Here is a 144,179-nt window from a genome sequence, read left to right on the forward strand (position 1 = left end):
GCACACATATACAATTGGTTTATTAAATCAAAAGGGACAGATTATTAGGGTCAAGACATGGCCAATATACAATATTATATTTTCATTTTCCTGGTTTCAGAGGGCTAACATCTCTGCTGCACAGGTTATAGGGAAATATAATTAATCATGACAACAGAATAGAGTCAATTTTTGAGATTGACTCAAGAATTTTTGAGATTGAAAAGTAAAAAAAAATCAAAGAGGAGACATAGACCTAAAAAGTCAGATAAAAGTGCATGAAAGAAATTAAAAAATGGAAACAATTTCAGCACAAAATTAAACTAGAGAAAATCTAAACTTCTGAAATGTACAGGGAAGTTTCTTTCTAGCCATTTATCTTTTATAAGAATAACTAAGCTCCTTGTTACTATCCAAGGATATATCCTTCACCTTTCTTCTCCATTAGTTTGTTTTAACTGCTCTCAGCATCTTTCAGTTATATATGAGAATAGTATGAGAATAGTAGTATAAAACCTTATTAATAATAAGCATTACATAGTATCTTATTTTATTAATATGTGCACAAATCTTGTATAATCTTAGAGAAATGCAAGGAGTAAATAGACAAGTATTTATTATTCACAACATGCTTCTAGTGAATTAATTCATACTCACTGGCTAATCAAACCCATGAATTAGTGTGTGCACCTAATGAAACATTTAAATACCTATCTAAAACACATTCCTAATTGAAATAGAAAAAATAGAAGAATTAGAAGCAAAGAAAGAACAACAACCAGAATTCACATTGACATTGCCTTTCCCTAAATTTACTCATCTTGATCTCTTACCATATACCTTTACTATTGTATAAATTACTTACCATGGGCTACTTTGATTAACAAGCTTTATGGAGGAGAAAAACGGCCTAATGTGGAATGAAAGAAGAGACAAGGAGGGTCAATATATATTTTCAGAAAAGACAAAAAGGATGGAGAATCAAAGAGAAGAGAGAAAAGCCTAGTTCTGCAAGATGTTATTCCAGACAAAAACAAAACAAAAAAAGAATTCATAGCCTAGCTACCCTGATTCCATTCCTCTAAGTGATTTCAGTGGGAAATGGAGCAACAGTTTCCTTACTCCAAACACACTCACTGTTACTTCTGGCTACAACTGTTTGCCGGAAGACAAATATTCTCAAGGAACTGGTGGTTAATATTTCAGTTCGGCCCTGAATCTGGCCAATTCCAGGTGGTTGTGGAGTGATTAATGAGACAGCCAAAGACCCCAACCTCAGGCGACTTCCGTGGGAAGCAGGGATTTAGCAAAGCGTAAAGGCAGAAGATGGCTGGGCACGGAGCCTGCTCATCCTCCACCGCCGTCTTTGCTGTACAGTGATTCCAGCTGCCAGAGGCTTTCTGGTTGCCGTGGCAACTCAGGCTTGGCTGAGAACTCCAAGCAGAGACTCTGAAGTTGGGTACCAAACACTGGCGCTCTGCAAAGGCTAAGGCCCCTGGGGAGGGGGAAGAGACCAGGGGTCATTCCTTCCCGCTACGGCGTTACACACCTCTTCGCAATCAGATTTTTGTTTTCGTGTTTGTAAAATGAGACAGTTCCTGCCTGCCATACTTCATTAAGTGCTGCCTTTGAATGCCTAAAAGGCGGCGGAAGGGGTGGGAGTAGGAAACGCGGTTACCCGGGCGCACCGACCTCGCATTCATTCATTCATTCATTCAATTATGTCTTCATCATCTCCTGGGAACGCATTTGTGCAGCGCATCGTGTCAGGTGCGAGTCTGCCCAGAGAATCGAGGCACCGCCCCATCTCCAAAATCAACAATCAGTAATCAACCAAAATTAACAGAATCCTCACGAGCTCGGAGAAAACCAATTAGGTACCGAAGCCTTCCCCTGGGTCTCTCTGGGAGGACAGATTCAGAAGCCAAACCCGGGAGGAAAAAGAGGCAATGGCCCCAAAATAGACGGGAAAAAAGGCCGGGGGCGGGGGCAGACCGAGGCCGCCTCTCCCTGGGGAGCGGATCTGTCAAGGCCACTCCAATTGTTTCTCTGCGGGCTGGGAGGGAGAAGAGGTTTATTTTTCTTTTAGAAAAACCGAGCCCTTTTCCCTACTGGGCTCGATTTCTAGTAGAGGAAGCCCCGCCTCTGTGGCCCACTGATTGGCCCGACTCTTTTTAAGATAATTTATGCCAGCATCCTTTCGGTCTGATTGGCTACCCTGCTCAGTTCCTCTGGGAGTCGCATCCTACCTGTTTAGGAGGTGTACTGCCTTTCCACACTCTCGCGGCTCCTACTCACTAGGTTGCTACTGAGGAGGGAGGCAGAGTCCGGGCTTGGAGGCTGAGCAAGTACAGCACCAAGAGAAAAAGCTATCCGGATGGGTTCTTGGAAAGCTTTTCTCTTCTCTCCTTTTCTTCTCTGGAGTCAAAGTAGAGGGGTGAGACTGATGTTCTTATTACTGACCCTGCACTTGGGAAACTGGTGAGTAAATTCAAGGACTTAAAAAAACTATTTTTTGTTTTGGTAACTAACTCTCCCTCCTTATTTTCATTTCTTTAAAAAAGAATCATTCTAAAAAATTTTCATTTCCTGAGGAAAATGCACAATATATACCATCATTTTATTTTCTGATGATATCTATTCACTCTCAGCATGAAAGTAGCTTATTTTTGAAGAATGAAGGTTGCTTTTGACTTCAGGCAGAGTGTAAACTAGTGATCAATTACTGAGAAGGGGTGTGGGAGACTTTGCTACTAAATTTAATGAATGAATAGGATGGATGAACTTTCTGGATGATTCTGCATTTTAAAAAGTTATTTCATAAACTTCTTGTTACAACAGCATGCATGGGGTGTGTGAATCTTTTCTATATACTAATATTGCTATTTTATTCTTCGTTTGGTAACTTTCTGGGATAAACCAGTGTTTTACAAGGAAGATGATACATCTGGCTAAAATCACTACCAATACCAAGGTTGGAAATATGTAATATTTAAATCAGGAGTCACCTTATATATTTTATTAAAACCAGCTTTGAATTGTTTATGTTTTGATTTGCTGTCCACTAGTAATTTAAAAATCAATGGCATTATGAATATTTTGGCTGTATGCATATTTGATATTAACAATCACAAGCCTCCAGCTTCAGGGGAATAAGATTGGGCTGTAAAATCTTTCAATTAAGCATAGGAAATCATTCTGGTAGAAAATATTATACCTTAGGTATTATAGCTGTATCATATGAATAAATAGATGATAAAATGAATTAGTATATATTGATAAATGTATAGGCACTGTATTTGTCTGGAACATACTACCCAAATTACCTAACTTATTTGAAATACATGTACACTAAAAATTATATTACTGTATTATATAATCCTGCCCAGAACTTGTGTACAGTCAATAGGAAGATAGAAAAATGCATTTTAAACTGTATCATTGGTAACATGAGTTGTATTTATAATTTTAGTGTATAGCTAGAGTGATTTTTTGTCACTACCAGCAGATGGAAGAGCTATATTTTCTTTCAGAATACCAAGATTGTATTAAAATATAAATAATATTAGACTTGCTAAAATCTTTTGGTCTTTTTTTAGAATCATATTTTTGGTTTATTTACCCTTTTCCTTTAGAATGTTAAATATTCTGTATGGTCACAAGCATGTTACTGGATAAATTATTCCTTTTATATGTTGCTTCAAAATGGCTTATTTCTTTGTTTATATAATACAATTTTATAGAAGATATTTAAGTAGAATCTTATCATCAAAGTATCTTAAAGTAAAAGCATATTTATCATGGGATTTTCTTAAGTAACAACCTGTGTACTCTTTTATGGTTATGAGGGCAACTTTCTCTTTCAACCAAAGAGAAAGGCCAACTTCTCTGTAAAAGGCCAACTACTCTGTAAAAAAGGCACATTGTCACATTGTATATTCTAAGAGATGCTTTATTTTAAATATAATGTTTAGTTTTTGAGGATATTCACATTATAATAATTGCAATCTGCTCCAGAACTCTCATCCAGCTTCCCAGAGTTAAAGAACTCTATGGTGTCATGGGCAGAGCAGAGGCTTAGTAGTCTGGACACATGACCCCACATGACAAGGATTCTTAAACTCTCTGAGTTCAGATGCTTAGTATCAGAAAGTAAAGGTAACAGTAGACCTTTATGATTGCTTTCAGATTTCACATTAGCTACATCTAAGATTTAAAATAAAACATAAAATGACTCAAGGGTTGCTTCACTGTTTTTTTCTTAGTAGTTTTCAAGAGAGAAATTCTAAATAAGAGGCTATGTATTTTTATACCATATGCACATGTCAATTAATGAGAGAGGTGATATATAGTTAAATTGATAAATAACTCATTTTATCACAATAGTATAGATAATTTGGAATTTTCCAGACAGTGAATATGTACACATTAAAAACTGAGCTCTATGGTGTTGGTATAATTAGCGCTTAGGGCCTCAGTTATTAGAGCTTATGTCTTTTGTCCTTAAAATTGCTGAAGTTATGCTGAACTTTTCATCCTCTAATATTCAGTTGGAGAAAATTGATACCAACATGCATAAATCATGTGTAACCATCTCCTGCTGAAGGGTCTTTTCAAAACTATCTGTAGATAGTTCTGTTTGTAAGACGTTTGATGTCATACTGACTTCTAAGGTAAATCCTTAAATTCATCTATTTTGGAATCTACTAAATTAGAATCAATTGTTTCATATATCCAACCAGAAGCAAGGCCTTCTATCCTCATTACTGTCCATCAAGAGCATGAAGGAGAGACATTACATTGATTTTTATATTGCTAAACAATGAAAACTGATCCCTCTGTTGTAACTAAAAGCTCTAAGTCATTCTTTAGGAGACTCTATGGTATCTTGACAAATTGGTTTATTTTTCCATAGCTTGCTTTGACTTCTTTGTAATGCTAAAAAATAGCTATAATCCAATATTCCAAAAGATTTGAAAAAGTCCATTCAGATTTCAGCTATTCTAAAAAGTAACCTATGATGAGCATTGACTAAAAAGGTAAATTTTGAGAAACTTCAAGAAAAATGACTTTTTATTTTTAAAACGTCCATAAATCAAGAATCATACAATGTAGAATCGAATTTCTCAAATGAAAATATTCATATATATGTTTTAAAAGTGTATTATTTTTAAATTATTACAGTAACATTCTGTGGGAGTATTAGTGAATGAGTGATTTGTCTTTAGGTGTCTGGAGTTTGGCTCAATTCTCTAATAAAATATCTATGACAATCATGCAAATTTGAGAAAAATAAATAAGTGATGATGTTTGATGATAATCATTTATTTAAATAACTAAAAGAAAAAGTGATTTTGAAGCTGAAATGTAAATGTTATAATTGATAAGCCCCCAGTTCATTGCATAGAGATTCTTAGGTTATCCAATCAAGCAATACTTCATTCTAATTTTATTCTGTTCTATACTTTGAAGCACATATTTGGTTATGCAATAAAAAATGCTCAACATTTTATTTTATAAACCAAACAGATTAATCTAATATTCTATGTTTATATAAAGGTGATTAAAATTTGTTTAGGAATGTAAGAATGAAGATGAAGCCCCAAAGGAGTGCGGACAAAGAATGATAGAAAACTGAACGATGGCTGTTGAGTCCTGAGGAAATGATGCTCGGATGTGGTAAATGGCTGTACTTGGGGAGGGGAAGACTGGGAAGAAAGAGAGTGTACAGGCTTCAGAAGAGTAATATGCATATGGGCTGGTGCCAAGTGAAAATCCTGGACTTTACTATCTGATTTGAATTCTACCGTCAGCTCTACCATTTTCTTCTGGAATGATTTTCAGCACATCTTTGAGGCAGAGTTCTTATTTGTCATCTGCATTTTCAGATTATTTTTGTGACTAAGAAAAGGAAATTGTGCAAAGAACTCAGCACTTAACATTTTGTCTTAAAAAGACATAATAACAAGATACTTTGTGGCAATTATGGTGCATCTTTATTCAAGTAATCTTGAATGCAGTAGAACATAATTCTTGGATCCTTGTATGTTATTAAGTATCTCTTGGATTTGGGAAATATCATTCATTCATTTATTCGCCAAATATTTCTTCAATGCATAGTGTTCTAGACATAGTACCATCTGCTAAGTTTGAAGTAAACAGAGTAGGAAGGAATACAACGGATATGGAATCTATTTATCTGCTAGGATCCAGATTTATGGTATCAATAAAGAGAAACCATACTTTTATTCAAAATAAATAAATACAGCCTCAGGACTCCAAAGATAAGCAGAGGAGGTTGAAGTTCTGACTATGGAGGAGGGAGCAAATCATGATAAAAAATAGATAATTAGAGAGTTGTAGGATTTCTCCCTCCTTCCTCTCCAGCCCCCAAGAGAGAGCAAGCCGTGAAATTTGTCATCAGCAGTACCAGACTACTAAGGAAGGAATGTCTTAACAATTGTGATGACAAAAACTCAGTTTAGAAATTTAACTTAGTCAGATTTCTAATCAAGCATCAATGGAGAATAAAACCTAGAGACTAGTATCCATCCTATTTTACAAACAAAAACTAAGAGCACAGAGATTTTTGGAAGTTAATTGTGGTCATCTTGATGACAAATGCTAGATTCAAGACTCAAATTCAGGCGGTCTGTGACTGGAGCCTACATTCTTAATTACAAAGCATTCTGCTTACTTATTAAATATGTCAAGGCAACTAGCATTACTGGGATGGGGGAAAATAAAAGAGAAGAGAGGAATAGTAAGGAAAGGAGGAGAGGAGGAGAGAGGTTGGTAAAGAAAACAGAGGGGATGGATCCAATGTAAAGAGAAGGGGAGGAAATGGAAAAAATGAAAGCTAGTGTACTTGTGGGTTCATTGATAGAAGCACAGTGCATAGAAAATCTACTTTATATCTATCACATACTTTCTAGGATATCATGTGCAGTGCTAGAATAATCATTTCAGAGAAATCTTTGACACTCTGGTGTACTTTCTCCAGAGGATTATAGGATAAAAATTAAAAGCAATGGTTTTTACTATACATACATTATGTTGAGGAATGGCTTTATTGCTAAGGATCCTATGTAAAATTATAGTTGACTTTATTATAGATAGGTTTATAAGATAAATCATAACCAGGTAATAAAAGTAACTTGAAGGCAGATTTTCTTTCAATATAAAAGTCCTCTAGCAAGACAATGGATGCCTTATAACTAGATCTATTCAAACAGAATCTTGTTAGCATTGTTTTATTCAGCAGAAGACAGGTGAAATTTATGTTTTTTCTATTTCAAAATCAAATTTTCTCAGTACTAAAATAGTCTGGCCAACTGACTAACATTTAGTCCTCTATTTCAGGAAAGTCTTAGCTATTAAACTAATAAGAAGATATACCACACTTGATCATAGACAAAAGGCCAAGATGTGATAGTCTTAACTCTTAATTTATTCAGCAAACATTTATTCAGCAACTGTTTACTCAGAGCCTATTATGTGTTAAGCAGGGTCCTAGAACCTGTAGATAAAGTGATAAACAAGACAAGCAGCTTTTTGTCTGTGCTTATGGGACATATATGGGACGTACATGTTAGGTGCATAGAAGTTAAGCTTTAGTAGTTTATGTGGAGATGGTTTATTAATAGGACCAAGTAAAGGCAATAAATGCTGTAACTGCCACTCGGAATCTTAGATGAAGCACAGTGGAAATACTAACGAGGCTGCCATCAATGCAAGTCTGAGAAAAGGTTGTATGCTTGCAGCTGTCATAGGCATAAGTTCAGGAGAATGTTAGTGACAAATATCGAGACAGATTGCAGTACTGTGACCAGATGTATGGTTTTCTGGTTTGGTAGGCTTTTCGAAAACTTCCATTACACTAGTCATCTAACATGTGACATTGAAACAGTAATATTCTATTAAAATCTATATAATTTACTTTAAAAATGAAATTTCAAACTGTAGGCATCCTTTTTTTCCTCAGAAACTGTGTATTATGAAATTTAATATTTTTCTTAATTCTTATCATTGAGTGACAAAGGAATGGAAACTAGACTAAGCAATAAGAATATGGAAATAAATGTAATACAGATATATTCTTCAATCTGTAACTGGAATGGACAGATCAGAAAGTCTATTATTAGAATGTATTGGATTTAATATAAATATTTAAAATTGGTATGATTGGGATGTGATTGGACTTTCCAGAATAGTTTTAAGATTACTAGGATAGGGCTGCATATATAATTCAGTGGTAGACTACTTGCGTAACACGAAGAAGGTCCTGGGTTATATCCCCCGCATAAAAACTACTATACTGCCAGGCGTGGTGGTGCACGCTTGTAATCCTCCTACTTGGGAGGCTGAGACAGGAGGATCGTGCAGGTTCAAAGCCAGCCTCAGCTGTCTTAAGAGACCCTGTTTCCAAATAAAAAATATAAAATAGGTCTGGGAGTATATCCCAGAGGTAGAAGGCCCCTGGGTTCCATCTCCAGTACCACACACACAGACACACACACACACACAGACACACACACACACAAAAAAAAACAAAAAACAAAAAACAAAAAACAACTATTATGCTGAGGTGTTCTGGGCACAATGTTTATCTTTGGGTAGATTTCTAGGACCATTACTTAAAATTGCATATGTGAATTGCCTATGAATAGGAACACATTTACCTCCCAGTCATCCCAGATATGTGTCATTATCAGAATAATTTTCATCATATGTCCTACAATGTCTTGAACAAGGAGTATCTTTTTTGCAAATTAGCCATATTAAGTAGGGAAGTAGCCATCTTTGCTGAATTGAATTCGTGCTACTCAGACATTTGTATTCTGTAAACTAATTTGTTGTTTCATGCAGGTATATATCTTGAAGATTTCATTAATAACAATTCTTTCTGAAAAGCTTTAGATTTTTATAATTGGAAGAGATTAGAAAGAAAGGTTGGCTGTATTTTTCATATTCATTTATATTCTCTACTTAAAAATGATCTAAGATGATCTTATGTTGATGAAAATATTTTAGTCTTATTTTAAGATCTTATGACAGGGAAAAAGAATATGTGTCTGCACTCAGAGGTAATAATTCTTTTTCCATTCACTTTTAAGGACTTTTAATGTGTCATAATTTGATAAAACTCAGTATGATGCTTTCACTTTGCCAAATTTTTAGCAGCCTTAAAACACTTATCTGATGCATCCATGCATCAAAGATTTACAAAATGTGGATTTCAGGAAGAGTGGTTTCATTTCTAACTTTTATCCCATAAGGCTCTAGAAACATGAACTAAGAAAAAACCCAAACATTTGTCACTAATTTTAGTACATTCCCTACTCAGTGGCCATTTTTAAAATATGCTATTATGAAAATTATGTGTTCTTTCACATCCCTCCGAAAATATACACATGGAAGTGGTTTCAAAAGAACATTTGTTATCTCTGGGCATCTACCACAACCCTAAAGATTAGTCACAGTATGTATGGTTCTAGTTTTCTAGACTCTTTTAAAGAACACAGTGGGCCTTCTTAACGTAAAAAGAAAATTTGAAGACTGGAAAAATTGTTTGATTAGTAATATTTGTTGTTATAGTCAGGATTAATAAACAAATTACACATGTTTAAAATCTATAAAAACATTAAATATCTTTTAAAATATTTATTTTTATACTTTCTCGAAATATATGCTACTCTGCTTACTAAGTTTAAAAAACATACTGTGGTAGCATTCTGTTTCTTTATTATTAGGGAGTAAAGTTTTGCACTCCTGTATCTCATCTAATTAGATAAACTGTTCTAGTAGGCTTAGAAATTGTCCAAAATATTTTCGGGAACAACAACAGAACATTGTGCTGACAGCATAGACATAACTCTATATCAATGTACTTATTCTATCTCCCTTTTAATGATAATATGGCATTCTGAACTGTATAAGAGGCATAAATTATTCCATAAGAGATTATAACTATTTAATTTTGTCAGTAGTGAGCATTATTTCTCTGTGTGTACATGGCCATGCTTTTTATTTTAACATATTTATATGTGTTGTCAAATTATCATTAAACTACTTGTACATTCTACTAATGGTTATAAACATGTTCTTCATCCATATTGTCACCACTTCCAGATGTAATCAATCTTTTAATCTTTTTTCAATATGATGGCTGTAATTGTGTGATATTTTTAGCTTATTTCCCCCCCATAACTAGTAATTGTTAGCATAATTTTATATACTCAGTGTTCTTTTGTCTCTCTGGATTCTTGTGTAATGGTCACGTTGCAAATACTTGTCAGTTGATTTTTTGTCTTCAACATTATCTAAAGTAATCTAAGCCATACAACATTTTTTGTAGTACTGTGGATTGAATTTAGGGGCATTATACCTCTGAGCTATATCCCCAGCCATAGTTTTCATTCTTTGTTTTGAAACAGAATCTCACTAAGTTATAGAGGGCCTCACTACGTTGCTGAGTCTGGCCATGAACCTGTGATCCTCCTGTCTCAGCCTCCCAGGTACTGGGATTACAAGCGTGTGTCACCACGCCAGCTGCCATACGTAAATTATAACAATATATTTTTGATAATATTGTTTTGTTATTAGTATGAGTATATATTACCTATAATGGTCTCCTCACACTAAAGATTCAAAGACATTTTTGATACCTTTTTTAATAATTTTATACTTTATTATATTTTGATCCTCATTGTATCTGAAACTTTCTGTGTAAATTAAGAATATGAATTTGCTCTTCTACCAGCATTTCATTACAATTTACTGCAGTCATTTTATTTCTAAACTAATAGTTACATTTATCATATGCTTAATTTCTATGTACTTTGGATCTGATTTAAATGCTTAATATTGTTTTTGCTGATTTCTTTGTATTTTGCTGTAATAAGATCTTGACTATAGCAATTTTCTTATCATTCTGTCAGTAAAATTTTTATTTAATAATTCTCTTTCTTAGTAAGTTTTTACAAACTTTCATATTGATAGACAATTAGGATGATTGAAACCTATTATAAAATATATGATTTTGGCTAAAACTAAACTAAATTCATAAAAAAATGAAAATGAGATTGTAACATTATTCTAAAGCCAAATATTTATGCTGACTTCATTTTTGTTTCCTCATTTTTAAAAATGTTTTTAGTTTTTATTACATAAGATATATATTCCTTCTCCTCATTAAATTTTTATTTCTCTTATTATAGGCTGTGTTTCCATTGCAAAATAAACCAGTTTTTATTTCCTCTGCTTTATTTATGATGGATTAGAACTAGTTTTAGAAAATTACAATATTGTTAACTTAATGTTATATAAGGTTAGTAACCATAATTCTATTATGTCCAATGTTTATAGCTGTTTGTTTTCTAGGTTTACTATAATTTTACCTGAAAGTAACATGATGAGTTCTCACATTATGCTCATTTACTTAGTATTATACCATATTGAACACCTTGCCCTTCTTTACAGTTGCTTATATCTCAGACAAGTTAATAAATAAGTACTTAATTAAGAGACAATGTGCTAAGCCTTATTGTAGAGTTAAGCACTAGACAATTTAAAACATTCAGTGGAACACTGACCTAATAGTCTAGGCTTGATCTTTTCCACTCAAATTTCTAAAGCATTTTTCTCTTCATGAGTAGGTAGTAGTTCTCGTTTTCTTTTATGTTAAATAATCATAATAATAGAATTGAGTTGAAAATTATTTCACCTTCATAAAACTCTAAAAGTTCAAATCTATAAATCTGATATTTATTATTATTTTACTTATTTCATTTTATCTTTTCAGTAATGGGGATGGAACCCAGGGGCATTCTACCTCTGAGCCACACCCCCAACCTTACTTTTTATTCTTTATTTTTTTAAAACAAGGTCTCACTGATTTGCAAAGGGCTTCATTAAATAGATGAAACTGTCCACGAACTGGAATCCCTCTGTCTCAGCCTCCCAAATGCTTGCATTACAAGTATGTGCCACCATGCCTGGCTCTAAATTTTTTAGTCTTATTTTTATTAACTTTAGTATAATATCAGGGCTTACATCTGTCAATTAAAAGGTAATTCTTAGAAATTTTGATATTAGAATATTTTCCAGTCAAATATACTACAGGTGAACTGGGTGAAAATATCAGGATATTTTCCACTCAAATATACTATTGGTACACATTTCTTTTCTGGAACTTGTCACTTGAGTACCACACCTATAGAAATATGTCTGAAACAAGGCACAGTGGTGTACGTCCCTAACCCCAGTACTTGGGAGGCTGAGACAAGAGCATCACAGGTTTGAGACTAATATACAGTAGAACCTGTTTTAAAATAAAAATGAAAAAGCTGGGGATGTTTCTCAGAGAAAGAATACCCTTGTTATAATTAGATGTAAAATGTCCCCTAGAATGTTCATTTATTAATTTTGGCGGTTGATATAGTTGAGCCATGAGAGTTGTAATCCCAGCAGTGCTTATAACTCTTGGAAACATTGGAATGGATTTATCTGGGTGTGGCTGGAGAGGTGTGTCTCTGGGGACTGTGTATGGTTCCTCCCCGCTACACTCCCTCTTGCTTCCACTGGCCTCCGTAATGTGAGGGGCACAGCACACTGGCTCTTCCTCTCTCCCCCTCCCACAGCCATGGCCAGAGATCCATGGTCCCTAGCCTCATATGGACTGAACCCAAAACTGTAGCAAAATAAATCATTTTTCCCCTAAATTAAGGGGTTGGATCTTTAGTTTATGGCTGTGAGAATGCTGTGCTGACAGCCCCCTGTGTTCAATCCCCAGGTCTACACAAAAAGAGGAAAGAAAGAAATAGGAAGGAAAAGAGATGCCTGAGGTTTATAAGTAAACACTTTAACTTGTGTGAATAACACAGATGGAGCCTATTTAATATGTATTTATAATATTAACTATTAAATATGTATTCATAAAATATTAACTCCTTGTGTGTGACACATACTGTTCTAAAAATTTAGAATATACCTATGAACAAAAGAACAAAATTATTCTGTCCTTTTGGAGTTGACATCCAATAGAGAAAAGAGCAAATAATTAATAATGAATAAAATATTAGGTTGGTCTTTATAAAATCATCTTTTTATAGGCCTAAATTATCATTTTTATAAACCCAACTAGTAAAATTTTATTTATTGTGGTTGAAACTATTTGACTGGTTACATGTAGATTTTTAGAAGTTGATTAGGGCTACATAAAATATGAACTGGGTATGGAGGTATGAAATTCCAAGATCTGAACAGGTTGTAACTTAAATAGGGTCATCAGATAGGCCTCAAGGATTAAGTCATATTTGAACAAATACTAGATGTAGGTTGGGTGTTACTCCTATGTGAAGGATTGAGGAGAGAGAGAGAAGTTTGAGATGAAAGAATTGATTGTGGTGGCCTGGTAGGCAGTGCTTGATTTATTTATTTATTTATTTACTTATTCACTTATTTATTGTAGTTTGGGGGTTGAAGTCAGAGGTATTCTACCTTTGACCTATACCCCCAGCCATTATTATTAATTTTTGTTTATGGGGGTTTTATCATTTGTTTATTTGGAAACAGGTTCTTAGCAGCTTGCTGAGAGTCTGGATACCTGCTGAGGATGTCCTAAGACCTCTGATCCTCTTGTCTCAGCCTCCCAAGTATTGAGATTACAGGTGTGTACCACCACACCTGGCTGTCAGGATTTATTTCAAGTAGAATAAGAAGTATTCTAATTCAGATCCTTAGTTTTGAACATGGAAATTATATGACATGGTATATATTTTTAAAAGAATATGCCTAGATTTTGTATTGACAATAAATTATAATTAGGAGGAATTCTTTACTATAATATAGTACTTCCTAATTAATTCTAACTGTGCTACTTAGTAGAAGTAGGAATTTGGGAAAGTTACTTAAACCTCTTAGAAACTCAGTTTAACTATCTTTGCTTATAAAACTGGGTCAAAATACTTACTGTATAGGACATTTGCCCATTCATTCACTCATGCAATAAATAATAATGCAATGTTTGTCTTTTGCCAGGCACTATTAGGCCTGGGGTTGCAACAGAAAAAAAAGATGAATAAATAAATAAAAAGAGAAAAATTCCCACCCTCATAGATAGTAGTGAAAACTAGCCCAGTATGATCAGAATGACAGCCCAAATCTTATATTACAAGGTTATGGTGGAGGAATGGATTTTGTTCATAGCTCTCACTTGATGGATGCATGCCTAGAACACATTAAACAAATATGAATTGAGCAAAAATGCTTTCCAGTTCAAGAGACTGAGCAAAGCACTGCTCCTCAGAGAGAGATTTACTGACTGAGATAACTAAACTCTGCCAATATCTTACTATACTGACAGAAGAGATATTTTTTTTTAATTTACTTCACTTTGGTAAAGTATATTGTTTATTTCCATGTATAAGAACTCATATAAAAAAAGTTTATATACCTAATAGTTATTGAACTTAACCATCCGGAAGTTACTTCAATTCAGCAAAGAAGCACCAAACTTTATTTCCAACCATAAGAAATGCTATGAAAAAACAAAAACTTATTTTCCCTTGACATCTTAAACTTTCCCCAGTGTCATATATTTCTGGATATTTTTTCATTCTGCATTTATCACCATCTTCCACAGGGAATATTCTAAAGTTTTTTCCAACTAAATGATAAAAAACTTTTTAGCACTACTTCGGATAAATATTTAAATATGTAGTGAAGGCCTAGAATGTGCTGAGAAACCTATTGCATTTACTTTTCATTATACTTTTCTTTCTTTCTCTTTTATTCTTTTTTTTTTTGGTATTAGTGATTGAGTTTGGGGGTCCTATTCTACCTCTGATCCACATCCCCAGCCATTTTTTTCTTTTTCTTTTCATTATTTTTTTGGTGGTAATGGGGATGGAACCCCTCTGCCTCCAGGCTACACTCCCAGACCTATTTTATATTTTATTTGGAAACAGGGTCTCTTAAACCAAAGAGGCTGGCTTCGAACCTGCGCAATCCTCCTGTCTCTGCTTCCCAAGCACGGGGATTACAAGCTTTTGCCACCACGCTGGGCTTCTTTTTATTTTAATTTTAAAACAGTTTCATTAAGTTGCTGAGGTTGGCCTTGAACATGTACTCCTCCTGTCTAAACCTCTCAAGTACTGGAATTACAGGAATGCACCACCATGCTTCGTCCATTACATTTATAAAGAGACATACCTCTTGTAGCATCTATTTATGTTCATCTATCATATATTAGTATTTTACCAAATATAAAATTAAAATTTTATTTATTATGACCTTACCTGTTAAAACTGGTCATATCACCATGCGTTGAATCAATTCTAATGACAGCTCAAATAAGAAAATAATTCATCATAAGTATAAAACATTTTAATTTGGAAAGTTTGTAGAACATGAGATTTTTGTAGTTTAAAAATAAATGCATGCTACATTCATACTTTTACACATATTCGGATGTAGCTCCTCCATTAATCAACCTCAGCCTTCTTATAAAAATAAAAATGAATAAATAAATAAAATGTATTATTCCAATGGAAAAAAAAATTCATAAATTTAAGCCTTCTTTGAAGGCTTCTTCCTGTAATCCTAGTACCTTGGAGACTGAAACAGTAAGATAGCAGGTAAAAGGACAGCTTCAGGCAACTTAATGAGACTTTGTTTTAAAATAAAAAATAAGGCTAGAGCCAGGGTGGTGGCGCATGCTTGTAATCCCAGCATTTGAGAGGCTGAGACAGGAGGTTTATGGTTCGCTACCAGTCTCAGCTACTTAGTGAGGCCCTTTGCAACTCAGTGAGACCCTGTTTTGATATAAAGAATAAAAATAGGAATAGGAGTGTAGCTTGGAGGCAAAATGCCCCTGCATTCATACCCAGACTGCAAAAAACAAAATAAAACAAAACAAAACAGCTAGATATGTAGTTCATAGGTAGAATGTCTCTGGATTCAATTTTCAGTAGCAAAAAAAATGTATGTTAAAAGTCTATCTGGATTACATAAATTTAAATATTAATTGCTGATATTTCCAAAACAATACCAAGAAGATAATAATTTATACTCAGTGATACAGAACTATACAGTTGGGCCCCGAGTCATAAATGAGATATAGAGGGAAAGACAGGAGAGGAGAGAGAAGGGAGAACAGGGAAGAGGGAAAGAAAGTAAGGACAGGAAAGGAAGAAGAAACTGAGCAGTAATAGCAAGAGTGGACATGTGCATGTGTGTGTGCAGAACTTACAAATAACTACTAGATAGTAACAATTTGTTAAAATGTTATATTATATATAATACATATATATTATGATGTATTATCAGTAGAATGTATAACACTGTATTCATACTATTTCATAGAACTTATTTAAAAGTTACATGAGAAATGACAAACTATAATGAGTTTATAATTAATGAATAATGTAAAGGAAACCATATTCAAGAGTGCATAGGGAATCAACAGATAATTTGTGAAATTATATTCAAATTAATGATACAATGCCAATCTCATTATCATGTGTGGGGAAGGAGAGGCTGTGGGAGGGAATATGAGAAGCTCACCAAGACTCATACATGTCTGTATGTCCCTATCCCTCTGAACTACATACAGTGCACCAATAAATGTATAATTTAAAATAAAATATAAAGATTAAATCTTAAAAGTATGATATAAAAGTGTTTACACTGGTACTTGAAATCATGAACTGGGCAATCACTTAGGATTTTTCTTCCCTGATCTCTCTTTTATTTATTCAACCAAATGACAACCCTGAAAAAAGATTGCTTATATTTATGACTAATTATTTTGTTTCACTGGTAGAATTCTTACATAAAATCACAATTCTGGGGTCAGATAGATGAAAAGAAAAAGAGATATTAAGTAGAACAAAAAGAAATCTATATGACCAGTAATTAAGTAATCTAAAGTATTGGCCACAGTGAGCTTCATGAAGTTGTGCACAATAAAACCAAGTGTTCATTTTGTTTCAAGTTACGAGCTTGTGAGCCTTTATGTAAATTGGAGTTTAATTGTTTAAAATACTATTTTTTAGAGAAGGCTACTTGGCATGCTGAAAGATTCTGCACATAACATACACTTTGTCATCAGCAATCACCACCATGAGTTGGTCAGGCATCTAATAGTAAGAGGCACATGCTTCTCCATTGTCTTGCCTCTTTTTCTACCAATAGAATGCAGTAATTATTGCTATTTCAATGTAGTTAGAGGTGAGTTAAGTTTGTAAAGTACAGTAATCAAAGTTTTTAACTTTATACATTTTCCTCATTCAATAATTGTGTTTTAGAAATATTTCTTTTGTTGGGCATTTACTAGTTATTAAATACTTATAAACTCTCTCTAAATCAACAGAATATCAAGGCAGCTGAGAGGAAATTGTAGGGCTGTTCTAAGTGCAGACATGCTCCTCCTACTTCAATAATAATAATAATAATAATAATAATAATAATAATAATAAACAGCTCTGTGTATAGATAGCTGTATTGTTTGGTTATTTTTCTTCCAGCCTCAGAAAATTGACTTTCATCTCGTTTGTTTTGTTTTTAGCAAGCCCATTTTAGAAAGGACCCATATTTGCTGATAGTGCATCTATTTCTTTTTAAAATTTCCCCTAACATCAGAAAGGATAACTTATCAACTTCTTCAGATATATACAGACATTCTATTCATTTTGCAATTTGTATTTCAGAAGTCTCCTTGTAGATCAAAATTTTTCTTGGTTATTTTTGGTTGATGTCTGAGAAAGGAAGGATAGCATATATACAGCTTTCAAAATGAAGTTCTAAATTACCTTTCACAAATGCAGTCATTTTTAATATTTGTTCACCACCTAAAGACTGACAAGGATCTAAACTTTAAAAGTTGGGCGAGAAATCTGTCACCCAAAGGTACTGAATGCCTTGTTTAAATCATACACTCTTAGGCCGCGCACGCTTGTAATCCCCGCGCTTGGGAGGCAGAGAGAGGACGATCGCGCAGGTTGGAAGCCAGCCCCACGTGGCTTAGGAGACCCTGTTTCCAAATAAAAATGTAAAAATAGCTCTGGGAGTGTAGCCAGGAGGTAGAAGGGCATCCAGGAACCCCAGTACCACCAAAAAACAAAAACAACAACAAAAATATCTTACACTCTTATTTAAAGATTAATACTAGCACAGAATCTAAGCCTATCTTCTAGATACTTTTCCCCTGGGGCTTTTTAATTTATCTCAATACCCAGGACAGTACTAAGTACACAATAACCATTTAATAAGTATTTGCCAATTAAAGTTTAATAATATATGTACATTTATATTTTATTTATTTATTTACTTATTTACATTTTATATACATTTACTTATTTATTTACATTTTACCTCCAAGCTACACCCCTAGCTCTATTTTTAATTTTTTATTTTGAAAACAGGTTTCACTAAATTGTGAAGGGCCTCACTAAGTAGCTGAGGGCGTCCTTGAACCTAGATTTTCCTGTCTTAGCCTCCCCATTCCTGGGGTTACAAATGTGTGCAACCACCCTGGCTTTAATAAAATATTGTATTTTTAAAAAGTTAGTATTAAAATCTAAACTAACTCGAATGTAATTCACATAAGTTCCAGTGACCAATAAATATGAATAGGTACTATATATTTAACCTGATTCTATTTTGCTTTTAGGTTATTACCAATTTTCTGTTTCACTAACAGATGAGAAAATGTGATGAAAAAAAAATAAGGCATGATTTCACATCTATTAGGTTGCCAAAATTAATTATGGGACTATATGTATTAATTTACATTGGCTGTGTGTGTGTGTGTGTGTGTTTGGTGGCACTGGGGATGGAACCCAGAGGCCTTCTACCTCTGGGCTACATTCTCAGACCTATATTATATTTTTATTTGGAAACAGGGTCTCTTAAGCAAACGAGGCTGGCTTCGAACCTGCGCGATCCTCCTGACTCAGCCTCCCAAGCGCAGGGGTTACAAGCATGTTCCACCACGCCCAGCTAGTGTGTGTGTGTTTTAAGGGGGATAAATATGTATATGGTAAAATGTAATAATTAACTAAAAGCACTTATCATATTTACTATACCATACACAACATTCATTACAGTAAATTTAATGATTGGTAAAGTAGAAAAATTGAGGATTTTACTCTTTAAAATGGGTGTTAGGGACACAAACAGTTGTTGTATTATTATCAATCATTTTGAAGTTTCTAAATTATTTCATAACAACTATTTCCTATCACAACCTCCCAGCATGTTTTAACTAAAAGATATTTTGCCAGGTTACTAGTATACAATGTCATAAATATGATCATTGGTATTTCTGGATTACTTAATTATAATTATTTTGCTGTGATGTGATAATTATATGGAGCTTGTTTTGTCACTAAATGGCTGTAAGACTTTAAGAAAGTCATTTACATTTCAGAATCGCAGTCTCATTTTTATGTAAGGAGAAGACATGACAGATTCTACGCATGCTAGTACATACTTCATATCGCCTGTGCTCCTATAGATGCTTACTGTGAAGACTGACAGGTCAAAGCACAGTCAATTTGGGGAAATTACATGTAGCTCATCATGGAATCCAAGATAAGAATCTTTAACTCGAATTTATTTCATGATTGTTGTACAAAATACCAATTTTGAGATTATAACCATACTTCTTCCAATCTAACCACTTACATATGTTTGTTCTCAAGTAATTAAACAAACTCTAATGATACCAAGGAAATGTAGTTAATTGTACTCATTAATACTAAAGTGAAATCTCACTATCATGTTTGGAAAGGGAGGAGGAAGGGACACAGGAGATATGGGGAAGGAAACAGACCCAATAATGTTATGTGCACATGTGGAAGTATCTCTATGAATCTCATTATGATGTAAAATTACAGTGCATCAATAAAGATTCAAAATAATTATAGGAGTAGAAAATTGTCACAATTAATTGCTTATATTCAATGGTATAAAGTAAAAGTGATAATGGTAGCCATTTCTGAATATATTGAATTATTTTTTATGTATAAAAAGATAAGAATTCATATTTCTTGATCAAGTATATTTATCCATAATCTCAATTTTGTTATTTAACCGATTAATCTCTAATTAAAATTTTATTAACTATATCTATCACTATAAGACAAAGCAATGATAACATCAAATAATAATAGTATAATAATTAAGTTTAGTATTTCCTTTTTTTTGGTGGTGGTGGTTCTGGGGTTCCTGGAAGCCCTTCTACCTCCGGGCTACACTCCCAGACCTATTTTTATACTTTTTATTTGGAAACAGGGTCTCTTAAGCCAGCGAGGCTGGCTTCGAACCTGCGCGATCCTCCTGTCTCTGCCTCCCAAGCGCGGGGATTACAAGCGTGCGCCACCACGCCCAGCTTAAATTTGGTATTTACTTTTAATAAGCATGGTGAAATTTTATACAGTGAGGATATGAAGATCAATCAACTAATCCAAAATGTTCAGTGTGAGTAACAAGCATAAAATCCATACTATATTTACTACCCAGTTTTTTCTTCCATATATCTATTCATTATAAAAAGCAATTGTCTTTTTATTCAACGGATGTATAAATGCACTCATTGATGCATTTCATTTGCAATTATAACATTTTTTAAACTATAGTGCAAAATGTCTATCAATATCCCTTCAGGATTTCATCAGATTCCTTATTCAACTCGTTAATAAGGTGTTCTGATTTATATCTCTGCTTTCTTAGTAGATTAATGAAAGGGTCTCTCTCAGGTGTCGGAATCAGAACATTTGCAGTCACTTTTACACGAACTATATATAGGGTGACTATATAATTTATCATACAAAGTAGGTCACATTGTGAGAACTTTCTATTAAAATTATTCCAAGACAACAGGACTATCCTGGGAAGACTTCAGTGAATGCCTGAAAAAATAGTTTATATTAAGTGGTTGACTTGGCTTAGGTATGTATTTTCTAGTGATAAAAAATGGCTTCCTTTCATGATAGTACAGCACAGCATGTCTTGTCTTTACTTGAATAGTCTCTCAGTTATTAGTGAATAACAGTCATTAATGTACTTTTTGCATGCAATAATTTTTATATCATCAGAAAAATTATTATATTGTGTTAAAATAAGAGCTAAGACAAAAAAAGAAGAGAACAGTTATACATGTTACTCAAAACCTTTTCTTTAATAGCTAGTTATGGGTTGCAGTTTCAGAACACAGAAGCAGGAGCCATCAGGAAGCAGATGCCTAGCGGAGATTAGACATGTAAGAGATTTTTTTTTTTCAAGAGATGCTTGGAGTAGCCTTCGAGAGAAGAGAAGGGGAGCTTTTGGGTAGAAGTGGATGTCTGATATCTATGAAAGCAAAGATAAAAGAGTTTAGGTTATAAGTCTCAGAATATGGTGTCCTTCTAAGAGAGTTTTGGCCAGGCCAGTGGGAATTCTCCAAGGCAAAGGGCCCCTTAGAGGGGCCCCAGTCAGGCAGGAATGGATGCACACTACTGCTTTCTCCATATTCAGTTATTGCCTGAAAGCAGCCTGGGGCAGCATAGGACTATCTGCCTCCACACTAAATCCGGGCACTGGCATCCAGGCTGGCAGGCAACTCATGTTCCCAGGCCAGAGAATTGAGTGGCAAATTTTAGGTCTGCCATGATAATTTTCTTGACAGACCTATTAGCTCTGCATCTCCCCATAAAAGTTTCTACTTAATTATTTATTTTGTATGATTAGAAATTTATTTCAGAATACTTCCTTTTAAGGAAGTATTCTGAAGAGACATTTCATTTTTAGGTAGGTATCCCTGTCAAAATAACTTATTTTATGTGTTTTTATTATAAAATGTACATAAGATCATCTGACACTATTTACATACAGAAAGATACCTTTTATGTAGCCTCACTTGTGTAGAATATTAATTGTATACATTATGCTTTTTATAGTGCTTTTAAAGTAATCAAATCACTAAAATGATAAAAATATGATAGTAAAGTACACATACTGATGAAATAAAATTATTTTATGTTATGTTTTCAAGCAATATGAAATTATGAACAGTATTTCATGTTATTTCATGTTTTTATAGACTATAATCTACTGAATGGATGTATAAATTTTATTATGTGAATGTATCATTACTTATTGAAACATTAATTATTTAAAATTGTGCTACCATATGATAGTGCAATATGCATTCTTGTGTATGATGTTTTTCTGTATCACATGTTGGAAGAATTTTATCTTTTATTAGAATATATGATCATCTAGATCAGAAATACAGTGTTATTTGTCTCTGTATTCCCAGCACTTTATGCATTTTAATACATAGTAATTCCTCCCTAGGTGAATTAAAACAGTGGGTTAGAGACTGAGCACATTAGGGAAAGCTTGTTTCATCGGAGATGGTGTGATTCATTGAGATTATTATTCTACATTCTCAGAAATCAAAGAAAGACAGCATTCTAGCCACTCACAATTCAAAAGTACTTCCTAATTATGCACTGTAAGTGATGTTGTCATATTTTTGGATTATGAAATCCAAAAATACAACCATTTGGATTATTAAGTGCAAAGAAAGTGAGATGTTGCCAGGGAAAGTCCAAGTGAAAGATAAAACAAGTCTTCAAACTGAAGCAATCTTTTTAAAAATCCTGATTGTATTATATAATAGTTGTATGTGCTGGAAATTCTATTTTCCTATCTGTAAAACAGGTATATAAATGTTTATTTCATGCAATTAATATGGATTAAATGATTTACAATGTATAAAAAAGCTAATATGCAGTTCTTGAAACATGGTAGCCACTTAGTGTTACATTGTAGGCACAAAATTGCTCCTCATAACAATGAAAACATCAATCCTTATAATAAAAATGCATAAAATGACAAAATCAACAGTCTAAAATATTTCTATTGACTTTAAAAATTATACTAATTTAATTTATTTAAAAGAATACCTTAAGCATGAGTCTAAATTCTCAGGTTACTATTAAAGAAAATCATACCTGTTCCTAACAAATGAATAATCATCCAAAATATGTAAAAGTTGTAAATTTCTTCTGACCCTCTGAAATCTGAAGATTATTATTCTACATTCTCAGAAATCAAAGTTAGAAAGCGATACTCTAACAACTATATTATTAAAATTATGTGTACTGTTTAATCACTAAAATGATAAAAATGATATGAAAGTAATTAAATATTCTGACGGTAGTTTTGACAGCTTAGAGGAGAGGTACAGATAAATTAACTAAAATTCATTAACTATAGTGAATTTTATTTCTTTTTTTCCAATAAATAAATAACTTTTATAGGCGTAAAACCTGATAAATTTTATTTACTGGCAAAAGCTGGGAAAGAATGTTTTGTGATATTATTTAACACAGTTTTAAGATTACTTCTATGCAACCTTGGAAAAGGGGAATATAAATCACCATGAACATGTGGTTTTCAGATTACCAAAATACTGCTACTGTAAAAGATAAAAAAAAAACTGTTTATTTTTTCTGGGAACTTTTATTTCACGATAGTCATGATTCAAGTAAAAGTGAACTGCTTATATGTTCAATGACCTGCTTGTAGCCACCAGATAGTTTATTCTATAAAACTAGGATGAGGGCTGAATGGAAACCTTGACTTTGGATTTTCACCAATATTTCAGCAACTCTAATTAGGTTAGAAAAATTTCCAGGGTGACCCACTTCCAGGGATTCTTATTATTTTAGTGTTTTCACTGCCTTAGTTTATCTATGTATGTATTTATATTTAAAGACAATAATGAGAGTCTTTGAAAAAAAATAACTTTTCAATAGTATATACTTTTCAAAGTTAAATACAACAAAACAGTTACTATAATTGAATAGTTAAGTGAAAATATATTAACTAAATATGAGATAAAAGTTGAAATGTGAAAACTTTATAACAGGTGGTATATGCTTAGAGGTTTGGGGTCAAAGTTTTCGTACTCATTTATAAATTTCCCTTACAAAGAAAACAGTATAATTTTCATTGTGTAATGCATGTGTTGGAATACTAGATCTGCCATATTAGCAAAGATACCTTGGTCAAGTAAGTTAGTTAACATCTCACATTTTGCTCCTCATCTATAAACTAATAATGAGACAACAGAATGGGAGAAAACTTTACTCTTTCTCTGATAGAGGATTAATATCTTGAATATACACACAGCTTAAGGAACTCAACACTAAGAAAACAACCCAATCAAAAATGGGCAAGTGAACTAAATAGAGACTTCACAAAAGAAGAAACTTAGATGACCAATAAATGTATAAAAATGCCCAATATCATTAGCAATCAGAGAGATGCAAAGCAAAACCACCCTAACTCCAACTAGAATGCCATTCATTAAAAACACAAACAACAACAAATGCTGGTGAGGATGTGGAAAAGTGGGAACTCTAAGACATTCTTGGTGGGATGTTAAATTAGTGCAACCAGTTTGGAAAACAGTATGGAGGATCCTCAGAAGAATGGAAATGAACCTACCTTATGATCCAGCAATATCACTTCTGGATATCTACCCAAAAGAATGGAAACCAAACTACCAAACTAATGCATGTGTATCTATGTTCATAGCCACAATTCATATTGTCAGACTATGGTACCAGCCAAGATGTTCATCAGAAAATGAATGGATTACAAAACTATGGGATATGCACAATATGGAATATTACTCAAACATAAAGAAGAACATAATTATATCATTTACAGGGAAATGGATGGAACCGGAGAACATCATGCTAAGTCAGATTAGTCAGCCACAAAAAATAAGAAATCAGATGCTCTCCTTAATATGTGAAACCTAGGGAGAAAATAGGTCATAGGAGGAACTCTAGACAAAGAAGGAAATACTATATAGATGAGTAAATAAAGTGACCTAACTGAGGAGGATGAGAGGGGGAAGAGGGAAATTCCCTAATGTACATGGTGTACATTCATGAACATATCTAAGTCAATCAATAAACCAAACATGAGAAGAAGGAAGGGGAGAGGGAATGGGGTGGAAATTGGATAAGGGCTAATTGGGTGATGTGTGCATGCATGCCTCTACCATCTTGTACTTCATTAAGATATACAACAACAATGCACCAATAAAAAATAAATATTCAGCTCACAGTTTTGAAAGTTTCAGCCCATAGTTTGTGGCCCCATTATTTTAAACAAAGAGAGGAGAACAGAATCTCATAATTCCTTTCAATGACCTAACTTCCTTCCAGTAGCTCCCATCTCTTAAAGATTCCACCACCTACTAATATTGCCTTTTCTTGGTTCAATCCTTTGAGGCAAGGGGCCTTTACGTCATTTAAAATTGAAAGTACATCAATATCCATTACAGATATAAGGAGAAAGGGCTTTATTTGCTAAGATAGTTTCAAAGCAAAAAAGTTCTAAATGGATAGTGCACAAAGATAAACTAAGGTGGTAATATATTATCTTGGATATTTACTGCTGGAGAACTGTACATCTATGAAATTATGAAAACAATCTAGTATAATTCAGATTTACTTTATTTCATAAACACTGGTCTTTAAGCTTTTGGACCCCTTTTCACTAGAACATTTGACACCTGCTAAAAGGGAGAGTACTGCTAAGTCTAGAATTATCTTCCTCAAAAGAAGGTGGAGTTAATTAGGTGTAATAAAATTTTTGTTACTTTCAATGAGTTTATTTAAGTGCTTATAGTACTGCATGTATCTACCACAGTTAAGATTTAAAATATTTATTTATTTTTATGAATTTATTCTTTCTGTACTGGAGATTGAACCCAAAGGGATTCTACCTCTGACCTAACACCCAGCCCTATTTTTTATTCTTTATTCTGAAACAGGGTTTCACTAAGTTTTGAAGGGCCTCACTAAAACCTGTGATCCTCCTGTCTCAGCCTTCCAAGTACTGGGATTACAAGAATGAACCACCACATCAGTCTAAACTGAATCTTTACACTTGTTAAGGTATGGCAGAAAATAGTATTTGAAAAGTCAAAACTTAGTTCTGCTTTACTATGGCAGAAAATAGTATTTGAAAAGTCAAAACTTAGTTCTGCTTTGCTAATAACTAGATTTGTGCTCTGGCCGGTTTCCTATGGTCTTCAGTTTTCTCACAAAATAAAGGCGGAGGTTTACATGATCACTGGGTTCTCCTTTCTAGTCTTAAATTTTGATAGTCATGGTTTTCCTGACACCTACAATGTAAATGCACAGGATGAATCACCCACTCTTAATTTGTTGATCAATCTATGAGAAGGATCTTAAAATATGTTCTTTTTAGTCCATTTTTTATTTCTGACGTAGGGTCTCACTGAGTTGTGAAGGGCCTCACTAAGTAGCTAAGGCTGTTTGAGAACCATGATCCTCCGGTCTCTGCCTCTCTAATGCTGGGATTACAAGCCTGAGCCACCATGCCCAGCTTAAAATAGTTTTTTTAAAAATATATTTGAAGGAAAGGAACATGAGCATGGGTATATACAGTGCCTTTCCTTTTTCCTTTAACTTGTTCTTCAGTTACCTTAATTCTTCTTTAATGCATATACATTCTTATGTATTTTACTAGTTTATTATAAATTTTCCCCCTATAAAACTATTAGCCTTTAATTACTATTTTTGAGTATAGTAGTTTAGGGTTACTATATATGGTTGTGAATATTAGGCACTACATAAATCTGGGGGCACAATCACATTTTAATTTATGTCCATTTAAAAAATATCAGTTATAGGAATAGTCATGATTTGTTTTATTATCTAAATATTACAAGTATTTTTTCTTGCAGTGACTTATTAATTTTTGAATATTATTATATCAAAGAGCTCATATTATAAAGGCACTAGTCTTTTTAGAAGTAACATTTCCATAATACTATTTCCTCTTTTGACTGCTCTATTATGCAATTATAATCTTAAAATATTTTCATATTCATAATTTGATTAAAATCTCTATCATACTTATTTTTCTTTGAATTATTTAGTGTTGATAAAGCAGATGATGAAGACGATGAGGATTTAACAGTGAATAAAACATGGGTCTTGGCACCAAAAATTCATGAGAGTGATATCACACAAATTCTCAACTCATTGCTTCAAGGCTATGACAATAAACTTCGACCTGATATAGGAGGTAAGTTTGAGTTATCATTCTGGGATTTTGATGACTATAAAAACTTCACTGAATCTGTTTTAATTATTTGTGTGATATTAGTTGAGAGTTGAGTTGGAGGATTATTAGTTGGAATGTTCATTGTCTTTGAGAAGTTCAGAGTTGGATCTGAAACAAAAGACATATAAAAGATAATTTAGTTGTTTTATATCTGCTATCATAAAAGGTGCTACCTAGAGTTTTGCTAAAACTGCTTGAAATGCTAAGAAGTAAAAAAGCTAACATTTGAAAAACAAATAGGATTTCTAGTTTTATGCCAATGCTATAATGTTTAATTAACACAATTATAATGTTTTACAATTAATTTTGTTCTTCAGGATTTTTATGTTAAGTCCCTTGTAATTATGTTAAAATTTTATACCATTAACTTACCAGTTTTCTACTGTTACTCTTTAAAACAAAAATGTAAATGAACAAAGATTTTTGTTGAAATTATATTAAATCTATAGCCACCATAGGAAAATTGAAATCCTTACCATATTCAATTTGCTGAACTTTCTGAACTTTATATTCAGAAATTTCTGAACATTATATATTTCTGAACTTTATATATTTCTGAAACTTTATATTTCTGAACTTTATATATTTCTCTATGTATTTAATTTTGTAAATTATGTTTTCATAAAGAAGTATTACAATAAGTTTTGATTTCTAGGTGTTCCAAAATTTTTGATGCAACAGTAAATGAATATTTTTAAAAAGTATTTTCTAATTATTTCTTAATTTTTACAGGTTATTTATAATATACATAAATACAGTAGGTTTTCTACATATTAACTCTGTTCTCAGAAGATTTGTCCAATTTGTTAATTTTAATTATTTTTTTGTTTGGTTTCTCTGGATATTTTGTTTGTTTCTTTTGATACTGTAGATATAATCCAGGAATATCCTACCTCTGGGCCATATCCTCAGTCTTTTTTTTTTTCTTTTTATTTAAAATAGGGTCTAGCTAAATTGTTCAGGATAGACTTGAACTCAGTCCTGGCTCGGCCTCCTGAGTCGCTAACATTATAGTTATATGTATCATATTGGGCTCTTCTAAATTTTTGTAAAAAAATTTGGACTATTTTTGAAAAAATGAATATTTTACTAAATATCAAAAACTACATATTTTTCTGACATATTGCTCTGGCTAAGACTAAAGTGTAATACTGAATATTCTTGACTTGTTTCTGATATTAGAGAAAGCAATCCATATTTTACTAGTAAGTGTAATATTTACAGTGGACTTCTTCCTGTTAATTACCTCCTTTTCTAATTTGATTAGCATTTCCCAAGTTTTTAAAATATTACCTGTGCAAATATTAAAGAAATCATATTGACAGTATTTTGCTTTTTGTATTATTTATAAAATAGATTTTATTAAAGTTTGAACAAAATTGTTCTTTTTTTATAAATGACATTTGATTCTGATACATATAAGTTAACTTCAAGATGTATCATTAGTTTCAATTTGATAATATTTTGCTTTGGAACAATGTCTCTATGATCATAAAAAACTGACTATTCATTTTACTTTTTGTAATATATCTTTAAGTTTTAGAATCAAAACTGTACTAGCACCTACTGATGACTTGTTCCTTTCTTTCTTTTTATCTTTGATTTAACCAACTTGAATACTATTTCTAATTTAAATTCTTGAAAGAATATTTTGGCAACATCATGCCTGATTAGAGAGTTTGGGGAAAAGATAGTTAAGGGGTTCAATATTTTAAATAGATATGTGTGAGCTTTCTATTCTTATTTAGGTTTTCCTAAGTCAAAGCTTGCAAGAAATTAAGTGTAAATTTTTTAAACTTAGTGTTAAATTATTTTGTAATATTTTTATGTTTTTAGGATCTGATTCTTTCTGTTTGTTATTACTGCTATTACGAATCTGTTCATTTATCATATACCTTTAGATAGTTTTTCAGTTTTATGACTCTTTTAAGAGAATTAAATTTGAGTCTGTCAATTTTTTGTGCTGAAAAGTTATTCTATATTTTACTGTTTTATAATATTTGGGTAATTATGCTAATGTTTTTTCTATTCAATTTGCTACTTTACTAGATTGTTAAAATTATTTCACTTGAGAATAAGTTTTAGGCTTACTAAAACAGCATTTGTACATGGAATTCCCAGAATCCCTTGATGTTAACATCATATAAAACCATAGAAACTTACCTAAATCAAGACAATGATGTTCATACAATATACACACAGCTCATCTATCTGCCTTTTTCTAACTATCTGCTTCCCAAACATCCTCTTTTATGCTTCAAAACTCCAACTAAGATCACAGCATGCAATTTGTTTTCATGTCTCCTTATGCTTCTCTGATCTAGTATATTCTCTTAGTTTTTATGTTTACTAATAACCTTAATCATTTTAAAGTACACTGGCCAGTTGACTGATCCTAAATTAGAGTTTTTCTGATGTTTATTACAGTAATAGTATGCCCTTTAGGTGTGTTACTGTAGGACGTACACTGATCTTAATATATCTTACTACTTGTGATGTTAGCTTGACCATGTGGGTAATTGTATTTCTTCTGTGTTTTCCTATTTAAATTTCTTATTTTCGCCTTTTTGATTAATTTGTAAGCTTTGAAGAGATGCTGTGAGACTATGCAAATGGTTCTCAGCATACTCATGCCCATTACTCCAGTATCTATCAATAACTGTTTTTCTGTGACATTATTACTGTTCTGTTTGCCAAAAAGTGACTCAATATTACCATCATGCATATGGATTGTAATTCTACCATAAGGAAGCACTGTATTTTCTCCTTTGATTACTTATCTTTTCAATTATTTACACTAGTATAGACTCATAGATACTTGTTTTATTTTATAATTTATAATCCATTGCTAGCATTATTTACTTTGCTGTACAATATACAAATTTAGCCCCTGCAATCTCCTACAGTTTGATTCCTCTATCTTGTACACACTCCTGTTATTTTCTAAGGCTATGTTTACTTTCTAGCATATCAAATATTCCAGGCTCATCTTGATCCAGAAATAGAATGTACTGTTTCTCCGAGGAGACCTCTTTCTTTAACTTACATGAAAGGTTGTCTACTAACTTTCATTTTTTTGCTTTTCACTTATATCTTCTTTATGCATTCTAATCCACTGTAGAATTATGCTACAAAAACTTATTCAGTGACTCATCTATGTATGGCAGTTTCTGATAGTTTGCAGATACCAAGAAGGCAGCAATGGTTTATTTGGGCATATATATGATATTACATTATTGAACACATAATTCATGGTATTCTCTTTGACATGGAATTTTTGTATATATATACATATTCAATTTTGCTTTAGTTAGTCAATTGACAAAATTATCTCCAGAAGAGTTATGCTGTTTTCAATTTCTTCCAGCAATGTATGAAAATGCCTGTTTTCCTACAGTCTCAGCATCATACATATTGTCTTAGCTTTTAGTATGGACAAACCTGGTGACTGAGAAGTGCTGTTTTAATTTGTGTTTTATGGAATTATAGGTGAGAGATAATGCTATATACTTGACTGTAAATTTAACATCATTTTCAAAATTGTTTTATTCATGCTTGCTTCTATTATCCATTGGATATTTGAGCACTTATTCATCAATTTTAAGAGGTTCTTATATAAAAGGGAATGTAGTGGGTGGAGTAGTAGTCTCCAAAAATATGCCCATGTCTTAATCTGCAGAACCTGAACATGTTACAATATTTGGAAAAATGGTCTTTGCAGATATACTGGGTTCAAAAACCTTGGGATTATTATATAATTTGAAATTACCTAGGCACCCTAAATACAATTACAAGAATTTTTATAGTATGGAGATAACAGAAAATGAAATGAAAGAGGTGAAGGTTGACAGATACATAGAGGAAAAAGGGACATTAAAATGAACTTCAGAGGACTGCTGCAGCTAGAAGATAGAACTATTCAATAGATAGTACTTGAAATGAACAATTTAATGGAGAGAAGATTTATTTTGGCTCTGAATTTTATGGCCGCTCAGCTCCATTGCTTTGGGCTTGAAGTGAAGCAGCACTTCATAACAGAAGGCCAAGGCAGAGGACCATGGAGTGGAAGGTGGGAGAGAGAGAGAGAAAGGAGGGAGGGAGAAAGAGAGTAAGGTGCTGGGGAAAAGAGACATTCTTTCAAGGAACTTGCTTAGTGACTTCTTCTAATTAGGCTATGCTTCCTTCAGTTTCTACAGCCTCCCTGAAGTCTATTCAGGTATCAGTAGATTAATCAACCAATGAGATTAGAGCTCTTCTGACCAGCTTCCCAAGAGCCCCACCTCTGGATTTTGCTCAATACTCAATTGGGGAACCAGACCTCAATACATAATCCCTTGTGGGATTCTCATCTTCCACTTAAAGTTGCCCTCTGTATTCATCTAAGGTTTTTCCTTCTTTGTCTAGAATCCTTCTTATATTCCATTTTCTCCATAGCTTCTGGATATTAAGGAGAACATCTGACTTTTCACTTTTTGTGACTGACTATTCTTACTTAGCAAAATATTCTGTATTTCTATTCATTTATCTTTAAAATGATTGGTTTTATTACAACATGTCTTAATTATATTCACTGGGCAACTGTTTCCCAAATTTTTTAAGATTTGTTTAATAATTCAATTTCAGGTGTTTTCTCTACTTTTGAAAGATGGATACATTTGTTCATTCATTCAGTCAATCATTCACTTATAGCATCAAATATTAGTTCTAGTCCATTATATTGGTTTTCTTCATGTATTACAACCACAGGTATATTTATTTATGTACTTTGACTTTTTTACCTGCCTATTACTAAAGTTTTTCTATTGATTTTTTTATTTTGTACTTTTGTTTTCTTCTTCTTTAATTTCTATTAATTCTCTATCCATTTTTGCTTGTTTTTAGGAGATAGGAAAATGCATTCTTCTTTTTTAATTTCTAAATGTCTGAATCAAAGTTATTTTGTTATTCTCAAATGCTTGCTTGAACACATTTAACCATTTGCAGTATTTCCAGGTTCCTGCTGATTAGTATGTTTTGGAGATTTTCCAGAGTTAACTTGCATTGGATCTTGCATTATTATTTTGCAATAATTATATTGCCTAATTATGTTTTAGTTTATAGTTATTATACCATATTTTTAGTTCACTGATGTTCTCTAATGTCATAATAATAAAAGCTAATTATTTGAATTGATATATTGCTTCTGGTAGTGTTTGCGTTCTGGTAGGGAAGAAATTTTATGGCTTTCAATTTACTGGCTCTGTTTTATTCTTGTAGGGGTGTAAATCCTCTCTTCTTGTTTTTTTTCCCTTTCACCATTTAATCTCTAAAGCATATTGACTTTTTCTATTTTGACATTTCTCTGTTCTCAGAAAAATATTAACATTTTTAATTATGATTATTGACAAACACATATATAATACAGATTAGTGGCATGCACTGTGATACTTCCAAACATGCATGTAAACATTGTACATTGATGGTGTTTACCCATTCTTTCTCTACACTTTTCTCTCTTCTTGCTCCTTCCCTTATCAATCCCTAATGATCCCTGTTTTACTTTAGGATCCCTTTTTTCCTTAACATAATGCCCTCCAGTTTCATCAGTTTTCTATCATAACAAAATCTATGGGATACAGATAAAACAGTACTAAGAAGGAAGCTGGTAGCAATGAACATAAAACACTCCAATCAATGAAGACACAAAATTTCTCAAAGAATGCTTTCAAATTCAACAGCATATTTTTTCATATATTTATTGACCGTTTGAATTTCTTCTTCTGTGAAGTGTTTATTTAGTTCATTTTATCATTTTTTCTTAAATTGGGTTATTTGTTTTCTTTGCAGTGAGTTTCTTGAGTTCTCTGTATATTCTAGATATTAGTCCTCTATTGGAGGAATAACTGGTTATAATTTTTTCCTCTTGGCTCTCTGTTGAGGTTCTTGATAGTTTCCTTTGCTGTACAGAAGCTCTTCAGTTTAGTGCAATCCCATGTATTGATCTTCCTTTTCAGTTCTTGTGCCTTTTGGGTCTTGTTAAGAAAGTTTTTTACCTGTGCCTATGTGTTAAAGTGTTGAACCTATGCCTTCTTAAAAGATCTGTAAGGTCACTGTTCTGATTTCCAAGACTTTTATCCATCCTGAATTGACTCTTTTACAGGGTAAGAAAGTAAGTAAAATTTATTTTCATTTTTCTTCATACAGTTAACCAGTTTTGCCAACACCATTTGTTGAAAAGGCTATCTTTTTTTTCCCCAGTGTATGTTTTTGGCCACTTTGTCAAAAATCAATTGACTATATATGTATGAATTTGTTTCTCAGTCTTCTATTCTGCTTCATTGGTCTATGTATCTGTTTTTGTGCCAATACTATGCTGTTTTTATTACTATGGCTTTGTAGTATAGCTTGAAGTCAGGTATTGTGATGCCTCCTGTATGATTCTTGTTGTTGAGAAGTACTTTGGCTATTCTGGCTTTTATGTTGTTCCAAATAAAATTTTTTTGGTGGTACTGGGGTACCTGGGAGCCCTTTTACCTCCAGGCTACACTCCCAGATCTATTTTATATTTTTGAAACAGGATCTCATAAGCCAGCGCGGCTAGCTTCGAACCTGTGCAATCCTCCTGTCTCTACCTCCCAAGCGCGGGGATTTCAAGCATGTGTCACCACGCCTGGCCCAAATAAATTTATGGACTGAGTTTTCTATGTCTTTGAAGAATAACCTTGGTAATTTAATGGATATCATGTTAAATCTGTAGATCATATTTTAAAGAATTACCATTTAGTGACATTTATTCTGCCTATCTGAGAAAATAAAAGATATTTATATCTTCTAAGGTATTCTTTGATTTTTCTTTTTTCAATGTTTTATAATTTTCTTTGTAGAAGTCGTTTACCTTCTTAAGTATATTCATACTTTATTTTTATTATTTGTGGAATACCATGAGTAGAAAAGTTTTCTTGATTTTTTCAGTGGATTTATGGTTGGTATACAGGAAAGCTTCTGATTTTTTAAGATTGGTTTTGTATCCAGACAGTTGGCTGAATTATTGATCAGTTCTATAATCCTTTTGGTTGAGTTTGCTGGTTTTCTAAGTAGAGCATCATGTCATCTGAAAATAGTGAAGGTTTGAGTTCTTCTTTTCCTATCTGTATTCCTTTGATTTCCTTCTCTTGCCTTATTGCTCTGGGTAGAGTCTCAAGTAATATATTTAAAAGAAGTGGCAATAATGGATATCTTCTCTTATTCCTGTTTTTAGGGGAAAATTTGAAGTTTCTCCCCATTAAATATGAAGTTGGCTGTGGGCCTATTGTATATTGCCTTTATGATGTTGAGATATGTTCCTTCTATTCCAATTCTCTGCAGTGCTTTTAGCAAAAATGGATGTGGATTTTTTCAAATGCATTTTATTGTCTATTGAAATGATCATGTGAATTTTGTCTTTGATTCTGTTTATGTGATGAATTACATGTTTTTTTTTTTTCTGTACTTTGAATCAGCCTTGGATCCCTGGGATGAAACCTACTTTATCATGATGTATAATGTTCTTGATGTGTTTTTAAATGTACTTTGATAGTGATTTGTTTTGCAGTTTTGCATTCTAATTCATCAAGAATATAGGCCTATAGTTTTCTTTCCTTGAGCTTTCTTTATTGGGCTTTAGTTTTAATGTGATGTTAGCTTTGTAGGAAGTATTTAAGAGAGTCCTGTTTCTTTTTCACATGATAGATTGAGAAGTATTTGGATTAAATCTTCTATAAAGATTTTGCAAAATTCACTTGGGAAACCATTTGTTGCTGGGCTTATTTTGCTGGTAGGCTCTTTATTGGTGCCTAAATCTCTTTGATTGATATTGGTCAGTTAAAATTGTCTATATCTTCTTTGTTCAATTTAGGAAAGTAGGTATCAATTCTCAGTGCTCTGTTCAAATTTATTTTTTTCTTCCTTTTGTCAAGAAGTTCTTTTCATGGTGATAGAGGTCAAGTGTCAGCAGGGCATATATGTTCTGCTTCCCTCAGTCCCATCCTATGTAAAGTCACTTTATGTTGTTTATGAAATATACAATTGTCTCCAGTGTCTCTTGGCCTAGTACCAGAGTTAATATGTTTTTAACAAACATAGCTTCCTCCTGTAGCTGGCTAAGAAATATTGATATCAAGAAATCAGGAAGGACAATTCACTCATATCTAAAAACCTCTACATTATATGTGACAAACATATCTTTTAAATAACGTGTCCTCAAGAATTATTTATTCCTTAATGCAAACAGTGTTCAGCACCCAAGTAGTATACAGTAGAAACAGTAACTCAGCATTTGATGATTTATTTTCATAACTGAAAAAAATATCTAATTATGTAAGAATGCTATGTGGCTTATGCCAGTTGTATTTGTTTATAACTGGTAATAAATATCCTTATAAATTAAACTTCCCAAACCTATTTTATGTTTGTTAATCAGTTTTCATAAAACCTTGTAAATGGAGCTATAATTAGGGTAATTATATGATATTTATTGTCCACAGTGCATAGCTACTCAGAAATGAACATGGAAAACAATTAAAGCAACTCATCTCAGAAGTCATCATCTTAAGATAAATTGTAAAATATTCTATTAATAATATGCCTACTTTTGTTTAAGTTATCTAAATATTGGCTAACAGGCTGAGTTACTGTTTCATATACTGTATGGGTCTAGAAACTTTCAGTTTTATATACTAAAATATTTTTATCAAGCTTAATTTTGTTATAAAAATTATATGTAATCAAATTCTTGTCTGAGGAAGATACTAAACAAAAGAAAACTATGTAAATGTTGTGTGTTTTCCTAAAAGTAGATTTTGTTTTCATTTCAAGGGCTAAAAATAAGTGTTGTTTGAAATCTGTTTAAGCATTATTTTGCAAAATGCTTAAAGTTTTCCATTGAGGTTTGGTAGCATAGATGCTAGGCTGGAAAAATGTCAAGACAGGGAAATTCAGGCTAGAGAAATGCTGTAACAGAAAAATTTAACCATGTATTAGAGGAGGAAGTATACTCAGGTCACTCATAACCTCTGATTTTGAATGATAAATGCTAGGTCAGAAATGAAAAGACAATATTTAGAAAGGGAAACTGAGCTAATATGACTAATACCATTCTACAGTACCAAATATGATTTCTTAATATCCTAATATGACTAATACCATTCTACAGTACCAAATGAACTTTTAATCTGCTATGTTCTGCTTCATCTCACTTGTTTTTCTTCATAATATAGTGAAAATTATGCCAGATTTTCTTCTTGAATTATGTCTTCTTCTTGTCTAATTTGTGAATACTTTATAACCATTCCTCCACCAGTATTTCCTGAATCAATAATGAATACTTATATCTTATTTGGTGGCATATTGAGAGGTGCCCAAAAAGCTACGTGAAAACTATTTTCATAGCAACAAGGAAAAGCATATAGTCATAAATTGACATTATTCTGGTAAATTTCATCAAGGGAAGCCATAAAATCTCTCTAAAAGAAGTCCAGAATAAAATCAGGAAGTCACTGCCAGACATGGAACTATTGTAGATATTCATTAATTATATCATTCTATAGAGATTCAAACAGCTAATGAGAGCTACACATTTTGGTAGAGTATAAATTATTGTGTGTACCTTTTAAAGACTAACTGGGAAATACTAATGTTTATATATAAGGCACAATAGGTACTGTTCATAGGAATGTCTATAAAAATACCCTGTGAGAATTAAGTAAAGATATTTTATATTGGAGCCTTGGAGCTGACTACCAAAACTAAGAAGGAAAATTAATAAGAAAGAGAAAAGGTAAAGAAGGCAACCCAACTGAGAAGGTAAACTAACAGAGGTATATAGGACTGGGGAAGAGGGAACCACCCTAATGTGGATGAGGTACATTCACAAACATATCAAAGCCAGGCACTAAGCCAAATTCCAGAAGGAGGGAGGGGGGGGAGAGGTGGGAATTGGGGAAGAGCTAAAAGTGTGATGTGTACATGTATGCCTGTACCATTCTGTACCTCATAGTGATGTATAATCATACAATGCACCAATAATTTTAAAAAATAAAAAATATAAATAAATAAAAACACCCACAACAAAATAAAAAAAAAGAAGGAAGGAGATATGTGCACAAATAACTTACTCACCTTCTATGAGTCAAACATGGAGTTAGTTCCTTGGTACACATTAGATCTTTTAATTCTAATAATGACACAAGTTACAGTGTGTGCTGAAACTGGTTCATACTAGCTCACAATAGACATGTCCTATATTGTCTCAACTCTGTATTTAGTGATTTCACTTTGGCATCTTTAACTCAACCATTGAGGGGAGGATTTACAACTTGAAAATCAGCAAAAGATACAAATCAGGGATTTCCTCCTCCTCTCTAAAACCCATTCTCCTTCTAAAGTTCTGTGGCTAACTCAGAAAAAGTTATCTAGAAAGTTGCTCACTAAATTAAATTTCTCATTTTAGGTGGACGATGTAGGTATTTTTAATATCTTTAGGTTTTGCACTGGACTTAAAAACTATGAATATGTTTAATTTTCAAAACAAAGTTTGATGTTTATATGATGGGACATGTTGCTTAATTTCATATTGAAAAATATTTTATGATTGAAATATCAAAATATTATGAGTATTTAAAATTATTTAAAACTAAGATTTCTTTTTTTCTTTTTCTTTCCTTTTTTGGTGTTTTTGGTGGTACTGGGGATCCTGGAAGCCCTTCTACCTCTGGGCTACACTCCCAGGCCTATTTTATACTTTGCATTTGGAAACAGGGTCTCTTAGGCTGGCTTCGAACCTGTGCAATCGTCCTGTCTCTGCCTCCCAAGTGCTGGGATTACAAGCTTGTGCCACCATGCCCGGCTAAGATTTCTTTTAAATGACCTCTGGGGGTATCTTTGACCATTCTCTCTGTTTATATTTTGCAGTGAGGCCTACAGTAATAGAAACTGATGTTTATGTAAACAGCATTGGTCCAGTTGACCCCATTAATATGGTGAGTAGCGAATAGTAAAAATGTATGGATATGTAAATACCTTCACAATAGAATGAGTATGTGAGGAATTTCTGATAAATGTTACTGAGTGAATTAGATTAACATGTGCAATTACTATGTGTGAGATTTTGGCAAATGAAAAGAAATATACCCTACCTAAAAACCGGTAGCCCCTTATTCCAATACACTATATTTGATAGGACTAAGATATAAACAATTGACACCTGATCCATCAAATTGGGTCCATGAGGAAATATGGGGGAAAAAATCAGAAGGCCTGAGGGAAAATACTTGGATGAAAAGGCGTTTACTGGAGGAGACCTAACTGAGGAAGGAGGGAGGGAGGAGGAAGCCTTGAGGAAGAAAACACTTCAGTGGGCCTGATGCACATACACAAATTTATCAGTGCCAAGGCTGGTACCATGCATGGCAAGGTGGGGCGAGAGAGGGTGTGGGGTGGGAAGTGGGGGAGGGTTCAGTGGGTGCTGTGTGCATGTATAACTATCATCCTGAACTTCATCATGATGTATGATTGCAATGCATCAATAAAAAATAAAAGAAAAAGGACAAATACGTATCTAAAGTAAAAAAGAAATCAAATAGCATGAAAAAAATCAGAATTGTCAGCAATTTTGGTGTAACTAACATATAAGAGCCAGGTAAATTCCATTAGGTACATGATATACATTTACAAACATAATAAGTCAATCATTAAGCCAAACATGAGAAGAAGGGAGGGGGAAGGAATGAGGTGGGAACTGAGGAAGGGCTAAATGAGTGATGTGTGCACGTCTGCCTCAACCATCTTGTCCTCCATTAATATGTATGACTACAAAGCACCAATAAAAAAAAGTGCCAGGTAAGGATATGGATAGTTCTGTAAACTATCATAATAGGAAGCTTATTTATTGTGTTATGTATACATGAATTGTATCTCTTTGGATGATAATGAGAAGCTTTCATCAGATGAATGTCATAGGCATATTTGTACTTTTACTATTTGCAGTATAGGATATAAATATAAGAGATAAGGTCAGAATTAGAGACCAAGATAAAAAGTTGTTGCATTAGTCTAGGCAATAGATCTCCAAGGTTTTGCCTAATGTAGAAACAACTGAGCTGTACAGTACAAAAGCGCATCTAAGAAGTATTAGATAAGTGAATTTTTCAGAATTTGAAAACTTGTTATTTCTGTATAGGCTGACTCCATGATATAGAGTTGAGCGACTTTGCAGATGATGGAGATATTTTTTGAAAGAGGAAATACAGGCATATATTTTTAATAGCATACATTCTGAGCAGCTGTCCAGCAGTGACTTGTTTTATGCACCTGTTGTTGGGGAAGATATTAGAACTGGTTATAGACAGAGCAGAAAGGAAAGGGGCACAAGAAGCATATAATAAAACTCAAAACTTGGGAATATGTGAGATGATCCAAGGATGTATTCAGATGAGGAAGAGTACAGGGTTGAGGACCAGATCACATAATGAGATCAATGCATATACAGTACAGGGGGGATAAAGAGAAGTACAGAAAAGAGGCATATGTAGTAAAGTCAGAGGGATATGAAAGCGACCCAGGGAAGACAGTTTACAATATGAAGGACTACAGAGGATGAAGGTGGAGGGGAAACAACAAAATGATCAAGTACACTGAATTGAAAAAGCAGTAGATTAGATTAGGCTCACCAGTATTAGTGATCAGGTGATGATTATCTCAGATGAAATTTGATAAAAGGTTGAAGGTAGGAAAGTGATTAGAGTTGAAACAAAAATCATCCTCCACCTTCCTCTCTGGTCTAATATTCAAACTTCTTTTTATTGGAGATAGAGATAGAGATAGAGATAGAGATAGAGAGAGAGAGAGAGAGATTCATAATATACCATAATGTATGTATATATTATGGATCCTGCAGAGATGGTCATGAAACAGACACTGCTTGAGGGTGCTGCAATTAGTAGCATTGCATATTTAATTTTATGAATCATAATTCAAAAATTTTGGTCTAGAAGAATATGAGATAAGAGTATAGGGGTAGATAAAATTGGGAGGAATAATTACTAGTGTTCCATAGAATGGCAGGGTGACAATAGTTACAATTTATCACGTATTTGATAAGCCACTAGGGGAGAAGAGTCCAAAGGCCCCCCAATACAAAGAAATAATACATGTCTAAGATGATGAAAATGCTAGTTAACCTGATTTGATTGTTACAAATTATATCCATGTATCAAATCAATGCCCTGCATCCTAATAAATATGTCTAATTATGTACATCATGATATGATGTACTTAAACAAACACATGGAAGTCAACCCACTAAGCCAAGCATGGGAAGGAGGGATGGGGAGGGAATGGAGGGAATGGGGGTGGGGACTGGGTAGGGGCTAAATGGGCAATGTGTGCATGTATATCTACTACACAAGTTTTTTTTTTTTAATCCCAGTATGATGTATGAATACAATGCACAAATAAAAAATTTAAAAAATAAAAATTTAATAAAAAATAGTGTGGAGTAAGGAAGATACAGAAAATAAAAGAAATAAGTAAGGGAGGGAAAAATAAAAGAGGGTATGAGAAAATACAGAAATATAGAAACAGGGGTGGAATATTAGAAATTGTCAAGGGAGGGCCACATAGCAAAATGATAAATTGTGCTACCCATTCATACATAACTTGAAATTGTATTGCTATTTTATAAACATGATTAGTGCTAGCAAAACAACCAACAGACATTATTAAAATAGATTTTATAATGTTTGTTTCAAACTCTATTAGCCCCATTTCCTGGGGTCAAACTCATAGGTTTTATTTATTTAGCTCAATAATGTGCTATACTATTTATTTCCTTTAATTTAGCCATCTATATCATTAGTGTGCTAGGATTGCCATAACACAATAAAGATTGTGAGGTTTAAGCAATAGAAAGTCATTTTTGACCATTGTGGAATCCAGAAGTCCAAGGTCAGGGTGATGGCTGGTGGGGTTCCTTGTTATACCTCTCTCATTGGCTAACAGATGGTTGTCTCTTCCCTGTGTGCTCATGTTTTTTTTTTTTTTTTTCTTCTGTGCTTTCTTATTCCTGGTGTCTCTTCATATCTAAATTTCTATTATAAGCCAGGTTTGATTAGGGCCCACTCTAGAGGCTTTATTTTAAATAGCCATTCCTTACAAGGTCCAGTCTCCAAATACAGTCATATTGTGAGGCACTGAGCATTAGGTCTTCAACACCTGAATTTTAGAGGCAACCCATTTCAGCCCATAAGACATCCATAAATAATTCTCTAGCATTTTGCTGATTTTCTCCATCACATGATTTAATTCAGTTATTAAGAGTCAAATAATCTCTTTATTACAGGATTTAATCACTTTATTCCTGGAGAACCCTCATATTATCTGTATATCCTTATTCCTACAGTCCAATAGCCAAACTTGGCCCTTCTTTTAAGTATGATGTTCACTATGTGACTGACATTAACTTTCACGGTTTCTGCACTGATTGCTGTACCGACAGCACTTTGGCCATGCAAAACTGACATCTTTGCCACCTTAATGTAAATAAATGTGACCTGGCTGTAGATAGATTGATTTTGAGAAAAGAGTGGGATGTCCCGGTGGCCTAGAAATTATCTTAAGTTAGGGTCTAACGGTCAGGAAAGATAGCTGGAGAGAAACCTTTGTCAGGAATTTACTGAAGCTCTGCAGGATGGGAAAGAATCCTTAAGGTGAAGGGAAGAGAAAAGAAGAATAAGTATCAAATCTTAGCATCCCATGCACTTAAAGACCTGAAATTTGAGGTAGTAAATGAATTAACAAGTTTGGCAAACAAATGAAGATAAACAATGCCAGCAAAAACAAAGTGAAAAGAAAGTTTCAATGAGATTTTAGTATCAATATCAGTTCTGCCCCCCCAAATTCCTATTCAACCAGTTGAATTTGTAGGGAGAAAACATTTTATGTACCTGTATGTAATAATGCTAGAATTTAAAATTATGCAAGAAATATTTAATAAATAATATGCTGCTAAAATGTTATTTTCTTGTGCAGAATAATATCTAGAAAAGGTAAGCGTACTTGAACACATGGAAAAGTTTGCATTTTTGTGAATATATAATTTACATATAGAATTTCTGAAAAAATATATATGATTTGTTTGGAGATTTTGTTTCCAATATTTCTGAATTTATAAAATATAAGATACAGTCAAAATTAAATAGGATTCAAAGCTGTATCAGTATTCTGGAAACTCTGACATGAATGGCTACCAAGAGACCGCTATGATGATCTTCCTCTATAAAAGATTCATGGTAGTAAAGACTTAGTTTTCTCAGTGGGGAAAATTACATACTTGTAAACTTGGATAGTGATAGTTTTTAAAAAAGCTAATTAAATGAAACTGCTATTGAAGCTAATAATACTAAAACACATTTTAAAAACCTTTATGGAACAGCTGATAATGTTTATTAAAGAGAATCATTGTCATAGAAGGGATTAATAAGAAGCGTATATCAAATACTATTTTAAGTAAACAATACAGGAAAATTAGAATTTCTTTTCATAAAATGAAAAAAAAAATACTTTGAATGTGAATGTAAGCAAGGAAGCAAACTTGAGTATAATTAAACAAGAAAGAAAGTACATTTTTTTGTAAATGTTTTTCTCCCATTAACTACTCATACAATTTAAGGGACAGGAAGAAACAGAATTAATGTATTTATTTAATAGTATTTTTAAGACAGCTAAAATTTTCTTTGTTGCAAAAGTATTACTTATTTTGAAGCTTGGATACATAGAATTTACATTTCTATGAACTATTGATAACACATAAAAACACCATTCTACAATAAGTTATATATTTTGTTAATTCAAAGTCACGTTGATTTTGATCAGTCTCAGTGTTCCTTTTGAAAAATAGGGTATTCAGTAGTTATATCTTGAATGAGTCAGTCAATAAACATATGCTTTATTTAATTCTTATTTTCAGCATTTATAGTCATAATGAATAACAGATATGCTAATGAAGATTGAAAAAACAGTAATTTGTAGAAGATGGAGGGAAAGTTAAGCTTCATATGCTCTTCAATTAAATATGTCTAGAGTATGGCCAGGAAATAAGGAGTAATGGTGCACACCTGTAAGCCCAGTGCTTGGGAACTTGGGAGGCTGATACAGGATGATAGCAGGTTTGAGGACAGCCTGAGAAATTTAATTAGATCCCGTTTCAAAACAAAATAAAATCTGCTGGAGGTATAGCTTGGAGATATAGTGCCCTTGGAGAAAGTAAGAAAATATTAATATAGTTTTAAATTAGACGGGGATTAAAGTATGTTTTAACTCTTTAATTTTGTATGTTTGAGGGACAGCACATGTTTTTAGGCTTTTGAGTACTGCCTCACCACAGCAGCTCCTCATCTGACTAGCTTATACAATATGCAAAGGTTGTAGCAATTTTCCAAGTCAGGTCTGGACCATCTAGGGCTCTGGGAAGTTACACATGGGGTTGTGAATATCCAGCAGCAGGCTAGATCTTGTGCAGTTACAACACAAGATTAGTAACTGCGAATACAGTTAGAATTAAAAATTGCAGATTTGGACATGGGTTGACTTAAAAAGAACGGTTACCATAATGTAGTCCAATATTAAATGACTGCCAGTACAGACATTTTGAGAATGAGGAGTAAGAAACAACTTCTAAACAGTTGTCAAGAATAAGAACCCTGCTCATATTTGCAGAGCTTAATTCATATTCATGTCATTCTATTATAAGTGACATGTCACACAGTCTTAGAATATGGTTTCTAAACTGGATACATTCTTTTAGCTAGAAATTCTGATTGGTCATGGTAATAGTGAATGTTTCCCCTTGAAGACCAAGGGCACCTGCTACAGGGAAGAGAATTCCAAAGGACCAAGGGGTCCTCTGGGGTATACTCCAGATTATGCCTGGCAGCTAGGGCTGTACAGGATCCGCAGGACAGGCAGGAGGGAGTAAATCTAGCAAATAAACAAAGTCCATTTATTATAGCCAAGTTAGAAAGGTTTAACAAAAATGACTCTTTTATTCTGGGTAGGATCATGCGTGTCTAGTAGTTGGAAGGCTGAGACAGGAGGATTGCAGGTTTGAGGACAACATGAACTAACTTAGCAAAACAATGTTTGAAATTTCAAAACAAAAATAAATAAAACAGCTGAAGGGTGTAGCTCAGAGGCAGAACCTCTTGGGTTCAATACTTCAAATCCTCAGTACAAGGAAAAAAAAACATTTTTTTTTCAGACTGCTTTAATAGAAAGAGAAAACCCAATTGGTTTCTGAAAAAGGTAAAAAAAGAAAGGAAGAAGGAAAGAAAGAGAAGCCTGTGTGGAGCGAAATAGTCATAAACATCACTATTCATATTGAATAGAAATAATAGAAATAAAAGGGTCTTCTCAGTAATAAATTTTTATTTTTCTCTCATTTAAGTGGAGCAGCCAAGTATTAAAAGTTAATTTAGGGCGTGTATGGGGAGATGAATAGTTAAATAAGCTATTTGAAAATGTTAAAAACTGACTTTCAAGTCTTTTTAAAAATTGTCTTGCTTTATCAGTCTCATTTTGATAATAAATCTTCCAGAAATAACTTTTGTTTGAACATTCTAAACTTACTGAGAATGCTTCTGCTCATAGAGAAGTTTTCCTTCACATATTTCTTTAATTACAAGAAATATATTTCTCCAGCTTGGGTTAGGCAGTTGGTTCTAATATTCCAAATGTTGATGCGGTGTCTTTCTTTCTTTCTTTCTTTCTTTCTTTCTTTCTTTCTTTCTTTCTTTCTTTCTTTCTTTCTTTCCTTCCTTCCTTCCTTCCTTCCTTCCTTCCTTCCTTCCTTCCTTCTCTCTCTCTCTCTCTGAATTCCTTCCCTCTTTCTTTCCTCTTTTTTTTTGAAACTTAATGCATGGATTTTGAATCTTAAAGAAAATGTCTCTTCTTTTTACTATATTAATAAGAAACAACGGCTCCCTGTAAAATATACTAACTTGAGGAATTATGAACAGTAAAAGCAGCATAGAAGCAAGATTTCTTTTCTGATCTAGGTAACTATCCTATAGGTGGAATGAAAGGAAAGAGAAATATTTTAGTCTTCTTGAAGGTGATGAATCACAGTATTTAAAGAGATGCATTTATATTTTAAAAATTTAAGTTTATTTCTTTGATTTGTAAGCTTTTTACCATAGTTCAATTTTCTTATTTCTGTATATTAACTTCTTTTGACACTTGATGTAAAATTTTTTTCATAGGTCTTATTTCAAATCAACTTAAAATGTAATTATTTCTATTTAATAATAGGAAAAATAAAATTAAAAATTAGAAATAAATGAGTTATTTTTATCTGTGTAGTTCTTTGATCTGATATACTAATTGAATGATAAATATGAAATTAAAGATCTCAAAAGAAAATTTAAATAGTTTTATTTCTTTACATCAACAAATTTTATTTTTAGTTAACTTTTTGCCATATCTATTTGCTACTTATCTTGTGATGATTAGTTCATTGGCTTCTAAGTCAGAAACGGGTAGGTCTCCTTCTTTCAGAGAAGAATGAAACCTAGAAAAAAAGTTGACCAAACAAGTAAACTAGACTAATATAAGAAATAAAAGGCCAGGAAAACTTCTATGTATAATTCCATACAAGTTTTAAATTATAAATGGTGGCTTTAAGAATTTTTCTAGAAAATATTTAGACAGTGTTTTATTATAACATAAATACATGTTCAATATGAGAAAATTGAAATTCCACTTAGGTAAAAAATTAAATATCCTGAAATATTCAGTGGTCACTATTATTACTACCATTTTGGTAGCTTTCTATATATTTTTTAACAAATGTTATCATATGATATGTATTTTTTATAATGTTACATCTTTCCATCTATTATGTCACTTTATCTAATTTGTTTACAAAATTTTAAATATTTATGCTACTAGAAGTTACATTTGTATCATAATATATTTAATAATCCATTATTTAACATTGGGATTTCGATGCTGAAATCAAAGTTATTAATTATGAGTTTTGATTGCTGTACTGTTTGATATAAAATTTTTTACTTAGCTGGGCATGTTAGAATACACTTAAAATCCTAGTACCTGGGAGACTGAGAGAGGAGAATCACAAGTTTGAAGACTGCCTCAGGAACACAGTGAGACTTTCAACCTGTGAGACTCTTTCAAAATGTTTCAAAACAACAAATAAGAATAGGGCTGGTGGCATAGCTTGGAGGAAGAATGTCCCTGGATTCAGTTCTCATGAACACACACGCACACACACACACACATGCACACACACACACATTTACTTACAGAAAGAGTATTGCATGTTAACACTTTGTTAATAATATGAAAACACAGCAAAACAAATATCAAGGAAAAAGGAGTTTAGCGTCCATAATGGCATGGCTATAGATTACTTCAAATAAAATTGTGCTAGAGGCAATTAAAACTCAAATATTGGTCGAATGCTTTAACCCCCAATTCCCTTAAATGTGCACATACATATATTCCCATATAGTATTTAATATGGAGAGGTAGTGCTCAGAGATGGTAACCCACATGATTCAATTTGAAGAATAGTGGTCAAATGTTTTTACCATTTATGGATATACACTTCAAATTTGATTTAATGCTTTAAGATGTTGCAACTAGATTTCAATTACTTTGTATAATGAAGACTTTTCTTCACTCATTTGTTCATTCATTCATTTCTTCCCTTTTCTTTCTTTCTGTTTCTTCTTTTTTTCTTTCTCATCTTGTTTTGTTTGTGAGAAGCCTAGCAGATGTAAAAACATTGAGGAAGAGATCAAATCTTTTTGTTGTTGTTGTTGTTGTTGGTACTGGGGTTCCTGGAAGCCCTTCTACCTCCGGGCTATACTCCCAGACCTAATTTTAGCCTTTTTTTAAAATTTGGAAACAGGGTCTCTTAAACCAGAGAGGCTAGCTTCGAACCTGCATGATCCTCCTGTCTCCGCCTCCCAAACATGGGGATTACAAGAGTGTGCCACCACGCCCGGCTTGAGATGGAATCTTAAGCCAACATTTTCAAACTATTATATCCCTAAATTATATATAAAAAAGACATGATTTTTACCTAAAATAAAAATTCACATTTTCTGATATCACTCCTACAAATTCTGATTTAGTAGTGTGAGGCAATAGCCTAAAATTAGAATATCAAAAATGCTTGCTAGGGAATTCTAATCAATTGGTTTGGCAGCCACTAGCTTAAATCATTTTCAAGCAATAATTCAGAAGGAATGAGGTGGGATTAAGTGAAAGTAGCAGCCGTGCTAGTTGATGGTAAGTATTTTTATGAGGAAGCATCATTGGCAGATACCATACTCATCCTAGCCTTTGTCCTTTGCTATAATGAGAACACTGTTAACCAGTTAATTGTAGCAAGTCACAATACTCTACCAGTCACAGAGTCAGAGTTGGGAAGGACCACAGTGTTGTTCTTTCTGGTATCCCTATTTTGCAATCTTGAGCACATAAGTGATGTGAGCAGCTGCAGACTGAGTAAGCAAGAGACTGAGAACTAAGGCGTGATTTCTCACACCTCCCAAGGCCTATTGTTTGCCTGATGCATAACTTCTCACTATAGTACACACACAGCAAGCTCAGTGACTCTCTTGTTGATTACCAAATTATTTATAATTGTAATATACATATATATGTGTGTGTGTGTGCGTGTGCGCGTGTGTCAAACACAATGCCTAATCTTTTTGCTTAGAGACTGTGTGTGTGAGTGTGTGTGTGTGTGTGTGTGTGTGTGTGTGTGTGTGTTGGACCAGAAACTGAACTCAGGGACATTCTACCTCTGAGCTACACCCCAGTCCTATTTTACTTTTTATTTTGAAACAGAGTCTCACTAAGTTGCTGAGGCTGGCTGCAAACCTGAACCCTCCTGTCTCAGCCTCTCAAGCACTAGGATTACAAGCCTGCCCCACCACATCTACAATGGCTTTAAATAGATTACGACAGTCTTAGATCTTAGACTGGCAATGGATTCGAGCTAATATCAGTTTGTCTGCAGTTTAATTCAAATGTGAAGCAAAAAAAAAACCCTTAGAAATGTCTTGACTTATTTTTACTTTTAACATTATGATGAAAGTTGTAAAAAATTACAGTGAGATAAATTTTATAATTTATAATAAGCCTTATGATGGAAATTATGAAAATTACAGTAAGGGAAATTAAATAAATTATAATAAGCCTTGGATATTGTAGTAGGAGTACCCAGCATTGAGCTATGCACAAGATCTGAGCCATAGTACCTGGGTAAACACAGGAAGCCCATGCTTCCAAAAGCAACGCAAATAGTGCCCTCCTCACAACATACTGAAAAAGTTGGAAAATTCTTCATTTTCTACATGGAGACATATGGACAGTGATAAGAATTCCTTAAACTAGTAATACTGTAAGTAATTTATAACATGAGCTGCATGCACTTTTTCTAAGTATATCATTTCAAATATAGTTTTTCATCTTGCTTAGGTAACCTAGTTCAGACAGCAGAAATATATATTTTCAATATAGTGCAATTACGGGTGCCAAAGCACTTTCCCAAATCAGAACACAGAGCAACTAATCTATTTAACTATCATTGAATCAAACTATCATAAATACCACACATGTGGATGAAAAACTCATTTGCCTGTTGGTGATTAGGCTTCTCCAAGAAACAGAGCCCTCACATAAATATCAAATATTCATTGTGGATAAATCTTTACCAAAATTGTAATTGGGGGAGACCTAGTAAAAATAAAGTGTAGTTTAGATGTATGCATGTATTTGCTAACATACTATATTTTACACTTTGGTAACATGTTCTCCGTAGATTATGCTTATTCACTTATTCATTCAATTATTTCACAGTGACAACAAGGATATACAAGCTATAAAAATGGAAAATATAGCTGGGCTTGGTGACACAATCCTGTTCTCTCAGTCCTCGAGAGGCTGAGACGGGAGGATCTCAGGCTTGAGGACAGCCTCAAAAAGTAGTGAGACTTCGTTTCAAAAATAAAAATAAATAAATAAATAGAATGAGATTGGGGGTATAGCTTAGAGATAGAATGCCCCTGAGTTCATGCCTCAGTGCCACAAAAAGGAAAATATGACAAAGGAAATATGACCATCAAATAAGTGATCTAAATTAGTAATGGTGAAAATATGTTTTATATCTTTACTTCATAATTCTATAGTCCATATAGATGATCTTTGTGTACATTGAAGGTGTATAATCAAATTTTATTTCATGATGTATGACCTTGAAAAGTGACTTCCTTGTATATCAATTACAATGGGAAAATTTGGGAAAATAAGAAGATAGAGCTTGAAAATATAGAATAATTACTTTGCAAAAAAATCTCAACTGGATGGACTCCAGAAAACAAAAAAGAATGCTGTGAATAAAATTACATTTAGCTTCTTTTGTGTAAGTGAAAAATTACTTAATATATACTTGAATTTAATTAATGTTTGATAAAATATTTCAAATTTAGTAATAGAGAGTAAATTTCACATGTTTTGAGGGTAATTATTTCTAAAATTATTTCATAGACATAGAAAACTTGACATAAACATATTTTATCTAACTCATTATGTTTTGCCTTATTGCTAGATTTAAAATTAAAGCTATATTATCTTAACTATTTCTAAAATATGTACAATATTAGAAATTTTACAAAAGACTGCTTAATTCCAAGCCAATATTGAATTTCAGCATAGACAAATTAGGCTTCAAATATAAAATGAAAAATCTTATATATTACTTAGTTTATTGATTTAGTGCCTATTTCAAACTATTATCCTTATACGTTTTTCACTCTTAATTTTATGGAAGCTCCTCTGAGTAGTTTTTGTCTTCAGAGTAGATCACTGCTTTCCAGAATTCATATTAAGTTAGGAAACATCAGTGTGCCTAGAGGAAACAAAGGACATGGACGTATAAAAAGAAATATTACTTCCATTCAATTGTTAAAAATGAAGCAAACCTTGCTGGGTGGTGGAATAAAAGGTGGAAGGGAACATGAGGGCAAGGGTCTATGTATAAAAACCATGATGCAGAAGAATACATTTCTTCCTACCACAAGACATACTTTCCTTATCCAGAAGTGAAAGATAATTTTTTGTTAGAGTTTCCTGAATCCATGGATATTCATTCCTCCTCTTCTAGGTCTGAGGTGGTTAATTTTTATGTGTCACTTTGGTGAGACTTGTACTCAGATGTTTAGCCAAACACCAGCCTAGATTTTACTGTGGAGGCATTTTTTTAGATGTGATTAAGATGTAATTCATAGTTCTTGAGTAAAGCAAATTGCCCTCTGTAATGTGGGTGAGGTAAATCCAGAGAAAACCTTATGACAAAAAAACAAGTCCCTTGAGGCAGAAAGGATTGCCTAAAGACACTGGCTGAATCATCCACACCTCCCTGTCCTTCCAGTGCCTGCCTGCTCTGCAGATTTTGAATTTGCCAGCCCCCACAATATTGCTTGAGCCAACCTTAAAATAGACCCAGCTACTTTCTCAACAGTCCATTTGTACATTTATCTTATTGATTATGTTTCTCTGGAAAACCCTGACTAATTCAGATCTGTACAGCCAGATCCTCCTGCAGATCTCAGAGTACTTATTGTGTGTATCGGGAAGTTTCTTATGTTACAAGCTTCTTAAGAACTGGGAATTCATTCTTTAATTTTCTTTTGTTGGTACACTGTAGGCCATACATCTTAATGGAGTTCACTTTTAATTTCTCTGTATTCTTTGTAGGGTTCAGTTGTTCTGTGACTATACTGCCCAATGTTTTATTAATTGAAATTATATATAAAATATTATAGAAAACATATTCAGTAGAAAATGTATGACAGAGCATATTAAAGAAAATTAACAAGTAAAGTACTAGGACTTTCAGATCATATTCTCATTTAAGCAATACATGAGTTCAATCTATAGCTAGGTTCCAGCATTAATTATTGGAAATTCATAATTTTAGATAAAGTTATCAAAAGTTCTTCCAGATGTAGAATGTATCATGTGCTAGAGAAACGCATATTTCCTGACATATCAAAAAATGGACATTTTTATTGTATTTAGTTTTCATACTTTGATTTTTCTCTTATGCTCTGCATCTTACTGATTCTTTGTCCCTCTCATTAATTACTTAATTAATCAATTTATGTAGCTGAATGTTTCTGTATCCTTTAAGGTTTTGATTAAATACAACTTTTGTCATGAAAATTTTCTTTTTTTTTTTTTGAGGGTCCAGGGATGGAACACAAAGGCATTTGGCCTCGGAGGTACACCCCTGCCCAATTTTTTTTTTATTCTTTATTTAGAAACAGGGTCTCACTGAGTTGCAGAGGGCCTTGCTAAGTAACTGAGGCTGTCTGCGTACCGCGATCCTCCAGTCTCAGCCTCCTGAATGCTGGGATTATAAGTGTGTGCCACCATGCCCGGCATGAAAAATTTCTTAATTCCTCCTAGCTGAAAGTAATCTTTCTTTTGATTTTATTATCTTTATCTTTCCTTTTTTTGAATTTTTAATTAATACTACATGCCTATTCATACCAAGAGGTTCAGGTCATCCACATACAATAATAAAGTAAACAGAACCCTAGAAAAATTTCTGAGCAAGTTTTTTTGATAAGTACTTTTACATTGAATGCCTTTTGTGATCTACATTCATATATGTAAAAATAGATTCCAGAAGGTTAGTAGATGAATCCAAGATTCATGGCTATTTTTTTAATCTTTCTCAATTGCTGGATGACTTCAGCGTTTTAAGTAGCTGATGCAATCTCTCTGTTTCTTGATCTTTTTCTATTTGAAAAATAGAATAACACTAGGTGTTTATGAAAAGAAAAATCTCTTATCATGAAAAAATAATCTCTGTAAGACACTACTGGTTCTTTAGAAAAAGTGCCTCAACATAATGATATTTCACTTTTGAGGCATGTATTCAAATCATTGTTATGTCAAGTTTTATAAGTAATTATATCAATTCAAATACATTTTAAAATAAAAATTAAATGTTAATGTTAACAATAACTAAAATTAAAGAAATAAATATGTTTATCTCAGCTTAAATCAGTATATTTATTCCTCAGCATATTAAAAATAATAATTTAAGAAAAATTTTCTCATTCTTTAACTTAATATTTTATGGTTATGCTACTATATACAAAGAAATATGTAATATACATTGATATATATGCATATACCAATATATATAAATCAGTTGATATATGAAAATCAGTTTATATATAGAGAGATATAGAGATAGATAGATTTTTTCATATGAATAGAATTAGTTAGCAATTGCCTAAATTAGATCATTTTGGGGAAAGTGAGAAAACTCCCATATTATATTTTTAATACTTTTATACATTGCATATTTCTTCTCTTTTTGATAGTCCCTAAAAGTTGGTCCTTTTACAGTAATTCAGCAAAATGGAATTGATGTCTATGAATTTTTATCACTTAAGTTTTTTGTGCAGTGGTTTAGCTGCACTTTTCTTTACATCTCTATATATGATTTTCTGTTCATCATAATGTATCTTACCATTTTACTCTGGCCATGTGATTAGACAGTTTGAAGAGAGATTAATGCCAAGGTTGGAAGGCCAGATCAGAAGCTTAGGGCCAATAGCACCTTATGAGGAACTTGTGTACCTCTATTTATCGCTTAGGTGGAACTTGTATTTTGTGTGAAGTTTCTCTGAGTTAACCAAGTACCTTAAAATGTGAAGCTTAGAGTGCACAGTTGCAAAGCTTACTATGTAGTAATATCATTGCATACTTTCTTTTTTATTTTAATTAATTTTTTTATTGGTGCACTGTATTCATACATCATAATGGGATTAAAAAAAAAACTTTTGTAGACATATATGCACACATTGCCCAATTAGCCCCTACCCGATCCCCACCCCGTTCCCTCCCCATCCCTCCTTCCCATCATTGCATACTTTCAATGCTTTTGATTTGAATAAGTTAGAAATCAGGATAGCAGAATTTTCAATTTATTCTTCATAAAAAAATTTTGTGATTTTCAAAATTTTAAAATACTTGAATTCTTATAGGAATATAATGAAGAGAGTAGGGCAAGTTCCCATATCCACAGTTTTTTCTATTAATATAATCATATCAATATGTTATATTAATTACATTAGTGAGCTAATGTGTTAGTATAGACTAAATTCTATAGTTCATTATAATTTTCTTTTGCTTGTTTTTTACTCAAAGCACTTATTAATTTATTCTTTAATGCTATTCTGTCAGTTATCTTGAAAGAAAATACAATATAGCCTAAGAATTACTGAGGATCTCAACTGTTCAATTCACTCTTCCCAGCTCAAAATCTTTATCCTGGAAGATGCTGTGCTTCTGCTTGTTGTTCTTGCTCTGAGTGAACAGAAGTCACAGTTTGTCTTTTATTTTCTTATTTATTATGCAGATTATCACAGCCTCTGAATAGAAAAATGAAGTATGAGAACAAAGTTTGATCATTTTCTGGAAATTACACTAATACAAATGAGTAAATGAAATTGGTTTTTTGATTACCTATTAAAAGGCATAGAATTTAATGACCTTTTATCTCAGTGAGGCGTTTATTAAGGATTAGCAATTTAAGAGGGAATGGGAGAATTATTAACCTCTGTGAAGTTTCAGGAAGTTTGCTTTTATCAAGACCTATGCTCTACAGTTTTCACTTTTTGATATTAGATTGAAGGAACAATTTTGAGTAGAAAAAAGTTTCACTTTCTTTTTTGTGGCCTTCTTTTCTACTGATACATTATAATCATACATTTTCATGGGGTACGAGATGGTAGAGGCACACACGCACGCATCCTTCCTTTAGCTCTTCCCTAATTCCCACCCATTCCCACCCCCTCCTTCTCATGTTTGGCTTAGTGATTGACGTTGATGTGTTTGTGAATGCATATTATGTGCATTATGGAGTTTACTTCCCCCCCTTCTCATATCCCTCAGATCACCTTTTTGCTCATCTAAGGTTTCTCTTTCATCTAGAGTTATTCATGTGGCCCATTTTCTTTTTTCTTACATTTTTATTGGTGCATTGTAGTCATATATCTTAGTGCAGTACAATATGGTATAGGCATACATGCACACAATACTCATTTAGCCCTTACCAAATTCCTACCCCAATCCTTCCCCATCCCTTCTTTGTATGTTTGGCTTAGTGATTGACATTGATAAGTTTGTGACTGTACACATTTATATTAGGGAAATTTAAGATTTTTTGTTAATAAAAGTTTGACACATTGAAAATCATAACCCTTCCAACAATGATGAATAGAATGTACATCATCCAACAGTGATGAATATTATTTGAATTAGGTACTCTTAAGAATGTGCAGGACAGGGAATATATATGTGGTTAGGCACTTTTGAGCATGTGCAAGGCCTTGGGTTAGATCCCCAGAGGCCTGCAAAATTCCACCTGCAAACAAATTAATTTCAAATGCCCAATGCTACCTTTAATGTTCTGCTACTTAGGAATACTACAGCTAAGTATGTGCTTACCTTTACCAGCCAGTATTGGGTATTTGTTGAGTTATAATTCAGGTTGATATCTTAGGCAGATTCTGCTATTTGATTTTGTCCACAAGTATATTATAGCTCTGCTAAATAATATTGACTAAATATTCTTTCCATGATAATTCATAGAATGAGTATAAACCTTCATTTTGTTCAAATTTGCTATGAAAGCAGGCAACTGTGTCATTGCCTTTCTTACCCTGTTAGACTGAATAATTAAGCATTTATGTCTATAGAAGTGGGTACTTAGATAAATCAGAACTGATTTTTTTTTTTTTTTTTTTTTTTTTTTTTTTTTTTTTTGGTGGTACTGGGGTTCTTGCAAGCCCTTCTACCTCCGGGCGACACTCCCAGACCTATTTTATATTTTTAAACAGGGTTTCTTAAGCCAGCGCAGCTGGCTTCGAACCTGCGTGATCCTCCTGTCTCTGCCTCCCAAGAGCGGGGTTTACAAGTGTGCGCCTCCACGCCCGGCCATAACTGCTATTTTATTTATTTATTTATTTATTTATTTATTTATTTATTTATTTTTGGTGGTACTGGGGTTCCTGGAAGCCCTTCTATCTCCGGGCTACACTCCCAGACCTATATTTACAGTTTTATTTGGAAACAGGGTCTCCTAAGCCTGCACGCGCGGCTAGCTTCGAACCTGCGCGATCCTCCTGTCTCTGCCTCCCAAGCGCGGGGATTACAAGCGTGCGCCACCACGCCCGGCCATAGCTGCTATTTTAAATTAAGGGAAAAGACATACAGTCTGAGACAGAGGATATAGATTAAATAATACCTGATCACCTACTCTTGAGAGTTCTCACATAAGCATGCAACTTTCTATTTGCATTTACTTAGTAACTATGGACAAAGTCTTTGCTCCAGTTTTGGGACTCACCAGAATTCGTTAGGAAAATCATTGTATGCATTTGTTTTAAATTTGTGCTTGGGATTCAGCCTTTCAGTAGCTTGGTTTTTATATCAGCTGATTATTAATGCTGTAATATGAACAATTAATTTTCTTTTTTAACTCAACAAATGTTTCTGAAAATTAGACTACAGGAGGAAATATTTCATAGGCTTTTAGAAAGATATACTGTCTGGTTATGGTAGTTATGTTTGCTCAATAGTCTTGTAAGTAGTCTTTAAAACATTTAAAACCAGTGGATTTAATAATCAAAATTAATTTTCAGATTAAGGAGAATGTAATCACTTCTAGATAATTTGCTGGATATCTTCATCTTGATTTTTGCACTTATTTGTAATTTTTCATGATTAGCAATAATGTAAATATCACAAACATTAATAAATTGTTAATATTAAGATAATTTCCTTTCATCTTTCTTGGCTGTATCATATGTATTGTACAATTTTGTCTTTTCTTTTGTGTGTGTATGTGTGTGTGGTACTGGGGATGGAACCCAGGGCATTCTACCTCCGAGCAACACCCTGAGTACTATTTTTATTCTTTATTTTGAAACAGGGTTTCACTGAGTTGCAAAGGGCCTAAGTAGCTGAGGCTGTCCGTGAACCTCGATCGTCCTGTCTCAGCCCCCTGAATGCTGGGATTAGAAGCACGTGCCACCACGCCAGGTTATTATTATACAATTTTGGATAAAAATGGCAAAGTAGAAGAAACTAAAGCTACACTGGATAGAAAAATTGTCTGGAAATCTTGGATATTGTTTTATGTGATTCGTGCAAATAATTAAAAGAAAGTTAAGATAATGGCATAGTGTGTTTCTCCAAAAAGGTGGAGTTTAAGTGCTATTAGACTACAGGAAATTTATTATAAAAATTCAAACTTTGAGGAAAATATTTAATGGCTAGAAATAGATGTTTTACTAATATGTCATTACTCTTTTTTTTAGGAATACACAATAGATATAATTTTTGCCCAGACTTGGTTTGACAGTCGTTTGAAGTTCAATAGTACCATGAAAGTGCTTATGCTTAACAGTAATATGGTTGGAAAAATTTGGATTCCTGACACTTTCTTCAGAAACTCAAGAAAATCAGATGCACACTGGATAACAACTCCCAATCGCCTTTTAAGAATTTGGAACGATGGGCGAGTTCTATATACTCTAAGGTAATGTTTCAAAAATTTATAGTTGCTGTAGTTTACTTTCAAAATCAATATTTGATTTTGAAATTTTTCTCCTTTGACTTACAAAGCTGAGACTATTGAGCTCTTTTCTTATGCTAAAATATAAAATACTGAGATATTTAAGTTTAAAGATAGTATATGAAAGATCTAGAAGCAAAGAGGAAAGACTCTGGTGTGTGTGAAGGTGTGCATGGAGATCTGGAAGTACGCATTTTTAAATCTAAGTACAATGATTATATTAAATTTATATACAAATGAATTATTTGGCTGTAGAGGAAAGAATTAGAATTTTCTACCATTTGTGAATGTTATAACATCGTAATTTAAGGCCTTCAGACTTTCTAATTTTTATTATATTTGTTTGTGAGGAAGTACTGGGATTGAAGCCAGGGGAATTCTAACTCAGTCCTCCAGGCAATTTTTTTTTTAAATTTTAAACCATGATGTCATCAGTTTCAGAGGGCCTGCAAAATCACTGAGGCTGTTCTTGAATCTGTGACTACCTGTATCAGCCTCCCGAGTACTGGGATTACAAGTGTGTCACCACACACAGCTTAGAATTATTAGTATATTCTAATATATCATACCTCATCACTATAGGCCCGAATCATCTTTTAAATGTAGTTAAAAGAAGAAAATCTCTAAAACATACAATGTACTTAAACATATAGAAGTCAACCAGTAAGCTGAGCAAGGGAGAAAAGGAAGGGGAGGGAATGGGGTGGGAATTGGGTAGGGGTAAATCAGTGATGTGTGCATGTCTCTACACACAAGTTTTTTACCTCAATATGACGTATGAATATAATGCACCAATAAAAAATACAAAAAAATTAAACAATAGATTTTTGGTTTTGAAATTGTTTATTTGTTTTTCCATATAAACAGATTGACAATTAATGCAGAATGCTACCTTCAGCTTCATAACTTTCCTATGGATGAACATTCCTGTCCACTGGAATTCTCAAGTTGTAAGTAAAAAAAAAAATTGACTGTCATAGTGTGTAAGTCACAAACCTTTTTTCTTTAAAAATTTAAAATAAAACAAATTTTAGATATTTGGATTAGTTTCAACTCTCTTTTAATATGATTTCAAATAATGCATTTGTTTCTTGGTTTTAAATAAAAAAGTTATGGTAAACGTGTAGTGAGTGTATATATTTATCAAAGTGTGATTTTGTTATCTAGAATAAATAATAGTAAAGATAGGTTTATATTTAAATATTTTTACATGGTCAGGAATAAAAATTGATTCAAATTATATTCATTCTCATAGAGGTAGTATACACTGACAAACACCAAAGTCCTTCACTAAACCAAACATTAGCAGGAGGGAGGGGGTAGGAATTGGGGTAAAATTGGGAAAGGGCTAAATGAATGATGTGTGCATGTATGCCTCTTACCATCTTGTACTCCATTAAGATGTATGATTACAATGCGCCAATAAAAAAAAATTGTACTGGGTTTTCAAATATGTTTCAAAAACTTTTTGGGTGGAGTATTTATCACATAAAGAGAAAATATGTGGTTAAGACTTCTGAGTTAAAAGGGAGTTTAGTTAATTGCATGAAAGAATAATGAAACAGAGAAATAGAGCTAAATTTCAACATAGTATTTTCTTTCAGAAAAACAGATGTAATATTTCTGTCACAATATTAATTTTATTTTTATTCAAAATACTTATTCTCATATAGATTACATAAAACATTTGTGTATATAATAATTAATCAACTCTTAGAAGCATGTAAGTTACTTTAAATAAAATTATATTGCCTAAATTCACAAATTGTCTAATGCTATTTTTCTGCCTTTAAAATTTAATTTTTATAAATAAAATTTTAGAACCTATTCTCAATAGAATGACATAGCTATTCATTCATCAGTGTTACCTTACCTCCTCAATGATCTAATTCTGAAATATTTTGTTTCTCTTTATTAAGAAATTTCTTAGATTATCCTACTTAATTTTGTCTCCTTGAATCATTCTTTTACATTAAGAATCTTATATGTAAATTATTTGATTTACAAATATGAACTTTTCAATGGATAAAGAAGCCATATGGTAACACAGGATTTGATTAATAGGAGTTAAAAATAGTAAATATTTGATGAGGTAGCAGTTGTTGCTCTCTCCTCTAGATGATGCTGTTAAATCTTGGTGTGACATTGTTTTGGCTTTGCTTGCCAGTATTAATAATCCATCCTAAAAATAAAGTTGGGTATTAATGATATAAGTCAAAGAACCATAGTTAATTATTTTTAAACATCCTTTATGGGTACAATTGAAAATTAAGCTTTTTACCTCCAGCATTTCACAGTAAAGATATTTGAAAATTTTATTCAACCTCGATTTTAAGAGAATCTCATGAGAATCTGTGTGGTTGAGTACCTAACCAACCATGTTTTTTGTGCCCACATTCTTATATGTTATGATGACTTCCTATTATATCTGTAATTATAATGAATAGGAATTGTGGGAAAATAACATGACTAGAAGCCAGAAGAAAAAGAGAAAAAATAGAAAGTATTGTTATTTATTTATTTATTTATTTATTTATTTATTTATTGCAGTATCTTGGATGGAACCTGTGGGGAGAAAGTATTCTTAAATAGATCAACAGAGATGGCATCTATTTTATTATATTTATGGAAGGAATTCCTGAAAATTATATACTATTTAAGAAATAAAATGAAAATTATATACTATTTAAGAAATAAAATGAAATTCAACTTTTAATATAGCAGACTAAATCTTTTGTTGAAACAGATAAAATTTTCATATTAAAACACTTCCAACTATTCATGAGTCATCAAATATAGTAAAAAAATTTTCAGCCACAAAAATTTACAAATCTATTGAATGTATAAGGGAAGGCTTGCAGCCAACTGTGACCTGAGGACATTTTAAAACATTGCAACTTCATTCTTTGATTTTAACAACCTTATAGGGTTGAATTCTAAGAGAGTTTAATCCTTACAAAAAGCTGAGATATAAAAGGCCTGATTCTTACTGTCACATGATGAAGCCCCTTCACAAAACCACTAAGGGCTAAAAAAAGAGATGGCTCTGGAATGAACATGCCAGAGTGAAATTAACTGCTCTATAATTATTCTTTAAATTACACATACAAATTTCATTCAGTATTTCCTATAACATAATAAAAATGAGAGAAGACTTTCCAAGAGTTAATATTTGGAAATTTGGCACTGAATTGATAATAGTTCAGGTTTGAATTTTGTTAATGTATAAATTTATTTTAATTCTTCCTCCAGATGGATATCCTAAAAATGAAATCGAATATAAGTGGAAAAAGCCCTCTGTAGAAGTGGCTGATCCCAAGTACTGGAGATTGTATCAGTTTGCATTTGTAGGTTTACGGAACTCCACGGAAATCTCTCACACAATCTCAGGTAAGGAGAAAACAAATATCAGTAAATGATGCAAGCACTGAACGACATGTCTTTAAATATATGAATTTAATATGAGCATTCATGTATTTTCTAGCTAAAGCAAAACATATGTTTTTCTCCCCTAGGAGATTATATTGTCATGACAATTTTTTTTGACCTGAGCAGACGAATGGGATATTTCACTATTCAGACCTACATTCCATGCATCCTAACAGTGGTTCTTTCATGGGTGTCTTTTTGGATCAATAAAGATGCAGTACCTGCAAGGACATCACTGGGTATGTTATGCAATGTTTTTATATTATCATGGAATTAAAAAAAAAACTTTGTAAAATAATAAACGTTTGCAGGTGTATACATTAGAAACATTTCTTTATACTACAATCAGGAAATAATAGAAACTCTAGTACAATGTGATGTTGAAAAGAATTTATAAAAGGCAAGTGGAAAAAATTGTAACGAAACAGAATATTTCTTATTTTTATGTTAAGGAAGCAACCGTACTCATAAGAATTAATACAGGAGGAATCATACATAATCTCTGAATATCATTTTAGTCAATATTTTCAATCACGTTTTATCAAGTTTTATTTTGTTAATAATGATTAGATCTTGTTTACTGGTACATGTTTAGATGGATTCAAAAACTTTCATTTCATAATACTGCAAATGAGCAGGCAGCTGTTCTAAAGGGCAGGTAGTTGAAAGGAACAAGAAGCTCTCTGGCTTGTGTAAAATATATAATGTACAATTAATTAATCTGGGAATTCATGAGAGGTACCTGTAAAGTAAAATTGATTGAAAGAATACTTTGCAATTCATATTTGATAAAATAGTGTTTGATTTCTTTCTATAGCAATTCATTACAGTAATCAAATCACATAAGAAAATAAGTGGCATATTACTATACATTTGTTTTAACAAAGTGGCAACCTACATTTATGTATTGATACACAAAGAAACTTATGAATCAACTGATTTAATTTTCAAGATCAGTGTATGACATGTTGGTAACTGTGTGTTAAACATAAAGAAACCTATAGCAAAGCTTGGCTTAGGTCTGTCCTCCCAGTACTTGGAAAGCTAAAACAAAGGATCATAGTCTCCAGGCTAATTGGGGACCCTTTGTTAAAACAAATAAAAATGACTGAGGTGTAGCTCAGTGGGAAGAATCCCTTTGTCTTCAATCCCCTGTACCAGGAAAAGGAACAAATAAATAAATAAAGTTGAAATAGTTTCTACTTTAAATGGCAAGGACATTTTCATGTGGTTTATCTGATAGCTGGTAAACAATTTTATTCAATTAATATAATAAAATGCAAATCACTTAAAAGTAGCATCTATCTCTACACTTAGAAATGCAGTTTTTTGGGGGAGTCTAACATAGTTGTCAACTTTACTAGTGGACAAGGTCTACTCATGTATAATTGTATATGCCAAATTGTTTTATATTTCAATGTATATAAGTTATTGGAGTTTCTTTGTTTGGCAGTACAGATATAATGAGCATAGTATTTATGTTTTATTGCCATGCTGTATTTTCAAAGATAATCTGAGTGTGTTATTTCTACTACTGGGTTTGTATAAAGTCATATTAAGCCAGGGGTGGTGGCTCATGCTTGTAATCCCCACACTTGGGAGGCTGAGACAGGAGGATCACACAGGTTTGAAGCCAGCCTCAGCTACTTAGTGAGGCTCTCAACAACTTAGTGAGACCCTGTTTACAAATAAAATATAAAATATGGCTGGGAGAATAGTCCAGAGGTAGAAGGACCCTGGTTACACCCCCAGTAACACCAAAAAAAAAAGTCATGTTAGAATATCATTTAAGAGAAAAGCCAATTGTAGAACTGTGTTTTTACATGATTTTCTATTTTTTCCAATATTAGTATGCTAATTGTAAAGATAAGCATAATAGGAACTAACTTGAAAAATATCCTATATTCTTGGGCCCTAAGAAGTTATAGATTCAACATATTTAAGTTTATGTAGCATGTTCACACATATCATTGAGGGGCAATTTCCTGAAATAATTCATTCAACCTTGCATTTTAATACTTACCAAATGTTTTCTATGAAACAAGCAGCATTCTTGGTGCTGCACTGTTAAAAGTGAGTAAAAGTTATAAAACATTTATGTTCATACTACATTTTGGTGAAGGGAAGAGGTAATGTGCAAATATAAAAAAGTAGCATAACATTTCAGTGAGTGAGAAAAGATCAGAAGAAAAATAATACCAACTAGTTAGAGAATGATAGGGAATAGGGTGGACATGATGTTTGCTGTTGTGTAGTGAGCTGTCTTGCAAGAGCTCTTTTTTGTGTATGTGTGGTACTGGGGGTGAAACACAGAGGCTCTTCTACCTCTGAGCTACAATCCCAGACCTATTTTATATTTTATTTGGAAACAGGGCCTCACTATGTAGCTGAGGCTGGCTTTGAACCTATGTAATCCTCTCTCAGCCTCCCAAGCGCTGGGATTACAAGCATGAGCCACCATGCCTGGCTTGCAAGAGCTCTTGATGGAGGAAGAGTTTGAGAAATACCCTCATGAAGTGTTCTCCAACTTGATAGTATTAGACAAAAAGATAACTGGTACTGGGAGGACCTCCCATGCCACACTTGACATTCAGAAAAATGACAACTGTGGCTAGCACTGAGATGATAAGAGGGGGAAAATGAAATTGGAAAAGTGGGCAGTGGTTGGATCATGTAAATCTTTGTGGGCCAATGTTAGGAATTCAGACTTTATTCTACATATAATGGGATATTATCATAGGATCTTGGGCAGAGGAAGCCATGAAGAAAATAACAATGATATCTGAAATGTTTTCTTTATATCCTTTTAATATCCCAGATATTTTCATAAATTCAAATATTTATTTATTTATTTATTTATTTATTTATTTATTTAGGGTTTGGGTATGAAACCCAGGGGCATTTTATTTCCAAGCAACAACCCCTACCCTTGTTTTTATTCCTTATTTTGAAACAGGCTCTCACTAAGTTACAGAGGGTCTCACTAAGTACCTGAGGCTGTCTGTGAACCATGAGCCTCTGGTCTCACCCTCTTGAATGCTGGGATTACAAGCATGCACCACCATACCCTGAAAACTCAGATATTTAAATAGGAAAACCACCATGTTTTTTCTAAATCTAAAGCACTGAGATATTAATTACTAAATTAGAGAAGTAAATGTCTTAAAGCTAAGTTACAGTATAATTTTTCTTTATTCATAAAAGAAATATCATCTAATAATGTCTTAAGTAAAATTTAATATATCCATCAATACAAAATCGAACCACAGAGTGATTTTAATATTTGAAAGTAATTTTGAGATTTTTTTTTTTTTTGTGGTACTGGGATTTCTGAAAACCCTTCTACCTCCAGGCTACACTCCCAGAAATACATAATTTGGAAACAAGGTCTCTTAAACCAGCAAGGCTGGCTTTGAACCTACGCGATCCTCCTGTCTCCGCCTCCCAAGTGTGGGGATTACAAGCATGCGCCATCATCATGCCCCTCTAATTTTGAGATTTTTAAAGTAGGGATGGGACTTAACTATGGAAGCCAGAAAGTTCTGCAAATATTTTTTGTCCTTTACAACATAGTTGTGTTTTCAAAATAATTAAAGTGAAACTATCATGAATAATGGGGAGACATGAACAAATTTGCAATAATTACTGGACATTTTAATAGCTTTTTTCATTCAGTGTTTAAAATATAAGAATAAAATCAATCAAGATGTAGAAAATCTGAATAAAGTTATCAAACACTTTAGGTGATTGATAGTTATTGAACATTTAAATACCTTCAGTATATATGGTATTTTCAAGTACATTTGTAATATTAGCCAAGATCTCAATAAAATTAAAAGACTAGTTTTCCTATAATAATCCTACTTTCACCTTAACAGAGACTGTTATATCCCTTTTCTCTCTTTCTTTTTTCCTTTCTTTCTTTCTTTCTTTCTTTCTTTCTTTCTTTCTTTCTTCCTTCCTTCCTTCCTTCCTTCCTTCCTTTCCTTCCTTCTTTCTTTCTCTTTCTTCCTTTCTTTTTTCTTTCTTCTCTCTTTCACGTTTTTAGTCAGAGATGTCAGCATTCTATAAAGATTGGCCAAGTTAGGAGCATTTAACATTAAATTTACCATTTTAAAATAATCAATTCCATTTATAGTGCCATACATAGTGAAGTAAAGAAAGATAATTACATCAGTTTTGATAAGAATTCTATCAATTATATCTGTAATTTAGGTTACCTGAGGTTAATAGTGATAAATACCATAAAAGACCAGTGGCAGAGAGAAAAAAGATATCCAAAGATACACGCAGAGGAATAGGGCTCCTGGGCATATTCCAATTATACATGCTGAGTTCTTTAAAATATATTTTCTCCATGCTTTTGAAGTATTCACATGAAACAATTATGCCTGAACTACTTAGATTTGAGATTAAAAAGTACTTTTAATTCAAATTATCATGTAAAAAACACTTTGCAAGTTTTGGTTAACTTTAATTATATTTGGCAGAAGAGCTTTAATCACTGTTGCTTTTGTTAAGAAGAAGGAAATTTGTGTCCCCTGTGTAAGCCCAGAGTTAGGTAGCCCAAGGCTGTGCAGAACACTGCAGTATGAAGGATCAAGCTGCTTCCAGCTCTCTGCCTACAAACCCACAAGTGATCTGAAATCCCAGGGTTATCTAATGGTGTAAGAAGGTTGTAGGCTCTCTGGCTACTGTTTTCCAGCAAAACAATTTAAGAGGAGGAGAGAAAAAAAGGGATCCCCATCTTTTTAATTCTAACTTTTAGACGTTGCTCTCATTCTTGGTCCAGTTACCTTTGGCTAGATTTTGGCCTTGGTGGTCATGCTCTATTGCCAAGGAGGTATCAAATAAAGTTGTTCTTCTAGCAACCATATACTAGCCTAGAAGTGATTGTTTTATTACTACAGAAAAACAGAAGAGTACATATTTGGAGGCAACTTGCAGTCCATGGTAATTTATATGATTAAAATTCTCACAGACACAAAGAGTACATTCAGCATAATGTAGCTATGGTTACCAGCAATTCCTTCTGTAAATCACTAGTAATCATATCCTTTTGTTTTCGTTGTTTATTTCAGCTCACGATATTGCCAAATGAGATGTAAGAACAAAAGTGGTTTGTCAAATTATTTCTAATCTTCTGTGTTTTTTCTTTCTCCCTAGGTATCACTACAGTTTTAACCATGACAACTCTGAGTACAATCGCCAGGAAGTCTTTACCCAAGGTTTCATATGTGACTGCCATGGATCTCTTTGTTTCTGTGTGTTTCATTTTTGTTTTTGCAGCCTTGATGGAATACGGAACCCTGCATTATTTTACCAGCAACCAAAAAGGAAAGACTACTAGAGACAAGAAGCTAAAAAACAAGGCCTCGGTATGTTACCAAAATGTCTATTTCTTAAACCCCAAATTGCTTAGAGATACAGTTTCAAATATTTGTGTTATATTGGATAAATGTAATAGGGGTCGTTGAGGTACCATGGTGAAAGGCAAATAAAAGCATAAAACTGGAGCGCCTAACATTGCTTGCTAAGTAAAGTTTATTTATACTTCCCCAGCATTCCTATTGGATCTCCCTTGAATAAGTGACATATTATACTATACAATTTACCAGAAGTGATATATTCTTTGTACTTAAAACATTATGAGTCATGTACACAATGGAATTTTACTCTCAGAAAAACAAAATTATGTCATTTGCAGGGAAATGGATGAAACTGGAGAGCATTATGCTGAGATTAGTCAATCACAAAAAGTAAAAAAATAATTGGATGCTCTAATTTTCAGACGCTAGGGAGAAAAAAGGTCATAGGAAGAATTCTAGACAATGAAGGAGAAACCATAAATGAGCAAATAAGCCAACCTAACTGGGTATTATAGGAAGAGAATAGAGGGAAATTCCCTAATGTACATTATGAGCATTCACAAACATAGCAAAGTCAATCACTAAGTCAACATGAGGAAAAAGGGAGGAGGGGATGTGTGGAGATTGAAGAAGGGCTAAATGACTGAGGTGTGCATGTATGCCTCCACCAAGACTCAGGCTCAGGTTTTTATTTATTCATTTATATTTTTATGGTACTGTGGATTGAATGCAGGGGCATTCGACCTCTGAGCTCCAGCTCCAACCTTATTTTATTTTTTATGTTTGAAACAGCATCTCACTGGTTTGCTGAGGGCCTCGTTAAATTGCTGAAATTGTCCTTGAATATTTGATGCTCTTGTCTCAGATTCCCAAATACTGGGACTCCAAATATGTGCCACCAGGCCCAGCTCAGGAACTCAGTTTCTTTTCCGTACCAGAATTCAAGCTTGAAACCCCTGCTTTATTCTACTAGACTAAGACAAGCAGATATTTATTTCTCCAAAATTAAGCAAACAATACTCCATCAGTAATTCTAGTAAATGTTTACACAGCAGATTTGTTCCCAGACACTCACATGAGAACTGTATGAAACTGAAAACAAAAAGCTGTGTGTGGTTGACAAGCTGATAAGTCTGCTATAGTATCTGTACAGTGAAGCGTGGAGTTTTTCCACATTGCCTACCTAAGTCACTTTTAGGATTCAGTGTTTTCCCCTTCCCCTCTTTTTCACTAGTTTCTTTATAAAACTTTGTCATATGTTTGTTATATTTTACTATTCAAAATAGTAAAAATATATTCTGATAGACAAATCATTATTAATATCCATTGCTGAATTTTCTGGTAAAGAAAATGGAGGGTCTTTACTACTTTCTTTTAATTAAAGCCAACCATCCTTGTTAGAGTTTTTGTTTCATAATTTATTCATAATTGCCTATATTTAACTACTTTCAAATTTTTATTTCTGGAAATTTTGATTGGAAATGTCTAGCATAAAAATAGCTAACATTAAAAGCCAAGCAATGAGCCAGACATGCTGGCTCATGCTTGTAATTGCAGTACTTGGGAGGCTGAGACAGGAGGATTGCAAGTTCAAGTCCAACCTCAGCAACTTAGGAAGCTCTCAGCAACCAATGAGATCCTGCTTCAAAATAAAATATGGCTGGGTATAGCTCAGAGATAAATTTCTCCTGGGTTCAATCCCTACTAGCACAACAACAACAAAAAAAAAAAAAAAAAGAGAAAGAGAGAAAAAGAAAGAAGGACTCTCTCAAACACAGTTCCGGATGGCACAATTGCTTAGGAGAGCTGAGACACTGCAATGCAATCTCTAAAATTATGATTTTATTCACTCATTCATTTTCCAATTATGTAGTAAAACTTCCATATTCTGTTCTAGGATAGTTACTTAAGAAAAATTCTATACATGATGCCTTTAAAATTTAGCATCACACCCAGGATGAAAATGCTAAGGGTGGAAAAACAAGAAATAAATATTAAAGGACAGCTCTAAAGCACTCAATGACAAATAGCAACAGTTCAGTTGACATAATGGATTGCCTGGGTGCCAAAAACATTCTTTACAGCCATTCAAAAGGAAATCCTTTAGTCTTTCTTTCTTTGTTCAGTTAAGTGCTTTATGAATCCTTTCAGTACTAACTGGCGCTTTCAAAGGCCAGATCAGTAATCAGACCTGACTTCCTGCCGGCCCACTGCTCAGGCATGTGGTCTTCCTAATCAGGTAAATCAGAATGTACTCTTTTGAAGAATAGTCAGGTCTATTTGCTGTTGTCTTAACTCTTCTATTTAAGGACTTTTTGGAATCCACAGTTTTCTTTTCTTCTAGATGGGAAAATTAAATATGCAGCCTAGACCCAGAGAGCTTGCAGCATCTTGTCCCTACACTCGAATTAGTTACTAGTTGCTTGTGACTTAATCACCCTTTTCCATTTTTTCTGTCTCTTTATCTCTTTTTTTTATTTCTATATTATTTATTTATTTATTTATTTATTTATTTATTTATTTTTGGTGGTACTGGGGTTCCTGGAAACCCTTCAACCTCCGGGCTACACTCCCAGACCTTTTTATATTTTTATTTGGAAACAGGGTCTCCTAAGCCAGCATGCGTGGCTGGCTTCGAACCTGCGCGATCCTCCTGTCTCTGCCTCCCACGTGTGGGGATTACAAGTGTGCACCACCACGCCCGGCTTCATTTCTATATTTTAATAGCCTAAATATTTTGATTAGTTTGACATATAGAAGTGTCCATTTTTCTCTCAAGTGTTTGCAGCAGTAGTCAGGCAAAAACAACCTTGGATGCAGTCACTGTGAGATAAAAATGTTGGTTATTAAGCAAATTTAAGATCCCCTTTTTTGACATTTCTTCATCTGCTTAGCTAAGAATCTTAGATGCTCATGATCTCACTTATTTTCTTTGGGTTGAAATGATATTTGAACATAATAGTATTTTACCATCTAGTAATCACTTAAGAAAAGTTGTGGGTAAATAAAGATGCTTTCTTCCTTATACTCTCCACTCTCCCTCATTCCCTCCCTCCCTCCCTCTCTTCCTCCCTCCCTCCCTTCCCTCCTTCCTTCCTTCCTTCCTTCCAACCTTGTTCTCTCATTTTCCTTCTCACATCCTCCTTTCCTTCTTTTTGTCCTTCTTTTGTCATTATTTCTTTCACTTATTTTCAATCTTTCTTTTTATCTGCTTTTTATTTGTTCTTTCCTTTTGCTCTTCCTTTATTTCTATATTTTTTCTTATTTTTTGTTTGAATATTAATGACATTTGACTTGTTCCCTATAAAAATCCACTATCCATTTTATCCTTGATTACCATTCATTAAGAATATGATTTAGGTGTATTTTATAATTACCTCAGGAACTTGATATTTCATGTGAGAATAGAAGCTACTTATTTTTATGCTCTCAATTTGATTAAAATATAAAGTGATAAAACATAGTTCCACCCACCATGAAAAGACAATTTGGAGACTAAAATAATGTGTTCACTGTTTTCAAAAGATATTTAAATCTAGTCTGAAAGCCAGGAATGGTGGTACACACCCATAATTCCAGTAGTTGGGAAAGTGAGACAGGAGAAATATATATTTGAGATCAGCTACAACAACTTAGTGAGGCCCTCAGCAACCTAGTGAGACCTTGATTCAAAACAAAAAGGATAGGGTGTAGCTTGGAAGTAGAATACTCCTGAGTTTAACCTCTGTAACACACACACACACACACACACACACATCTAGTTATGAAAAAATGATGTGCCAATATAAGATAAAGATATAATACAATAAAACATCAATCTAATATAAAATTTTGAAGTAAAGGGACTGTGAGAGAGTTAACAATGAGTTGATCAGTTTCTCATTTTTTCAAAAGCAGATTATTTTTCTGCAATGAATAAAAATAAGATATAAGACATCACATGCTTTTTAGAGAAGCTGTTCTTATTGAATTAGGCATCAAAAACCCAGCCTATATAGCATAAGCCTAGCATTCTAGGTAGTTTTGAGATACCGTGTAATAAAATCTGTAAAACATTGATTTAACAGGCACACAGTGTTGAAAAGCAGCTTCTGTCAATGTGGGTCACAGTGGAGTGGGAAGGCTTCCTTTCATTTCAAGTGTAAATAATTAATTCAAAAAGCATGCAAAATAATTCTTCTAGAGAAAGTTTGGCAGGGAATATTTCAGAGGACATGTGACATTCTTAATGTAGTTCTTTGAAGAAAAGTTGCAGTTTTCAGAAGAACAAGGCAGGGAGACAGAGAGAGCCACATGAGCTTAGTCAAGTCTTCCAAATGAGATTAAAAAGTAAATGTATATATTCCAGACTATAATGTTGCAGAAAGTCACCAGTAGCTACATATGGCTATATTGATTTAAATTAATAAAAGGTAATAAAAATAAACAAATAAGTAGCACTAGACACATTTCTACTGCTCAGTAGTCACATGGAACTGCTGCATAGAGAACATTTCTATCATTGGAAGTTTTATTGGACAGGTCTGGCTTAGAAAATGGAAACCATAGAGAAGAAAATAACCCATATTGATGATAGAAAATCAGTGTATGGCCAGGTTATGCCAGTGCTTCAGTGTCATAAGAATTTAGATTTTGTCTTAATTGTCCTGGTAAGTCATGCATATTTTAAGTAGAATAGCATATTTTCAAAAAATAATTAGAAATAGCATAAAGTAAATACCTAAATGGCATGAGGCAGGGAGATGAATTTGGATACTATTATAATAGTTAAGTGGTAACATACTATGGGAAACTAGAACCTAAATATTAGAGTACAGGTAATGTTTAAAAGGAGATTTTCACATAGGTACAGAAATGTCAATGAAAATGATTCCTTCGTTGATTCTCCCTCTTTGCTCCCTTCTCCTAGACCCGCCTTCCTGGCTCACCTGGGGTTTCTCCTCCATTATCATACATTTGAATTCCAACATGTAGCTCACCATTACATCAGAGATGGTTTTGTACATATATGAGAATCCAATGTCAATCTCAATATCCTGTCTACAGAAGTGGGGAGGGAGCTGCAGAAAGCCAACCAAGTGCTATGTACATGTACATCACCATCACTATGAATTACAGTATGATGTGAGACTACCTTACATCAATAAAAGTATTTTTTAAAAAGTTTTAAAAAGGGAGGTTTCTCTCAACACCAACCTCACAGTTTTATCTCTGCAAAGAAGCCATATACTTTCCTGGTACACATATGTATATGAAAAAGTCCATTTACCTTTCAGAGTATGTATTATAATAATAAAAAACATATCAATCTACAAATTCACAAATTATACAAATTTCTTTCCTCCTGAAATGGCATTTGGCACAACTCCCAGGAAGGATTATGTGGTACTGGTAAAATGTGAAATACAGGAAAAAGGTTGCTTTAGGAATTATAAAAAGTCAGTGGATGGTGGGATGTTTTTAACAGATAGAGTAATCACTTAGTGTCACTTGCAACAGTGCTCATGTGATAGTCCTCTGAAGGTGTCTAGATACTGAGTAACTATTTTTTTTTCAATTTTGATTCCAATAAGACACCCTGCTAATGTTTTTCTTCCTATTTAAAGCACCAAAGACTATTTCAGCTGAAAGATACCAGATGAATCACTGACTATAACTCTTTACAAAAGCAAACTATTTTTAACTAAAGTAATATACCTACATGGATAAAATAAATAAATAAATATGTAGAAAAACAATATAGAAATGAAGAATGAAATTCTCTACCTAACACATTTGGTTCCAACTCTCAGGTTAACTGCACATTAACTCTTTTATTATTTTTAATTCTTTTAAATTTCTTTATTTTTTGTGGATCATATTAAAAATGGCATATACTCACACAGTGCTTGGTGCCCTCTCTGGCTCCACTTCCCCTTCTCCACTTCCCAACAATAAGTGTCCAGGTTACCCATACTACATTCACACACACACACACACACACACACACACACATATATATATATATATATATATATATATATATATATATATATATATTCGAATGTAGCTCCTCCATTAATCAACCTCAGCCTTCTTCCTTTCCTACCCTTCCATTCTAGCTTTGATGTGGTTTCCCCTCCATTATTTGGAGTCCCACTGGTATTCCTAATACTCCCTATTTTGGCCATATTAGAGAAAACATATGTTCCTTCTCTTTCTGTGCTTAGCTGATCTCACTTAACATAAAGTTTTCCATCTTCTTTCCATCTTCTTGTGAATGGCATGATTTTGTTCTTCTTTATAGTAGGAGTATAATTCCATTGTTTGTATTTTCCCTAATTTTGCAATCCATTCATCTGTTGATAGAGACCTAGGTTAATTCCATATTTTGGCTATTATGAGTTGTGCTGCTATGAATACAGGCATGCATATGTTACTGTAGTTCTCTGATTTCAATCCCTTTGGAAAGATACCCAAAAGTGTTATAGCCTGATCATATGGTAGATCTATTCCCAGTTTTCTAAGGAATCTCCACACTGATCTCCATAGTGGCTGAACTAGTTTGCACTCCCACCAACAGTGTAAAAGAGTTTCTCTTTCCCCACATCCACACTAGCATTTGTTGTTATTTGATTTCTTTATGCTTGTCACTCTGACTGGGGTTAGATGGAATCTCAGCGTAGTTTTGATTTGCATCTCCCTGATGGCTAATGATGTTGAGCATCTTTTCATGTATCTATTGGCCATTTGTATCTCTTCTTTTGTGAAGTGTCTATTCAATTCAGTTGACCATTTCTTGATTGGGTTATTTGTTTTGCTAGTGTAGATTCATTTGAGCTATTTGTATATTCTGGATATTAGCACTGTATCAGAGTAGTGGCTGGTAAAGATCTTCTCCCATTCTGTAGGCTTTCTCTGTAGGTTCTTGATGGTTTCAATTTTTTATTTTAACCCTTAATCTTTTTACTTTCCTATAATGATTACTTTAATGCATACAAAGTTTCAAGATATCAAATAAAAATATTTTAAAATTAGTTCTTCTATTTTTTCATTCTCTGAATTAATATTTTATCTTACCATTTATAATTATTATATCATTTAATTTTAAAGCTTTAAACTCTGAATTTATTATTGCAACTAATTCTAACATTATTATTATTTTTTGCGGTTTTGGAGATAGAACCCAGGGCCATTCTACCTCCAAGATACATGCTCAGCCCTATATTTTATTCTTAATTTTTGAAACAGGGTCTCACTAAGTTGCAGAGGGCCTCACTAAGTAGCTGAGGCTGTCCACGAACCGCGATCCTCTGGTCTCAGCCTCCTGAATGGTGGGATTATAAGCATGGGCCACATCATCATTATTTTTTTTTTTTAGGAAAACCTTTCACATTTCTTACCTAAAACTTTCATCATGTTTTTTATAGTATAAAATATATTTTTAAGAATCAGCAAATTTTCTAGTTTTTTAATTTTGCTTCATTGCTTGATATTCCGATTTCCTTCTATTTACACTTTTAGATTTTTGCTCATATGAGTTTCTATTTTTTCCTCTAAAACTATTGTGAGACAGATTTTACACTTCCTAGGTTAAGCATATATTCCTTATTTTATTTTTATCTTCTTTTTTAATAGTACTGGGGATGGAACCTCCGGGGGCATTCTACCTCTGAGCTACATCTCTAGCTCTAATTTTTTATTCTTTAATTTGAAACAGGGTCTCACTAAGTTTCAGAGGGACTCACTAAGTACAAGCTGAGGCTGAGTACAAATCCACAATCCTTCTGTCTCAGCCCCCCCTCAAGTACTGGGATTACAAGCATGTGCCACCACATCTGGCTCTATCATCTTTTTTTATCTAAGTAATGTTTTATCATATATTGTGAGAAATTTACCGAGATTTAAATTTTTTGAGCTTTCAAAATTGGCAATAACCTTTTGATTTTGTGAGAGATCTAATTTTTCACCTCTTCTTCCTTTGCTTTTTTTTTTTAAAAAAATAGATGCATTAGCTTCATAAGTATTTCTGAGTGGACTGATTGCACGGATTAATGTTTTCTTTACTGAATTATTAGAGGCAGTAACACCAAATGTGTTTCATCACTTATCACTTTTTAAATTCATTTTTCTTTAAAGTCCCTGGTTACTCTCACTACAAGCCTGGCATGTCAGTGTCCAGTTTGCAATTGTCAAATTTGATTTTCATAGGTGTGATTGGGAGGCATAAAATCACATTGTTCCAAATAGACACACGTGCTTTCTAAATGGTAAATGTTAGTCAGCCAGGGTGTTGCATACTTGTAATCCCAGTACTTGGGAGGTTGAAACAGGAGAACTGCATTTGTCAGCCAGCCTCAGCAACTTAGTAAGGCCCTCCAAAACTTAAATAGGGCTGGAAGTATAGCTCAGAGGTAGAATGCCCTTGGGTTCAATCCCCAGTGTCACACACATGATAAAGATAAATGTTACGACCATGATGGCATTACTAGGACATTCTAATGCCAATAAATAAATACTAATCATTCCCAAGGTGGTAGGGAATTATTATTATTATCATTGTTCAAGGAGTTAAGGAGTTCTTACAATGAACACTCACATGTCAGCCTCCTACTTCTCAGCTGGGAATCAAGGCAGTGCTGCCCATCTAAAATCACAGCTTAGCTCCACGCTTTTATCCTATCTGCATTCTGAGTCTTCCTGTCTCCCAGTGAGCATTTGTGGAGGTTTGATGGAGAGAAAGCTTAAACTCTAAAGTTCCCATTTCCATGGTTTTTCTGAGTTTCTTTTCTTTGGATCTAATTAAATCTGTTGGTTTATTCCCATCTGCTCTTTGACTTGCAGAAATTTGCCCCACAGTCTAAGAAGCATATTGATAACTCATCACCAAAGTCTGTTTCCTGTATGTTTTGAACACTGATGTGGATTTCATAATTTTTGATCATTCTGATTGATATTTAAGCAAGATTATATAACAGAGATGGAGAAAAAGCCACTGCTTAGGATGCCATTCTCCGGTGCAGTGCTTTATGTGGGAAATCAATGAGTGATATTAATCAGTGTTTTATAATATTAATAAATTTGCTTAATTATTGTATTTATATTAATAATAATACTAGTGGTATTAGCATATTGTATAGATACTAATTAAGTAAGTGTATAACTCTATTAGTATAATTTATGTAAATGTGTTTATTTATTAATAGCTCTTTCACATTATTTTGTCTTGGTGCTTAAGAGCATTTTATATATTTCAGTATATTTTAATTTATAGGTAATATAGTATTTTATGTATAGCTAGACATACATATCTTTAATGGTGAAGATGGGATATATTTTTGAAAATGTTTTTTTCTATTTTCTTAGTGACTTTTCAAAATAATTAAAAGAGATGCATTCTCTAAATTTTAACAGCATAAGAAAATAATATCCTATTAATGCATGTTTTTACTTATATAACTTTAACTTATTTATTTATTTATTCATTCTTTTGTTGCTTCGGAGGTAGGCAGGGCAGTATATTTACACTTCAGATAAATGCAGTTTGGAATGTATATATTCTTCCCTTTATCATTCAGTGAGGTCCAGGTCAGCAGTATGCATGTCAGCAGTGTTTTATTTTACTGATATTGTATCATATTTTTGGCTATGTTTTCAATATACATAATGCATATTTCTGTTCACTTTCATCATTCATTGAAATGTGGTTTTTCAATTTATCAATCTGGGTTTTGGGGGGAGGAAAACAGCAGCAAAATCTAGAAGATTATCAAAGTGTCATTGCAATAGCATATCTGTAATAGTGAATAAACTACTTTCAGTTTTTCTTCATTTCTGCGCGCTTGAATTTTTAATCATCCCTCTCAGGCACAATTGATATCATCTGACACCATATGTCCATTTATGACAGTGATGAATGACACATAAAATATTTTCTGCCATATAACCTTAACATTGCCAAATAACAAACTTATATTTTAATCACTTTTACTCTGATTAGCACATGAAAGTATGCTATTTAAGTATTAAATGACAAGGAAATGAATATCAATTTGTCTCATTTTTTACATAACTTTAGTGTTCCACAAAATGTGAGCGTCTAGTCAAGTATCCCCAAATGACATCTTCAAAAGATCTGTCATTAACATTTGGTAATAAACTGCCTCTGCTTTTATAATATATCTAGGCAAGTGGAGCTACGAATGCATTTGTGTTTAGAGAATTGATATCTATCTCCAAGCTGTACATTTTATTTTGAATATGGATGATGTGACTTGCATCATGCTTTTATCTTTTTAGAGCATCACCCCATGTACTTCCTGGCTTCTTTTTGTATTGTGTGTGTGTGTGTGTGTGTGTGTGTTGCAAGGGACTGAACAAAGAGGTGTTCTTTCCCTGAGCTACACTGCAAGTCCTATTTTATTTCTTATTTTTTTTAAACAGAATCTTACTAAATTGCTGAGGGTCTGTCTCACTAAGTTGCTGAAACTGTCCTTGAACCTGTGATCCTCCTGTCTCAGCCTTCCAAAAATTGTGATTACAGGTGTGCACCACCATGACCAGCTTAATTAATGCACTTTTAATGGCTACTGGATGAGATTTTCTGTTTCTTTTTAAAAAATAAATTGGTTTTAAATATAGGTATAAGCCGGGCCAGGCCGTGCATGCTTGTATACCAGTACTTGAGAGGCTGAGACAGGAGGATCTCAGGTTTGCACCTAGCCTCATCTACTTATTGAGGCCCTCCGCAAATTAGTGACACCCAGTTTTAAAATAAAGAATACAAAAAATAAGGCTGACTGTGTAGCTTGGAGGTAGAATGCCCCTGGGTTTAATCCCCAGTACTACAAAAGTAAATAAATAAATAAATATCCAAAATTAAGAAAAAATCTTATTGTTTGTTTAATCTCCATAAAATATTATTTTAATTTTTATATGCTTTTATTGGTTGGTGTTTTTTAGTCTCACATCATAATGCATATTATGTTGACAGTGACATACATGTACACAATACTTGTCATCCCCCCCTGGCTCCCTCCCCATCTTCCCTTCTCCATATAGAGTGCTGAGACTGACACTGGTATTTTCACATATGTATGCATAGCTGACGGTAGTAATTCTTTCAATAAAGCTTTCATGCCTGTGATATTTGCTCTTTTCAAAACTTTAAAAAAGTCTTGATACACATTTACATTAAAAATAAGGATAAAATTAAAACAACTTTTATAGCTATGACATTGAATTTTTGGTTTTAGGTAAGAAAACTGCTAGCTACAGTAAATCATAAGAATCACAACTAAGATAATCCCTGAAATATGCAAAAGTTCAGGATAATAAAAAGTTACTAAATCTAAAATCTAATGCATATTTTACTTTATTATTTTATTTTATTTTAAATATTAGAATTAGAGCCTTTTAATTTTTGCTTATTTTATTTTTATTTTTATTGGTACATTGTAGTCATCCATCTTAATGGGGTACAAGATGGTAGAGACATACATGGACACATCACTCATTTAGCCCTTCCCCACTTTCCACCCTTTTCCCTCCCCTTCCTCCTTTTCACGTTCAGCCTACTGACTGACTTTGATATGTTTGTGAATTTAAGGATTTATTACTCTTCTGCAGCAACTTTTTGATGACATCCAAGTTTTGATTGTTATTATTTTTGTTGATTGTAATGTGTCACTGTCAGGAATCAACAACAATAACAGAAGCAGCAAAAAAAAGTATTATCTATTTGCAGCTGCGTATTAGGCTGTGTTTCATATACTTTGGTGTTTTATGTAAATTATCTCATTTAATCATCAAGCATGTGTATAGTATTGTTATTGTGACTTTTGCACAAGTCTGAGAAGCAAAACAGCAGTCATGTTCCCTTTCAAGTATATGCGAGTATACTTGGCGAGACTAGAGATTCAGTCCACTTTTATCTCACTCTATAGTGCTTGCTATAATGCTCCATGGTATTCTGGCCATGCCTGAGTTATGATGCTTTCAAAACTTATTTTTATCATTTAAGTATTATCCAGAACCTGATATCATAAAAAGTTAATTCAATATGTGTCTCGAATAATCCTGATAATAGTGCTATCTATTATTACCAGGCGAGTTGGAACACTGATCATTCTGTGTCATGAAGTTTCCTCATCACAGCTGTCAAAATAATTTCAGCAAATAAGATAGCTACATTGGTAGGATGGGCAGAATTTTGAACAATGGCTGTTTCTAAAATTAAATTCTTTAACTTCTGCATATCCTTTCTCCAAAATATAATATTTTGTTATTTTGTAATTATAATATTTTAATATTATATTTAATGATATTTAATAATATTATAATATTTTATAATTTGCTATTATAAATTCCATATTTCTCCCATCCAGTCACACATTCTCAAAAGTTTTTGCATTATAAAAATGTCTTCTGAATTATGTATTCACATTAATAATAAAATAGAAATCAGGACAGGTAACATCCAATGGACATATTTATTGCATTGTAAAAGTTTTAGTGTGAAATACAGAAATACAGAGTTTATTATTCTCATTTTTAATTAGATTTACAATTGACAATATTTTGGAGACTGGCTTTCTAAAGTGGTAAAACATTTCATCCCAAGGAATTTTTTTGCAACATAATATTTGGAAAGTAAAGAAAGCTATATTTTACCAGGTAAATTGTAATCTAAAATTAATTAGAATTGAAAATACTTGATTTATGGAATTTAAGATAATTTTGTTGCCTAAAAGTCTCCTAGAATTTGCCTTGAGAGGACAAGTTGATCTTTGTTCGTGCTGTTTTTGAGTCTCAAATAATATTTGCTATTTCACTCAGATATCTCCTGGTCTCCATGCTGGATCCACTCTGATTCCAATGAACAGCATTTCTGTACCGCAAGGAGAAGAGGATTATGGGTATCAGTGTTTGGAGGGCAAAGATTGTGCCAGCTTCTTCTGCTGTTTTGAGGACTGCAGAACAGGATCCTGGAGGCAAGGAAGGATACACATACGCATTGCCAAAATCGACTCTTATTCTCGAATATTTTTCCCAACAGCTTTTGCCCTATTCAATCTGGTTTACTGGGTTGGCTATCTTTACTTATAAATTCTACTACTAGGCAAAAAAAATCACAAGTATCTGTTATCATCTGTGGTACTTCAGTAATATGGAGGTTAAATTTAAAATGCAGAGAAACAAATGGCTAACATCTGAACAGTATTAAAACTATTTTAAGGCTTTCTTAGGTAAATAAATAGCAGCTTTTAGATTAAATTCCCTAAATTTACAGGAAATTGGTTAGTTGTCAAATCCAGCTTGTTAAAGTATTATTATATATTTTTAATTTTTTTAAACTTATATCCTATTAGGATAAAAAACAAAAGTTTTATGATAAATATTTTACAGATGAAACAATTAAATACATATTTTATTTAAGTACAATTATCACTGTAATGGAAGACTAATGCGTAAGATCATCTAATAATTTTTGCTTAGAAAAACTGTTAACTTTTTTTTTGTTTTGCTTTTATTTGCCCTTTTGGGGATACAGCTTGATAAAAACACAAAGCCATGATTTCCTTGGATTTATAATCAAGATGCTTTATTCTCAGGAGGAAATTATTTCTTTAATTTAATTTGTATTGTGAATTAACAATTTATAAAGTGTATAAATTTGTAGATTAAAAAACTACATCATACTTTATTAGTAAAATGCAGAAATATTAAAGCAAACATCTTGGCAATTATAGATAACTTATTAAATGGTCAATTTTTTTCTATCATTCAATTCCAGTCCATTTCCTGAAGTAATAATAAACATACCTCCAGTTATATTTAGTTTGATGATTTCCAAATTTGGATGAAAACTGACTTTTTTGAAGTGCAAGGTGAAAAAATAAAAAATACTGCATTCATCCATTTTCTTTTCTACTTGATAGTATTTAACAAAATATGAAAAGGTTAGCAATGAAATGGTAAAACTTACCAACACTGAGATTAAACACAGAGGGAAATATTTTTTAATTATGCGCTACATTATTGTTACAATCCCTAATTAATGAATATATTAGGGAAAAGTGCTTATATGTATTCTTTATGGTTAAAATATTATCTGCCAGCCATATTAAGTTGTGAGTCATAATGAGATTACGATCTTAAATGTATACTATTAACATTTTTCACACCATATGTAGTTAGGAATCATTTTTAGGTCTGTGTCTCATACCACTTGCTGGGTTATGGACCCAGTCTTACAATATAATAACATGCTTATTATATTCTCCTTTCTAAAAAATGTAGAAAGCCTCAAAATTATGTTAAAGGTGGATGTTAATTTTGAGAGTCATCTTTAATGAACCTGCATGTGGGAGTTCTCTAAATTCCTATAGATAGGAACAGAAAAAGTCTAAATAAAGTCTCCCTATAGTTAAATCCTCTCAGTTAATACTTGTCAAAATGCCTCTTTGCAAAAGGAATTAAACTTAGGCTTTAGTGGTTATGTCCCTGCAAGGCATTGGCATGTCAGTTATTTACATCCACATGCGGTCCCTATCTCCTAATATTCTGAGGAACCACCATGCGCAGCTTAGAGATCAATTTTAAAATTTCAGCACACTGCCAAGAGCAATTATTGGGATGAACAAGTCTTATGATCAAGGCATATATTTAAAGTTTGAAGCCGGGCATGGTGGTGCACACTTGTAATCCCTGCACTTGGGAGGTGGAGGCAGGAGGATCGTGCAGGTTCGAGGCCAGCTTGCTTGCTTAGGAGAACCTGTTTCCAAATTTAAAAAAAAATGTGTATATATATATATATATATATATATATATATATATATATTAGTATATATGTAAATACACATATATAATAGTTCTGGGAGTGTAGCTCAAAGGTAAAATGGTTTCCAGGAACCCCAGTACCACACACACAAAAAAAGTTTGAAGACAACAAAGCAATTACCTATATATTTGAGACTCTAGTTTTTAACGTGATGTTATTCCCACATAGTTAGTGAATACCTGAATGAGACTCTATTCTTTATGATTTTAGAAAATAAAGGATTTTTTCTTTTTAATCTAATTATTCCTAAACTAAACCCTATTTTCTTCCACTTTACTTATAAACCTCTGAGACAAAGTGGGAATTGAACGGTAATGACAAATATCCACAGAGACTGATTTTTTAATAGATAGCCAAATTAAACTTTGACCATGTATATATTTACTTATAGATTATCCATGCATTTGGGTCTATAAAATTAAAATGTTGGTGGATATTCTTATGAGTATTTATTTAGGGATAAATGGAAGTGAAATATCTATGAAGAAAAAGAGTGCTTTGCTAAATTTTTATGACCAGTTCACATGTTTTGAGCTATAGCCTGTTCATTGTATGGGGTAATTTTCATTTGGGGGCTCTGTCAATTGTATCTGAGCATGTCTATTTTTAAAGTACTAAAAATGCTTGATATAGTCTTGACTTTCTCATTAGTGTTTTATTAACTTGACTTTAAATGTTGACATTATTTGAAATGAAAATAGAGTTAATAAAAGTATAAAATATGCTTTTCCATATGTGTTCCTTGTATATATCATCAAACAAGCCCTTTGTTTAAATCCAGTGGTATGTCAGTTTTATTTAAATGTGCCAATCAGAAAAAAGTACGTAAATTTATTATTGTTAAAATTATAAATAAAAAGGTAAAGGTGAATTTAGACTCCTTTTACAATAAATAGAGCTTATTTTCAAAGGGTATGCAGTCCAATTCTTGTTCCTTCTTTCTAGTATTAGTTTTAACATTATTAGGAAGTAATTTTTAATCATCCCCTTTAAATCAGGTGAGTAATATCTTAATTTATTGAATTTATGTGTTCTTTGATTTCTTGGATGTAGAAAAAGGTTTCGACAATAACAAAAATTAAAAAGTAGGTATAAAGTATGAACAGAATAACCAAAGCAGGAAGATTTAGGGTATTTTAACAATATCAATTCATATAGACCCATCTTCTAAATATATAAATAGGAACTAAAAGTTCTGTGGATAAATATCATTGGCCCGTTTAACTTTGATTTATAATGACATAATAATATTTTACATATTCTTGAATGCATGGACAAAACTATGCTTGAAATAAATTCCTACAAAACCAAATTTTGTTAAGGGGGAAAATATTTAAATTGTCTGAGAATTCAATTGGAAAAAAGAAAATTTTCTCCAGAAAGTCTAAAATTTTGATGTATGAGTCAGATTATGCATTTTATTTTAAGTTAAAGGGATATTTCATCAGGAAGTTTTGTACTGCGGTACTGATTATTGAACCTAGGGGAATTCTACCTCTAATCTATACTCCCAGCCTTTTTAAAAATTTTTTGTTTGTTTGTTTCAAAACAGGGTATCACTAGGTAGCTGAAAGTCTTGCTAAGTTACAAAGTCTGGTCTTGAACCTGTGATCCTCCTCTCTCAGACTCCTTAAGTACTGGGATTATAGAAATGTGCCACCATGCCCTGCTCATTAAGAAAATTTTTAAATTTATCAGCTGTTTAATATGACATGATGAGTTTGAGTAAATATAATTGCAATCATCAGGGTTTCTTGCTGTTACTCTGTTCCCATATTCTGAGACCTCTATTTAGAAAAGCATTGTATTTTCTTCAAGAACAAGAGAAAATTTGAGGCCTGCAGTTTTGCCAGTGAGTCAGCATCAGTTAAATAGCTGGCAGCACTCTCACACCAAGAGACAACTAATAAATATGAAAATGTTTTTAAGTCAATATATTGTGACTAAATATACTCTATATGCTGATTATATAGGAAAACAACTTTAGATAGGACAATTTGAGTAAAATTGAGATAATAACCAATTACTGAATGAATACAGAACCAATGAGTAAATACATAAATTACAATTATAAAATTTTCATATCAATGCTTATTCTCACTCTTGCAAAATTTTCTGTACCAAAAAGCCACATTCACCATTATTTCATTGGTCTTAGTGTGGAGATTGAGATAACCTCACAGACACTTTAATAATTTAGTATTTGGGCCACTGCAAATATTGTGGAAATAATTTCTGACCAAATATTTTTCTTAATATCAAATTTAGTCAATCTCTTCCCATATGAAGACAGGCCATTCTTGGTTTAGTTTTTCTTGGCCATTCTTTAGTTTTTACTGCCAGGGAGATCTTATCAGGCCAACAGAAAGTTTCAAAAACCATTTGCAATTCTTTATTAAGGGCATTCCTATTGAATTTTCCAAATACTAACTACCACATTGCTCTACTGAATGTGAAGTTGGTCGCCTTTTTGTGCTTGCATTTTGGAATCTGGGTGACCTAATTCAAAGGTTTATGCCATACTTTATATATACAAAATACTGTACTAGAAGCAATGCAGAATATAAAGATGAACTCTCAGGGAGCAGATAGTAAAAAATATGAGAAGGTTAGTTATACAATTTTTAAAAAGGAGGATAACTTTGAGAAGGTTTCATGGAGTATGTGTGTTTAGAGATGGGAGCTGGGGGATTCAGTATGTGAGTAGATGAAGGTAACAGAAGTCACAATTTTCAGGTGAAAAGTAGCTTGAATAGAAACAGAGTCAGAGGCACCCGCAATACTTCCATTGTAATTGGAGGTTAAAATTCATATAGAGGCAAAGGTGAGGCTGGAAAAATAGGCCTAACCCTGTGGTAGAGAAGCCAGAATACAAGCTTTAGGAGGCTTACTTTTATTATAAATTCATGAAGAGTGCACAGAGATACTTGAGTGTAAAAGCCATTATTAAAATTTCAAAAGTTTCATCTTTTTAGTGTGTGATATTGAGAGTAAGAAAAGTAAGCAAGCTACTATAGTATAGAAGGTGAGAGATGGCCAGTACTCTGGTGACAGATTTTTTTCAGTGGAGAGAGGGAAGAGATAGCTTCAAATAAGAAAGAAAACTGGGAAACAGTAATATTCAATTCACAAGAAACACACAGACATCTCCCTTAGAGATGGGAGACTGGGGAATTCAGCATGTCAATAGTGAGGAAAAGAGATTGTAATTTCCAGCTGAGAAAACAGCTAGAATAAAGAAACAGAATCATAGGCACAAATGAAAATTCCATTTAAATTGGGAGGTTAAGGTTCATATACAGGCAGTCAAAGGTGAGACTGGAAAGATGAATATATCTCTCCTTCCTCCTTCCCTCTCTCCTTTTCTCTTTCTTACAAAGAGAACAAGAGAATTGTGAATAGAAATAGACCAATGAAAAAACACATAAATACAGGAAATTGACTTCTGATCCTCAAATAATTTCTGAAATATGTGTCCTAATAAATAAATAAAGTTTTATTGTTGAACAGTGAAATGTACCTGCACCCTTTGATTCTGTGAATAGTAAAGATTGTAATAACTGGGATGAAGTTAAATAGAAAATGACAACGGATTGACTTTTAGGATATGATTAACCAAATGGAAGTATATTCAGTCTCAATAAATCACTGTAATGACAGTTATTTTCATCCATTACGTGTATATGGTCACTTCATGTAATAAAGCTTTATGGCTTATTATAAAAATGACTTCTGTTCTATTTCTGCCTCATCCTTTTGAGGAGCTTTGTAAATGTGTGGCAACGATGTTTCAGTTTTTCAAAGTCTTCTGTTCATATATTCATGACACTAAGTGCAAAATAAACTCAGCAACTTGTTATGAAATAAAGTTACATGTTACATTCTCTTAAGATGTGTCCTTCTTATAATTTTTATAAAGATTTCTTCCTTTATTTTTTTACAGTATGTGATAATGACTTTAACACTGAAGCTAATTTTTTATCAATGTTAATTCACATTTTCTCATTAAGAAAATTAAGTTTCTCCTTCATAGAGAGTTTTCAAAGGAAATGGAACCATAGGAGGTTAGATAGAGATATTTATATATGCTTTTTCTTGCTCACACTATAAATTTCTGAATTTTTTTTGCTATAATTTTTTTTATTGAACATAAATAGTATACATTTAAACTATATTTGGTGCCCTCCCCCCCCGTTTTCCCTTCCCCCCTCCCACCAATGGTTGTCCAGGTTAACCATGTCTTATTCATAATTTTACACATGTTCAGGTGTAGACCCTCATTAATCAAGATCGGCCTTTCTCCTCTCCTATCTTTCCATTCAAACTTAGCTAGTATTTCCCCTCCATTATCTAGAGACCCACTGGTATCCTTTGTGTTTCCTAGTTTGGGCATATTAGAGGAAACATATGTATCTTCTCCTTCTGTGCTTGGCTGATCTCACTTAACATAACGTTCTCTAGGGCTTTCCATCTTTAAATTTCTGAATTTTAAAACAATTATGATTTTAACTGTCTGGTAATCTTCCTTAGGTGACTAAATGAGAGTACTATATAGAAGGTATAACACCCACAGCTTTTAAAATACTTCCTGATATGAGAAGGTCTTATTTTAATTAAGAAAACAGGTATTGAATAGAAAGTTAAAGCCCAAAGTTAAAGCACTGGTATCCTTTGTGTTTCCTAGTTTGGGCATATTAGAGGAAACATATGTATCTTCTCCTTCTGTGCTTGGCTGATCTCACTTAACATAACGTTCTCTAGGGCTTTCCATCTTTAAATTTCTGAATTTTAAAACAATTATGATTTTAACTGTCTGGTAATCTTCCTTAGGTGACTAAATGAGAGTACTATATAGAAGGTATAACACCCACAGCTTTTAAAATACTTCCTGATATGAGAAGGTCTTATTTTAATTAAGAAAACAGGTATTGAATAGAAAGTTAAAGCCCAAAATTAAGGAAAGGAGTCATCTTCTGCTTCATCTTTCTGCTTTTTCTTTTCTTTCCTCTACCATACAGTTGTAAAAAAAAAATGCTGTCGATTATTCATTGAATTGCAAAATAACTGATATGCTGTTTTCATAAAAATATGAAGGGAGGAGAGAATTTACTTGCACACCTGGTATGTGTCTGCAACCTGAAATGAATTAGATATCAATACTTTAGATTTTAAATAAAGAAAGTCTGATTAACAGATGAGAAAAAAGAGAGTCGGTATAGTACATTATTTTACAAGCTTATATATCTGTGAGCTAAAATTGAATGTAGGTACCATATCTACTCAATTACAAAGAACACTCTGCTCACAATTGTTATAACATTAGGACCTGTTGGTAAATGAGAAGTAGAGGCTTAAAAATGACCCACTCCATTCTGTATAAAGCACAAGAATATATGTGCAAAAACATGCACTGAATTATTCAGTAATGCCATGAAAGCATGGTCTTATTAGCCATTACTTGTTATCTCCAATGTGGGTTTCATTTTATCTGAAACATTGTAAAGATAATTGAAAATGCTTTTAAAAACTACTCCTGGTATCCAGTAAAATTAGAAGGCATTGACTTTGTGGAAAAGGGACTGACAAACTCCAGTCATCGCTGGTTATTATGACACATACACTAATCTGCCTTTTGCATATTGTCTATGGCTGCTCTTTTTTTTTTTTTTTAACCAAAATGACAGTCTAATCGGTGCCACAAAATCAAATGATATATAAAGCCTTATTATTTACTCTCTGGTATTAGAGGAAAAAGGCTGGCCAACACCAGTTTCAGAGTAACTTTACTCTGCTTAATATAAAGCACCATATTAAAAATATGCATTGTCTTGCATTTTAAATGTTAACTTTACAAAAGGTCTTGATTGACCTTTTATAAAATTTCATGAACAGTAATGGAATTGATTACTCTCCACTGTGTTTTATACTCATTGTTTTAAAGAAACAGTAATCAAAGCAGTCCCCTCTTTTTCAAAACATTTTTAAAATAGTGTAAATCTGTCCTATAAATGAAAATACATGCTTCCTTAAAATCACTTCAATGCTACCTACTGAAAGTAGACGAAGTAGGCAAATCTAGAGACAGATGCAGAATTTTTCTCCAGTAAAATCGACACAAGATTCTTTAAGTAAAAGATAAGTAATAAATGTAAGTATTAAAGTAATTTTAATGATTTTATCCCTTGAAATAATATGGCTCCTCATTAAAATTGTTTGTATCAATATAAAGTCTTATATTTAACATTTTTCACAGCCCTAAAAACCAAAAAGCCTTTTTATGAATAATTTTATTGGAATAAATATTTCATATTCTCTTGTACATGACTCATGCACTTTCTCTTCGCATTTTAGCATGCACATTTCAATTATTAAAATTTAAATTTCAAATAGTCACAAAGAATCACTTGTTAAAAATTACACATTCTGAACAAAGCAGGTAACCTTCTTTAAGAGTAGCATTGCAGAATAGGTAGCATTAGTCATGACATACTTTATATCTACCATAAATCAAATATCTAAATATTGATTTAAGCCATCACTAAAATTTTCTCACATTTATACTGATTTGAAGTTTTAATATTTTAACATCTTCCTTTCAAATCATTGTGCTAAGACTTCATTGTTTTCTTTTTGCCTTTTTTTTAAAAAATGCTATCATAGTAAAATGTGAAATTTTAAAAACTTTTATTATTAATAAGTAATATCAACATATCATTTCAATATACAAACATTTCTTATTCATTTTTTCACTTGGCCTGTGGAATATAAAAAAAATATTAAGCACTTCACTTGACCAAAATATAGTGGGCCAGAGAGCTTGGGGAGCTACAGGACGTGATGTAAATTAATATAATTTTTTTACTTAAAAGTGCTTTTTTCACAATGTGAGGTCCCTATTTATAACGTGAGCTAAAGAAGAACTCTGTGCCACATGCACATTCCCTCCCATCTTCCCTGACTTTGTCTCCTCAGGAATGAGGGAGGGACATAAGAAAATTGACACCTAAAGCCAGGTGTGGTCATGCACCCTTGTAAACCCAGAATTTGGGAGGCTGAGATAGGAGGATCACAGTTACCTGAGGAGAGGACAGCCTCAGCTACTTAGTGAGACCCTCTGTAACTCAGTGAGACCCTGTCTCAAAATAAAGAATAAAAAATAGGGCTGAGGGAGTAGTTTGAAGGTAGAATGCCCCTAGGCTCCATTCCCACTATAAATAAACAAATAAATTAATTAATTAATTAAAATTGACACCTCAAAGGGTTTTGATTTTGTGTTTATTTTTTGTTTTGTTTTACCACCTCATTACTTATAAACATATCTACTATTTAATATATCTACTATTTACTATGCTGTGAGTTCAAGTGTTTGGCCTATTTTTCAAAGAGATTGAACCTCTTAAAACATTTTTTATGTCTGTTAAATGGATGAAACTAAATATCCTCATTTCTTAAGTAGTTGATGTCTTACTATAAAGAAAGGTGCAGAAAATGCAGATACAAACTACAAAAGTTCATCATAAGTAACTGCCATTTGTTTCCCTGAAACAACTGAAAATGGCTAATTCTTCCCTGGGGCTCCTCATATTATCTCCTGGGGGCCACAGAAATGGTGACCCTCTAGATGTTCTGTTCCAATACAGAACTGCTAGGGGCTGCAGTGAAAGGTGCAGATAATCACAGCTGATGAAAGGCTGCACTTCACCAAATCTCTTTACACCAATCTCACCCTTTGTTTTGCCTCAAAGTGTTTTTGGTATAATTTGTAGTCATGGTCCCAGAAGAACAATGGGTCCTAGGAGGAGGGTGTAATAACTGCGCACATTACAAAATATTTAGAAAGAGGAACCCCTCCAAAGATCTTTCGTACTTCTGAAATTAATTAAGAAAGAGGAGGTGGGGATAAAGGGTTAAAGAGTTGGAAGAAGTTGTGAGAAGCTGTAAAGAAATAGCTGTGGTCTCCATCAGTGGAAGGATCCTTCCTTCAGGGCAGCTTGTGGAGACTGCTGGAGGGTCCCCTGGAGAAAACAGCCCAGTGATACCATGTCCTTCCTCTCTCTGGCCCCAGTTCCTGCTCCACTTGGCAAACCCGACTTCAGGTCAGAATGAGGGAAGCCCATTAGTCTTAACTATAAATTTTAGTTTTCTAGGACACAAAATACAAGTCAGAAAAGAGAAAGATTTGAAGGATAAAATAAAAATTCCCAGAGTGATGTTTGAGGACCCTGGGATTCAGAATTGATAAAGTTAGTATACTTTGTGGTCATGTATTTATTTTGTTCCTACCTGACAGACAAGCAGGATGTGAAACCCCAGGGAGCACTGAGATCTCTGCCATGCATCAGTGTCAATAACCATGGCTGGACCAGAGCACCTTGTCATGCTTGGCCTGAACATCATCATATTTTCTTACTCTGCAGCTCCATTTTCTCTAACAGTGGCAAGCGAAAATGTGTTCTATCTAGTGCATTACATTTCTACACATAAAGCTGGGCATGGTGGCACATGCTTGAAATCTCTGCGCTTGGGAGATTGAGACAGGAGGATCGCACAGGTTCGAAGCCAGCCTCACCTACTGAGTGAGGCTCTCAGCCACTTAGTGATACCTTGTTTCAAAATAAAATATAAAATACATCTGGGAGTATAACCCAAAGGTAGAAAGCCTCTGAGTTCCACCCCCAATACCACACACACACAAAATTTCTACACATATGCTTGTATTATGGGCCAAAAGTTTATTTCCTAGATTTTATAAATTAAAATTTATTGTCATATTACAGATAGTAGAAATTATTTTTTAAATAAACATTATTTTCAAAATATTATTATTTTCAGGCAGGTGTGATGACATACACTTGTAATTCTAGTACTTGGAAGGCTGAGACTGGAGGATCTCAGGTTGAAGGCCAGTCTCAGAAACTTAGTGTAGTTCTCTCCAAGACCCTGTCTCAAAACAATAACAACAACAAAATAATAACTAGAGTTGGGGTTGTAGCTTAGAGGTAGAATGTCCCTGAGTTTGATTCCCTACTAGCCCCTCCCACATACCTACACACACATTTATTTTCTTTATTTCCTTTGTACACATATCTTCTTGAAAATTTTATTGTGGGAAGAGAAGCTGGGCAAAGACAAGATAACAGTGTTTCTGGCATTTAATTTCTTTCTAGGGTAGCAAGAATAAATATTACATAGTATACAGCTTTTTTTTTTTTTTTTTTGGTGGTACTGGGGTTCCTAGAAGCCCTTCTACCTCTGGGTGACACTCCCAGACCTATTTTTTATACTTTTTTATTTGGAAACAGAGTCTCCTAAACCAGCGCTGCTGGCTTCGAACCTGTGTGATCCTCCTGTCTCCGCCTCCCAAGCACAGGGATTACAAGCTTGTGCCACAACACCCGGCTAGTATACAGCTTTGAATTATTTAAAAAAAAACTTAGAATACAAAGAAAAATTATGGCTGGGCATGGGGGTGCACGCTTATAGCTTCAGTACTTGAGGGGTTAAGACAGGAGCATAACAGGTTCAACAACAGCCTTGGTAAATTAGCAAGGATAGCAGCAACCTAATGAAACTCTGTTTCCAAATAGTAAAATTGGGCTGGAGGTGGAGCTTGGAGGTAGAATGCCTCTTAATTCCATATGTGCCACCCAAAAAATTATGAATAGGAGGAGCATATAGGAAATGCTAATCCAGACTTAGCTAATTAGGAGCTACATTGAAACATGAAACATTATTAGAAGTTGAGATTATAAGAAGGTATGGTGGGAAACAAGAGAATATTACTTCATAAAATATCTAAGATTATTTTTATTTTAATGATCTCCCATCTTTCTTTGGAGTTTCAACGGGAGTATGCATTATTTTGAAATATGTATTTGGGCATCTTCATTATTTTATACTAAAACTATCATTAAGATTGCAGTTTCCCTAGCAAAGGACTTTTACTACATGAGTTTCTTAACTGTCTGAAATTCTTCAGAATCCATTGCCCACAAACCATTGCAGTTTCTCAAACTTTCTGACTAACTTTTTGTCAATTCTTCATCAGAGGGTACTTGAAAAACTTCACACATTGTGTTTACATGGATTTAAAAGAAAATCAATTTATTGCACACTGTAAATTTTATATCCACATAAAAGGAAATTTTAGTTGAAGAAAGTAATTTGACTTGAAATTGTTGTAACTGTTTTAAATTTTCTTACTTACCTAGTGGGTGGTTTCTGAATATAGATATTGTGTTAAACACTGCAGGTGGATTATTTCTTAGAATATTTGCCTTTGCCCCTACTAGTATTATAATTTTAATAAATACTGTCCTAAATCTTGGAGATTTTAGAAGATATATTCATAGTCATTTTTTATTTTTACCTGCATTTTAGCACTAAAATAAACACTTTGGTGAATTTTTTGAGATAGTTTGTGGAAAGTTCTAAAATAACTAATATGACCATAAATTTTGGCTTAAATGTTACACAACTAATATTACACCTTGAAGCATATTTGTTAAAGCCAGGAATGGTGACAGATGGCTATAGTCCTAGTACAGGGGAGGCTAAGACAGGAGGAGCACAGCTTTGAAACTAGCCTCAGCAATTTATCAAGACCCTCAGCAACTTAGTAAAATCTTGTTTTAAATTTTTTAAAAAAGGACTGGGGATGTAGCTTGGAGACAGATTGACCCTGGGTTTAAGCACCTACACTGAATAATAATAATAATAATAATAATAATAATAATAAATAATAATATTTGCCTCTGGCAGTATACACACACACACACACACACACTCGAAAGAACCATTACTTGCTCTAAACTAAACAGTAGTATTCAGTTTTAACTATGTTTCCAGAGTCATTATATAAAAATAAAATTAAAAATAAATTCCATAAAAAAATATCCTTCCACCTATATTTGGGAAGTTGAGAAAAGAAGATCACAGGTTCAAGGATAGCCTCAGCAACCTAGCAAGACTCTCACCTTGTGAGATCCTGTTTCAAAACAACAACAACAAATAAACAAGGAGTGTGGATATAACTTGAAGACATAATGCCCTTGGGTTCAATTCCTAGTACCACAAAGAAAAAAATAATAAAGAAATAAAGGATTGCTATTATTGACAAATTCTGTGACTAAATATTTATTATACTACCAGCAAGCCATGGTGTGGGTATAATTTGGCCACCATTTTAGGGTCAAGAATTGGTAAATATAAAAAATGGCTCTGCATTTATCTGCTATGATATATAAGGTTCAAGACAGTATTTAACAAAGTCAAAATACCAGTGGAAGCAAATGCAGAACCTTCAAGAAATGACAGGAAGTTGAAGGTGACACCTGGAATTAATTGCAGTGGGAAAAAGAGACATGTTTTTCTTTGATGACTTGGGAAAGTAATGGCTTCTGAGAATAAAAAGTTAACAGGAGATAAAAATTTGACAATATGGAAAAGTAATAATAGCCAGGGCATAATATGTGTTGGGTATTTTCCTAAGAGCTTTGTTAATAATAACTAGTTTAATCTTTGCACTATCCCTAAGAAGTAGCTATTACTATCATCCTCAATTTATACAAGGGGAAGCTTATACGGAGAGTGGTTGAATTTTTTTCATTTTTTTATTTGTGCATTGTAATCATACATCTTACTGAGGTACAAGATGGTAGAGGCATACATACACAAGTGGGATTAACCTCATCAGGCCAGCCCAAGTATTTGCTATGCTGAGGACTCTACAGATCTACCTCTCTGTGTGTCCAGGCTTGGCATACAACCCTCTTAAGCCTTAGAGCATCATGGGTAATATGTTTTGTTGTAGTCACTTACAGTAGAGGATAGGATCGGGAGGACATGCTTGTCCAGAATGCATTAAAAAAGAACAGATCTAATTAAGTCTTTGGCAAATTGGAGAAACAAGATCATTTAATTTAATTCATACAACAGGAAAATCAAAGGTCATATATGTTAAATGTCCTAGTGTAAGATTGCAGAGAGAAAGGGAAAAAAAAAAAGCAGGAAATTTACAAATGGAGTGTATGGATTTTTTTTTTTTTTTGCTTTCAATTATTTTATCAACTAAAAGTACTTATACAATGATCTAACTTCTATCTAAATCCAAAATAATTGAAAGCAGAATCTTAAAAAGATATTTGCACATCCATGATAACTGCAGAATTATCTACAATATCAACAACGGAAGCAACCAGAATGTTTATCAAGGGCTGAGTGTATAAAAGAAATGTGGTAAATATTTGCAAAATGACATTATTAAGCCTGAAGAAAAGGACTAAATCCTGGCACAAGACACAATATGGATCAACCTTGAGGACCTTATGATAAATAAAATAAGTCATCAACAAAAAGGCAAGTATGGCATGATTCCATTTACGTAATGGCTCTAGAAAAATAAGACCAGAAGTAGAATGGTGGTCGCTGGAGGCTGGGACAAGGGGAAAATGGCCTGTTGTTGAATGGATATAGAGTTTCACTTTTTCAGCATGAAAAGTTTCAGTTTTTCAGGATGAGCAAATTTTATTTTATAACAATATAAATTTAGTTGGCACTACTTAAATGTATATTTAAAAATGTTTAAAATAGCCTAGCCAAGAGTGGTGGCACACATCTATAATCTGAAGACTTGGGAGGCTGTTAGAAGGATCTTAGGTTTGAAGTCAGTCTCAGTGACTTAGCAATTTTCAAAATCATAAATTTAGTTTCAAAATAATAAATAAATAGGGCTGGGGGCATAGCTCAGAGGTAGAATGCCCCTGGGTCCAGCCCTATTACCCTCTCCCAATGATGATTAAGTTGATAAATGCCTTTTATGTGCTTTAGTAAACTTATAGCTGTATCCATTTATATGTAATATATAACTAAATCCTTTGCAGGCTTAATATAAATGTGTAGAATAAGAAATATTCATTATAGTTATTAAAAAATCACAAGCCTTGCTGTGAAGTAAAACGAGAAAAAAACTTGCAATTACACAAAATTGAATTCCTAACTCTTCCTTTATCTTCTTTGTCTATGATCAATTTAAATGTAAAGCTTAAACTTTTATGAAACCAATTGGCATCTTGACGGTGCTCCAAAATTATAAACATCTTCTCTTAATGTTTATGTGAGACAAACAGCTTAAGAAAAAGATATTTCTTAGCCTGTGGTGGTGTCAGACACCTGTAATCCCAGTAATGGGGAGGCTGATCTCAGGGTCAAGGCCAGCCTTGGCAATTTAGGGGAACCCTCATCAAATTAGTAAAACCATCTTTCAAACCAAGTCTAAAAGAGTGCTGGAGGTCTAGGTCAAAGATTGAATGCACCTGAGTTTAAAAAAATAATGGGTCCAGATCAAAGGTCATTTTTTTTTTTTTTTTTTTTTGCGGGTCTAGGGATGGAACCCAGAGGCATTTGACCTTTGAGCTACAACCCCTGCCCAATTTTTTATTCTTTATTTTTTATTTTATTTTACTTTATTTATTTATTTTTTGGGGGTGCTGAGGTTCCTGGAAAACCTTCTATCTCCGGGCTATACTCCCAGACCTATTTTATATTTTATTTGGAAACAGGGACGCTTAAGCCAGCGAGGCTGGCTTCAAACCAGCGCGATCCTCCTGTCTCTGCCTCCCAAGCACGGGGATTACAAGCATGCACCACCATGACCGGCTTATTCTTTATTTTGAAACAGAGTCTCACTGAGTTGCAGAGGACCTCACTAAGTAGCTGAGGCTGTCCGCGAACAGCGATCCTCCAGTCTCAGCCTCCCAAATGCTGGGATTACAAGCTTGTGCCACCAAGCCCAGCTCAGGTCATTATTTTAAGAAAGACCTATTTTTCTTTTCTTTTTTTCTGAACTAGAGATTTAACTCAGGTGCATTCTATCTTTGAACTGGACCTCCAGGACTCCTGTCAAGACTATAACGTGGATGATGTAATGGCACTCACACTATGGGATGTGCAGCCAATACTGCAAAGCGACAGCCAACAGATCCCTTCACAGCACATGTCCTTTCTCTGCTATAGAAGTCACAGAGAAAAAGTATTTGTTTGCTAAATTTCTTAATAATTTAAGGATGAATATACAATCAAGTTCTCATTGAAAACATTTAAAAAAGTGCCTGGGTAATATTTTCATCAAGATTTTATTATTTTCCATAGGAATAAACTAACCTGATATAATAAATCAGATCTCAGATCTATAAGATTTTGGCCTTTCCTCTTTTCCTCTGTGGAATTTCAGATACAAGTCCTGAAGGTTTAGAAGTGGATATATAAAATGAATATGGAACTTGATGTGGTGGTAGATGCCTACGTTATACTTGGGAACCTGAGACAAAAAGGATGATAGATTCCAGGCTAGCCTCAGCAATGTAGCAATATTCTCAGCAACTTAGTGAGATTGTGTTTCAAAACAAAAAATAAAAAAGGGCTAAGGATGTAGCTCACAAGTAGAATGCCCCTGGGCTCAATTCACAGTAACACACACACACACACACACACACACACACACACACACACGCACACACACACACACACACAAATATGGATAATTTGCATTACTGCTGAGTTACTACATAAGCTCTAGATGGCTTATTACAGGATTTCTTATCTTAATAGATTAAATAAAAAATGAAAAGCCTGCTTGTTTAAAATAATGTAGGCTTATGTCACATTTAAAAGAAGTCAATGGAGAAAAGCACTTAGCACAGTGACTTGCCTACAGCAAAGTATTATTAACAGATAGACAAGCCTAATTGAATGTACCTCGCATAACCTTTGTCTTTGATATCCGTTTATGCTGGGCATAGGTCAGAGAAGAATACATAGGTATTGATCTACATGTAGGTCATGATTTAATATTCTTATCATCCTCTTAACCTTCATTAATAAAGATATGATAATGAAGAGCCAATTGTGTTACAGGCTTACTTTTTCTAGAGCTAGTTTCAATATATTTGGATTGATTAGTTGAACAGTTAGGAAAATAGACATTTAAGGATGCATGCAAATATACTGTAAGAATTTCTAGAGGGTTTGGAAATAACAATTTCCAGCAAGGATTTTACTGTTATAATAACAAAATTGGAAGTGTATTTGGTTTGGACTATTTTCATGAGGCTTAAAATATCTTGAGGGAGTAGAGTGTGCTTACCATATGCTCAAGCTTTAGTTCATTGATTCGTTTATTGAGCCATGCTGACTTCCCAGTATATGGCTGTTTCATTTTGTGATCTATCATAGAAAAAGTTAATACAAAGCTAAAATGCTTTTTCCATGATTCTAGAATATGTGTGGTTTCTAATTGTTTTTAAATGGCATGGTTTTCAACCATGGCCTGAATTTCTAAAAACTATATAAAAATCAAAATAACAATTAAGCTGTTGTGTTCAATGAACTAACGATGGCTCTGGATCTTTGAAATATATACAAATCTTATCATACTATCGAAGTTGTCTTTTTTTTACTAAATTAAATGCATGATAGACTGAGATTTCCAGACATGATTCAATGATATTTCCAGTGTAAATATTCTTACAATGTGACTCTGATCTGTGCCTCACCATTAACAGATGAAATGTATGTTATTGTTTCACAATCCTGATATACTTGTGAATAATGACACTTGGAAGTAATGTTATGAAATTCCAGAGTTAGGTTATATAATGTAACACAATTTTTATCTGACTTTCTTGTGCTACTGGGTTCTGCAACCTAGTCATGCTGTGAGGAGCCCAAACTAGTCCATGTGGTGAGGTCACGTGATTAGGTCATATGTATATGTTTAATCATTATGCCAGCCAAGGTCCCAGTTAATTTCCACAATAGACAACTCAACCTGAGCAAGGATGCTCCTAGGAAAATCTGCCCTCTGGGATTGAGTGACCTCCAGCCTTCTGATCTTCCTCACTGAAACTCCAGAGATGGAGAGATGAAGAGATACCACTCTCCCTGTGCCATATCTGAATTTTTGCCCTGTAAAACCTGTGCCTATTAATAAATTTGTTTAGTGAAGAAAGTTTTGGGATACTTTATTAAACAGTAATAGTCACTGCCACAGCTTCTCTTTTTTTAAAAGGAAGAAAGGCACCAAGCATCCTGTAAGGGATGGGGCCCAGGATTTTTTAGTAATGCTATTATAAACAATATTTGTATTACATTTTTCATTCCATTACGCTGAAGAAGTAAAACCTTTCTAAAAGGACGGACGTATATTTATTCAAGCGAATACATTACCTAACATGTACTTGATAGCATATTTATTGAAGCAAAAGCATTTCCTAAAAATATGATTTACAAAGCAACATAGGCAAACAGGATAGATTGAGAGTTCTAGGATACACCCAAACTACAAACTGAAAAGCATACATTTCAACTACATTTAAATATATATATTTCAAGATCCACACAGCAGTATTCCCAGTACTTGGGAAGCTGAGATGGAAGGATCATAAGTTCATGGTCAGCTTCAGCAATTTAATAAGACTCTAGCCAACTTAATGAGATTCTGTTTAAAATAAATTATTGGTGCGGGATGGTAGAGACATACATGCACACATCACTCATTTAGCCTTCCCCAATTTCCACCCTATTCCATACCCCTCCTCCTGATATTCAGCTTAGTGATTAGCTTTGATATATTTGTGAAAATTAAAAATATAAAATCGGGATGAATTTGCAATTCAGAGATAGAATGTGAAAGCTCATAGGTTTAATCCCCAGTATCACATACACACAAGATGTTCCAGCAAATTAATGGAACTCAAAGAAGAAGAGTAAGATCCTTCATTTACAGCTGACAGGTCAGAAGTTTAAGTGATAACTTACTATTTGCAACTGGTGTCTGAAATACAGGGCAGTCTTGTAGGATGGAGCCCTTTACCTGTAGGATCTGACACATCTCCATGTAGATGGTATTAGAATTGAGGTAAAGTGAGAAAATGAAATTTTTTTAGAAATTAAAGTAAAATCTTTGAAGACAAATTTATTTTCTCTTTTCAAATTAAGTATTCTAGGTGAGAGAAATCACTAATTTGCCCATGACTTTTTGGGAAATTTGTCATTTTGTTAAAATACTGTACATATACTTATCTAAATTTGAGTTGACGGTGCTTTAGTGTATTTATAAATGCTGAACTCAGTTTCTGAAGTTAAACTTTTTATTTGCAATTTTCCAAAATGAATTGAAGTAATATAGACACCGAGGTGACATCTTCTGGAGAGTGCCTGGTAAGCGGGACATACCCCATTTGCTTCTGGTGTGAGATGTGAAATGCTGAGTGGCAGTGTAAGAAAGTGGGAATGCACTTTGGTGTTTAATCTCTAGCAACAGGCAACCGTCAGAAAGTAAGAGAGAAAAAAAATGCGCAAAACATCGAAAAGTACAAAAGGCAGCCAACGTAACCAAGGCTGGAAATGGAAGGCAGATAACACATCAGACACAGACTTGAGACATTTGAGAGTGCTTTTACAATTACACGGTACAAGTAACAAGGCAAGGTGGAGTATCCAAGATTGATGCGACAGTATTAGGGACAAAAACAATGTAAATCAGGGAACAAAGGCACTGAAGCCAGAGAAATTTAACAGTAAGTTATTTCAACATTTCAAGAAACAGAAAGTAATGTTTAAAATCACAAAATTTATTCTCATGTAAAAGTTCTTTCATTTATTATGGTGCACTCTAGTCTCACATCATAATATGGATGATGTTGACAATGACATATATTCACACATTACTTGGTGCTCACCTTTTATGTGCTTCCCTTATTCTCTCCCTCCCAATAATGAGTACCCAGGTTACCATGTATACACATAGTCACATGTAGTTTTCTATTTTTAAACCTCACCCTTCTTTCTCACCTACCCTTTCTTCCTTGTTTCATTGAGGTTTCCCCTCCATAATCTGAAGTTCCTCTGGTATCTTTAATACTCCTTAGCTTGAGCCTATAAGAGGAAACATATGTTCCTTCTCTTTTTGTTCATTCAGCTAATCTCACTTAACATAATATTCTCCAGGTCTTTCCATCTTCTATTTTTTTTTTTCTGGCCTGGGGATGGAACCAAGGAGCATTCAACCACTGAGCTACACCCCCTGCCCTATTTTTTTATTCTTTATTTTAAAACAGGGTCTCATTAAGTTGCAAAGGGCTTCACTAAGTACCCGAGGCTGGCCGCCAACCATGATCCTCTTTTCTCAGCCTCCTGAATGCTGGGATTACAAGCGTACACCACCATGCCCATCTTCTTTCCAACTTCTTACAAATGCATAATTTTGTTCTTCTTTATTGCTGAGTAGAATTCCATTGTGTGTATGTCCCATAATTTTGTAAGCCATTCATCTGTTGATGGAGAATTAGGTTGGTTACATATTTTGGCTATTGTGAATTGTGCTGCTATGAACATGGGTATGTATATGTTACTTTAGTTCACTGATTTCAATTTCTTTGGGAAGATACTCAGTAACGGTATAGCCAGATCATATGGTGGATACATTACCAGTTTTCTAAGGGATTGCATTAAACTGAAGAGCTTCTTTACAGCAAAGGAAACTATCAAAAACCTCAACAGAGAGCCAACAGAATGGGAGTTAATTTTTTGTCAACTCTTCATTAGAAAGATGACTAGATATCTAGAATATACAAAAAACTCAAGAAACTCATTGCTAAGAAAACAAATAACTCAGCCAAAAATGGGCAAGTGAACTAAATATACACTTTCAAAAGAAGAAATTCAAATGGTCAATAAAGACTTCTGGGAAGATGGCAACTGAGAAAAGCAGCGTTTATAAATCCTGCTAACACTCGATCTCTATTGCCATAAAATCAGTGATTTTTATAGCGAGAAAACACCATCAGCAGATAAATAAAAACCATAAATACAGAGACTTAGACAAAGAAGACTAGAAGAACAACCAGAGACTAGAAAAGAAACTAGCCCACATTGTGGCGGCAGATGCCACACTGGTGCCATCTTCCCTCACAGCACCAGGCTCCAGAGAAGAAAGGTAAACAAGGAGCTGAAGTGAGCAGCTGAGGATCATTCGGGTGTAATTCAGCATTTTTTTTTTTCAGCGCAAAGAACGTCTAAAGCTCCCAGTGGACTTATCACACCCTTCAGGGACTCAGAATAGAGCTCAAAACCAAAAAAGAAATATGCCAGCTACACGGCCGAGGGTGTGGCAGCAGCACCATATTGCCAGCTGCAGCAGCGAGTTCACCACGCCCATGACAGCTTCAGAATAGAGGGGGGAAAAGAAGGTGAAACCAAAGGTGTCAATAATCTCTTCAAAGAAGTAATAGTATAAAAATTTCCAAACATCGAGCAAGAGGTTGATACACAGTTCCAGAAAATTTATAGAACTCCCTTTAGACAGGATCAGAGAAAAGGTTCCCCACACCACATAATTGTATAAATGACTCATGTGGAAGCCAAGGAGAGAATCTTAAAGGCAACAAAAACAAAAGGCCAAGTGACATTCAGAGGCAAACCATTTAAAAATCACTCCACACTTCCCAAGCCAAGTCATAAAAGCCAGAAGGGTTTGGAGTGACATATTCCAAACTCTGAAAGAAAACAGCTTCCAGCCAAAATTTTTCTACCCAGTAAAACTATCTGTCAAATTAGATGGTGAAATAAGAAGCTTGCATGACAAACAGAAACTGAAGGAATTTGTCTTCAAAACCAGCACTAGAGAAAATACTCAAAGAGATTAACTACAAAGAAAAAATAGGTAATACACACCAGAACCATAGAAACAAGATTTTCCACCCAGAAGCAAGTAACCATAGATATAAAAACAGTATTTCAAACAGAAATAAAATCTTAACATGTTAGGAATTAAAAGTTATCACTCAATAATCACATGGAATGTAAATGGCCTCAACTCCCCAATAAAAAGTCATAAAGTGGCAAAATGGATTAAAAACTAGAATCCATCTATCTGCTGCTTACAAGAAATACACCTTACAAGTAAAGATAGTAACAAACTCAAGGTAAAGGGCTGGAGCAAGGTAATCCATGCTAATGGAACTTGAAGGCAAGCGGGAGTAGCAACTATGGTATCAGACAAATTAGATTTCAAACCCAAACTTATTAGAAGAGACAAAGAAGATCATATTTTACTGGTAAAAGGAATAATTCAGCAAGAGGAAATAACAATAATCAACATCTATATGCTGAATATAGGTGCAGCTACTTTTGTAAAACAAACTCTTTGTGACATGAAATCACACATAAACCCCAATGCAATAATACTGGGAGACTTCAACACACCTCTCACAACATTAGACTGTTCTTCCAGACAAAAGGTAAGTTAAGATGCCTCAGAACTAAAGAACACCATTAATCAAATGGACCTTTTGGACCCATATAGAATATTTCACCCAAATACAGCAGAGTTTACATTTTTCTCAGCTGCTCACGAACTGAACACCACACTTCTGAATGAAGAGTGGGTCATAGAAGTTGTAAGAGGTGAAATAAAAAAAATTCTAGAAACAAAGTAAAATAAAGATACAACATATCAAAACCTCTGGGACACTTTGAAAGCAGTATTAAGATGGAAATTTATAGCACTGAGTGCTAACATAAGGAAAACAGAAAAATTTTAAATAAATAATCTAACAAAACACCCCAAATCTCTTGAAAAGCAGGAACAATTGAACCCCAAAGCCAGTAGAAGAGAGTAAATTATTGAAATTAGAGCAGAAATTAATGAATTAGAGAATAAAAAATACATAAAATCAACAAAACCAAAAGCTGATTTCTTGAAAAGATTAACAACTAGCCAACCTAATTTAAAAAAAAAGAGAATCAACCCAAATTCTGAAGATAAGAGATGAAAAAGGAGGCATTACTACCAACAGTGTAGAAATCCAGAGTGTTATCAGAAACTACTTTGAAAAACTATACTCCAACAAAATGGAAAATCTGGAGCAAATTGACAACTTTCTAGATAAATACAACCTTCCTAAACTGAGTCAAGAAGATATAGAACAATTAAACTAACCAATAGCAATCAAAGAGATTGAAACAGCAATAAAAAGCTTACCATCAAAGAAAGGCCTAGGACAAGATGGTTTTCCAAATGAATTCTATAAAACCTGTATAGAAGAGCTAACCCCAATACTTCTCAAACTATGTCATGAAATAGAAAAAAATGGGACTCTCCCAAATACATTCTATGAAGCCAAAATCACCCTAATACTAAAACCCGAATGAAGACAGTTCAAGGAAGGAAAACTACAGGCCTGTAACTCTGATGAACTTGGATGCAAAACTATTAAACAAAATACTAGCAACATGCATTCAAAACCACAGGAAGAAAATCATACACCATGACCAGGTAGGGTTCATCCCAGGGATGCAAGGCTGGTTCAACATAGGAAAATCAATCCATATAATTAATCATATAAACAGAATCAAAGAGAAAAATCTCCTGATCATTTCAATAGATGCTGAAAAAGCATTTGATAAAATCCAACATCCATTTTTGATAAAAATACTGTAGAGAATTGGGATAGAAGGAACATATCTCAGCATCATAAAGGCAATCTACAATAAGCCCACCATCAACATCATATTAACTGGGGAAAAACTTCAGTAATTCCCCCTAAAAACAGGAATGAGACAAGGATGTCCAATATCACCACTTCTCTTCAATATAGTCCTAGAGATTCTAGCCAGAGCAATAAGGCAAGAAAAGGAAATGAAAGGAGTACAAATAGGAAAAGAAGAACTCAAACTTTCACTATTCGCAGATGACATGATACTATATTTAGAAAATCCAACAAATTCAACCAAAAGGCTTATAGAACTGATCAACAAATTCAGCAAAGTGTCTGGATACAAAATCAATCTTAAAAAATCAGAAGCTTTTCTGTACACAAACCATAAATCCACTGAAAAAGAAATTCTGAAAACACTTCCACTCAGGATTTTCCACAAAAAAATAAATTACGTAGTAATAAACTTAACCAAGGAGGTAAAAGATCTCTACAAAGAAATTATAAAACATTAAAAAAGAAATAAAAGAAGATCTTAGAAGATGGAAAGTTCTTCCATATTCATGGATTGGCAGAAAAAATATCATTAAAATGGCCATCCTTCCGAAAGTGATCTACAAATTCAATTCAATTCCCATTAAACTACCAAAATCATTCCTCACAGACATAGAAAAATTAGTCCTTAAATTTATTTGGAATAACAAAAAGCCCAGAATTGCCAAAGTAGTTCTCAGCAACAAAAACCATGCAGGAGGAATCATAATACCTGATTTTAAACTATACTACAAAACCAATGTAATAAAAATAGCATTGTACTGGCACAAAAAACAGACAAACAGACCAATGGAGCAGAATAGAAGACCCAGAAAAAAGTTCACACACTTTCAGCCAATTGATTTTTGACAAAGGGGCCAAAAACATGCATTCAAAACCAGATAGCCTGTTCAACAAATGGTGTTGGCAAAACTGGTTAACCATATGCAGGAAATTGGAAATTAATCCCACTTTCTCACTCTGTACAAGAGTCAATTCAAGATAGATAAAAGACTTGAAAATTAAACCAGAGACCATGAAGCTCCTAGAAGAGGGCATAGGTCCAACAATGCAACACATAGGCAGAGATAAACATTTCCTCAACAAGACCCCAAAGCCACAACAAATTAAAAGGCGAATCAATACATGAGATTGCATGAAACTGAAGAGCTTCTGTTCAGCAAAGGAAACTGTCAAGACCCTCAACAGAAAGCCAACAGAATGGGAGAAGATTTTTGCCACCTACACCTCCAATAGAGGACTAACATCTAGAATATACAGAGAACTCAAGAAACTCAACACTAAAAAAACAAAACATTCAATAACAAAATGGGCAAGTGAACTAAATAGTAACTTCACAAAAGAAGAAATTCAAATGGCTAGTAAATGCATGAAAAAATGCTCAACATCACTGGCAATCAGAGATGCAAATCAAAACTACCCTGAGATTTCACCTAACTCCAACTAGAATGGCAATCATTCAAAACCCAAACAACAACAAATGCTGGCGAGGATGTGGAGAAGTGGTAATTCTAAAACATTGTTGGTGGGATTGCAAATTAGTGCAACCACTTTGGAAAACAGTATGGAGAATCCTCAGAAGAATGGGAACAAATCGACCATTTATTCCAGCAATGCCACTTCTGGGTATCTACCCAAAAGAAATAAAACCAAACTACCAAAGTAATGCATGTGTATCTATGTTCATAACTGCACAACTCACCACTGCCAAACTATGGAACCAGCCAAGATGTCCATCAACAGGTGAATGAATTACAAAACTGTGGGATATGTACACAATGGAATTTTACTCAGCCATTAAAAAAAAAACTCAGTTATATCATTTTCAGGGAAATGGATGGAACTGGAGGACATTATGCTAAGTGAGATTAATTAGTCACAAAAATAAGAAATGAGATGCTTTCCCTAGTATGTGAAAGCTAAGGAGAAATGGTTATAGGAGGAAATCTAGATGAAAAAGGAAATTCTATAGAGGAGCAAACAAGACAACCTAAATGAAGGGATGGGATGGGGGGGGAGGAAATTCTCTAAAACAAACAATGTACTTAAACATATCAAGTCAAGCACTAAACCAAGCAAGGGAAGGAGGGATGGGGAGGGAATGGGGTGGGAATTGGGTAGGGTTTAAATCGGTGATGTGTACATGTATGTCCACTCAAGTTTTTTTTACCCCAATATGATGTATGAATATCATGCACCAATAAAAAATTTTTAAAAATGGTCAATAAATGTAAAAATTTAATTTCAACTTGAATATTCAAGTTCACATAATCTCCTTTAATTTTCTTTCCCACAAAAAATTCACACAGTCCATTTTTCCCCACATCCAACTGAAAAGATATAAATTCCTTATGAATATTACTATTTTTAATACTCTTGTGTAGCAATGAATGCAAAGGTAGAAAATAGAGCTCTGTCAGGAAGGAAAATTCTTCATCAACATATGTTGAAATAGTGTCACAATTTTCACTTAATTCCAGATGCCCTATTTGAGGAAATTATTTAAAATTAAGTTCTGAGTATTTCAATACAAGAGTTATCTGTTCAGGCCATGCTGTTAGAAAATAGCAGAGCAAGGTTTGGCTTAGATTAGCATTGAAGCAAAATATATACCTATGTTTTTTACTCTGTACTACATATCTTTTATTTAACATTCATATTAAATCAAATATACTGTATGTGTGTAATATATACATATGTATATATACATATATGTACATGCCTGTGTTCATTCAAGATAGATCAAGTGTACACACACATATATAAATATATATAACTATATATATATTTATATATGTGTGTGTGTGTAGGTGTGTGTACACATGCATGTACATTTGTGTTTTGTATAGGTTTCTTTCTTCTTTTTTTTTTGGAGATTCTGGGGATGGAACCCAGGGACATTCAACCTCAGAGCTACACCCTAGCCCTATTTTTTTTACAATCTTTATTTTGAAACAGGGTCTCACTAAGTTGCAGAGGGCCTCACTATGTAGCTGAGGCTGTCCAGAAACTGCGATCTTACTGTCTCAGACTCCTGAATGCTAGGATTACAAGTGCGCACTACCACACCTGGCTGTAGGTTTCCTTTTTATGACTTAATATTTGGAATGATAAAGGAGATGTAGTCAGATCTAGAACAATCAAAATAATGGAGCAAGAAACATTAGACAAAGCAACAATCAAAATGAAATAGTAACATAAACATAATGGTTTATTTCTAAATGACAGTATTTTATTTCCAAATTACTGAAAGATCAAAAACACAAACATTCTATTGTTTCAAAAGTATGTTAACAAAGTAAAATTTAAAAAAAATTGAGGCTAAATTGTCCCCAATTTTATGGCAACGGATTGATGAAAACAGCTAATAATGAAACAAAGCTTTAAAAAGTAATAAAAATAACAAGCAATTCTAACAAATTACAAGTTTTCTAATGGAATAAGGTTTTTGAGATAATCACAAAGTATTTGGGGAATCTCACTATTGGTTTAATTCCTTTTCAAATTGTTTAGGATCTAAATATGTTTTCTATGGCAATGGCTTTTAGTGGTACAACTCATTATAAACAAACAAAAACCTTCACCTCAGCTCTTTTTCTTTTCCCTCCATGAACTTTTCCACTGATTACTTTAAATGTTCAATTATCCTAAACATGATCTATTGTCCCTAAATGTTCAACTTAATTTCAATGAATATTTACTCAAGGTTATACTATTTTCAAATTTTAAAACATTTTATGTATTGTCTTGTGAAACCCTGATTACTTACATTGCTGACACATTCACTATGGATTATCATTTAACAAATGTTACTCTTAGTATATTCATAGAAGCTAGAAAATAGTTCTACAAAGCACTATTCATCCACTACATTCAATTACATTAAATATGCCTCTCAATTTCCATTACAAGTTTTCACAAAATTGGTTACAGTACAAGTACTTCGAGTCTCATCTTGAACATTTGAATTAAGAGCCCTTCCAATACCTGAAAAAGCATCTGTTACTCATTTTTGTTTCAGGAACTTCTGCCAGACACAGTATGACAGTTATTAGTATGAATAATTAGTGTAGAACTGCTTGGAGTTATGAGACCCAACTTTTCAAAATTAAGAATGATCAAGCAACATGAAATACAGCTGATCTTATTGAGATTAACAAAATAAACTAATCTAACCAGAAGGCTGATATTTTTCTTTCTATTTTAGCATTCTAAATTATAGAAATATTTTATTCATTTTTAAATTTGATCTTTGAAATAGGTACTGGAAGAATTACTTGCTTGGTGCATATGCAGTGGTGAGTTACAAGAGGAAAAGTCGAGTGGGACAGTTGGATTTCTCAAGAAGGAGAAGCCAATGTGAAAAGAAGCATCAAGAGCTTTATTGGGGGTATGACAGAGAAAGATAAAAGGAATAAAGCCAGAGAAAACAGGGGGACCCTAACAACTTGATGAATGTGTAACATCTGTGAAGGAAATGAAGAAGAAAGAATTGATTAGGAAGCTTCTTGGACCACAGCACAGCTCCAAAGTAAGATTTTGCCAGGCCAATGAGGAGTCCTCAAGTCAGCTGTTAGAGCAGTTGTGGGTTTCTTATGATTGGCTCTGTGCTACTGTCACTATTCTCAACCACTGGCTCAGAAAAGCTTGTGAGAATTGTGTCCTTGGCACAAACATGTAGCAGACTCAGCATTAGGGGTGCAGGTCAATGCTGGTTACCATAGCAGCAGATCTGGGTGCACATTATTACAAACTGCACATACAATTTTCAGCCAGCTTCCTAAGTAAAGGCTTAACAACCCATATAGTTTATTTATTGCTTCCTAAATTATATAGTTTTTATTTTTTTCCTTCTATACTTTCAGTGGAAGACCATTCAAGCCCCTTCTTTGTCTACAGAATAGATAGATAGATAGATAGATAGATAGATACATAGATAGATAGATAGATAGATAGATAGATAGATAGATAGATAGCACTGATGGTATATTTGAGGTGTCAAGTGCCTCTCTGCATTTAGCAGCAGACTAGATAAGAATACTTTAGAATATAATTTTCTATACCTAGTCAAAAGGATGAAGAAATACTCTACACCATTTACATCAAAATGTGTCAATTATGACATCTGTCACTTCTTGGATTATTCAAAATATATTTGATTGGGAACTAGAAATTACTTTCTTCTTTTAAACACACATACATTGGTACATTTTAATTATACATCATAATGAGGTTCATAGTGATAGAAATATACATGTACACAGAACATGGTATATTTCCCTCCCCTTCTCTGTTAATGTTATTGATATTGGTATAAATATTTTTGTATACGTACATAGCATTATTTGAAATAATTTTTTATCCAAGGGCAGCTATTATGCAGTAGGGCCTAGATAATATTTTTGTTAAAAGAGTGGATATAGCCGGGCATAGTGGCATACGCTTGTAATCCCAGCATTCAGGAGGGTGAGACTGGAGGATCGCAGTTCGTGGACAGCCTCAGCTACTTAGTAAGGCCCTCTGCAACTCAGTGAGACCCGGTTTCAAAATAAAGAATAAAAAATAGGGCTGAGAGTGTAGCTCAGAGGTGAAATGCTCTGGGTTTCATCCCCAGACCCGCAAAAGAAAAAGAAAGTGGGTATGAAGATAGGGAAATATCAACAAATGCTAAGTACATGTATGTCAGCTATCATTATGAACTACATTATGATATGAAACTATAATGCACCAATTAAAGTAGTTAAAAATCTTGGCAATATAATTTTCAATGTCAATATTCTGACTTAAAAAGAAATAAAAAACTGCCCATTTATCAATAGGTATGAAGAATTTAAAGTCCTAATTTAGCAAAACATCCTTTGTGTAACATGCTTCAAACCCTTAATGCTGCTTCAAGTCGGGCATGGTGGCGCACGCTTATAATCCCCGCGCTTGAGAGGCAGAGACAGGAGGATCATGCAGGTTCGAAGGCAGCCCACGCTGGCTTTAAGAGACCCTGTTTCCAAATAAAAATATAAAAATAGGTCTGTGTGTGTAGCCCGGAGGTAGAAGGGCTTCCAGGAACCCCAGTACCATAAAAAAAAAAAATACTGCTTCAATAACAGAATATAAAATTGTTTAAAATAGATGTACTAAACTCCACCTTTATCTCTGTTTCCCCCCAAGTTCATCAGGCTTCTTTAATTTCCTTGAATATGCTCACTTAATTTCCATTTTGTGCCTTTTTAATAGTTTTTCTTGGTGGACCAACAATCTCTTGAGACTCACTTTATGAACACTGGACCACACTCTCATTTCAAGTTTAAATTCAGGGAACGTATCTATGTTGATGGAGAATCCCTTCAAGATGGTGGTTTCTTAATATAGAGTGTGATTTGTATCATCCACTTTCTGCTCTGAGACTTTTCTCAAACAATAGTCTAGGAAATAAATAAGGTAGTGAAAGCCTGACTGGCATGCATGCAGGTGCAATCTGGAAGTGCTCGTACTTAAAATGTGTGTATAAACTCTTAAACGATGGGTAAAAAACTTAGGAATCAATGATTCTGTGATATCTCTGGTAAATAAAAATATGGGAGACATTCCATACATTTCTCAAAATATCCAATCAAAATTAAGTAAAAAATTGCTTGTGGCAGTAATTAGATCTTCTTTCAAAATAATTTTCTTGGTCTTCGAAATATCATGATCTTTAGGATCACCTCTCACATTTTGATAGAAGCCCAAGTTAGCACAAGAGAGTAATTCTTACTTTGCTTTTCATCTCAGCTTGACAGTTTCTCCAAATAAAATATTCTTATTTCTTAAAACTGAAAGTTTTCACAAGTCTTTCACAAATTGCAAGCATATAATTTATCTTAATTTTTTTTCAGTACTGGGGATGAAACCCAGGGGCATCTCCGAGCCACAACCCCAGCCCTATCTTTTATTCTTTATTTTGAAACAGGGTCTCACTGAGTTGCAAAGGGCCTCACTAAGTAACTGAGGCTGACAGTGAACCCAGTCCTCCTGTCTAAGCCTCCCGAATGCTGAGATTACAAACGTGTGCCACCATGCCTGGCATAACTTAAATATTAATAACATATTATTTTAGAGTATTTGTTGTATTCTGATATCCATGAAGACAGAGACCATAGAATTTATCTATTATCCCCAGTACTTACAGGATATGACATGCATATAGAACTCAATAAATATATAGTGAAACAATAGCATACATGAAAGAGTACATAGAAATTATAGTGTAAGCTATTTTCATAAAAGGTACATAGAAGAAGAGAAGGAAACTCTGATAAAAGATTATTAAAGCCTTTTAATAATGGAGGATTGAAGACCCAAGATCATCTGCCAGGAAAACCTTATGTCCAATTATATCTTCCTCCAGCTTCAAATATTTATGTAAATAATTTTCTTGTCAAGATTAATTTTTGGATTTTCCTGACATTCAAACAGCTATCTCCCAACACAGAGTTGAATGCACACACCTGCACACACATCAAGTAAGTCACCTATAGTGGAGAAATTTGAATACATTTCTGTTTTTCAGAGGGAAGTGAAAGACTGTTAGATGACTACATAGAATTGGCAAAAGAAATCACCTATTAAATGAATAAATTATGGAATCACCACATTCAGTAGGTGAATGGAATCTATACTATGGAGGAGAAAATAGATTTCTTTTTGACCAAGCCAAACTATTTAATCAAACTTTCCTCATATTCCTAATCTGTAATTTAATCTATAAAATGAGTCTGTAATCTGTATGACATTAAATATATTGAGGGAGTTTCATAAAGTGATATTAGCAGCAAATTACAGAAAGAAAGGTAACCTAAACTACAAAAACTATATGAAGAAAACAGAGGAAAAAAGAAAATTGAGATTTTGCATGAATCATTGTTATGTTATTTTAATACATGTAAGAAGCAAGACAGATAAAGTATACACAAATGATCAATATTCAAATTAAAATTACTTGCATGATTCTTGTCCAATCTTTTTGGATGATGTCGCTGTGTGTGATGGCGCACGCTTGTAATCCCCGCTCTTGGGAGGCGGAGACAGGAGGATCTCGCAGGTTCAAGTCCAGCCTCGCTGGCATAAGTGACCCTGTTTCTAAATAAAATATAAAATAGGTCTGGGAGTGTAATCCCAAGGTAGAAGGGCTCCATCCCCAGTACCAACAACAACAAAAATCCATAATGTGGTTTGTTAGGTTCCATTCATTTTTTAAGTACTATTACATTGAAGTTTAGTTGTTCCTGACTCAGGTATAAATGTGAGAAAGAGGTCAGAGCTGATGTCTGTTGAGGTAGTAATTCTTTGGTTTAAGATTTTGCAAATAAATATACATAAAAGAAAATAATTATTTATAGATGAATGCAGTTAATATTTAATGAAATTATTAATTAATCATAGTCTACTCAAATAATATGCTTATATTTGAAGCATTTCTCAATATTTTAAGATATAAATATATAAAACCATAAGGTAATAAAACTTTTATTTTAAAATATTTGATATTTCTAGATATTCGCAGCAAGAAATAATTCATTGTGATTTATTAATTAGATTTCTATGATGAGCAATGCACTCACTAGAGAAATCAGTCATGAAGTCTTACTCTCCTAAATATTGTATCATAAAAATATTTAAATGGCATTGTGAGAAAAAGATAATAACATGAATAGTTAAAAGTGAATCAAATCAAAATCAATCACTAAGCCAAACATGTAAAGGAACAAAGGGGTAGAAAATGGTATGGGAATTGGGGAAGGGATGAATAGTGATGTGTGTATGCATGCCCTCTGCAATCTTGCATCCCATTAAGATGTATGACTACAATGCGCCAATAAATACAATTAAAAGCTAAGAACATTTTGTGAATCTTTGAGTAGACAGTTTCTAAAAGTACAGCTCAGATATCTACAGACTGTATATAAAGCAGTTTTATTTTCAGTTTTGCAGCATAAAATACTGAATGGTGTATTAAAAGTTATTCACATCAACATTGATTTTTTAAAACATACTTTAGGTGGCCCTTGAATGACATCTCTTAAATACTGGGGTGGGGGAGAGAGAATCAGTTCTCTTTTATCTATTGCTTAGGTTCATTCCTGTTGTTCAAAACTGTCCCAAAAATGGTGTGACACATGTTTCTTGCATAAAATGTTATATAACTTTGTAACTTTTCTTACAAAAATATCGGCTTTCATCTAGGAAACTAGCAAATAAAATAGTATTTTCTCATAACAGGTGTTAAGAAGCTATTGTGGCACATAGTATGCATTCAATTAATGTCATCTGATTTGTTTTCATAATTATTTTGTTTAATCTCCAAAAATTCTTTCTGTTATTATCTTCTCCTAGAAATATCCTCATAACAGCCAGGTGTGGTGGTGTACGCTTGTAATCCCCGCGCTTGGGAGGCGGAGACAGGAAGATCGCGCAGGTTCGAAGCCAGCTGCTTGCTCTGGGTTAAGAGACCCTGTTTCCAAATAAAAATATAAAAATATAAAATAGGTTTGAGAGTGTAGCCCAGAGGTAGAAGGGCTTCCAGGAAAGAAGGGCTTCCCCAGTACCACACACACACACACACACACACACACACACACACACACACACACACAGAAATATCCTCATAACAAGCTATCCTTTTCTCTTTCCTATATTATCTATACTATGCACATGTTTTAGAATTTATAAGGCTTTCCCATATGTGCCACTGTCAGCACTTAGATTGCCCAATATCAGGAACCACATGTAAGTTTCTTATCATCATTTTCTTTTTTTTTTTAACAATTTTTTTTTATTGAACATAAATAGTATACATTTACACTATATTTGGTGCCCTCTCCCCCCCGCCCCCGTTTTCTCTCCCCCTCCCACCAATGGTTGGCCAGGTTAACCATGTCTTATTCATAATTTTACACATGTTCAGGTGAAGATGCTCCTTAATCAAGATCGGCCTTTCTCCTCTCCTATCTTTCCATTAAAACTTAGCTAGTATTTCCCCTCTAATATCTGGGGTCCTACTGGTATCCTTTGTGTTTTCTAGTTTGGGCATATTAGAGGAAACATGTGTATCTTCTCCTTCTGTGCTTGGCTGATCTCACTTAACATGATGCTTTCCAGGGCTTTCCATCTTCTTGCAAATGATATAATTTTGTTCTTCTTTATGGCTGAATAGAATTCCATTGTGTGTATTTCCCACAGTTTTGCTATCCATTCATCTGTTGATGGTGATCTGGGTTGGATCCATATTTTGGCTATTACAAATTGTGCTGCTATGAACATAGGTATGCATATGTTGCTGTATTTCTCTGAATTCAACCCCTTTGGAAAGATACCCAGGAGTGGTATAGCTGGATCATATGGTGGATCTATTCCCACCTTTCTTAGGAATCTCCACACAGATCTCCATAGTGGCTGAACTAGTTTGCACTCCCACCAACAGTGTAAAAGAGTTCCTCTTTCCCCACATCCTCTCCAGCATTTGTTGTTGTTTGATTTCTTTATGCTTGCTACTCTCACTGGGGTTAGATGGAATCTCAGTGTAGTTTTGATTTGCATCTCCCTGATGGCCAGTGATGAAGAACATCTTTTCATGTATCTACTAGCCCTTTGTATCTCTTCTTTTGTGAAGTGTCTATTTAGTTCATTTGCCCATTTCTTGATTGGGTTGTTTGTTTTGTTGGTGTAGAGCCTTTTGAGCTCTTTGTATACTCTGGATATTAGCCCCCTATCAGAATGGTGGCTGGTAAAGATCCTTTCCCATTCTGTAGGCTTCCTCTTTAGGTTATTGATAGTTTCCTTTGATGAGAAGAAACTTTTTAGTTTAATGTTATCCCACTTGTTTATTCTTGCTTTAATTTCCTGAGCTTTGGAGGTTTTGTTGAGAAAGTTACTGCCTGTGCCAATATGTTGTAGTGTTGAACCTATGTTCTCCTCTACTAACTTCACCGTCTCAGGTCTAATTTCTAAGTCTTTGATCCATCTTGAGTTGATTCCTGTGTTAGGTGAGATATAGGGGTTTAGATTCATCTTTTTTATCATCATTTTCTAAATAATTCTTTATAAATAATTTCTTAAATATTAAGAGTGGCCGGACATGGTGGTGCACACTTGTAATCCCAGCATTTGGGAGGCTGAGACAAGAGGATCTGAGTTTGTACCCAGCCTTTATTAGTGAGGCACTCTACAAATTACTGAGACCGTGTTTCAAAATAAGAATAAAAAAATTGGGTTGGAAGTGTAGCTTGGAGGTAGGATGCCCCTGAGTTTAATCCCCAGCCCCCTCCAAAAAAAAATATTGAGTGCTATTTGAACAACTTTAAAATTCTTATAAAGCATCTCATTTGTCTTGGTAGCACATAAGTAACATTATTTCTATATATCTAAATTAAAAACAGAATTATAATTGATATTTCATTATTTTACTTTTTTAAAGAAAATCTTAGAACATGTTGCATATTAAAAAAGATTTTGAGCTGGGCATGCTAACGCATGCCTGTAATCCCAGTACTTGGGAGGCTGAGACAGGATTATCACAGGTTGGAGGATAGTTTTAGAACTAGTGAGACTTTCAGCATCCTATAGAGACCCTGTTTCAAAATGAAAAAGCTTAGTGGTATGGTTTGGATGCAAAATACCCGTGTGTGTTCAGTCCCCAATACTACAAAAATTTACATATATATATATATATATATGTATATATATATACATATATATATGTATGTATATGTGTGTGTGTGTATGTGTGTGTAGAGAGAGAGAGACAGAGACAGAGACTGACTTTGATGTGGATTAAACTTTGTTACACATTGTTACTCAAACATTTTTAATACATTTTAACATTTAATAAGCAGTAGAAGTAAGTTTGGAAAAATTTACTAACTAGAATTATATCCAAGTAAAAATTTAGTGGTAATACATCAAGTTTTTGTAGAGTGTTTTTGTATATACAACTATAAAAGAATACCACAGATTGAGTAATTTATAGTGAACAGAAATGTATTGGCTCTTTTTTATGAAGGCTGGAAAGTACAATATTGAGGAGTTAGCAACTGACAAGGGTCCTCCTGTGCATTTCCCTGTGGTTGGAAGAGAAAGTGTGTGTATGCAAGCGTGTGTGTGTGTGTGTGTGTGTGTGTGAGAGAGAGAGAGAGAGAGAGAGAGAGAGAGAGAGAGAGAGAGAGAGAGAGAGAAAGGGCTGAACACATGAACACAACTTTTACAAGAGCTGGGGATGAGGTTTTCAACATATACTATTAAGGGACACATTCAAACCATAGTTCTAAATTTTTAGTTTACCATGAATTCACTGGGGCCATAATTATTTAGAAATTATTGCTAGAAGCATTGCAAAGGGAAATGCCACAGTGAATAAAATAGCATCTATTCATCCATCCATTCATTAAGGCAGTAGTGGGAATATGAAAGCATTAATACAAGGAAATAATAGGTTTTGCCTATTAAAAGCTCTTATAGGGTTTTTGAAACAACTAACTGAACATCAATAATTGTTAAAAAATCATAATATATGCCAAATGTAGGACAATACCTCAATATAAATTTAAGTTATAAAAGGTTGGTAGAAAAGATAGTGAATTTGTTCTGATACAATATTAAAAGGATAATTTACATTGTTAGGAGCTCAGTGGAGCTAGAAGAAAAACTGAACTGCCAGATGTTGGAATAATTGTTTAGTTCAGTAACCTAAAAATGAAAGAGTTAAGCTTTTTAATAAGTAATGTGATAGTATAAACATAAACAGAAAAGACACACAACTACTGTGTCCCACTTTACCTGTGAAACAGCATGTTGGGGGGTCAGCATAATTTGGGGGTCTTCTTGCTGCTGAGGTAATTAGAACAAAAGGCTTTAGAAGTTTCATGTGGGGCTTCTTGGGAGGAGAAAAATAAGCAAGGGCTAGGAATGGGAAAATATTGTATTGTAAGTGTGGGGGTAGGTGCCTTCAAGGATCACCCCTACTTCCCTCATGAGGAGAACACTGTAGTTTGAATGGGTCCCAGATAGATCACGTGCTGGGAAATTAATCCCACAATTCGTATGTTGGTGGTATTTGGAGGCAGGGCCTTTGGGAAATAATTTGGGTTTGATGAATTAATATGGGTGAGGGACCCATGATGGGATCTGTTGCTTTATACAGACTGGAAGAGAGAGAGAGGTCTGAGTTTGACAGCTTGTTCTCATCATGTCATGACTCAGCAGAAGGTCCCGACTTTGATAGTGGACCTTTTAGGTTCCATAACTCTAAGAGGTGACGCTCTGCTAATAAAGTAACTGGTCTCAGACATTCCACTATAGCTACAGTAAATGCATGAAGAAAGAAGCCTAAGCAGAGGAATATGAAGTAGACCTCTGATTAGAGATTGAGATAGACCTAGGGATGAAGGCTCTGGGTCTAAGATTGCAAATACAATAAAATGTAATCAGCCATAAAGGCTGATTCTTTGCATAGAGGCCCAAGTCTCTGCAATTCCCTGCAGGGTCTACAATGTATATTTTTTATATTTATTTATTTATATATTTTTTATTTTTATATTTATTTATATATATTTTATATAAGCCTTACAGGAGAAGGCTATCTTTTCCAAGTCAAAGTCTAATGTGGAGAAGATACCCTTTTCCTGTAAGGCTTTCCAAAGTGTTTTTAATTTACCCCTCAACAACCCTGGAAAAGTCACACAGTACTTTGTTACTAGTATTCAAATTAGTTACTCCCTTTGTGTGTAGGAAAAGTATATTACATTGTTCTTTAAAAAATAAAATGTCACTTCATGATAAATGCAAGGAACCCACTATTATGTTATTTTTCCTTCAAAGACAAATCTTTATTTGTACTCAAAAGTCTATTGAGGCCCGGCGTGGTGGCGCACGCTTGTAATGCCTGTGCTTGGGAGGCAGAGACAGGAGGATTACGCAAGTTTGAAGCCAGACGGGCTGGCTTAAGAGACCCTGTTTCCAAATAAAAAATATAAAATAGGTCTGGGAGTGTAGCCTGGAGGTAGAAGGGTTTCCAGAAACCCCAGTAACACCAAAAAAAAAAAAAAAAAAAAAAAAGTCTGTTGAGGAAATATAAGCTATATATTAAATTTAGATTTCCTAAGTATAAGGATAAGTACTCAGATCTTGGTTCTGATAATATTTTCTTTCCTTATTTACTCTGTTCCTAGGTGATTTCATGTAGTATATTCTATCTAAATGCTAAAGACACATATCTCCCCCATGAACTTACAGCTGCCAACACAATCTCTTGTTTGGTTATTCAATGGGCATCATAAGCCTTTATCTGCTGGGTGTAATGGTGCTTCTAATCTCAGTTACTTCAGAGGCTGAGGCAAAATGATCACATGTACAAGGCGAGCTCAGGCTGCTTAGTGATACCCAGTTTCAAATTTAAATATAAAGGCATGTATCTCATTGCTCGCCTCACATGCATGAGTCCCTGCGTTCAGTCTGCCGTACTTTTCTTAAAAAATGAACCTTCTCCAAATTCTTGTCTTCCTTTAGCTTTCTCCATCTTACTAGAAGATAACTTCATCCTTCAAGTTGGTTGCTCAAATTAAGCAAGTTGGAGTTTTCCTGGAATCCCATCTTTGAGTCAAGCTACATCTCCAATCAATAAGGAAGTCTTGATGGATCTACTCAAAAATATATAAAAATTATGCCTAGTTCTCAGCATACCCCAAACTCCATAGACACAAGTCCCATCATCTCTTGCTTAGAATGAATAGACTCTTAATTTCCCTCTACTATTCTCCACAACACAGTCAAAGAGACCTTTTTGAAATATATGCAAATCAGATTATTATAATCCTCTGTTTGAAATATTTTAATAGCTTCCTATATTTTTCAGGTGAGTATCCAAAATTTTTAAATGAACTACAAAAGTTAGATGAGCCGACCTCTTCCTACCTCCACCTAATCTACTTTCACTACCTCTCTTATGCTCCTGTCTCTGGTTGCACAAGTTTTTTTGCAGTTGGCTCAGTCACAGAGTGAGCTCTGCAGACCAGGCTTTGTATGAACCATTTTCTCTTCCTGAAAAGGTTTCCTTCACTACTAACCTCCTCACTTTCTCCAAGGTGTCTGTTCATGTATCCACAACTTCAGGTGAAACCCTGTCTAATTTTCCTAGAAAATCAGTGATATGGGACAAAATTTTATTTTTGTGTAAAAATAATTGTGATAGGAACAAAACCAATTTATGAACATTCTCCTTAACATTTTAATTTTTAACCATTCATTCAGTCATGAATATATGGAGAAGTTTTATATTATAATTTTCATATATTAAGCTCTAGGTTAGCTGTTCTATCTGCAAAGATAAATTAAAGCAAATTCCTTGACATACCTTTTCCAGGACATAATTTACCTAATATAATCAATAAAGCAGGTCCATTTAAATTACCCTTTTATGGAATTACTCTTTAATATTACTCCATATTTTAGCCGGGCTTGGTGGTGCACGCTTGTAATCCTAACGTTTGGGAGGGTGAGACCAGAGGATCGCGGTTCCCGGACAGCTTCAGCTACCTAGTGAAACCCTCCGCAAGTCAGTGAAACCGTTTCAAAATAAAGAATAAAAATTAAGCCGGGCGTGGTGGTGCACTCCTGTAATCCCAACATTCGGGAGGCTGAGACGGAGGAGGATGGCGGTTCGCGGACAGCCTCCGCTACTTAGTGAGGCCCTCTGCAACTCAGTAAACCCAGTTTCAAAATAAAGAATAAAAAATAGGGTAGGAGCTGTAGCTCAGAGGTCGAATGTCCCTGGGTTCCACCCTCAGAGGCCCCCCCCCACAGTTTTATATGTACTCCATATTTTATGTTCCGTATAGAAGCTGACTGCTTTTACAAGATTTTTCTAGGATTGTTTTTAGCAATTTAGAAAATATTTTCTAATTCCACATTGTTGACATTTGATATCCATATTTCTCTCGTTCAAAAATTGCTCTGGCATCATTTAGAAGAAGAGGAATTTATTTTTTCAATACCTTGTCAAACAAAGTGGCACCATTTTTTAAAAACTTATTTCTTCCATATAGTGAATATATTCAAATTTTGAAGATTAAAACTTACACAGTATTTGCTGTAATTATTAAAGTATGAGAAACAGACTGTTTTCATTCTTTTTATAGTAGAATTAAATTAATATGCAGTTCAACTTAGATAAATAACTAAATAGCAGAAAATGTTTGCATTTGCTTCCCTAATTAGTTTTTTGTTATTTTCTCATATAATATTTTTAAAGTAATAAATTCTGACAATTATATCACATCATATTTGTTATTATAATCACAAGACAATAAAGTTTTTTAGGTAGATTGTTTATACCATGTATTCTTGTTAAAGAGAATTGATTTTTTTTTTTTTTTTCGGTACTGGGGATGGAACCCAGGGGCAGTCTACCTCCAAGCTACACTCCAGCCCTATTTTTTATTCTTTATTTTGAAACAGGGTCTCAATGAGTTGCAAAGGGCCTCAATAGGTAGTAGCTGAGGCTGTCTGGGAATCATAATCCTCCTGTTTCAGCCTCCCAAATGCTGAGATTACAATTGTGTACCAACACACCCAGCTGAGAATTGATTCTTAATTAATTTATCTTATTGGTACATTGTAATTATACATTCTAATGAGATTCAGAGTGATAGAACCATACCAATTTTCAAGTGCTTTAATGTTTTACTTTCAGAGAAAAAAACGTGCTTTTGATATATTAAGAAATGATCTAGCGGTTTTAATTTGGAACAGATTTATCCGTGATGAAATAAGCAGTTCAATTTTTTTATTCTTCAGAACTTATCATCTTATGTCTGTAGTATTGAAATTTATCTCAAATTAGATCTTTAAGTAGTGATGAAACAGATGTTCATTGATAGGAAACCTGACAACACTAGGTTTTAATCACCTCTTTCTATCTCTCTCTCTCTCTCCCCACACACGCACGCACACAGACACAAAAACACACATTTGTGTATATAAATGTATGTATGTAAGATATACATTCTAAAAATTGCAAATTAACTTCTGGATTTATAATTCATACTCATGCTTTAATAGAAACTAAAAAAGGAAGATATGTGAAAGGGATCAACAAAAAAAAATGCCCCTTTAGTTGTTGTATTACAATGTTTTGGGTTATTACAAGGACAAAGTCAGCCAAAATATTACCTTATAATGTTGAAAGTTACATAGAGTTTTAGACAATAGTACGAAACATGTACAACTTGATACATCTAGAAAGCTGCTGTTGAGGAGTTAAGATACTTATTGTTTCTCATAAGTTTCCTAATTATTTTTACCCACTTAACCATTTAAAAATAATTAAGATGTGTGTAAAAATAACCTGGATCAGATAATTAACAATGAAACATATAAACAAAACAATTATAGAAATGTTAGAAACTATAGCATGTGTAGGTAAAATAGCTTGATACTTTTATCCTAGCTGCAGTTTGCTGAAATAACACAAAAATAAAGGTTGGAATAGAACATATGGCATATCAGAATTCATCAAGAAGAGAGCAAATGACTCTGAAGATTAGAGGCAGCAGTGTAGAATAAGCTACACAATTTAAATAATTGGTCAAACTGTTGCGAGGCATGCAAAATCACACTATTAAATTCTGGATATTTGCAGGAAAAATAAAACCATCAGCAGTTCATCCAGTCATTCTACAAAATTCTCTAGAAGAATATATTCTTTTATATTTGAGTGGGTTCCATAATAAAACTATTTTTCATAGTTTTACTATGAATTAAGCTATAGGTGTTATAGAAAAACATTCTATATAATGTTATTCTTGTTTGAATTTATTCTTATGATGGTAGCAGGATGGTGATTTAAAAATCTATCACTTTTTCTCTTTCTTGGTTTTACAATTGTTAGTTGGCAATCTACTATAAGAAGGAAATTCCTCTTCTTTCTGAAATTATAGGCTTAAGTTTTATTACTAACATACAGTTTTCAGGGTTCTGAGGCCTGGGGATCAGGAGAGTTAATGGTATAAATTCCAATTTCAAAGACAGTTGGCCTAACAACTAAGAAGAGTTTAAAGACAAACTAAGTTTAAAGGCTAATAAAACAAAACAAAACAAATGTCCAGCTCAAAGGGTCAGAAAGGAGTAATTCTCTCTACTTATGGAAGGATTCACCACTTTTTTCCTATCAAGTCTCCAAATGATTGGATAAGGCCCACAAGCATTATGGAATGGAACCTGCTTTACTCAGTCTGCAGATTGAAAAGTTCATCTGAAGCCTGATATGGTGATACATGCTTGTAATCCCAGTACTAGGGGGGCTGTTACAAAAGAATCTCAGGTTCGAGGACAGCCTCAGGAAGTAGTGAGATTCTCATCAAGCTAGCGAGATCCTGTTTCAAAATAAAATAGGACTGGGGGGTGTAGCTCAGAGATATAGCTCAGAGGTATAGCTCAGAGGTAGAATGCCCTTGGGTTTAATCCCCAGTGCCAGGCGTACACACACACACACACACACACACACACACACACAGAGAGAGAGAGAGAGAGAGAGAGAGAGAGAGAGAGAGAGAGAGAAAATAGATAAACACATACATACATACATACATACATACATGCTTACCTCATCCAGAAAGAGAATGGCAGTGTTTGTAAAAACAACAACAAACTGCTGATTCTATAAATAGTCAATGACTTAACCTTTAACCTTAACTACATAGGTTCCATTTTTGTGAAGACAGAGCACAGTATATTCTAAAATTCAGGAAAACATTTAACATGTCAATTAGCAAATTTCACAGGTGAAAAAAATGTTGACTTTTTCACATGTACTTGAGAACAGTAGTAAAGATCCACAGAACCAAAAAGATGGATATAATGCAAGAAGCCCCCTTCAGTATTGTGAAGTCTATTACACAGCTTACCCTTTTACTTCTCAGTCCTGATTGAAGGCAGGGTTGGGGAAGGGAGAAGACAGAGATGCCATGGACTTCCAACTTAGTGTCTTTGGATGAAGATATTTTATCTGATAAAGGACCTTGAAGTTCATAATTATTCTATGCCTAATCATAGCTCTATTAAGTACAAAAATAACAGAATGAAAAAGGTATTTCCTAGTAAAAGGGGTGGGAATCTGGGCCCAGTGCATTACTGGAATGAAGAAATTTTGACAAAGCACATAGAAATAGAGTACTGAATACTTGGGAGAAAAGAACACAGATGTCAGAGATGGACAGAGCTGACAAGTGGTATATAAAAAATAAACCCAGATAATAGTATCCAGTCCATTATCCATTACTGCTAAAAATGGTCACAGTCTGGATATTCTTTCAGATGTTATTAAAAAAAAACTCCTTGCTCTGATTTCCCATGCAGTGACACAATAGAGCCAAATAACTACATATGTGTCTTTATCCCATGTTAAACTGTATACAAACACACACAACAAAGAGTTGAAAATTAACCTTGAGTAAAGCACCCCTCTCTAGACCAGAAAACAGGTGTATTTTTTTTTTGTAAAATTGATGAAAGGTTCCTAGTCAAAGGAGAAACATTCCACAAATGTGAATGAAATCCCTTTGGTGTAAAATTTGTGCATAAACTTAGAAGAAGGCAGTTACCTCGTGGTTTGGAGCTTTCTGATGAAAATTTCACACTCTTCTCGCCTGTTTCTTTCCCCCAGGAATCTTCACAAATGAGCCTGTGTGAAGCAGCTCCCAGCAGACATTCCAGTTTATTAGCTTTCCTTTCTTTCTCTTGTGGCTTATTTTTATCGTTCTCTTTCAAGTTCATGCAGCCTGATCTCTCATTGCTATGTGTTAAGTCAAATTTTCCTTGTATTACTCTCTGAATTCCCCTAGTTAGGAAGGAATGTTCTTTTCAGTGTAGTATATCAACTAAACACACTGGGGTCATTTTTTTTCCATCAGAAAGGTGGCTCAAGTCCATCTAGTTAACCTCTTTATTTGATTGAAGACCAAAGGGAGGTCCAACGAGGTTAAGTGAAATTGACTTCTCTACTCCAAATGATCTTGGTAGGTTTAAGCGGACACTCTCTCTTCCCTTATTTACTGGGACACCTACTTAACTGGTATCATTATCTTTAGATTTGCCTTCTTCAGTCCACTCTCCATGGTAGTGAATGAGTAGTCAGTCTTCATGCTGTAAAATCACTAAGTGGCTCCCATTCCCTTAAAATAACTCCTTATTTTGTATTTCAATGGTTTGGATGATCTGGTCACTACTTATTATTATCCTACTTGAAATCCCCTTACCTCTTCCCCTCATGCTGTCTTCTAGCTATACTGAGCACCCCATGTTCTTCATGCCTCTGGGCTCTGTAAATATGTACCTATTGCTCTACTTGGAACACCACCTTCTCTTGAAATCCACATCAGAAAAACTACAAGTGAGAACTCAAATGTTACTTGTATCTCTCGTATAGTGACCAAGTTCCCTGAAATCTTTCTAAAATACTACTGAGAAGTTACAATTATAAATAAATTTTAAAATTAATATTTATCTATAAGACCATGAGCTATATTGCCCCCCAGAGGTATTTTTTTAAATATCTTCTAATTGTTGTAATCTTTGTAATGAGCACAGTGTCTAGCACATGATGAACTAAAAGTATTTACCTACAAAACCAAATCTAAGATGGAAATGGACTTTCTCTTTTTCAGTTTGGTGCTTTTTGCATTACGCCATACACATTAACCTCACTCAAATCACCTATCATTCCTAAAAGATAGAGCACCTTCATGTTCCCAGCATCATTTATTATCTATTTATCACACTGCAGTTCCCCTTTGTGGGATTACCTACTGTTCCTCTAACATAACACCTGATCTGAGACTTTCTTCCTCTACCGTATCAGTTCATTCAAATGTTATTCATTGGTCACCAACTCAATGAAGTTTCCCCCTAGCTCACAGCTTAAGTGTCTTGCACTTCTGTTATATTTTTATTGTACTTGGTTCAGACTTTCCAGATGACTTTTCCCCCATCATCATTTGGGACATACTTTCAAAAAGGCATTTATTTAGTTATTTATTTGTAACTCTAATGACTTTAAGCTTCATGGATTTAGAGTTAAATATTATTTAGCTTTCTCTCACTGTGACAAAATATCTGAAAGAATCAGTCTAAAGGAGGAACATATTATTTTAGTTCAATCCATGGCTGACTAACAGTGTTGCTTTTGGTCCTGTAATGACAAAGAATATCATGGAGGATAGTATGTTGTGGAGCAAAGCTCTTCACTTTACGACCAAGAAACAAAGGGATAGGATGAGGCTGGTGTCTCATATGCCATCTAGGGCTAAGGCTTAGTGGCTCAACTTATTCCTGCTGGTCCCCAACTTCTAAAGGTTTCACTACCTCCCAATTGTGCCATTAGCTGGAAGCCAAGCCTAACATATGAGCCTTTGAAAGATATTTCCAAGCCTGGTGTGGTAGCACACTCTTGTAATATCGGTACTTGGGAGGCTGAGACAGGAGGATTGCTGGTTCATGGCCAGCCTCATCTACTTAATGAGGCCCTCTGCAACATAGTGAGACTATTTCAATGATAAAAAAAGGAATAAAAATATTTCAGTCATAAAAAAGAAGAAAAAATAGGGCTGGGGGTGTTTCTTCTAGGTAGAAAGCCACTAGATTCAATCTCCAGTACCACAAAAAATGAAAGATATTTACAAACCATAATATTCTGACCCTGTTCCCCAAAATATCATTTCTCATATTGTGAAATGCATTTAGTCTATTTTCAAAAGTCTTCAAATTCTTAACTCTTCTAGTATTGTTCAAAATCAGACCAACGTCTCCTCTGATCCTCAAGGAAAATTCTGTTGTGAGCCCTGTAAAAATCAAAAGAATAAGCTATATATTTCTAAGATACTATTGCATAGGATAAACATATTCCTGAAAAGAGGAATGGAAACCTAGAAAAGAGGAAGCAGGCCAAAGCAAGACTGAAACCCAGCAGATTAACCCAGCAGAACAGTCATTACATTCAATAGCTTCATGCCAGGCATTCAGGGAACACGGTAGCATAACGTGGGCTCCTAAGGGCTTGGGCAGCCCTACCCCATGGTCTTGCTGCCTGAAGCCTGCATGGCCACTGTTTTGGACTAGCTCTGCTCATAACATGAAGCTTCCCTCAGCAGGTGTTCCGCATACCTGGCTCCTCTCACTTCCTGGGCTGCCCAGTGCAGTAGTGATTACACTCTCACAGCTGTGTGCATTACTCTTCCAGGGGCTGCTCAGTCTGGCTTTGACCCTGCCACACTCTGCCTGGCCTCCCAGATTTAAAATCTTAGCAGAAGCCTCCATGATACTATTGCAACACTGGTATCACGTGGATTATGTCCTGTCTTCTGCCTGTAGCTTTGAGGGCCTTAATGGCTGAACATAAAAAATGAATCACAGACACACTATTACCTAGGACACCTGTGTCATGAGGGTGCCCAGGAAACTTTGAAATGAATTTATGTTTCTCTATATGTGATGAGTGGGTCTTGTTGATTCGTGAAACACTCTCAATCATCTTTCCTGTTTTTCCTATACAAAGTATGTGGCTAATTTTTAATGGTCCTATTCTCCACATCTTCCTGGGCAGCAACTTTAAACATTCATTCTTTTCTGAGTTTCTACATGTGTCAATCTCTTTCTGTGCTGCTTTTGTTCCTGATTCTTGCTATAAATGGAGCTAAATGCAGCCGGCAATGACCATGCCACTACCATGAAATCTTCCCTTCCCGATAAACTAGTCCATTATTTTTAATCTCACCCTCATGGCATGGGTAAAATGTAAGTTATTTGCTTAAAATCTAAATTATTGTCCTCTAGTCCATTTTCCAATAGAGTCCTTATTTCCTGAGCCTGAACTTTACTGTCTGCGTTTCCTTCGACTTTCTAATCCAATGAGCCCCCCTAGAATCACCCATTAGACTCTGACTATAGCATTCCATTCTTTCTGTACCTCTTCACACTCCAAACTCTTCCAGCAAAGTTTTCTGAAGCACACCATTAGATTTAGTCACAGCAACAACCTCAATTCTTGGCACCTCCGTTTTAGTTAGTCAGCTTCATATATCTGTGACAAAATATGTCAAATAATCAGCTTAAAATTTATTATTAAAAGTTTATTTTGGTTCATGGTTTAAAGGTTTTTCGTACATGGTTGGTTGGCTCTGTTGCTTCTGGGCATGAGGTGAGGCAGAAACATCACAGTGAGGAACCTGTAGCAGAGGAAGGCTGCTCATCTCATGGTGTCTAAGAAGCAAAGAGAAAGAGAAAAAGAGAGAGAAAAAAGCATTGGAGTCCTAATATTATTTTCAGGGGCATGTCCCTCAAGATCTAACTTTGTTCCACTGGGCTCATCTACTAAATCCTCCACCACCTCCTAATAGTGATATTGGCTGGGCCCAAGCCTTTAACACATGATTATTTGGCAGGTACCTCCAAACTACAGCAGGTTACTTTATCCATTTTTTAAAAGTAAATGTTTCTTAGCCTGTGTAAGTTAAATGTTCAACAAATACTTAATAAATAACAAATTTGGTGTGATTTTTTACCTCTGATTATCTTGTTGATCCCAGCTTAAAAGTAAGTTGCCCCACATACAAAAAACAAGAAACATATATTTAAAATTGAAATATTAGGATTCCAGGTCTTTGAGAGCTGAAGTATCTGGAACCTGCTGATTATGGATTGAGACTTTGAAACTTTGAGCCAAAATAAGGTTTTTTCCCCACTAATGTGTTCTTGTCAGGGATTTTGGTCATAGTGACGAGAAGCTGAGTAACAGAAGATTTTTCCCAATTTGAATTCTCCATCTACCTACTTTAAGTATTTTAAATGCATTTATGACATACATAATTAATATAACACTATTACAGCATGTATTGCAAATATTCATATTCTACTTGTTCTTATTTACTTTTCAAATTTAGAGTTATTTGGGGTGCTTATTGCATATTATCATTCTTCCTTATACTTTGTCAATATTAATATACATAATATACATAATCCACACAGCCACCCATCCAATTGTGTAACTGTCATTATCCTTTCTTTAAATAAGGAAACTAAATTACACAGAAATTAAATAATTTGCAGTGAATTTCTTAGAATCCTGTCCTACATAGCTGTTTGCCTGTGTTTTTTGGTAGTATGTCATATTGTCTTAATATTTAAATTAAACACAAAATGTGATTATCTGAAAACAAGATTTATTTGGTTTTATAATGTGTAACTCGCCATCCTCAAAATTATTTTAAAAACTCAATTTTTAAGTAGAAAACCATGTGTTTCCAATAATTTTGATATTTCTACTTTACAATATTAGTTCAAATCTCAGTTCCAATTCTGATATGCCCCTATTATTCCAAACTCATTTTACAGTATGGAGGAATTCAGATATTGGCCATATTTTAGAGGATTATAAGAAAACAAAAAACTTTCCTCAGATATGGGGAATACAAACAAATGATTTCTTGTAAATTATCTATGCAATGCAATTTATATATAGATATGGTTTTAGTAACATGAAATTAGTTGTTGACCTATGGAAATTACATTTAACTTTTATTTCTCAAAAAATGGAATTCAAAAATGCCAACCATGTCTTTTTCAAAATGTTGTTATCCATAAATACTTGCTATATTGCTTCATAAAGAGTCTGACTCTCCATCGGTTGCCAGAGAAATTTTTTATAATCTTTAGATAGCAATACTATGTAAACATCAAGCAATATGATTTATTAGATAACATGGTTGCAGAATAACTTATAATGTAAAATAAACAAACAAGTAGGTGCATAAAATAAGTTTTCTGCACTGAATTTTAATACACCATACAGAAGCTCTATGACTAATGTCATTATGAAAGATACTACTTACAGCTCACCAATTAAAAAGAAAAAAGAGAATAATTCACTTTAGTTAGTGAATAGGCTGACCTTGATTTTGAATAAAATAAAAGAATGCACTAAACAAAGCAACAGGAAAAATAATATGTCATTTTACTCTGGGTGTGTGTGTGTGTGTGTGTGTGTGTGTATGAGTGTGTGTGTGTGTGTGTGTGTGTGCAATGAAGTGATGGACATTATGTTTTTGAGCACTGATAATGTTTATACTGAAACACCAGTTGCAAAGCCTTTATTAATGCTTTTTTCAGACCAAGGGAATGATCCACGAGCCAACTTAAAAAAAAAAAAAACCCATAGGAAGCTGCAAATATTCTCCTCCATTTGTATCAGTAATGAAATCTCTACCAAATACAATTATCATCACATTAAACAGTTTTGTCATATTTTAGTAAGAGATATTCGATTTTCTTACATATTATATGGAACCTTAGCATATATTAATAGTCATATATAATATATACTGAACACCTAACTACAGTAATAGTTATTCAAGTATCCTTTCTCTCATACAGTTTTCTCACCTTTCTCTCTTGAAGTTCTCAAAAATAATTGTAGGAAATACAGGGAATGGAGCATCCTGTTAAGAGGGAACTAGCCAGGAAAGCCTGGGCTAGGTCCCTGGTCCACTGGAAACACAATGCACTTAATCATTTTATAACAGTAATTCACAGTGATCTGGCTGTAAAACCCAGAGCAGGATGCTTTTCACTGCATCTCAGCTGAGGTACAGTGGGACACACACAGATGGGTTTCTTATCACCTGGGCAGCTTTTCTGAGCCTTGGACGACTAGCATACAATGAATCCTTGGCTTCTGTGGTCCTTTGCTGCTTGTCTGCTTTATGTAACTTGTAGGGCACATGGGTGTTCTGTATCACCAGACTCAGACAGGTTCACTGGCATTGTGAACCTGGTTCACATTAGCATGTAGACAATTTAAATCTTATAGCCATTCTTAATATTAAACCTACTGTCCATCACAAAAAATATTAAGATATGCTCAAAATAGTTTCTCTTGATTTTAAGACTCAATACTTCAACATGAAAACCCATTACTATAAATGGGACTTTACTTATAACAGTTCAACTTACAATTTTTATCTTTGAGATGGCACAAAAATAATATGCATTAAGTAAAAGTATTTTTTAAAATTTTGGTCTTTTGTTGTACAGTAGGATATTTTCTGGAAATTATGGGCAGCAAGTGATTGCCATGGTAAGCAACAAATATGATTTGGAATACTGTGTTACTGAGCTATGATATTTATAATATTAGGTGTATTACATACATTGTTGAATTATTATGTTTTTGAAGTTTTTTTTTTTTAATTAATTTATTTTTTTAAATTGGTGCATTGTAGTCATATATCAATCACATTGGAGTACAAGACTTGAGAGGATATACAAGCACACATCATCCAATTAGCCCTCCTCCAGCCCCCGTCCCATTCCCTCCCCCTCCCTCCATCCCACACTTCTTTGGTGATTTACTTTGATACATTTGTTTATGTACCTCCTGCATTTTAAAGAGGCTCCGTCCTCCAGTATTACATACCCTCTGATTGGTCACATTAGTTGCTTCACTATAGGGCCCTTTCTATAGCTCAACCTCTTCCTGTTGCCCTTTTCCTCCTAGTTATTGCTGATTAAGAGAAGCGTCTGATTTATATTTTCTGCGATATTTCTCTGTGCATGCTGCGTTGCAAGTACCAATCTCACTCTTGATGGTCCCAGTAGTGGCCTGGCTACTCAGTGGACTGATCCAGACCTCGCTGGCTCACGCAGCGGCCTTGCCTCATGGGAGGACCCAGTTCTGGTCTCGCTGGCCCCTGAACCGGTCAAACCCCTAAGCTGGCTTTGGTCCCGACCTTGGAGGCCGCAGGAGTGAACTTGCCTCACGCCAGGCTCCGATGCTGGCCATTGGCCCCTGCACCGGTCTAACCCCTTGGCAGGATTTCAATCCCGGCCTCGGAGGTCCCAGCACTGGTCATGCCTCAAGGCAGGCTCCGATGCCGGCCTCGCTGGCCCAAGCACCGGCCTAACCCCTTGGCAGGCTCTTATCCTGGCCTCGGAGGCCCCAGTACCGGCCTTGCCTCACGGCAGGCTCCGATGCCGGCCTCGCTGGCCCCAGCACCGGCCTAATCCCTCGGCATGCTCCGATCCCGGCCTCGGAGGCCCCAGCACTGGTCATGCCTCACGGCAGGCTCCGCTGCCGGCCTCATTGGCCCCAGCACCGGCCTAACCCCTCGGCAAGCTCATATCCTGGCCTCGGAGGCCCCAGTACCGGCCTTGCTTCACGGCAGGCTCCGATGCTGGCCTCGCTGGCCCCAGCACCGGCCTAACCCCTCGGCAGGCTCTTATCCTGGCCTAGAGGCCCCAGTACCGGCCTTGCCTCACGGCAGGCTCCGATGCCGGCCTCGCTGGCCCCAGCACCAGCCTAACCCCTCGGCATGCTCCGATCCCGGCCTCGGAGGCCCCAGCACCGGCCATGCCTCACGGCAGGCTCCGCTGCCGGCCTCGTTGGCCCCAGCACCGGCCTAACCCCTCGGCAAGCTCTTATCCTGGCCTCGGAGGCCCCAGTACCGGCCTTGCCTCAAGGCAGGCTCCGATGCTGGCCTCGCTGGCCCCAGCACCGGCCTAACCCCACGGCAGGCTCTTATCCTGGCCTCGAGGCCCCAGTACCGGCCTTGCCTCAAGGCAGGCTCCGATGCCGGCCTCGCTGGCCCAGCACTGGCCTAACCCCTCAGCAGGCTCTTATCCTGGCCTCGGAGGCCCCAGTACCGGCCTTGCCTCACGGCAGGCTCCGATGCCGGACTCACTGGCCCCAGCAGCGGCCTAACCCCTCGGCAGGCTCCGATCCCGGCCTCAGAGGCCCCAGTACCGGCCTTGCCTCACGGCAGGCTCCGATGCCGGCCTCGCTGGCCCCAGCACCAGCCTAATCCCTCGGCATGCTCCGATCCCGGCCTCGGAGGCCCCAGCACTGGTCATGCCTCACGGCAGGCTCCGCTGCCGGCCTCGTTGGCCCCAGCACCGGCCTAACCCCTCGGCAAGCTCTTATCCTGGCCTCGGAGGCCCCAGTACCGGCCTTGCCTCACGGCAGGCTCCGATGCTGGCCTCGCTGGCCCCAGCACCGGCCTAACCCCTCGGCAGGCTCTTATCCTGGCCTCGAGGCCCCAGTACCGGCCTTGCCTCAAGGCAGGCTCCGATGCCGGTCTCGCTGGCCCCAGCACTGGCCTAACCCCTCAGAAGGCTCTTATCCTGGCCTCGGAGGCCCCAGTACCGGCCTTGCCTCACGGCAGGCTCCGATGCCGGCCTCACTGGCCCCAGCAGCGGCCTAACCCCTCGGCAGGCTCTGATCCCGGCCTCAGAGGCCCCAGTACCGGCCTTGCCTCAAGGCAGGCTCCGATGCCGGCCTCGCTGGCCCCAGCACCGGCCTAACCCCTCGGCAGGCTCTTGTCCTGGCCTCGGAGGCCCCAGTACCAGCCTTGCCTCAAGGCAGGCTCCGATGCTGGCCTCGCTGGCCCCAACAGCGGCCTAACCCCTCGGCAGGCTCCGATCCTGGCCTCGGAGGTCCCAGCACTGGTCATGCCTCACGGCAGGCTCGGCTGCCGGCCTTGTTGGCCCCAGCACCTGCCTAACCCCTCGGCAAGCTCTTATCCTGGCCTCGGAGGCCCCAGTACAGGCCTTGCCTCACGGCAGGCTCCGATGCCGGCCTCGCTGGCCCCAGCACCGGCCTAACCCCTCGGCAGGCTCTTATCCTGGCCTCGAGGCCCCAGTACCGGCCTTGCCTCAAGGCAGGCTCCGATGGCGGCCTCGCTGGCCCCAGCACTGGCCTAACCCCTCAGCAGGCTCTTATCCTGGCCTCGGAGGCCCCAGTACCGGCCTTGCCTCACGGCAGGCTCCGATGCCGGCCTCACTGGCCCCAGCAGCGGCCTAACCCCTCGGCAGGCTCCGATCCCGGCCTCAGAGGCCCCAGTACCGGCCTTGCCTCACGGCAGGCACCGATGCCGGACTCACTGGCCCCAGCAGCGGCCTAACCCCTCGGCAGGCTCCGATCCCGGCCTCAGAGGCCCCAGCACTGGTCATGCCTCACGGCAGGCTCCGCTGCCGGCCTCGTTGGCCCCAGCACCGGCCTAACCCCTCGGCATGCTTCGATCCCGGCCTCGGAGGCCCCAGTACTGGCCTTGCCTCACGGCAGGCTCCGATGCTGGCCTCGCTGGCCCCAGCACCGGCCTAACCCCTCGGCAGGCTCTTATCCTGGCCTCGAGGCCCCAGTACCGGCCTTGCCTCAAGGCAGGCTCCGATGCCGGTCTCGCTGGCCCCAGCACTGGCCTAACCCCTCAGAAGGCTCTTATCCTGGCCTCGGAGGCCCCAGTACCGGCCTTGCCTCACGGCAGGCTCCGATGCCGGCCTCACTGGCCCCAGCAGCGGCCTAACCCCTCGGCAGGCTCTGATCCCGGCCTCAGAGGCCCCAGTACCGGCCTTGCCTCAAGGCAGGCTTCGATGCCGGCCTCGCTGGCCCCAGCACCGGCCTAACCCCTCGGCAGGCTCTTGTCCTGGCCTCGGAGGCCCCAGTACCAGCCTTGCCTCAAGGCAGGCTCCGATGCTGGCCTCGCTGGCCCCAGCAGCGGCCTAACCCCTCGGCAGGCTCCGATCCTGGCCTCAGAGGTCCCAGCACTGGTCATGCCTCACGGCAGGCTCGGCTGCCGGCCTTGTTGGCCCCAGCACCGGCCTAACCCCTCGGCAAGCTCTTATCCTGGCCTCGGAGGCCCCAGTACAGGCCTTGCCTCACGGCAGGCTCCGATGCCGGCCTCGCTGGCCCCAGCACCGGCCTAACCCCTCGGCAGGCTCTTATCCTGGCCTCGAGGCCCCAGTACCGGCCTTGCCTCAAGGCAGGCTCCGATGGCGGCCTCGCTGGCCCCAGCACTGGCCTAACCCCTCAGCAGGCTCTTATCCTGGCCTCGGAGGCCCCAGTACCGGCCTTGCCTCACGGCAGGCTCCGATGCCGGCCTCACTGGCCCCAGCAGCGGCCTAACCCCTCGGCAGGCTCCGATCCCGGCCTCAGAAGCCCCAGTACCGGCCTTGCCTCACGGCAGGCACCGATGCCGGACTCACTGGCCCCAGCAGCGGCCTAACCCCTCGGCAGGCTCCGATCCCGGCCTCAGAGGCCCCAGCACTGGTCATGCCTCACGGCAGGCTCCGCTGCCGGCCTCGTTGGCCCCAGCACCGGCCTAACCCCTCGGCATGCTTCGATCCCGGCCTCGGAGGCCCCAGTACCGGCCTTGCCTCACGGCAGGCTCCGATGCTGGCCTCGCTGGCCCCAGCACCGGCCTAACCCCTCGGCAGGCTCTTATCCTGGCCTCGAGGCCCCAGTACCGGCCTTGCCTCAAGGCAGGCTCCGATGCCGGTCTCGCTGGCCCCAGCACTGGCCTAACCCCTCAGAAGGCTCTTATCCTGGCCTCGGAGGCCCCAGTACCGGCCTTGCCTCACGGCAGGCTCCGATGCCGGCCTCACTGGCCCCAGCAGCGGCCTAACTCCTCGGCAGGCTCTGATCCCGGCCTCAGAGGCCCCAGTACCGGCCTTGCCTCAAGGCAGGCTTCGATGCCGGCCTCGCTGGCCCCAGCACCGGCCTAACCCCTCGGCAGGCTCTTGTCCTGGCCTCGGAGGCCCCAGTACCAGCCTTGCCTCAAGGCAGGCTCCGATGCTGGCCTCGCTGGCCCCAGCAGCGGCCTAACCCCTCGGCAGGCTCCGATCCTGGCCTCAGAGGTCCCAGCACTGGTCATGCCTCACGGCAGGCTCGGCTGCCGGCCTTGTTGGCCCCAGCACCGGCCTAACCCCTCGGCAAGCTCTTATCCTGGCCTCGGAGGCACCAGTACAGGCCTTGCCTCACGGCAGGCTCCGATGCCGGCCTCGCTGGCCCCAGCACCGGCCTAATCCCTCGGCATGCTCCGATCCCGGCCTCGGAGGCCCCAGCACTGGTCATGCCTCACGGCAGGCTCCGCTGCCGGCCTCATTGGCCCCAGCACCGGCCTAACCCCTCGGCAAGCTCATATCCTGGCCTCGGAGGCCCCAGTACCGGCCTTGCTTCACGGCAGGCTCCGATGCTGGCCTCGCTGGCCCCAGCACCGGCCTAACCCCTCGGCAGGCTCTTATCCTGGCCTAGAGGCCCCAGTACCGGCCTTGCCTCACGGCAGGCTCCGATGCCGGCCTCGCTGGCCCCAGCACCAGCCTAACCCCTCGGCATGCTCCGATCCCGGCCTCGGAGGCCCCAGCACCGGCCTTGCCTCACGGCAGGCTCCGCTGCCGGCCTCGTTGGCCCCAGCACCGGCCTAACCCCTCGGCAAGCTCTTATCCTGGCCTCGGAGGCCCCAGTACCGGCCTTGCCTCAAGGCAGGCTCCGATGCTGGCCTCGCTGGCCCCAGCACCGGCCTAACCCCACGGCAGGCTCTTATCCTGGCCTCGAGGCCCCAGTACCGGCCTTGCCTCAAGGCAGGCTCCGATGCCGGCCTCGCTGGCCCAGCACTGGCCTAACCCCTCAGCAGGCTCTTATCCTGGCCTCGGAGGCCCCAGTACCGGCCTTGCCTCACGGCAGGCTCCGATGCCGGACTCACTGGCCCCAGCAGCGGCCTAACCCCTCGGCAGGCTCCGATCCCGGCCTCAGAGGCCCCAGTACCGGCCTTGCCTCACGGCAGGCTCCGATGCCGGCCTCGCTGGCCCCAGCACCGGCCTAATCCCTCGGCATGCTCCGATCCCGGCCTCGGAGGCCCCAGCACTGGTCATGCCTCACGGCAGGCTCCGCTGCCGGCCTCGTTGGCCCCAGCACCGGCCTAACCCCTCGGCAAGCTCTTATCCTGGCCTCGGAGGCCCCAGTACCGGCCTTGCCTCACGGCAGGCTCCGATGCTGGCCTCGCTGGCCCCAGCACCGGCCAAACCCCTCGGCAGGCTCTTATCCTGGCCTCGAGGCCCCAGTACCGGCCTTGCCTCAAGGCAGGCTCCGATGCCGGTCTCGCTGGCCCCAGCACTGGCCTAACCCCTCAGAAGGCTCTTATCCTGGCCTCGGAGGCCCCAGTACCGGCCTTGCTTCACGGCAGGCTCCGATGCCGGCCTCACTGGCCCCAGCAGCGGCCTAACCCCTCGGCAGGCTCTGATCCCGGCCTCAGAGGCCCCAGTACCGGCCTTGCCTCAAGGCAGGCTCCGATGCCGGCCTCGCTGGCCCCAGCACCGGCCTAACCCCTCGGCAGGCTCTTGTCCTGGCCTCGGAGGCCCCAGTACCAGCCTTGCCTCAAGGCAGGCTCCGATGCTGGCCTCGCTGGCCCCAACAGCGGCCTAACCCCTCGGCAGGCTCCGATCCTGGCCTCGGAGGTCCCAGCACTGGTCATGCCTCACGGCAGGCTCGGCTGCCGGCCTTGTTGGCCCCAGCACCTGCCTAACCCCTCGGCAAGCTCTTATCCTGGCCTCGGAGGCCCCAGTACAGGCCTTGCCTCACGGCAGGCTCCGATGCCGGCCTCGCTGGCCCCAGCACCGGCCTAACCCCTCGGCAGGCTCTTATCCTGGCCTCGAGGCCCCAGTACCGGCCTTGCCTCAAGGCAGGCTCCGATGGCGGCCTCGCTGGCCCCAGCACTGGCCTAACCCCTCAGCAGGCTCTTATCCTGGCCTCGGAGGCCCCAGTACCGGCCTTGCCTCATGGCAGGCTCCGATGCCGGCCTCACTGGCCCCAGCAGCGGCCTAACCCCTCGGCAGGCTCCGATCCCGGCCTCAGAAGCCCCAGTACCGGCCTTGCCTCACGGCAGGCACCGATGCCGGACTCACTGGCCCCAGCAGCGGCCTAACCCCTCAGAAGGCTCTTATCCTGGCCTCGGAGGCCCCAGTACCGGCCTTGCCTCACGGCAGGCTCCGATGCCGGCCTCACTGGCCCCAGCAGCGGCCTAACTCCTCGGCAGGCTCTGATCCCGGCCTCAGAGGCCCCAGTACCGGCCTTGCCTCAAGGCAGGCTTCGATGCCGGCCTCGCTGGCCCCAGCACCGGCCTAACCCCTCGGCAGGCTCTTGTCCTGGCCTCGGAGGCCCCAGTACCAGCCTTGCCTCAAGGCAGGCTCCGATGCTGGCCTCGCTGGCCCCAGCAGCGGCCTAACCCCTCGGCAGGCTCCGATCCTGGCCTCAGAGGTCCCAGCACTGGTCATGCCTCACGGCAGGCTCGGCTGCCGGCCTTGTTGGCCCCAGCACCGGCCTAACCCCTCGGCAAGCTCTTATCCTGGCCTCGGAGGCACCAGTACAGGCCTTGCCTCACGGCAGGCTCCGATGCCGGCCTCGCTGGCCCCAGCACCGGCCTAATCCCTCGGCATGCTCCGATCCCGGCCTCGGAGGCCCCAGCACTGGTCATGCCTCACGGCAGGCTCCGCTGCCGGCCTCATTGGCCCCAGCACCGGCCTAACCCCTCGGCAAGCTCATATCCTGGCCTCGGAGGCCCCAGTACCGGCCTTGCTTCACGGCAGGCTCCGATGCTGGCCTCGCTGGCCCCAGCACCGGCCTAACCCCTCGGCAGGCTCTTATCCTGGCCTAGAGGCCCCAGTACCGGCCTTGCCTCACGGCAGGCTCCGATGCCGGCCTCGCTGGCCCCAGCACCAGCCTAACCCCTCGGCATGCTCCGATCCCGGCCTCGGAGGCCCCAGCACCGGCCTTGCCTCACGGCAGGCTCCGCTGCCGGCCTCGTTGGCCCCAGCACCGGCCTAACCCCTCGGCAAGCTCTTATCCTGGCCTCGGAGGCCCCAGTACCGGCCTTGCCTCAAGGCAGGCTCCGATGCTGGCCTCGCTGGCCCCAGCACCGGCCTAACCCCACGGCAGGCTCTTATCCTGGCCTCGAGGCCCCAGTACCGGCCTTGCCTCAAGGCAGGCTCCGATGCCGGCCTCGCTGGCCCAGCACTGGCCTAACCCCTCAGCAGGCTCTTATCCTGGCCTCGGAGGCCCCAGTACCGGCCTTGCCTCACGGCAGGCTCCGATGCCGGACTCACTGGCCCCAGCAGCGGCCTAACCCCTCGGCAGGCTCCGATCCCGGCCTCAGAGGCCCCAGTACCGGCCTTGCCTCACGGCAGGCTCCGATGCCGGCCTCGCTGGCCCCAGCACCGGCCTAATCCCTCGGCATGCTCCGATCCCGGCCTCGGAGGCCCCAGCACTGGTCATGCCTCACGGCAGGCTCCGCTGCCGGCCTCGTTGGCCCCAGCACCGGCCTAACCCCTCGGCAAGCTCTTATCCTGGCCTCGGAGGCCCCAGTACCGGCCTTGCCTCACGGCAGGCTCCGATGCTGGCCTCGCTGGCCCCAGCACCGGCCAAACCCCTCGGCAGGCTCTTATCCTGGCCTCGAGGCCCCAGTACCGGCCTTGCCTCAAGGCAGGCTCCGATGCCGGTCTCGCTGGCCCCAGCACTGGCCTAACCCCTCAGAAGGCTCTTATCCTGGCCTCGGAGGCCCCAGTACCGGCCTTGCTTCACGGCAGGCTCCGATGCCGGCCTCACTGGCCCCAGCAGCGGCCTAACCCCTCGGCAGGCTCTGATCCCGGCCTCAGAGGCCCCAGTACCGGCCTTGCCTCAAGGCAGGCTCCGATGCCGGCCTCGCTGGCCCCAGCACCGGCCTAACCCCTCGGCAGGCTCTTGTCCTGGCCTCGGAGGCCCCAGTACCAGCCTTGCCTCAAGGCAGGCTCCGATGCTGGCCTCGCTGGCCCCAACAGCGGCCTAACCCCTCGGCAGGCTCCGATCCTGGCCTCGGAGGTCCCAGCACTGGTCATGCCTCACGGCAGGCTCGGCTGCCGGCCTTGTTGGCCCCAGCACCTGCCTAACCCCTCGGCAAGCTCTTATCCTGGCCTCGGAGGCCCCAGTACAGGCCTTGCCTCACGGCAGGCTCCGATGCCGGCCTCGCTGGCCCCAGCACCGGCCTAACCCCTCGGCAGGCTCTTATCCTGGCCTCGAGGCCCCAGTACCGGCCTTGCCTCAAGGCAGGCTCCGATGGCGGCCTCGCTGGCCCCAGCACTGGCCTAACCCCTCAGCAGGCTCTTATCCTGGCCTCGGAGGCCCCAGTACCGGCCTTGCCTCACGGCAGGCTCCGATGCCGGCCTCACTGGCCCCAGCAGCGGCCTAACCCCTCGGCAGGCTCCGATCCCGGCCTCAGAAGCCCCAGTACCGGCCTTGCCTCACGGCAGGCACCGATGCCGGACTCACTGGCCCCAGCAGCGGCCTAACCCCTCAGAAGGCTCTTATCCTGGCCTCGGAGGCCCCAGTACCGGCCTTGCCTCACGGCAGGCTCCGATGCCGGCCTCACTGGCCCCAGCAGCGGCCTAACTCCTCGGCAGGCTCTGATCCCGGCCTCAGAGGCCCCAGTACCGGCCTTGCCTCAAGGCAGGCTTCGATGCCGGCCTCGCTGGCCCCAGCACCGGCCTAACCCCTCGGCAGGCTCTTGTCCTGGCCTCGGAGGCCCCAGTACCAGCCTTGCCTCAAGGCAGGCTCCGATGCTGGCCTCGCTGGCCCCAGCAGCGGCCTAACCCCTCGGCAGGCTCCGATCCTGGCCTCAGAGGTCCCAGCACTGGTCATGCCTCACGGCAGGCTCGGCTGCCGGCCTTGTTGGCCCCAGCACCGGCCTAACCCCTCGGCAAGCTCTTATCCTGGCCTCGGAGGCACCAGTACAGGCCTTGCCTCACGGCAGGCTCCGATGCCGGCCTCGCTGGCCCCAGCACCGGCCTAATCCCTCGGCATGCTCCGATCCCGGCCTCGGAGGCCCCAGCACTGGTCATGCCTCACGGCAGGCTCCGCTGCCGGCCTCATTGGCCCCAGCACCGGCCTAACCCCTCGGCAAGCTCATATCCTGGCCTCGGAGGCCCCAGTACCGGCCTTGCTTCACGGCAGGCTCCGATGCTGGCCTCGCTGGCCCCAGCACCGGCCTAACCCCTCGGCAGGCTCTTATCCTGGCCTAGAGGCCCCAGTACCGGCCTTGCCTCACGGCAGGCTCCGATGCCGGCCTCGCTGGCCCCAGCACCAGCCTAACCCCTCGGCATGCTCCGATCCCGGCCTCGGAGGCCCCAGCACCGGCCTTGCCTCACGGCAGGCTCCGCTGCCGGCCTCGTTGGCCCCAGCACCGGCCTAACCCCTCGGCAAGCTCTTATCCTGGCCTCGGAGGCCCCAGTACCGGCCTTGCCTCAAGGCAGGCTCCGATGCTGGCCTCGCTGGCCCCAGCACCGGCCTAACCCCACGGCAGGCTCTTATCCTGGCCTCGAGGCCCCAGTACCGGCCTTGCCTCAAGGCAGGCTCCGATGCCGGCCTCGCTGGCCCAGCACTGGCCTAACCCCTCAGCAGGCTCTTATCCTGGCCTCGGAGGCCCCAGTACCGGCCTTGCCTCACGGCAGGCTCCGATGCCGGACTCACTGGCCCCAGCAGCGGCCTAACCCCTCGGCAGGCTCCGATCCCGGCCTCAGAGGCCCCAGTACCGGCCTTGCCTCACGGCAGGCTCCGATGCCGGCCTCGCTGGCCCCAGCACCGGCCTAATCCCTCGGCATGCTCCGATCCCGGCCTCGGAGGCCCCAGCACTGGTCATGCCTCACGGCAGGCTCCGCTGCCGGCCTCGTTGGCCCCAGCACCGGCCTAACCCCTAGGCAAGCTCTTATCCTGGCCTCGGAGGCCCCAGTACCGGCCTTGCCTCACGGCAGGCTCCGATGCTGGCCTCGCTGGCCCCAGCACCGGCCAAACCCCTCGGCAGGCTCTTATCCTGGCCTCGAGGCCCCAGTACCGGCCTTGCCTCAAGGCAGGCTCCGATGCCGGTCTCGCTGGCCCCAGCACTGGCCTAACCCCTCAGAAGGCTCTTATCCTGGCCTCGGAGGCCCCAGTACCGGCCTTGCTTCACGGCAGGCTCCGATGCCGGCCTCACTGGCCCCAGCAGCGGCCTAACCCCTCGGCAGGCTCTGATCCCGGCCTCAGAGGCCCCAGTACCGGCCTTGCCTCAAGGCAGGCTCCGATGCCGGCCTCGCTGGCCCCAGCACCGGCCTAACCCCTCGGCAGGCTCTTGTCCTGGCCTCGGAGGCCCCAGTACCAGCCTTGCCTCAAGGCAGGCTCCGATGCTGGCCTCGCTGGCCCCAACAGCGGCCTAACCCCTCGGCAGGCTCCGATCCTGGCCTCGGAGGTCCCAGCACTGGTCATGCCTCACGGCAGGCTCGGCTGCCGGCCTTGTTGGCCCCAGCACCTGCCTAACCCCTCGGCAAGCTCTTATCCTGGCCTCGGAGGCCCCAGTACAGGCCTTGCCTCACGGCAGGCTCCGATGCCGGCCTCGCTGGCCCCAGCACCGGCCTAACCCCTCGGCAGGCTCTTATCCTGGCCTCGAGGCCCCAGTACCGGCCTTGCCTCAAGGCAGGCTCCGATGGCGGCCTCGCTGGCCCCAGCACTGGCCTAACCCCTCAGCAGGCTCTTATCCTGGCCTCGGAGGCCCCAGTACCGGCCTTGCCTCACGGCAGGCTCCGATGCCGGCCTCACTGGCCCCAGCAGCGGCCTAACCCCTCGGCAGGCTCCGATCCCGGCCTCAGAAGCCCCAGTACCGGCCTTGCCTCACGGCAGGCACCGATGCCGGACTCACTGGCCCCAGCAGCGGCCTAACCCCTCAGAAGGCTCTTATCCTGGCCTCGGAGGCCCCAGTACCGGCCTTGCCTCACGGCAGGCTCCGATGCCGGCCTCACTGGCCCCAGCAGCGGCCTAACCCCTCGGCAGGCTCTGATCCCGGCCTCAGAGGCCCCAGTACCGGCCTTGCCTCAAGGCAGGCTTCGATGCCGGCCTCGCTGGCCCCAGCACCGGCCTAACCCCTCGGCAGGCTCTTGTCCTGGCCTCGGAGGCCCCAGTACCAGCCTTGCCTCAAGGCAGGCTCCGATGCTGGCCTCGCTGGCCCCAGCAGCGGCCTAACCCCTCGGCAGGCTCCGATCCTGGCCTCAGAGGTCCCAGCACTGGTCATGCCTCACGGCAGGCTCGGCTGCCGGCCTTGTTGGCCCCAGCACCGGCCTAACCCCTCGGCAAGCTCTTATCCTGGCCTCGGAGGCACCAGTACAGGCCTTGCCTCACGGCAGGCTCCGATGCCGGCCTCGCTGGCCCCAGCACCGGCCTAACCCCTCGGCAGGCTCTTATCCTGGCCTCGAGGCCCCAGTACCGGCCTTGCCTCAAGGCAGGCTCCGATGGCGGCCTCGCTGGCCCCAGCACTGGCCTAACCCCTCAGCAGGCTCTTATCCTGGCCTCGGAGGCCCCAGTACCGGCCTTGCCTCACGGCAGGCTCCGATGCCGGCCTCACTGGCCCCAGCAGCGGCCTAACCCCTCGGCAGGCTCCGATCCCGGCCTCAGAGGCCCCAGTACCGGCCTTGCCTCACGGCAGGCACCGATGCCGGACTCACTGGCCCCAGCAGCGGCCTAACCCCTCGGCAGGCTCCGATCCCGGCCTCAGAGGCCCCAGCACTGGTCATGCCTCACGGCAGGCTACGCTGCCGGCCTCGTTGGCCCCAGCACAGGCCTAACCCCTCGGCATGCTTCGATCCCGGCCTCGGAGGCCCCAGTACCGGCCTTGCCTCACGGCAGGCTCCGATGCTGGCCTCGCTGGCCCCAGCACCGGCCTAACCCCTCGGCAGGCTCTTATCCTGGCCTCGAGGCCCCAGTACCGGCCTTGCCTCAAGGCAGGCTCCGATGCCGGTCTCGCTGGCCCCAGCACTGGCCTAACCCCTCAGAAGGCTCTTATCCTGGCCTCGGAGGCCCCAGTACCGGCCTTGCCTCACGGCAGGCTCCGATGCCGGCCTCACTGGCCCCAGCAGCGGCCTAACCCCTCGGCAGGCTCTGATCCCGGCCTCAGAGGCCCCAGTACCGGCCTTGCCTCAAGGCAGGCTTCGATGCCGGCCTCGCTGGCCCCAGCACCGGCCTAACCCCTCGGCAGGCTCTTGTCCTGGCCTCGGAGGCCCCAGTACCAGCCTTGCCTCAAGGCAGGCTCCGATGCTGGCCTCGCTGGCCCCAGCAGCGGCCTAACCCCTCGGCAGGCTCCGATCCTGGCCTCAGAGGTCCCAGCACTGGTCATGCCTCACGGCAGGCTCGGCTGCCGGCCTTGTTGGCCCCAGCACCGGCCTAACCCCTCGGCAAGCTCTTATCCTGGCCTCGGAGGCACCAGTACAGGCCTTGCCTCACGGCAGGCTCCGATGCCGGCCTCGCTGGCCCCAGCACCGGCCTAACCCCTCGGCATGCTTCGATCCCGGCCTCGGAGGCCCCAGCACTGGTCATGCCTCACGGCAGGCTCCGCTGCCGGCCTCGCTGGCCCCAGCAGCGGCCTAACCCCTCGGCAGGCTCCGATCCTGGCCTCAGAGGTCCCAGCACTGGTCATGCCTCATGGCAGGCTCGGCTGCCGGCCTTGTTGGCCCCAGCACCGGTCTAACCCCTCGGCAAGCTCTTATCCTGGCCTCGGAGGCACCAGTACAGGCCTTGCCTCACGGCAGGCTCCGATGCCGGCCTCGCTGGCCCCAGCACCGGCCTAACCCCTCGGCAGGCTCTTATCCTGGCCTCGAGGCCCCAGTACCGGCCTTGCCTCAAGGCAGGCTCCGATGGCGGCCTCGCTGGCCCCAGCACTGGCCTAACCCCTCAGCAGGCTCTTATCCTGGCATCGGAGGCCCCAGTACCGGCCTTGCCTCACGGCAAGCTCCGATGCCGGCCTCACTGGCCCCAGCAGCGGCCTAACCCCTCGGCAGGCTCCGATCCCGGCCTCAGAGGCCCCAGTACCGGCCTTGCCTCACGGCAGGCTCCGATGCCGGCCTCGCTGGCCCCAGCACCGGCCTAACCCCTCGGCATGCTTCGATCCCGGCCTCGGAGGCCCCAGCACTGGTCATGCCTCACGGCAGGCTCCGCTGCCGGCCTCGTTGGCCCCAGCACCGGCCTAACCCCTCGGCAAGCTTTTATCCTGGCCTCGGAGGCCCCAGTACCGGCCTTGCCTCACGGCAGGCTCCGATGCCGGCCTCGCTGGCCCCAGCACCGGCCTAACCCCTCGGCATGCTCTTATCCTTGCCTCGAGGCCCCAGTACCGGCCTTGCCTCAAGGCAGGCTCCGATGCCGGCCTCGCTGGCCCCAGCATCGGTCTAACCCCTCTGCAGGTTCCAATCCCGGCCACGGAGGCCTCAGTAGTGGCCTTGCCTCACAGCAAGCTCCGATGTCGGCCACTGGCCCCGGCGCCCGCCTAACCCCTCAGCAGGTTCCGATCACTGTCTCTGTGGTTATTATTTCAAAGGTTCCAGTTGTAGTGTATCAGATCTCTGCCTCCCCCGAATATTGGCCACTGGCATTGCCACTGCCTCCACCGTTTCAAATCCTTCCCAGGCTCTTTTTCCACTCTGAATGTTGTCCAGTGTTCCTAAGCATGCGTGATGGTAGCATTCGACATTTGGTGTAATTTCTCCAAAAAAATATAAAGTTGGTAAGATCCGGTTTCTGCTTCTCCTGAATACAAGTCTCCACCACCATCGCGAAGAACTCTTTCAACACCGCATTTCTCCTTGGTCTCCGCTAAACTCTCTCCTTATATGTGATGTCTGAGATTCTTAACAATATAGAGAAATAGCAGTCCTCTTTCACGGAGAATTTTTCCATAAGTTCCAGTGCATTTAGATAAGTTTTGTCTGCATCTCCAGTGTCCTGGCATCCATAACGGCTTTCTTACCTCCTCTCCGATATTTTTCTTTGTCTTTTTCTGTTCTGGGCCCGGTTTCTCCAGGGGTCTGGCGTGCTATGCGCAGTTCGGCCTGGGGCCCAGAGTCCCGCGACCCGGGCCCCATCTGGCGTGCCCCGCGCGCGACCCCCGCCCAGAACCCAGCGTCTTACTGGGCTCGGTTTCTCCAGGGGTCTGGCATGCAACTCGCAGTTCATCCTGGGGCCCAGAGTCCCGTGACCCGGGCCCCATCTGGCGTGCCCCGCGCGCGACCCCCGCCCAGAACCCAGCGTCTTACTGGGTCCGGTTTCTCCAGGGGCCTGGCGTGCTACGCGCAGTTCGGCCTGGGCCCAGAGTCCCGCGACCCGGGCCCCATTAGGCGTGCCCCGCCCGCGACCCCCGCCCAGAACCCAGCGTCTTACTGGGCCTGGTTTCTCCAGGGGTCTGGCGTGCTACTCGCAGTTCGGCCTGGGGCCCAGAGTCCCGCGACCCGGGCCCCATCTGGCGTGCCCAGCCCGCGACCCCAGCCCAGAACCCAGCGTCTTACTTGGCCTGGTTTCTCCAGGGGTCTGGCGTGCTATGCACAGTTCGGCCTGGGGCCCAGAGTCCCGCGACCCGGGCCCCATCTGGCGTGCCCAGCCCGCGACCCCCGCCCAGAACCCAGCGTCTTACTGGGTCTGGTTTCTCCAGGGGTCTGGCGTGCTACGCGCAGTTCAGCAGGGGCCCAGAGTCCCGCGACCCGGGCCCCATTAGGCGTGCCCCGCCCGCGACCCCCGCCCAGAACCCAGTGTCTTACTGGGCCTGGTTTCTCCAGGGGTCTGGCGTGCTCGTGTTTGAAGTTTATGATAGGCTTAACAGGAAGAAATCCCATCATAAGTCTGAGAACAGCTATACTTCTTTTCATAATTGATATTATCACATAATTACTACCTGAAGCAAATATTGATACACTATATTTGCCATATTATTTGAGGTAATCTGAATTGCTAAATAATACTTATGCAGTGAATAAATTGCAAACCTATTTTTAAATTTTCAATAAATTCACAGGAAGGGTAAGATAAGAGGTTATTAAGATTGACTAATTGTATATACCACAAAATAAAAGTTTATTGTTATGGTATTATTCAACTCACTTTTAGTGGGAAGAATCTCTGAAGTTTTATCATGTAAATATACCGAAAACAGTAATCATATTTATTTGAAAAAAAAAGCTACTTGTAGTTACAAATAAAGATATAAAGTTATTAATTGGCATATGTTCTGTATTAATAATAAGCAGAGTATGTTTAAGGTGGCTAATATTTGAAAATGGCAAAGAAATCTTGCGCAAATATATTTACAAAGACAATCCATTATCTTAGCATGTGGACACCCAATCAGAAATCAGTATGGTAATCAAGCCAACTGGAAAGGAGAGTGGCCTGGGAATTAATGTGGCTAAGGCCCCAGAGCATGACATTCACAAATTTAGACTAAAAGATAAATGATCTGATTCATATCCACTAAATATCTAAGGGCACAGTTTGGGAGGTGACATTTATCATAGGT

General features: G+C 37.4%; 1 protein-coding gene across 2 annotated transcripts; it reads left to right on the forward strand.

The window, feature by feature from the left end:
- Positions 1-2,165: 2,165 nt before the first annotated feature.
- On the forward strand, positions 2,166-78,735 carry GABRG1 (gamma-aminobutyric acid type A receptor subunit gamma1; the record flags this gene model as incomplete). Of its 2 annotated transcripts, none has more annotated exons than XM_080697585.1 (9): positions 2,166-2,460; positions 26,960-27,108; positions 38,074-38,141; positions 56,595-56,815; positions 57,719-57,801; positions 60,104-60,241; positions 60,367-60,519; positions 65,447-65,658; positions 78,466-78,735. In XM_080697585.1, the coding sequence occupies 9 exons, from the start codon at positions 2,357-2,359 to the stop codon at positions 78,733-78,735; spliced, it is 1,398 nt and encodes a 465-aa protein (XP_080553711.1). The 2 variants fall into 2 exon arrangements, with proteins under 2 accessions (XP_080553711.1, XP_080553712.1); XM_080697586.1 differs by having other exon boundaries at positions 2,357-2,460; positions 65,570-65,658.
- Positions 78,736-144,179: the final 65,444 nt, after the last annotated feature.

Source organism: Muscardinus avellanarius (genome assembly GCF_963383645.1).
Source record: "Muscardinus avellanarius genome assembly, chromosome: 6".
NCBI classification, from domain to species: Eukaryota; Metazoa; Chordata; class Mammalia; order Rodentia; family Gliridae; genus Muscardinus; species Muscardinus avellanarius.